The sequence below is a fragment of the Colossoma macropomum genome, unplaced genomic scaffold, assembly GCF_904425465.1.
Source record: "Colossoma macropomum unplaced genomic scaffold, Colossoma_macropomum, whole genome shotgun sequence".
Lineage (NCBI taxonomy): Eukaryota > Metazoa > Chordata > Actinopteri > Characiformes > Serrasalmidae > Colossoma > Colossoma macropomum.
This window is the reverse complement of record NW_023494807.1, coordinates 32,119,052-32,260,793: the sequence shown is the minus strand read 5'-3', so window position 1 is coordinate 32,260,793 and position 141,742 is coordinate 32,119,052. Positions and strand designations below refer to the sequence as shown.

At 40.3% G+C, this 141,742-nt stretch overlaps 2 protein-coding genes across 3 annotated transcripts; both read left to right on the top strand.

The window, feature by feature from the left end:
- The first annotated feature begins 27,812 nt into the window (after window positions 1–27,812).
- LOC118797032 (protein wntless homolog) lies at window positions 27,813–90,232 on the top strand. 2 transcript variants are annotated; one of them, XM_036556241.1, is made up of 27 exons: window positions 27,813–28,056; window positions 37,077–37,349; window positions 46,164–46,288; window positions 47,254–47,415; window positions 48,263–48,399; window positions 52,319–52,487; window positions 54,576–54,673; window positions 54,835–54,898; window positions 58,368–58,511; window positions 58,637–58,720; window positions 60,191–60,344; window positions 63,199–63,384; window positions 67,818–67,972; window positions 73,079–73,240; window positions 74,482–74,631; window positions 76,599–76,688; window positions 78,050–78,182; window positions 78,943–79,031; window positions 80,416–80,631; window positions 81,174–81,307; window positions 83,254–83,344; window positions 84,668–84,838; window positions 86,013–86,187; window positions 87,514–87,629; window positions 88,307–88,384; window positions 88,503–88,563; window positions 89,478–90,232. In XM_036556241.1, the coding sequence occupies exons 1-27, from the start codon at window positions 27,951–27,953 to the stop codon at window positions 89,636–89,638; spliced, it is 3,684 nt and encodes a 1,227-aa protein (XP_036412134.1). In that variant the 5' UTR covers window positions 27,813–27,950; the 3' UTR covers window positions 89,639–90,232. The 2 variants fall into 2 exon arrangements, with proteins under 2 accessions (XP_036412134.1, XP_036412135.1); XM_036556242.1 differs by lacking the exons at window positions 81,174–81,307; window positions 86,013–86,187; window positions 87,514–87,629; ... (1 more) ...; window positions 88,503–88,563; window positions 89,478–90,232 and having other exon boundaries at window positions 84,668–84,767.
- Window positions 90,233–97,226: 6,994 nt separating this feature from the next.
- wls (Wnt ligand secretion mediator) lies at window positions 97,227–134,343 on the top strand. The gene is made up of 12 exons (XM_036556239.1): window positions 97,227–97,469; window positions 102,529–102,801; window positions 115,269–115,393; window positions 116,305–116,466; window positions 117,230–117,366; window positions 122,649–122,817; window positions 123,808–123,905; window positions 124,062–124,125; window positions 126,562–126,705; window positions 126,831–126,914; window positions 128,719–128,872; window positions 132,800–134,343. Exons 1-12 carry the CDS (start codon window positions 97,364–97,366, stop codon window positions 132,907–132,909), a joined length of 1,626 nt encoding a protein of 541 aa, XP_036412132.1. The 5' UTR covers window positions 97,227–97,363; the 3' UTR covers window positions 132,910–134,343.
- Window positions 134,344–141,742: the final 7,399 nt, after the last annotated feature.

The window sequence follows — 141,742 nt, the reverse complement described above, 5'->3', positions numbered from 1 at the left end:
CTTAGGAACACATCGAAGCTCAATCTATGTCATTATCATGCATTCGATTGCGGTTGGAAACAGTTCGATCTGAATTACAGCCAAATTAAAGAGGTAGGTTGCGGCCTGAACCAAGAAATGGACCGAGATACAAAGTGCTCTACGGCTTCGGATCACATGGAAGCTCATTCTTTGTCATTGTGATGCGATCGATAGTGGTGGGGACCAGTTCAACCTGAAATAAAGACAAATTAACCACGTTGCGGTCAGAACCAAGAAATGGATAGAGATACAAAGCACTCGTGCAACTTCGGATCACATCGAAGCTCATTCTTTGTCATTTATGAAGTGATCGATTGTGGTGGGAAACAGTTCGACCTGAAATAAAGCCAAATTAAAGACGTTGCGGTCAGAACCAAGAAATGGGCAGAGATACAAAGCGCTCGTGCAGCTGCGGATCACATCGAAGCTCATTCTTTGTCAGTAGCATACGATCGATTGTGGTGGGAAACAGTCCGGTCTGAAATAAAGCCAAATTAAGATGATGCGGCGAGAACCAAGAAATGGGCAAACATAAAAAGCGCACGTGCAGCTGCGGATCACATCGAAGCTCATTCTTTCTCATTATGAAGCGTTCGATTGTGGTGGGAAACAGTTCGACCTGAAATAAAGCCAAATTAACCACGTTGCGGTCAGAACAAGAAATGGGGAAGGGATAAAAAGCGCTCTTGTGGCTGCGGATCACATCAAAACTCATTCGATGTCATTATGATGCATTTGATTGTGGTGCGAAACAGTTCGACATTAAATAAAGCCAAATTAAAGACGTTGTGGCGAGAACCAAGAAATGGGCAAAGTTAAAAAGCGCAAGTGCAGCTGCAGAACATATCGAAGCTCATTCTGTGTCATTATAAAGCGTTCGATTGTGGTGGGAAACAGTTGGATTTGAAATAAAGCCAAATTATAGACTTTGCGGTGAGAATCAAGAAATGGGCAGAGATATAAAGCGCTCGTGCAGCTACGGATCACATCAAAACGCATTGTTTGTCATTATGATGCATTCGATTGTCGTGGAAAATAGTTCGACCTGAAATAAAGCCAAATTAACACGTTGCGGTCAGAACCAAGAAATGGACAGAGATACAAAGCGCTCGTGCAGCTGCGGATCACATCGAAGCTCATTCTTTGTCAGTATGATGTAATCGATTGTGGTGGAAAAAGTTCGACCTGAAATAAAGCAAAATTAAAGACGTTGTGGCGAGAACCAAGAAATGGGCAGAGATACAAAGTGCACGTGCATCTTAGGAACACATCGAAGCTCAATCTATGTCATATCATGCATTCGATTGCGGTTGGAAACCAGTCGATCTGAATTACAGCCAAATTAAAGAGGTAGGTGCGGCCTGAACAAGAAATGGACCGAGATACAAAGTGCTCTACAGCCTCGGATCACATCGAAGCTCATTCTTGTCATTGTGATGCGATCGATAGTGGTGGGGACCAGTTCAACCTGAAATAAAGACAAATTAACCACGTTGCGGTCAGAACCAAGAAATGGACAGAGATACAAAGCGCTCGTGCAGCTGCGGATCACATCGAAGCTCATTCTTTGTCATTTATGAAGTGATCGATTGTGGTGGGAAACAGTTCGACCTGAAATAAAGCAAAATTAAAGACGTTGTGGCGAGAACCAAGAAATGGGCAGAGATACAAAGTGCACGTGCAGTCTTAGGAACACATCGAAGCTCAATCTATGTCATTATCATGCATTCGATTGCGGTTGGAAACAGTTCGATCTGAATTACAGCCAAATTAAAGAGGTAGGTTGCGGCCTGAACCAAGAAATGGACCGAGATACAAAGTGCTCTACGGCTTCGGATCACATGGAAGCTCATTCTTTGTCATTGTGATGCGATCGATAGTGGTGGGGACCAGTTCAACCTGAAATAAAGACAAATTAACCACGTTGCGGTCAGAACCAAGAAATGGATAGAGATACAAAGCACTCGTGCAACTTCGGATCACATCGAAGCTCATTCTTTGTCATTTATGAAGTGATCGATTGTGGTGGGAAACAGTTCGACCTGAAATAAAGCAAAATTAAAGACGTTGCCGTGAGAATCAAGATAACACACCCAGTCGCGGCACCAAGGGGTGCTGAAGCCATCCCTCAGTCTCCCACCCCTAATAAGTAAGTGTAAGCCAGATAACGTAGTCATAATTGAACTGTGAGATGTTATACCACCTCTAGGCTGAAGGATTAGATAATTCCTAATGTTGTAACCAAACATTCTTGTTCACACTGTCATGGTTACCAGTTGCCTGGGTATTGTATTTCTGTTGTTTCATTGTGCAAAAGAAAAAAAATCTTTTACAAAAGGGGAAAATGTTGTGTTCAGTGCAATATTGTGCAATACCTCAGAACCGCCAGCAGGGTGAGTCAAGAGGTAGCTAGAAAATAGACAGGAAGTGATGTAGAGTTGTTGTTGTTACCCTGCTTTCCCTGGTGGTTGCTTATCATTAAAAGGAGTTGAAGTCATCCATCGTACATCTGCTTAATTACTTGGCATCGGCCATAACAAAGAGGTTGCGGCGAGAAACAAGAAATGCAAAGAGATAAAAAGCGGTCGTGTAGCTTCGGGAACACATCGAAGCTCATTCTATGTGATTATCATGCATTCGATTGTGATGGGAAACAGTTTGATCTGAAATAAAGCCAGATTAAAGAGGTTGCGGCCAGAACCAAGACATGGACAGAGATAGAAAGCGCACGTATGGCTGCGGATCACATCGAAGCTCATTCTTTGTCAGTAGCATGCGATCGATTGAGGTGGGAAACAGTTCTATCTGAAATAAAGCCAAATTAAAGTTCCTGCGAGAACCAAGAAATGGGCAGAGATAAAAAGCGCTCGTGCAGCTACGGAGCACATGGAAGCTCATTCTTTGTGATTATGATGCCTTAGATTTTGGTGGGAAACAGTCCGACCTGAAGTAAAGCCAAATAAAAGAGGTTGCAGCTTGAACCAAGCAATGGGCAGAGATAAAAAGCGCTGGTATGGCTGCGGATCACATGGAAGCTCATTCTTTGTGCCTCTGATGCGATCGATTGTGGTGGGAAACAGTCCGATCTAAAATAATGCCAAATTAAAGAGGTTGCGGCGAGACCCAAAAAATGGGCAGAGATAAAAAGCACTCGTATGGCTGCGGATCACATGGAAGCTCATTCTTTGTCAGTAGGATACGATCAATTGTGGTGGGAACCAGGCCGCCCTGAAATAAAGCCAAATTAAAGAGGTTGCGGCTTGAACCAAGAAATGGGCAGAGATAAAAAAAAAAAGCGGTCGTGTAGCTGCGGATCACATGGAGGCTCATTCGTTGTCATTATGATAAGATGGATATTGGTGGGAAACAGCTCGACCTGAAATAAAGCCAAATTAAAGAGGTTGCGGCTTGAACCAAGAATTGGACAGATATAAAAAGTGCACATGCAGCTTCAGAACACATGGAAGCTCATTCTTTGTCATTACGATGCGGTCGGTTTTGGTGGGAAACAGGTTGACCTTAAATAAAGCCAAATGAAAGACGTTGCGGCAAGAACCAAGAAATGGGCAGAGATACTAAGCTCTCCTGCAACTGCGGATCACATCAAAGCTCATTCTTTGTCATTATGAAGCGTTCGATTGTGGTGGGAAACAGTTCGACCTGAAATAAAGCCAAATTAACCACGTTGCGGTCAGAACCAAGAAATGGGCAGAGATACAAAGCGCTCGTGCAGCTGCGGATCACATCGAAGCTCATTCTTTGTCAGTAGCATACGATCGATTGTGGTGGGAAACAGCTCGGTCTGAAATAAAGCCAAATTAAAGATGATGCGGCGAGAACCAAGAAATGGGCAAACATAAAAAGCGCACGTGCAGCTGCGGATCACATCGAAGCTCATTCTTTGTCATATGATGCGATCGATTGTGGTGGGAAACAGTTCGACCTGAAATAAAGCCAAATTAACCACGTTGCGGTCAGAACCAAGAAATGGGCAGAGATAAAAAGCGCTCTTCTGGCTGCGGATCACATCAAAACTCATTCGATGTCATTATGATGCATTTGATTGTGGTGCGAAGCAGTTCGACCTGAAATAAAGCCAAATTAAAGACATTGTGGCGAGAACCAAGAAATGGGCAAAGTTAAAAAGCGCAAGTGCAGCTGCAGAACATATCGAAGCTCATTCTGTGTCATTATAAAGCGTTCGATTGTGCTGGGAAACAGTTGGATTTGAAATAAAGCCAAATTATAGACTTTGCGGTGAGAATCAAGAAATGGGCAGAGATATAAAGCGCTCGTGCAGCTACGGATCACATCAAAACGCATTGTTTGTCATTATGATGCATTCGATTGTCGTGGAAAATAGTTCGACCTGAAATAAAGCCAAATTAACCACGTTGCGGTCAGAACCAAGAAATGGACAGAGATACAAAGCGCTCGTGCAGCTACGGATCACATCGAAGCTCATTCTTTGTCAGTATGATGTAATCGATTGTGGTGGGAAAAAGTTCGACCTGAAATAAAGCAAAATTAAAGACGTTGTGGCGAGAACCAAGAAATGGGCAGAGATACAAAGTGCACGTGCATCTTAGGAACACATCGAAGCTCAATCTATGTCATTATCATGCATTCGATTGCGGTTGGAAACAGTTCGATCTGAATTACAGCCAAATTAAAGAGGTAGGTTGCGGCCTGAACCAAGAAATGGACCGAGATACAAAGTGCTCTACAGCCTCGGATCACATCGAAGCTCATTCTTGTCATTGTGATGCGATCGATAGTGGTGGGGACCAGTTCAACCTGAAATAAAGACAAATTAACCACGTTGCGGTCAGAACCAAGAAATGGACAGAGATACAAAGCGCTCGTGCAGCTGCGGATCACATCGAAGCTCATTCTTTGTCAGTATGATGTAATCGATTGTGGTGGGAAAAAGTTCGACCTGAAATAAAGCAAAATTAAAGACGTTGTGGCGAGAACCAAGAAATGGGCAGAGATACAAAGTGCACGTGCATCTTAGGAACACATCGAAGCTCAATCTATGTCATTATCATGCATTCGATTGCGGTTGGAAACAGTTCGATCTGAATTACAGCCAAATTAAAGAGGTAGGTTGCGGCCTGAACCAAGAAATGGACCGAGATACAAAGTGCTCTACGGCTTCGGATCACATGGAAGCTCATTCTTTGTCATTGTGATGCGATCGATAGTGGTGGGGACCAGTTCAACCTGAAATAAAGACAAATTAACCACGTTGCGGTCAGAACCAAGAAATGGACAGAGATACAAAGCGCTCGTGCAGCTGCGGATCACATCGAAGCTCATTCTTTGTCAGTAGCATACGATCGATTGTGGTGGGAAACAGCTCGGTCTGAAATAAAGCCAAATTAAAGATGATGCGGCGAGAACCAAGAAATGGGCAAACATAAAAAGCGCACGTGCAGCTGCGGATCACATCGAAGCTCATTCTTTGTCATTATGATGCGATCGATTGTGGTGGGAAACAGTTCGACCTGAAATAAAGCAAAATTAAAGACGTTGCCGTGAGAATCAAGATAACACACCCAGTCGCGGCACCAAGGGGTGCTGAAGCCATCCCTCAGTCTCCCACCCCTAATAAGTAAGTGTAAGCCAGATAACGTAGTCATAATTGAACTGTGAGATGTTATACCACCTCTAGGCTGAAGGATTAGATAATTCCTTATGTTGTAACCAAACATTCTTGTTCACACTGTCATGGTTACCAGTTGCCTGGGTATTGTATTTCTGTTGTTTCATTGTGCAAAAGAAAAAAAATCTTTTACAAAAGGGGAAAATGTTGTGTTCAGTGCAATATTGTGCAATACCTCAGAACCGCCAGCAGGGTGAGTCAAGAGGTAGCTAGAAAATAGACAGGAAGTGATGTAGAGTTGTTGTTGTTACCCTGCTTTCCCTGGTGGTTGCTTATCATTAAAAGGAGTTGAAGTCATCCATCGTACATCTGCTTAATTACTTGGCATCGGCCATAACAAAGAGGTTGCGGCGAGAAACAAGAAATGCAAAGAGATAAAAAGCGGTCGTGTAGCTTCGGGAACACATCGAAGCTCATTCTATGTGATTATCATGCATTCGATTGTGATGGGAAACAGTTTGATCTGAAATAAAGCCAGATTAAAGAGGTTGCGGCTTGAACCAAGACATGGACAGAGATAAAAAGCGGTCATGTAGCTGCGGATCACATCGAAGCTCATTCTTTGTCATTATGATGCGATCGATTGTGGTGGGAAACAGTTCGACCTGAAATAAAGCCAAATTAAAGTTCCTGCGAGAATCAAGAAATGGGCAGAGATAAAAAGCGCTCGTGCAGCTACGGAGCACATGGAAGCTCATTCTTTGTGATTATGATGCCTTAGATTTTGGTGGGAAACAGTGCGACCTGAAGTAAAGCCAAATAAAAGAGGTTGCAGCTTGAACCAAGCAATGGGCAGAGATAAAAAGCGCTGGTATGGCTGCGGATCACATGGAAGCTCATTCTTTGTGCCTCTGATGCGATCGATAGTGGTGGGAAACAGTCCGATCTAAAATAATGCCAAATTAAAGAGGTTGCGGCGAGACCCAAAAAATGGGCAGAGATAAAAAGCACTCGTATGGCTGCGGATCACATGGAAGCTCATTCTTTGTCAGTAGGATGCGATCAATTGTGGTGGGAACCAGGCCGCCCTGAAATAAAGCCAAATTAAAGAGGTTGCGGCTTGAACCAAGAAATGGGCAGAGATAAAAAAAAAAAGCGGTCGTGTAGCTGCGGATCACATGGAGGCTCATTCGTTGTCATTATGATAAGATGGATATTGGTGGGAAACAGCTCGACCTGAAATAAAGCCAAATTAAAGAGGTTGCGGCTTGAACCAAGAATTGGACAGATATAAAAAGTGCACATGCAGCTTCAGAACACATGGAAGCTCATTCTTTGTCATTACGATGCGGTCGGTTTTGGTGGGAAACAGGTTGACCTTAAATAAAGCCAAATTAAAGACGTTGCGGCAAGAACCAAGAAATGGGCAGAGATACTAAGCTCTCCTGCAACTGCGGATCACATCAAAGCTCATTCTTTGTCAGTAGCATACGATCGATTGTGGTGGGAAACAGCTCGGTCTGAAATAAAGCCAAATTAAAGATGATGCGGCGAGAACCAAGAAATGGGCAAACATAAAAAGCGCACGTGCAGCTGCGGATCACATCGAAGCTCATTCTTTGTCATTATGATGCGATCGATTGTGGTGGGAAACAGTTCGACCTGAAATAAAGCCAAATTAACCACGTTGCGGTCAGAACCAAGAAATGGGAAGGGATAAAAAGCGCTCTTGTGGCTGCGGATCACATCAAAACTCATTCGATGTCATTATGATGCATTTGATTGTGGTGCGAAACAGTTCGACATTAAATAAAGCCAAATTAAAGACATTGTGGCGAGAACCAAGAAATGGGCAAAGTTAAAAAGCGCAAGTGCAGCTGCAGAACATATCGAAGCTCATTCTGTGTCATTATAAAGCGTTCGATTGTGCTGGGAAACAGTTGGATTGAAATAAAGCCAAATTATAGACTTTGCGGTGAGAATCAAGAAATGGGCAGAGATAAAAAGCGCTCGTGCAGCTACGGATCACATCAAAACGCATTGTTTGTCATTATGATGCATTCGATTGTCGTGGAAAATAGTTCGACCTGAAATAAAGCCAAATTAACCACGTTGCGGTCAGAACCAAGAAATGGACAGAGATACAAAGCGCTCGTGCAGCTGCGGATCACATCGAAGCTCATTCTTCGTCAGTATGATGTAATCGATTGTGGTGGGAAAAAGTTCGACCTGAAATAAAGCAAAATTAAAGACGTTGTGGCGAGAACCAAGAAATGGGCAGAGATACAAAGTGCACGTGCAGTCTTAGGAACACATCGAAGCTCAATCTATGTCATTATCATGCATTCGATTGCGGTTGGAAACAGTTCGATCTGAATTACAGCCAAATTAAAGAGGTAGGTTGCGGCCTGAACCAAGAAATGGACCGAGATACAAAGTGCTCTACGGCTTCGGATCACATCGAAGCTCATTCTTTGTCATTGTGATGCGATCGACAGTGGTGGGGACCAGTTCAACCTGAAATAAAGACAAATTAACCACGTTGCGGTCAGAACCAAGAAATGGATAGAGATACAAAGCACTCGTGCAACTTCGGATCACATCGAAGCTCATTCTTTGTCATTTATGAAGTGATCGATTGTGGTGGGAAACAGTTCGACCTGAAATAAAGCAAAATTAAAGACGTTGCCGTGAGAATCAAGATAACACACCCAGTCGCGGCACCAAGGGGTGCTGAAGCCATCCCTCAGTCTCCCACCCCTAATAAGTAAGTGTAAGCCAGATAACGTAGTCATAATTGAACTGTGAGATGTTATACCACCTCTAGGCTGAAGGATTAGATAATTCCTTATGTTGTAACCAAACATTCTTGTTGACACTGTCATGGTTACCAGTTGCCTGGGTATTGTATTTCTGTTGTTTCATTGTGCAAAAGAAAAAAAATCTTTTACAAAAGGGGAAAATGTTGTGTTCAGTGCAATATTGTGCAATACCTCAGAACCGCCAGCAGGGTGAGTCAAGAGGTAGCTAGAAAATAGACAGGAAGTGATGTAGAGTTGTTGTTGTTACCCTGCTTTCCCTGGTGGTTGCTTATCATTAAAAGGAGTTGAAGTCATCCATCGTACATCTGCTTAATTACTTGGCATCGGCCATAACAAAGAGGTTGCGGCGAGAAACAAGAAATGCAAAGAGATAAAAAGCGGTCGTGTAGCTTCGGGAACACATCGAAGCTCATTCTATGTGATTATCATGCATTCGATTGTGATGGGAAACAGTTTGATCTGAAATAAAGCCAGATTAAAGAGGTTGCGGCTTGAACCAAGACATGGACAGAGATAAAAAGCGGTCATGTAGCTGCGGATCACATCGAAGCTCATTCTTTGTCAGTATGATGTAATCGATTGTGGTGGGAAAAAGTTCGACCTGAAATAAAGCAAAATTAAAGACGTTGTGGCGAGAACCAAGAAATGGGCAGAGATACAAAGTGCACGTGCATCTTAGGAACACATCGAAGCTCAATCTATGTCATTATCATGCATTCGATTGCGGTTGGAAACAGTTCGATCTGAATTACAGCCAAATTAAAGAGGTAGGTTGCGGCCTGAACCAAGAAATAGACCGAGATACAAAGTGCTCTACGGCTTCGGATCACATGGAAGCTCATTCTTTGTCATTGTGATGCGATCGATAGTGGTGGGGACCAGTTCAACCTGAAATAAAGACAAATTAACCACGTTGCGGTCAGAACCAAGAAATGGATAGAGATACAAAGCACTCGTGCAACTTCGGATCACATCGAAGCTCATTCTTTGTCATTTATGAAGTGATCGATTGTGGTGGGAAACAGTTCGACCTGAAATAAAGCAAAATTAAAGACGTTGCCGTGAGAATCAAGATAACACACCCAGTCGCGGCACCAAGGGGTGCTGAAGCCATCCCTCAGTCTCCCACCCCTAATAAGTAAGTGTAAGCCAGATAACGTAGTCATAATTGAACTGTGAGATGTTATACCACCTCTAGGCTGAAGGATTAGATAATTCCTTATGTTGTAACCAAACATTCTTGTTCACACTGTCATGGTTACCAGTTGCCTGGGTATTGTATTTCTGTTGTTTCATTGTGCAAAAGAAAAAAAATCTTTTACAAAAGGGGAAAATGTTGTGTTCAGTGCAATATTGTGCAATACCTCAGAACCGCCAGCAGGGTGAGTCAAGAGGTAGCTAGAAAATAGACAGGAAGTGATGTAGAGTTGTTGTTGTTACCCTGCTTTCCCTGGTGGTTGCTTATCATTAAAAGGAGTTGAAGTCATCCATCGTACATCTGCTTAATTACTTGGCATCGGCCATAACAAAGAGGTTGCGGCGAGAAACAAGAAATGCAAAGAGATAAAAAGCGGTCGTGTAGCTTCGGGAACACATCGAAGCTCATTCTATGTGATTATCATGCATTCGATTGTGATGGGAAACAGTTTGATCTGAAATAAAGCCAGATTAAAGAGGTTGCGGCTTGAACCAAGACATGGACAGAGATAAAAAGCGGTCATGTAGCTGCGGATCACATCGAAGCTCATTCTTTGTCATTATGATGCGATCGATTGTGGTGGGAAACAGTTCGACCTGAAATAAAGCCAAATTAAAGTTCCTGCGAGAATCAAGAAATGGGCAGAGATAAAAAGCGCTCGTGCAGCTACGGAGCACATGGAAGCTCATTCTTTGTGATTATGATGCCTTAGATTTTGGTGGGAAACAGTGCGACCTGAAGTAAAGCCAAATAAAAGAGGTTGCAGCTTGAACCAAGCAATGGGCAAAGATAAAAAGCGCTGGTATGGCTGCGGATCACATGGAAGCTCATTCTTTGTGCCTCTGATGCGATCGATTGTGGTGGGAAACAGTCCGATCTAAAATAATGCCAAATTAAAGAGGTTGCGGCGAGACCCAAAAAATGGGCAGAGATAAAAAGCACTCGTATGGCTGCGGATCACATGGAAGCTCATTCTTTGTCAGTAGGATGCGATCAATTGTGGTGGGAACCAGGCCGCCCTGAAATAAAGCCAAATTAAAGAGGTTGCGGCTTGAACCAAGAAATGGGCAGAGATAAAAAAAAAAAGCGGTCGTGTAGCTGCGGATCACATGGAGGCTCATTCGTTGTCATTATGATAAGATGGATATTGGTGGGAAACAGCTCGACCTGAAATAAAGCCAAATTAAAGAGGTTGCGGCTTGAACCAAGAATTGGACAGATATAAAAAGTGCACATGCAGCTTCAGAACACATGGAAGCTCATTCTTTGTCATTGCGATGCGGTCGGTTTTGGTGGGAAACAGGTTGACCTTAAATAAAGCCAAATGAAAGACGTTGCGGCAAGAACCAAGAAATGGGCAGAGATACTAAGCTCTCCTGCAACTGCGGATCACATCAAAGCTCATTCTTTGTCGTTATGAAGCGTTCGATTGTGGTGGGAAACAGTTCGACCTGAAATAAAGCCAAATTAACCACGTTGCGGTCAGAACCAAGAAATGGGCAGAGATACAAAGCGCTCGTGCAGCTGCGGATCACATCGAAGCTCATTCTTTGTCAGTAGCATACGATCGATTGTGGTGGGAAACAGCTCGGTCTGAAATAAAGCCAAATTAAAGATGATGCGGCGAGAACCAAGAAATGGGCAAACATAAAAAGCGCACGTGCAGCTGCGGATCACATCGAAGCTCATTCTTTGTCATTATGATGCGATCGATTGTGGTGGGAAACAGTTCGACCTGAAATAAAGCCAAATTAACCACGTTGCGGTCAGAACCAAGAAATGGGAAGGGATAAAAAGCGCTCTTGTGGCTGCGGATCACATCAAAACTCATTCGATGTCATTATGATGCATTTGATTGTGGTGCGAAGCAGTTCGACATTAAATAAAGCCAAATTAAAGACATTGTGGCGAGAACCAAGAAATGGGCAAAGTTAAAAAGCGCAAGTGCAGCTGCAGAACATATCGAAGCTCATTCTGTGTCATTATAAAGCGTTCGATTGTGCTGGGAAACAGTTGGATTTGAAATAAAGCCAAATTATAGACTTTGCGGTGAGAATCAAGAAATGGGCAGAGATATAAAGCGCTCGTGCAGCTACGGATCACATCAAAACGCATTGTTTGTCATTATGATGCATTCGATTGTCGTGGAAAATAGTTCGACCTGAAATAAAGCCAAATTAACCACGTTGCGGTCAGAACCAAGAAATGGACAGAGATACAAAGCGCTCGTGCAGCTGCGGATCACATCGAAGCTCATTCTTTGTCAGTATGATGTAATCGATTGTGGTGGGAAAAAGTTCGACCTGAAATAAAGCAAAATTAAAGACGTTGTGGCGAGAACCAAGAAATGGGCAGAGATACAAAGTGCACGTGCAGTCTTAGGAACACATCGAAGCTCAATCTATGTCATTATCATGCATTCGATTGCGGTTGGAAACAGTTCGATCTGAATACAGCCAAATTAAAGAGGTAGGTTGCGGCCTGAACCAAGAAATGGACCGAGATACAAAGTGCTCTACAGCCTCGGATCACATCGAAGCTCATTCTTTGTCATTGTGATGCGATCGATAGTGGTGGGGACCAGTTCAACCTGAAATAAAGACAAATTAACCACGTTGCGGTCAGAACCAAGAAATGGACAGAGATACAAAGCGCTCGTGCAGCTGCGGATCACATCGAAGCTCATTCTTTGTCAGTATGATGTAATCGATTGTGGTGGGAAAAAGTTCGACCTGAAATAAAGCAAAATTAAAGACGTTGTGGCGAGAACCAAGAAATGGGCAGAGATACAAAGTGCACGTGCATCTTAGGAACACATCGAAGCTCAATCTATGTCATTATCATGCATTCGATTGCGGTTGGAAACAGTTCGATCTGAATTACAGCCAAATTAAAGAGGTAGGTTGCGGCCTGAACCAAGAAATGGACCGAGATACAAAGTGCTCTACGACTTCGGATCACATCGAAGCTCATTCTTTGTCATTGTGATGCGATCGATAGTGGTGGGGACCAGTTGAACCTGAAATAAAGACAAATTAACCACGTTGCGGTCAGAACCAAGAAATGGATAGAGATACACAGCACTCGTGCAACTTCGGATCACATCGAAGCTCATTCTTTGTCATTTATGAAGTGATCGATTGTGGTGGGAAACAGTTCGACCTGAAATAAAGCAAAATTAAAGACGTTGCCGTGAGAATCAAGATAACACACCCAGTCGCGGCACCAAGGGGTGCTGAAGCCATCCCTCAGTCTCCCACCCCTAATAAGTAAGTGTAAGCCAGATAACGTAGTCATAATTGAACTGTGAGATGTTATACCACCTCTAGGCTGAAGGATTAGATAATTCCTTATGTTGTAACCAAACATTCTTGTTGACACTGTCATGGTTACCAGTTGCCTGGGTATTGTATTTCTGTTGTTTCATTGTGCAAAAGAAAAAAAATCTTTTACAAAAGGGGAAAATGTTGTGTTCAGTGCAATATTGTGCAATACCTCAGAACCGCCAGCAGGGTGAGTCAAGAGGTAGCTAGAAAATAGACAGGAAGTGATGTAGAGTTGTTGTTGTTACCCTGCTTTCCCTGGTGGTTGCTTATCATTAAAAGGAGTTGAAGTCATCCATCGTACATCTGCTTAATTACTTGGCATCGGCCATAACAAAGAGGTTGCGGCGAGAAACAAGAAATGCAAAGAGATAAAAAGCGGTCGTGTAGCTTCGGGAACACATCGAAGCTCATTCTATGTGATTATCATGCATTCGATTGTGATGGGAAACAGTTTGATCTGAAATAAAGCCAGATTAAAGAGGTTGCGGCTTGAACCAAGACATGGACAGAGATAAAAAGCGGTCATGTAGCTGCGGATCACATCGAAGCTCATTCTTTGTCATTATGATGCGATCGATTGTGGTGGGAAACAGTTCGACCTGAAATAAAGCCAAATTAAAGTTCCTGCGAGAACCAAGAAATGGGCAGAGATAAAAAGCGCTCGTGCAGCTACGGAGCACATGGAAGCTCATTCTTTGTGATTATGATGCCTTAGATTTTGGTGGGAAACAGTGCGACCTGAAGTAAAGCCAAATAAAAGAGGTTGCAGCTTGAACCAAGCAATGGGCAAAGATAAAAAGCGCTGGTATGGCTGCGGATCACATGGAAGCTCATTCTTTGTGCCTCTGATGCGATCGATTGTGGTGGGAAACAGTCCGATCTAAAATAATGCCAAATTAAAGAGGTTGCGGCGAGACCCAAAAAATGGGCAGAGATAAAAAGCACTCGTATGGCTGCGGATCACATGGAAGCTCATTCTTTGTCAGTAGGATGCGATCAATTGTGGTGGGAACCAGGCCGCCCTGAAATAAAGCCAAATTAAAGAGGTTGCGGCTTGAACCAAGAAATGGGCAGAGATAAAAAAAAAAAGCGGTCGTGTAGCTGCGGATCACATGGAGGCTCATTCGTTGTCATTATGATAAGATGGATATTGGTGGGAAACAGCTCGACCTGAAATAAAGCCAAATTAAAGAGGTTGCGGCTTGAACCAAGAATTGGACAGATATAAAAAGTGCACATGCAGCTTCAGAACACATGGAAGCTCATTCTTTGTCATTGCGATGCGGTCGGTTTTGGTGGGAAACAGGTTGACCTTAAATAAAGCCAAATGAAAGACGTTGCGGCAAGAACCAAGAAATGGGCAGAGATACTAAGCTCTCCTGCAACTGCGGATCACATCAAAGCTCATTCTTTGTCATTATGAAGCGTTCGATTGTGGTGGGAAACAGTTCGACCTGAAATAAAGCCAAATTAACCACGTTGCGGTCAGAACCAAGAAATGGGCAGAGATACAAAGCGCTCGTGCAGCTGCGGATCACATCGAAGCTCATTCTTTGTCAGTAGCATACGATCGATTGTGGTAGGAAACAGCTCGGTCTGAAATAAAGCCAAATTAAAGATGATGCGGCGAGAACCAAGAAATGGGCAAACATAAAAAGCGCACGTGCAGCTGCGGATCACATCGAAGCTCATTCTTTGTCATTATGATGCGATCGATTGTGGTGGGAAACAGTTCGACCTGAAATAAAGCCAAATTAACCACGTTGCGGTCAGAACCAAGAAATGGGAAGGGATAAAAAGCGCTCTTGTGGCTGCGGATCACATCAAAACTCATTCGATGTCATTATGATGCATCGATTGTGGTGCGAAGCAGTTCGACATTAAATAAAGCCAAATTAAAGACATTGTGGCGAGAACCAAGAAATGGGCAAAGTTAAAAAGCGCAAGTGCAGCTGCAGAACATATCGAAGCTCATTCTGTGTCATTATAAAGCGTTCGATTGTGCTGGGAAACAGTTGGATTTGAAATAAAGCCAAATTATAGACTTTGCGGTGAGAATCAAGAAATGGGCAGAGATATAAAGCGCTCGTGCAGCTACGGATCACATCAAAACGCATTGTTTGTCATTATGATGCATTCGATTGTCGTGGAAAATAGTTCGACCTGAAATAAAGCCAAATTAACCACGTTGCGGTCAGAACCAAGAAATGGACAGAGATACAAAGCGCTCGTGCAGCTGCGGATCACATCGAAGCTCATTCTTTGTCAGTATGATGTAATCGATTGTGGTGGGAAAAAGTTCGACCTGAAATAAAGCAAAATTAAAGACGTTGTGGCGAGAACCAAGAAATGGGCAGAGATACAAAGTGCACGTGCAGTCTTAGGAACACATCGAAGCTCAATCTATGTCATTATCATGCATTCGATTGCGGTTGGAAACAGTTCGATCTGAATTACAGCCAAATTAAAGAGGTAGGTTGCGGCCTGAACCAAGAAATGGACCGAGATACAAAGTGCTCTACAGCCTCGGATCACATCGAAGCTCATTCTTTGTCATTGTGATGCGATCGATAGTGGTGGGGACCAGTTCAACCTGAAATAAAGACAAATTAACCACGTTGCGGTCAGAACCAAGAAATGGACAGAGATACAAAGCGCTCGTGCAGCTGCGGATCACATCGAAGCTCATTCTTTGTCAGTATGATGTAATCGATTGTGGTGGGAAAAAGTTCGACCTGAAATAAAGCAAAATTAAAGACGTTGCCGTGAGAATCAAGATAACACACCCAGTCGCGGCACCAAGGGGTGCTGAAGCCATCCCTCAGTCTCCCACCCCTAATAAGTAAGTGTAAGCCAGATAACGTAGTCATAATTGAACTGTGAGATGTTATACCACCTCTAGGCTGAAGGATTAGATAATTCCTTATGTTGTAACCAAACATTCTTGTTGACACTGTCATGGTTACCAGTTGCCTGGGTATTGTATTTCTGTTGTTTCATTGTGCAAAAGAAAAAAATCTTTTACAAAAGGGGAAAATGTTGTGTTCAGTGCAATATTGTGCAATACCTCAGAACCGCCAGCAGGGTGAGTCAAGAGGTAGCTAGAAAATAGACAGGAAGTGATGTAGAGTTGTTGTTGTTACCCTGCTTTCCCTGGTGGTTGCTTATCATTAAAAGGAGTTGAAGTCATCCATCGTACATCTGCTTAATTACTTGGCATCGGCCATAACAAAGAGGTTGCGGCGAGAAACAAGAAATGCAAAGAGATAAAAAGCGGTCGTGTAGCTTCGGGAACACATCGAAGCTCATTCTATGTGATTATCATGCATTCGATTGTGATGGGAAACAGTTTGATCTGAAATAAAGCCAGATTAAAGAGGTTGCGGCTTGAACCAAGACATGGACAGAGATAAAAAGCGGTCATGTAGCTGCGGATCACATCGAAGCTCATTCTTTGTCATTATGATGCGATCGATTGTGGTGGGAAACAGTTCGACCTGAAATAAAGCCAAATTAAAGTTCCTGCGAGAATCAAGAAATGGGCAGAGATAAAAAGCGCTCGTGCAGCTACGGAGCACATGGAAGCTCATTCTTTGTGATTATGATGCCTTAGATTTTGGTGGGAAACAGTGCGACCTGAAGTAAAGCCAAATAAAAGAGGTTGCAGCTTGAACCAAGCAATGGGCAGAGATAAAAAGCGCTGGTATGGCTGCGGATCACATGGAAGCTCATTCTTTGTGCCTCTGATGCGATCGATAGTGGTGGGAAACAGTCCGATCTAAAATAATGCCAAATTAAAGAGGTTGCGGCGAGACCCAAAAAATGGGCAGAGATAAAAAGCACTCGTATGGCTGCGGATCACATGGAAGCTCATTCTTTGTCAGTAGGATGCGATCAATTGTGGTGGGAACCAGGCCGCCCTGAAATAAAGCCAAATAAAAGAGGTTGCGGCTTGAACCAAGAAATGGGCAGAGATAAAAAAAAAGCGGTCGTGTAGCTGCGGATCACATGGAGGCTCATTCGTTGTCATTATGATAAGATGGATATTGGTGGGAAACAGCTCGACCTGAAATAAAGCCAAATTAAAGAGGTTGCGGCTTGAACCAAGAATTGGACAGATATAAAAAGTGCACATGCAGCTTCAGAACACATGGAAGCTCATTCTTTGTCATTGCGATGCGGTCGGTTTTGGTGGGAAACAGGTTGACCTGAAATAAAGCCAAATTAAAGATGATGCGGCAAGAACCAAGAAATGGGCAGAGATACTAAGCTCTCCTGCAACTGCGGATCACATCAAAGCTCATTCTTTGTCATTATGAAGCGTTCGATTGTGGTGGGAAACAGTTCGACCTGAAATAAAGCCAAATTAACCACGTTGCGGTCAGAACCAAGAAATGGGCAGAGATACAAAGCGCTCGTGCAGCTGCGGATCACATCGAAGCTCATTCTTTGTCAGTAGCATACGATCGATTGTGGTGGGAAACAGCTCGGTCTGAAATAAAGCCAAATTAAAGATGATGCGGCGAGAACCAAGAAATGGGCAAACATAAAAAGCGCACGTGCAGCTGCGGATCACATCGAAGCTCATTCTTTGTCATTATGATGCGATCGATTGTGGTGGGAAACAGTTCGACCTGAAATAAAGCCAAATTAACCACGTTGCGGTCAGAACCAAGAAATGGGAAGGGATAAAAAGCGCTCTTGTGGCTGCGGATCACATCAAAACTCATTCGATGTCATTATGATGCATTTGATTGTGGTGCGAAACAGTTCGACATTAAATAAAGCCAAATTAAAGACATTGTGGCGAGAACCAAGAAATGGGCAAAGTTAAAAAGCGCAAGTGCAGCTGCAGAACATATCGAAGCTCATTCTGTGTCATTATAAAGCGTTCGATTGTGCTGGGAAACAGTTGGATTTGAAATAAAGCCAAATTATAGACTTTGCGGTGAGAATCAAGAAATGGGCAGAGATATAAAGCGCTCGTGCAGCTACGGATCACATCAAAACGCATTGTTTGTCATTATGATGCATTCGATTGTCGTGGAAAATAGTTCGACCTGAAATAAAGCCAAATTAACCACGTTGCGGTCAGAACCAAGAAATGGACAGAGATACAAAGCGCTCGTGCAGCTGCGGATCACATCGAAGCTCATTCTTTGTCAGTATGATGTAATCGATTGTGGTGGGAAAAAGTTCGACCTGAAATAAAGCAAAATTAAAGACGTTGTGGCGAGAACCAAGAAATGGGCAGAGATACAAAGTGCACGTGCAGTCTTAGGAACACATCGAAGCTCAATCTATGTCATTATCATGCATTCGATTGCGGTTGGAAACAGTTCGATCTGAATTACAGCCAAATTAAAGAGGTAGGTTGCGGCCTGAACCAAGAAATGGACCGAGATACAAAGTGCTCTACGGCTTCGGATCACATCGAAGCTCATTCTTTGTCATTGTGATGCGATCGACAGTGGTGGGGACCAGTTCAACCTGAAATAAAGACAAATTAACCACGTTGCGGTCAGAACCAAGAAATGGATAGAGATACAAAGCACTCGTGCAACTTCGGATCACATCGAAGCTCATTCTTTGTCATTTATGAAGTGATCGATTGTGGTGGGAAACAGTTCGACCTGAAATAAAGCAAAATTAAAGACGTTGCCGTGAGAATCAAGATAACACACCCAGTCGCGGCACCAAGGGGTGCTGAAGCCATCCCTCAGTCTCCCACCCCTAATAAGTAAGTGTAAGCCAGATAACGTAGTCATAATTGAACTGTGAGATGTTATACCACCTCTAGGCTGAAGGATTAGATAATTCCTTATGTTGTAACCAAACATTCTTGTTGACACTGTCATGGTTACCAGTTGCCTGGGTATTGTATTTCTGTTGTTTCATTGTGCAAAAGAAAAAAAATCTTTTACAAAAGGGGAAAATGTTGTGTTCAGTGCAATATTGTGCAATACCTCAGAACCGCCAGCAGGGTGAGTCAAGAGGTAGCTAGAAAATAGACAGGAAGTGATGTAGAGTTGTTGTTGTTACCCTGCTTTCCCTGGTGGTTGCTTATCATTAAAAGGAGTTGAAGTCATCCATCGTACATCTGCTTAATTACTTGGCATCGGCCATAACAAAGAGGTTGCGGCGAGAAACAAGAAATGCAAAGAGATAAAAAGCGGTCCTGTAGCTTCGGGAACACATCGAAGCTCATTCTGTGTGATTATCATGCATTCGATTGTGATGGGAAACAGTTTGATCTGACATAAAGCCAGATTAAAGAGGTTGCGGCTTGAACCAAGACATGGACAGAGATAAAAAGCGGTCATGTAGCTGCGGATCACATCGAAGCTCATTCTTTGTCATTATGATGCGATCGATTGTGGTGGGAAACAGTTCGACCTGAAATAAAGCAAAATTAAAGACGTTGTGGCGAGAACCAAGAAATGGGCAGAGATAAAAAGCGCTCGTGCAGCTACGGAGCACATGGAAGCTCATTCTTTGTGATTATGATGCCTTAGATTTTGGTGGGAAACAGTGCGACCTGAAGTAAAGCCAAATAAAAGAGGTTGCAGCTTGAACCAAGCAATGGGCAAAGATAAAAAGCGCTGGTATGGCTGCGGATCACATGGAAGCTCATTCTTTGTGCCTCTGATGCGATCGATTGTGGTGGGAAACAGTCCGATCTAAAATAATGCCAAATTAAAGAGGTTGCGGCGAGACCCAAAAAATGGGCAGAGATAAAAAGCACTCGTATGGCTGCGGATCACATGGAAGCTCATTCTTTGTCAGTAGGATGCGATCAATTGTGGTGGGAACCAGGCCGCCCTGAAATAAAGCCAAATTAAAGAGGTTGCGGCTTGAACCAAGAAATGGGCAGAGATAAAAAAAAAAAGCGGTCGTGTAGCTGCGGATCACATGGAGGCTCATTCGTTGTCATTATGATAAGAGGGATATTGGTGGGAAACAGCTCGACCTGAAATAAAGCCAAATTAAAGAGGTTGCGGCTTGAACCAAGAATTGGACAGATATAAAAAGTGCACATGCAGCTTCAGAACACATGGAAGCTCATTCTTTGTCATTATGAAGCGTTCGATTGTGGTGGGAAACAGTTCGACCTGAAATAAAGCCAAATTAACCACGTTGCGGTCAGAACCAAGAAATGGGCAGAGATACAAAGCGCTCGTGCAGCTGCGGATCACATCGAAGCTCATTCTTTGTCAGTAGCATACGATCGATTGTGGTGGGAAACAGCTCGGTCTGAAATAAAGCCAAATTAAAGATGATGCGGCGAGAACCAAGAAATGGGCAAACATAAAAAGCGCACGTGCAGCTGCGGATCACATCGAAGCTCATTCTTTGTCATTATGATGCGATCGATTGTGGTGGGAAACAGTTCGACCTGAAATAAAGCCAAATTAACCACGTTGCGGTCAGAACCAAGAAATGGGAAGGGATAAAAAGCGCTCTTGTGGCTGCGGATCACATCAAAACTCATTCGATGTCATTATGATGCATTTGATTGTGGTGCGAAACAGTTCGACATTAAATAAAGCCAAATTAAAGACATTGTGGCGAGAACCAAGAAATGGGCAAAGTTAAAAAGCGCAAGTGCAACTGCAGAACATATCGAAGCTCATTCTGTGTCATTATAAAGCGTTCGATTGTGCTGGGAAACAGTTGGATTTGAAATAAAGCCAAATTATAGACTTTGCGGTGAGAATCAAGAAATGGGCAGAGATATAAAGCGCTCGTGCAGCTACGGATCACATCAAAACGCATTGTTTGTCATTATGATGCATTCGATTGTCGTGGAAAATAGTTCGACCTGAAATAAAGCAAAATTAAAGACGTTGTGGCGAGAACCAAGAAATGGGCCGAGATACAAAGTGCACGTGCAGCTTAGGAACACATCGAAGCTCAATCTATGTCATTATCATGCATTCGATTGCGGTTGGAAACAGTTCGATCTGAAATACAGCCAAATTAAAGAGGTTGCGGCCTGAACCAAGAAATGGGCCGAGATACAAAGTGCTCTACGGCTTCGGATCACATGGAAGCTCATTCTTTGTCATTGTGATGCGATCGATAGTGGTGGGGACCAGTTCAACCTGAAATAAAACCAAATTAACCACGTTGCGGTCAGAACCAAGAAATGGATAGAGATACAAAGCACTCGTGCAACTTCGGATCACATCGAAGCTCATTCTTTGTCATTATGATGAGATGGTTTTTGGGCGGATCCAGTTCAACCTGAAATAAAGCCATATTAAAGAGGTTGCGGCCTGAACCAAGAAATGGACCGAGATACAAAGCGCTTGTACGGCTGCGGATCACATCTAAGCTCATTCCTTGTCAGTAGCATGCGATCGATTGTGGTGGAAAACAGTTCGGTCTGAAATAAAACAAAATTAAAGACGTTGCCGTGAGAATCAAGATAACACACCCAGTCGCGGCACCAAGGGGTGCTGAAGCCATCCCTCAGCCCCCCCCACCCAGAAAATAGTTCAGCACTCACCCAGCACAGAGACTCCCGGCGCAGCCCTAACGGGCCTCCAAAGCTCCTTTTCCCCAAAACCGGAGGCAGCGCCGCCACCACATGATTATGAGAACACTATGGACCAATATGATCGTAGGACAGCGCATATGGCGGGAGTCGTGTGTTGACCTTTTTTGAACACTCATGCTCGATTTTTCCGGTCCTCATAATTTCTTGACCGCAAGAACCTGATTTCTGAGCTCCTGCGACAATGGGTGCACTGTGCAGTTTATTGTTGGTTAATTTAAATCAGTTAAAATCAACCCTTGATTGCTGTTTGTTTGTTATTTGATTTTATGATTAGTCTGTGAAACTGTAAAATGAAGCTATTTCTTGTTTTTCGACTGACAATAACATAATCAAAAACGAGAATTGACCCATTTGCCGTTTTTCAGTACTGGATTTTAAAATGAAAATCAAATGAACAGAAGGTACAAGGACCAAGCTTCGATGCGGCGCGTAGCGGCAGGTGCACTTTTGATCTCTTTTCATACATTGATTCTTGCGGCAACGTCTTTAATTTGGCCTTATTTCAGGTTCAATTATTTCCCACCACAATCGATCGAGAAACAACATCAAATAACGTATGGCCATGCGGTGCGTAGCGGCAGGTGCACTTTATTATTCCAGAGGTACATTTGTGAGGTCAGGCACTGATGTTCGACAAGAAAGCCTGGCTCGCAGTCTCCGCTCTAATTCATCCCAAAAGTGTTCTATCGTGTTGAGGTCAGGACCCTGTGCAGGTCAATCAAGTTCTTTCACATCAAACTCGCTCATCCATGTCTTTATGGGCCTTGCTTTGTGCACTGGTGCACAGTCATGTTGGAACAGTAAGGGGCCGTCTCCAAACTGTTCCCACAAAGTTGGGAGCATGAAGTTGTCCAAAATCTCTTGTTCTGCTGAAGCATTAAGAACTCCTTTCACTGGAACTAAGGGGCGGAGCCCAACTCCTGAAAAACAGCCCCATACCATCCCCCCTCCACCAAACTTTACACTTGGCACAATGCAGTCAGACAAGTACCGTCTCCTGGCAACCGCCAAACCCAGGCTCGTCCATCGGACTGCCAGACGGAGAAGCATCATTGGTCACTCCAGAGAACACGTCTCCACTGCTCTAGAGTCCAGTGGCGGCGCTTTACACCACTGCATTCGACGCTTTGCATTGCGCTTGGTGATGTAAGGCTTGGATGCAGCTACTCGACCATGGAAACCCATTCCATGAAGCTCTCTACGCTGTTCTTGAGCTAATCTGAAGGCCACATGAAGTTTGGAGGTCTGTAGCGATTGACCCTGCAGAAAGTTGGCGACCACTGCACACTATGCGTCCCAGCATCCGCTGACCCCGCTTGGTCATTTTACGTGGCAGACCACTTCTGGCAATATAGTGTATTTTACCAAAAAGATTTATTGTAATACTGCACTCTTAAAAAAGATCGTTCTTCAAGGGTTCTTTAGTAAAAGGAATGGTTCTATTTAGAAACTAGTTCTATATTACCATTTCATGCTTAACTGGTTCTTCAGTTTGATGGAGAATGTGTTGTACATGGTTCTAAATAGCATCAAAAAGGGTTCTTCATTTGTTACAAGCTTGATGCCATAACAGTGGCAGAACCCTTCTTGGTGATACAGAATCATTTTCAAAAAGGTTCTATATAGAACCATATACAACACATTCTCCATCAATCTGAAGAACGATTTCACCATGCAGAGAACCATTTAAGCAGAACTCATAGCTATAAATGCCTCAATAGAACCATTCTCTTTACTAAAGAACCATCTTTTTAAAGACTGTATAAGAAACCATAAGATTTCTATTGTTTTCTATACCTCCATAATAATTCATAATATTTTCACCTCATATAACATTAGCCTAGTTACAGCGTAGTTATAGATCTACAGAATCCTTTAGAAATATGTGTAGTATTACTACAGATCTTTTCATAAGTCAAGCAACAAAAATAGAAAAGAAAGAAAAAGAAAAGTAAAAAGCAAAAATGATAGGGACTGAGATAGTGAAACAGCTTAGAAAAGACTCAGAAATATGAACAAAACCTGCGCTACATCAGCTTCATAGATGTTTAAAAATTAGAAAATGTAAATGTGAAACGTTGCACAAAGGTCGATAGGAAAAACAAAAATCATTTTCTTCTTCTTTTAAATATACTGTAAAAAAACATTTAGTATCAATTTCACATGACTAAATCTAGTATGGCCACCACAGAGGTACTCCGCTGATGGGAAATGAAGTTTCTTTGCTGGAGTGGTTTACTGCTAATCCAAAACAAGTCATTTCCATGATCAAGTCCTCCACAGTGACCTTAAAGGGCCCAAACCTAAATTTATTTTGTACTTTTTCCCCCCTGAGGTCCACTTTTGACATTTGCGTTATTTTACGCACCAAAACCAGTTGTAATAAATTTTTACATCAACAAAGCTGATGTATGTAAATAACCCCTCTTCTCATTGGCTACCCTGCATTGTGCCCCATTCTTAAAGTAGTCTAAGCTGGAACACTGCTTATAACTTCAGAGTGAATGGGTGGGGCTAAACCACTGTAGACTGAATAGACAGATATATGTAAATAGGTTACTTTTTTGTGACATCACAAAAACAGTGAATGTAAAATAGTTTTTTTGGGGCAAGTTAATTTGCATATGGACTGGAGAGTGAATGGTATTTTCTAAAACTATGGTACATTTAACTAATTTAACTAATTTATTTCAAAAAAGAGAAAATTTTGATTTTACCCGATATGGGCCCTGTAAAAATGTCCAGTTATTACTTTATTGTCCAGCAGGTGGCGATAAATACCTAGTATTGACCAATACTTACTATAAGATATAAAAACTTATATTTTGGAACATACTAAAAACCTGTAACAATATATAAGTCATTTCCATAGGCGTGCCTGCTTCAGCCATTGTTGTCCCTCAATAGCACGTCTACTGCTTTTTTTAATGCTTTTTGTCATTGTCAACCTCCTAATTCTTCAGACATGACTAATCAGTCCAGCCAGACAGAACATATACAAAGAAACTACTGGCTGGAAATTCAACCTGGAGAAATCTCAGGAATGTCAGGAATGTTTTGAAAGAAACGGGATGCTGATCATCTGCTCCATGTAAACATAATTATTGATTTGTTTTTATCATAAACTATCAGTCTTCGTTCAGATACGTTTTCAAAGGATTCTGTCACTGCACAGAGTGAAAAGACCTGCAGGTGCCTGCAGTGTTACTTCAGTGACGAGCACTGCTGCTCACATATAAACCGACACGGCGTCCCACTAGAAAGTGAAGAGGCGATAATGACACCAATAGTGTCATCACAGGCTTTAAATAGAGCAGCATTCGAACTGAAAAGGGGTGAAATCTGTCAGAATGAGTGTTTGGATTATAGGCTTTCAGCCAGCGAATGAGTAAGAACACATATACAGCACTGTGCAGAGGTCAGAGACCAGCCTTCATTGATTTAATTTACACTCAGAACAGCCATTTAGTACAAGTTCTTCATTTCTCACCATCAGAAAAAAAAATTAACAGAAAATTTATACAGAAGAAGAAAAATAATGGTTTTTAAGGATTCTTTAGTCAGGAAAATGGTTTTACATAGAACCCTTAGCATGATTAAAGGATTAAAAAAAGGTTCTTCAAGGGTTCTTTAGTGAAGAGGATGGTTCTATGAGTTCTGTATAGAACCATTTGCATGCGTAAATGGTTCTTTACATCATGAAATTGTTTTCAGATTGATGGAGAATGTGCTGTAGATGGTTCTTTATAGAACCTTTTTAAAAACTGTTCTATATAGCACGAAAGGGATTCTTCTATTGTAACAAGCCTGACATTGCAACAATAGAAGAACTCTTTTTGGTGCTATATAGAACCTTATTGAACATCTACAGCACATTCCCCATCAATCTGAAGAACCATTTCATCATGCAAAGAGCCCTTTAATTATGGAAAGGGTTCTTTGAATGTTCATGGTTCTATACAGAACATTTTTCTTTGCTAAAGAAAAGAAGTATAGTGCTGAATTGTCGTCTCACAGTGGAAGGATGGATTGTGGATGTTTTCACTTGTGCTTAATGACTATTTGACTGTAAATTAATTAAATGAATGAAGGGTAAACTCTGACTTTTGCATGATACTCTAAATGACTGACTGTACATATTGTACATATAGAATTACTAGCAGAATTATATAAATCATAAATTATGGATAAATATGAAAATGATTCAGATGTATGGGACTGAAGTTAAAAGTACTGTTGAAGTGCAAAGAGAAATGAATACAAACCAAATAGAATCACTATCTGATGGGTATAAAAGTGAAATATAGAAGATATAGGCCCAAACGTTTACCATATTACTGTAGGCAGCAATATATATCATAATATTGTAATGGGCTATCAGCCTTTAGGCATTTATTTGGCTCAGGTTTTCCTAAAAACTCCATTCATCTGTTTCTTACACCATTATAAACTTTGTGTGGTTAGAATCTAAATAAATCTTCAGAAATGTGTTACATATTGATATATATACAATGAACATTGATATATATACAATGAACATTGATATATATTGAACGAACTGTGATATATATATATATATATATATATATATATATATATATACAATGAACATTGATATATATACAATGAGCTTTGATATATATGGAATGAACAATGATATATATTGAATGAACATTGATATATATGGATCGAACATTGAGATAAAAAAAAACTAATAACATAATTCATAATGTTTTCTACTTTTGGGGTATGTGTGCTGTAGCCTTGGCCCTCCCCCACCTGCTAAACAGACTGTTTACGTTGTTATTTACTGTTGTTATGTTGCTGTTCTTCAGTTACAGCTTCACTTCATATATCAGCCACTCTCAGGTCACTCTGTCCAAAGAATCACTGTGTATACATACTGGTCACTTTATCAGAATTCCCTTCCTTTAAGCTCCACCTGGAGTTTGTTAATGCCCATTTATCGATGCACAGTTTTTGTTGGCCATCCTCAACCCTTCAACAGTGACTTTCATTCAATATATATCAATATTCATTCAATATATATCAAAGTTCATTCCATATATATCAATCTTCATTCCATATATATCAAAGTTCATTCAATATATATCAAAGTTCATTCCATATATATCAATGTTCATTCCATATATATCAATATTCATTCAATATATATCAAAGTTCATTCCATATATATCAATGTTCATTCAATATATATCAAAGTTCATTCCATATATATCAATGTTCATTCCATATATATCAAAGGTTATTCCATATATATCAAAGTTCATTCAATATATATTCAATATATATCAATATTCATTCAATATATATCAAAGTTCATTCCATATATATCAGTGTTCATTCCATATATATCAATATTCATTCAATATATATCAATATTCATTCCATATATACCAATGTTCATTCCATATATACCAATGTTCATTCCATATATATCAATATTCATTCCATGTATATCAAAGTTCATTCCATATATATCAAAGTTCATTCCATATATACCAATGTTCATTCCATATATATCAATATTCATTCCATGTATATCAAAGTTCATTCAATATATATTCAATATATATCAATATTCATTCAATATATATCAAAGTTCATTGTATATATATCAATGTTCATGAAATATTTCCTGTTTGGCTTGCCATAATATATATATATATATATATATATATATATATATATATATATATATATATATATATATATGGTTTTTAATACATTCATGGTGGTGAGGTACATGAAGGGTGTGTGGGGGGTAACAGGTGGCTGATTCTAAATTCATTTGGTTTCCTTATGGGATCTAAAGGTGCACTACAGAAAACTAGTGGCCTCATTTGGAAACAATTAAGCAAATTAGAAAGCAAAGCCAGTAGCTTTTAATCCTAAAAATGCTTCGGACGTCTGGTTCCTACCACCACCACTGTGAGCAATTCTTAACCGCTTCATTTCTCCAAAACGGTGCATTTCACACCAAACACTCTGCACGACTTTGTTTGCCTCTTAAACACTTAATTACGCTGAATTTTTGAAAAGGCGTCGGAGTTCCCCTTTAAAAGCACCTCTCATCTGCCGTCTTAGTCTCTTGTGTCGCTCATAACGAACAGAAGGCCGACGATCTGCGTAAATGCAATGGTATATACTGTCTATGTATGCAATGGTGCACTAATTTGGCTCTTAAAGGTCCCCAACAGTGCCATGGTGCAGATGCCCGGTGGTCATGCGGTCCCTCCCCCTATAGCTCGGGTTTAAAGAAAGGCAGGCTCTGCCTGCTTCACTCCTTCCTCTCTTCTACCTGGATGCAGCTACTTCTCTTTCTCTTCCCTGTCGTTTAACTTTGCTCCTCTTTTCCGCCGCTGTGCACGACGGATTTACGCGTGTAAACATGGCCGGGGCGATTATCGAGAACATGAGCACCAAGAAGTTGGTGATCGTTGGAGTTATCTTGCTTTTATTCCAGGCGTTTTCGTTCATGGTCGGAGGGCTGATTGGTGAGTAGTTTGTTGGCTATTTTTGGGCTCTTTTGTTCGCTTTGCGCGCTTTTCACCTCTGCGAATAATGTTCCATGAGCTCCAGATGAAGTGTAGATGGCTTTAAACACAACACAGAGTTGGCCTACCGAGAGATCTTTCTGGAATTGAGGGAGAAAAAAAAGTTACAATGGGCTCAAGTTGGCTTCTTGTTGGAATTTTTCCGTTCCACCTTAAATGGTGCAGCAGTTACATTGTGGCGCCTGAATGTAACTACTGCACCATTTAAGGTGGAACGGAGGAATTCCAAACAGAGGCCAAACACAGCCTCGTAAAAGTTACTGCTTTTGCTAACTGGGTGATTTTTACTCACTGTACCCTTAACTCTTCACTGACACCCCCTTTGGTGCTCGTTTTAAAGTTTCTCGTCTTCTTTGCTCTGATTCATTTCTGCACTGCTTTCTTCCTGAACTCCAACCTACACATGCAAACATGGAAGTATGGAAGTTCCCTCAGCTCCACCACTAGAGCTGCTGTTTGCCAGGCTAGGACGTTAAACATGGACTAAAATACGTTGTATACATTCAGAAAGTCCTTTATTGACCTCATATTTCCCACAACTAGCCAGACTGGAGAAGCAACAACAGCAGCTTCTAGCTTGTACTGCTGAGCCTTCACCCACTAAATGGTTAACCAAATCTCAGAAACTTCAGATCTGCTCTCCTCTCAGATCTCCAGCTTGAGTTCCTACAGTACCTCGTTAGAGGACTGGGAGCTGTCAGAAACCTCTCGTGTCCTGTGGCTGTTCGGAATCTTTTGGGTGAATCCTTCACTTTTCATTTATTTCATTTTAACTTAATAAACCAGCAAATTGTGAAATAATAGTATAGTAGAAGTATTAAGAAGGGGTGAACAATATGAATATATTTTACTGTTATTGTGATAAATTGTCATGATGCACATTATGGGTACTGTTAGTGCTTAACCCTCTATTGCACAATGTTGCCTCAAGGCAACAAACCCATTTTCCTCACTTTATGATAACATTATGCAATAGGGTTAACAATAAGGGGAAGAGTTTATGTCAATAAAAAGCATGTAATTAGTCATACTGTCTATGCTTTTATACCTCTTTTCAACATTCAGTATCACTTTTTTTGTTATGAGAATTAGCAGAAATATGTTTGTTGCCTAGAAGCAACATTGTGCGACAATGGAATGGATTTGGCCAGCCACAAGCCTGGTCTCACCAGTGAAAAGTGAATTGAATATTTTTTAAATGTACTTTTAATTGCTTTCATATTGTGCGCAGAAGAGGGTTAAAGAACACCAAAGAGAGCATAATTAGGCCTGTTTAATTGGAGTGCAGTTTGCGAAACATTGAATAAAAATCGTTGTAGTAGGTTTATTATTATTATTATTATTATTATTATTATTATTACTATGACTGTTTTAAATGTGCCGTTACAGTTTCTATTTTGTCTGTTCCAACTTATAAATCTCAGAAAAACAAATCCTAATGTGTATCGTGAATATGTCTTGAAGTATCGTGATATAACATTTTTCCCATATCACCCATCCCTAATATTAAGTATTACCAGAATGCACTAATGTGTCTGTGAATTCAGTTAAAGACGAATTCTATAATTTTTGTCAGAATTGCTGCATAATTAAGATAAAGATGTTAATAAGGTAATTCAGGCTGTTTTGATGTGAAATGCTCCACTGTAGAGACACTCACCAGAGGCGTTCATAACAGACGTCTGAGTGTGAAGTGCACCCCAAAGTGACCTTGTGTAATGCGCAAAATTTAGAGGTAAAGTTTTGGCCTTAAACATATTTTTGAAATATGTATGCATGATGGAGATATGTTGTAAGACATAATAGTACCCTTTTTTTTTCTTTCAGATGTACGACTATTTCATTATTACACATAAAACTCATAATTGTAGCGTCACTGGGTGTTTTGAATGATGAATAAAATGGCTATATTTGCGATGTAGATATAGCAACCCCTGGTTCCTATCACCACCACTGTAAATAAATTTCTCTACAATGCATCATTTCACATTAAATTAGTTCTCCAGGATTGAGTTGTTCTGAAAATTCGGTGGAACCCCCCTTTAACTTTGAGGCCTGTCTACTGTCTCTTTTTGTGAAGGAAGGAAGTCGCCTTCAGTCTCCACAGAAAGTTGGATGGCGGCTGATAAATTAGCTTGTTTGCCTGAGATTGATTTAATGAAGCGGGATTTCTTTGTGTTTGGTCGGTGGCCGGTGGCAGCCAGGGTAATTGAGTAGAAAGGCTCGCCGCTTCCCCTGTTATTGGACAACTTAAACACGGCATGAGGTCACTGGGCCGAAAGCCTTCTATTATTTCGGACACTTCGGGGTGGAGATTTGGAGAGTGTTTGCTCCCAGGATTGTGGGTCAATGAATGCACGAACTCTGAGGGGTTCAGTATTGCTAATTTAGTTTGTCTTAGCAGTTTGGGACATTCACAGAGAACGTACCTGGATCAATCGAAAACTGAAAGTGCTGTCTTTGAGCAGTTTTTGGCCAGAAATCTTAACTAAAAATAAACAAAAAACTATTTTGTACTATTTTGTAACTATTTTGTTTAAAAAAAATATTAAATGGGAATTCATCTGTGCCTTTATAAATCATGTTAATTGTAAAAAAAAAAAAACAAGCAACAGTATTAGAAACACTGTTTTTGTTTGCTCTCCTGTGCTGGTCAGTACAGATACATTCAAAGACTTTGAGCAGCAGATAAACAGAAAAAATGTTGGCTATGTGGAACTATTTAATGGTTTCTATGGAGAATATCAGACAATGTCTAATCACACCACATATCAAGAGGTTTGACAAAGCCAACTTGCTGTTCTTTGTTTTATTAATCTACTTTTATACCATTTTTTTTTTTTCATGGGCTTCAGTTTTTGAGCTAAAAGCACAAAACTTTGCACGATTGTAGTGCCTATATAGGAATAATGTGCTTGTGCTTTTGGGACCAATCGCAGATACACATACTGCACTATAACGTTTTTCATACAGCATTTGTTCACACGTAGTTAGGAAATTAATGTTAAGAAAAATCACAACAGTGTGATGAGGCAAACGTGTTGCCCATCACCAGAGACTATATGTGTGTGTGTGTAATACTTACCTGAACACCTACCAGTAATACTCACCTGTTGTCTGTTTCCTAACACCAGCAGCAAAGGGAGGCAGAGCAGACGGAGCTCACTTATGAGTGTGCCGGAGGGCCCACGGCTAGCTCATGAGAGGGGTGATGTCTCTACCTAGGTTACAGAAGACAGAGTGAGATAGACTAGTAAATCTGCACACCATGTGAAACATCTTGCCGGTAATGTCATACATTAAGGCCTGGTGATGTGAGATTATGATTTTATCTACCCTTGTTTTTAATCCACTCTTATAGGACAGCAACACCCCTGCAGAGTGGAATGGTTTAGCTCAGGTGATGCAGGGGTGGGGCTAACCCTATAAGAGGTAGGGGAAAGGTGTAGTAGGGGGCTCGATGATACTCACCTCAGACTGTGAAGAGACTGAGGGGAAGGGAGTAAGAGCCAAGCTGGAGAGAATATAGTCCCATGGCCTTGCGGCCTAAGACTCCTTACCTGGACTGATCGAGTCAGGTCAACATTTTACCCACCACTTACTTTGTTTGTACAGTTTTTCTTTTGTGTGTTTCCACCATGTAAATAAATCTCACTGATTGCCAAGAATCATCCGGAGTTGTCACATCTTCAGTCTGCAACTGCATTCCAACACCCATTCAGTCACAATCTACCCGGTGACTTCGTGTCTCCTCATGGGGTTCGGCGGAGCATCGTCACAAACAGCCTTAATGACTTGGCAACCACCTGGAATACCATACCTATGGCCTAGCAACACCTTAGCAACCAACTGGAATACCATAGCAATGACCTAGCAGTGTCTTAGCAATCACTTTTGACAACACATCAACACCTTAGCAACCACCTGGAATACCATAGCAATAGCATAGCATCACATTAACAACCACCTGGGATACTATGGCAAAGACCTAGCACTGTCTTAGCAATCATTTGGGACAACACAGTAACACCTTAGCAACCACCTGAAATACCATAGCTATGGCCAAGCAACACCTAAGCAACCATCTGGGATGCCATGGCAACTGCTTTGTCAAGTCGATTTAGTTTGTTCATAAACTTCCCCTTCTATTTATTTGTTGTCAGCATTTTTAGGTTTTAGATTTCAGTCCAGTGTGATTTTGGCCAAGAATTTCCATTTTGGTCCATCACTCATTAAAACAGTGACCTCACTTTCAGTTGATTATGCTTGTTTAGGAAATGATTCAGTGCATCATGATGTCTTAGCAACCACCTGGGATAACAATAGTAAAATCAACTCGTGGTCAAGCTTTTTAGTGCATTAGAATTAGAACTAAATATACATTGAATACAGAAATATAAATGGAGAAACCATTTACACAGTGGTCAGTTATGGACAATAAGAATATGATTATAGATAATAAGAATATAGTGTTTAGTTTATAGGTGTGTTCTGACATCGATGCAGCTGAATTGACGCCTTCAGATCAATGCACACCACTATAAAATACACTGGTGTGCAGTTTTTTGGCTCTTTACCCTTGGAACAAATGTTTTTTAATAGGGATGCACCAATACAACAGTTCTGAAATTCGAAATTCGATGTCTTTCATGAACATATCTGCCAGTACCGAAACACAAACCAAAGAAATTGTGACTAAATTAATCTGGATAGGAATTAAGAAGAAATATAACAAATCTAACAAAACTCATTTAGAGTGGTTTGGTGTGCGATGGTTGATTGTAGAGACTCACCATGACTACAACACAAATATAGACATTTTATTTACTATGATGATGATTAAATAAATATTTAATAAAATGTGGTTCAAAATCCTCTCAGAACTATCATAAAACAGTGTCTCAGTCATCAGGCAGTGAATTCATAACCACTTCATGTAGGAACTTTCTGTGAGGGAGCTTTTAGAGGTGGACGTCTGGTTCCTATCACCACCACTGTGAACAATTCTGACTCGGCATATTTCTCTAGAATTGAGCATTTTGTTTACATTAGTTTACCATTTAACTGTGCAGAATGCGTCGTTCGTTGGGTGCTTTATGTTTGTTAAAGAGGATGTTGAATGTTCTGGAAAGTTCCCTCCAGGCTGCTTTGACTGTCATGTTTGAGCCTCTGGCACATGAGCTGTTTCCCATTATCTCCTGCTTCCTGGAGGTTTATAGACTTCAGGTGTGATTGGTGATCCGGGAAGAGTTGTATTAACAGGCACTTCACACTGCAGTGACCGGCCTCCTCAATGCCAGAGGAGAAGCAGCCCTGCTTTATTGTGCTAATGACTCCCTGCTTTCAGACGGGTCGTGCTGTCTCATTGGGTTCAGCGCTCTCTTTTAACAGGTGGTATAGATTTAGTGCTGGGTGGTGCTGAGAGAATTCTATTACAGTATCTTCCAAATATTTCACAAGATCACAGTATTAGATGTTATTTGTTAGCATTAATAAATCTAAAAGTAGATGAATATTTAAACAAATAAACCCGCACTTCCTGAGGGCATCTATTCTACTCTAAAACAACGTCTCGAACATGCAGATATGATGTTTGATTGGATTATTGTTACAAGAAAGTTACACTAAAGAGAACCTGACACATTATTGTAAATGCTAACCGGATTTCCAGAACAGAAATGTACTGTTTTTTAGGATCTGGCTGAAAATTTTGTGGCCAGTGACATTTTTCAGGGGGCTGAAAATTCCCATAACCAGTAATATTGGATGCTAACTTTCCATTTATACAGTTTAAATTTTAATTTTATACTAGAAAAGCTTTAGTTTGTCAGTATTAGCTGATACATAACAGTTGGACCCAGTATATATATTTTAAACTGTTGTGCCTTTCAACAGAATCTGACACACCCAACAAATTATACATATATAACAGTTAAGTTTTTTGTTATCTATCAATACCACTAAAGCTAAAATCAGTTTATGTGATATTTCATGATCACTGAATTTTCCATTCTTCATCATCATCATCATCGTTAACCGCTTAGTCCAGATAGGGTCGCGGTAGCAGTTGGGAGAGCAGAGAATCCCAGGTGACCCTGTCCCCCGCAACTTCCTCCAGCTCATTCCCGGGGACCCCAAGCCGCTCCCAGGCCAACTTGGAGATATAATCCCTCCAGCGGGTCCTAGGACGACCCCGGGGTCTTATTCCGGTAGGCCGTGCCTGGTACACCCCCACCGGGAGGCGTCCCGGGGGCATCCGGATCAGATGCCCGAACCACCTCAGCTGGCTCCTCTCAATGCGGAGGAGTAGCGGCTCTACTCCGAGCTCCTCCCGGATGGCTGAGCTCCTCACCCTATCAAATAGAGTGTAGCCCGCCACCCTGCGAAGAAAGCTCATTTCTGCCGCTTGTATTCGCGATCTCATTCTTTCGGTCATTACCCACAGCTCATGACCATAGGTGAGGGTCGGGATGTAGACTGATCGGTAAACAGACACCCTCTTCACCACTACAGTCCGGTACAGCGACCGCATTACTGCTGCCGCTTGTCCCAGCCTGCGGTCGATCTCACGATCCTTCTTCCCATCACTCGTGAACAAGACCCCGAGATACTTAAACTCCTCCACCTGGGGCAAGTCCTTTCGAAGTCTCCTTTCCAGCACCTTGGCATAGACTTTCCCAGGGAGGCTGAGCAGTGTGATACCCCGATAGTTGGCACACACCCTCCGGTCCCCTTTCTTGAAAATAGGGACCACCACCCCGGTCTGCCAGTCCAAGGGTACTGTTCCCGAGGTCCATGCACTATTGCAGAGGCGTGTCAGCCACGACAGCCCCACAATATCCAGAGCCTTAAGCATCTCCGGACGAATCTCATCCACCCCCGGTGCCTTGCCACTGAAGAGCTTGCCAACTACCTCAGTGACCTCCACCAGGGAAATGGAGCTTGACACGCCAGAGGCCTCTGGCCCTGACTCCCGTGAGGGAGGCATGTCACCCGGATTAAGGAGTTCCTCAAAGTGCTCTTTCCACCGACCGACAATATCCTCATTTGAAGTCAGAGTTTCTCCACCCCTGCTGAATACAGCCTGGGCGCAGTCACCCCGACCACTCCTGAGTCGCCGGACAGTTGTCCAGAACCTCCTTGAGGCCGACCGAAAGTCTTTTTCCATGGCCTCACCAAACTCCTCCCACGCCCTGGATTTTGCTTCTGCCACCGTTGCAGCTGCCACCTTTTTTGCATGTCGGTACCTATCTGCTGAATCGGGAGTCCTTCGGCCATCCAGTCCCTAAAGGCCTCTCTCTTTAGCTTGACGGCCTCCCTCACCACCGGTGTCCACCAGGGGGTTCTTGGGTTACCGCCATGACAGGCACCAACAAGCTTTTGGCCACAGCTGCGCCTGGCAGCTTCCACAATGGAGGTTTTGAACAGGGTCCATTCAGACTCTATGTCCCCTACCTCCTCCGGGACATGAGAAAAGCTCTCCCGGAGGTGGGAGTTAAAATCATTCCGAACAGGGGCCTCCGACAGTCGTTCCCAGCACACCCTCACTATTCGCTTGGGCCTACCGGGTCTAACCCTCAGTCTTCCCTGCCATCTGATCCAACTCACCACCAGATGGTGATCAGTTGACAGCTCAGCACCTCTCTTCACCCGAGTGTCCAGAACATATGGTCCCAAGTCAGATGAAACGACGACAAAGTCGATCATTGACCTTTGACCCAAGGAGCTCTGGTACCATGTACACTTATGAACATCCTTGTGTTCAAACTTGGTGTTCGTTATGGACAATCCATGCCTGGCGCAGAAGTCCAATAACAATTCACCATTCGGGTTTAGATCGGGCAGGCCGTTCTTCCCAATCACGCCTCTCCAGGTCTCCCAGTCATTGCCAACATGAGCATTGAAGTTTCCCAGTAAGACTATGGAGTCTGTAGTCGGGACCCTTTCCAGAACCCCGCCCACTTGCTCCAAGAAGGCCGAATACTCCGACCTGTTGTTTGGTGTATAAGCACACACAACAGTCAGAGTTTTCCTCTCTGCGATTTTAATACGCATTGAGGCGACCCTCTCGTCCACCGGGACAAACTCCAACTGTACTGCCGCCAGCCGGGGACTCGTGAGTATCCCCACACCCGCCCGGCGCCTCTCACCTTGTGCAACCCCGGAGTAGGAGAGGGACCAACCCCTATCCAGGAGTTTGGTTCCAGAGCCGATACTGTGGGTGGAGGTGAGCCCAACTATTTCTAGTTGGTACCTCTCAACCTCCCGCACAAGCTCCGGCTCCTTCCCCCCCAGTGAGGTTACATTCCACGTACCAAGAGCCAGTTTCTGCTGCAGGGGCCTAGGCCACCAAGGGCCCCCCTGCAATCTCCCACTGCCTGTACGGCACTGCACCACTCCCCCATGCTGGACCTTGCGGGTGGTGGGCCCACATGGTCCCCCCACATTGCCTCTTCGGGCTGAGCCCGGCCGGGTTACGTAGGGGTAGGTCCCGGTGACCCTCTCCCAGGCAGGGTACACGATGTTCTGTGTTCGTTTTTCATGGAGGTTTTTGGATCGAGTTAGTCTGGGTCTTCACTCCAGACCTGTTCGCCCTGGGAATTTTCCATTCATTGATCATGAAATTGATCCATTTAATTTAATTATTTGCATGATATGTAGAGATATTAGGTTCCCAATAAATGTGAAGTATATAGAATTTCTGTGAAATGGAAAGCGCAAATTATTAGCATTAGAAAAAAATAAATTGTACACTAACTTTTGTATTGCAGCTATGTCCAAAGTTCATGTGTTTGCCCACCATCAGGCTCAGGCTCATTTACCGTGAGCAGAACGAAGACTACACTTAATGTTTTTATAGTTTTGAATTTCACCTGTGGATTCCTGACTTATTGTAAATCACTTCTGTTCAGCTATATTGATACATTAAGGATTAAGTTTCATTTCTTTTCCTTCTGCAGCTCCCAGTCCCACCACTGCCATCCACTACATGGCCACAAAGTGTGTGGACAACGCGAAAAGCCATTCTCAGAGCAAGTGGTTCATGCCCTGGGGTCCAAACCAGTGTCATAAAATCAGAGACTTTGATGAGGCCACGGCCAAGAGGATCGAGGCCAACAACATCGTCTTCGCTGTGCACATTCCTATGCCTAACAAAGAGATGAGTCCCTGGTTCCAGTTCATACTGGTCATCCTTCAGTTCGACATTGCCTTCAAAATGTACAACCAGATTGGTGAGTTTTCCACTTTGAATAAATCCATATGAATTCTTGCTGAGTATGAGCGTGTAAAGCCCAATTAGTGGAAGACCCGAGCAATAATGCAACCCTTAATGCGGTTGGACTGCGTAGTGGATAACCCTGTTACAAAATCGGCCTGGCCTGCTGTGATCATTAAGCAGTTTTTTGCATTTGTGTGTGATAGTTGAGGACGATATTTTGTTGCTGCTAGACTGATAAATTACAAGATGTGTATGTCTAGACCAGGGGTCGCAACCCAAATATTAAGAAGAGCCATTTTGTTCTTTCAACAAAAATCAATCCACCTTGGGAGCCACAATATTTTATGTCCATTTTACCATCTTGGCTATAACTATGTCTCAATATGTGCTGATGTACTAGTATAGACTAAAAAAAAATAAACACAAAAAACACAGACTTACTTTGCTCTGCTTTAAGCTTTAGCTCAGCTACAGCTGCTTTTCTCACATCTCCGGCAGGAAACTTTTCTGCAAAGTGGAACGTTAGTTTCTAGTAAAATGTCTGTCAATGCTTGACTTTTTACGAGGCTGAAGTCGCTTCTCATTTGCCAGCTTCTTGTTAAGATTTTACCGATCCATCTTAAATGGTGCCAATGGCGCCAGAATGTAACTGCTGTACTGTTTAAGGTGAAACTGAAAAATTTCAAACAAGAAGCTAAATTCAGCTTTGCGAATTTTTAGTGTTTGTCAGTTTCTCGTTGCAGGTTAAACGTATCAGGAAACCAGCCAGAGTGATTATAAAACCATTCCATAATCCATAAATCCATTCTCATTAAATTGTTCTCTTTTAATAGCTACTAGCTAGGTGAGATTGTTGTCTGCGTTGCTATGTGACCAGCAGTCTGCGCACCAGTGTCCAGGGTTAAAGGGTGAATTAGCAGTTATAAGCTACATTAACTCCAGTGTTTAAGCCCATTTCTTGTTAAACTGTGTTGAACGATCAGCAGAGCTTTATTTCACTGTATTATTTATCTACATTATTTTATTTTTACCTATGAATCTAATTCTGCTGTGGAGCCGCAAAAGAGCCTCATGCGACTCTGGAACTGCGTGTTGCCGATCCCTGGTCTAGACAGAAAAGGGGAGTTGAGTCTTATGTTGAGTGACTCACCACTCAACTCTTACTCAAGACAAAAAACTTGTGAAATTTCAGAGGACAGGATCATCAACGTTTAATGTGGTAAATAGGTAAAACATTTCATTTCCAACGTTACATGTATAACTTTGCCTGCAGTTTGGCTGCAGTGATGTGTCGTCATTACTGCAATACTGTTCTTAGATTATTACATAATCGCGTAACAGCAATAAATTTGCTTGATTGCATTTATGTTCCGCAGTCATTATTGTTCACAACTGTATGTTTATGTTGCGTCAAATGGAATGTGAGTTTTCATGGGTTGACGCAAATGCATTTGAGTAAAACAAAACACTTTTCTGAGACACGTCGGGGGTCTTACGAAACGCTGGTGCTATGTGGTGATGAGTAATGTTTGTTTATTTGAGCTCAAACTGTGTCCATATATTGAGAGCTACTAAGATTTACTGCGAGAAAGCAACTCGAGACTCAACTCAAACTCTCATGAAGTGACTCGAACTTGAATCTATGCTCCGACGACACTGAACAGCTAATTTTTTTTGGTATATTTTGTTGTCAGGATAAAAGAGGTTTATTTAATAGTTTAGAATGGTCATTAATTGTGATAATAGGAAATAGGACTCGGGAGAATAGGGAATAGGTCTTCTGTCTGTAAGGATTTTAAGAGGCAGCGCATGAGTACCCACAGGAATGTCCCTTTTTGGCCCAAAGCAGACTGAATTTCTCACACGCTGAGAGAGGACTAACAATGATGGATGTGCTGTTTTCACTGGGATGTACCAGCACCCAGCAGGGGCTCAGACACAATCCTCCAGTTTTCAGTTTTATGGGGGTAAAAATGCTCCAACACTCAGAATTGGATCTTAATGACAAAGACTGTGATTCGTCCATCTGGATGAATTGCTGTTTCATTTCTTTATTTACTGTTTAATGTATAATGAATGGTGCAAATGATTAAACAGGACATTTTCAAATGGTGTTGCAGTGCCTGAGTGCTGAGATCTCAGGAAACTTCACAGTGGACTAAATTGTGTTCTTATTGAGCTTTAGGAATTTAGGGTTAAGAGCAGTTGCAAAGAAAGCCATTACCCTGACCGTGTCTTAATTAGCTGTATAGCGCTGTTCCTTCTCATAGATTTTCTGGATTGTTTGCATCAGAGAATTATCGGCACATGGTATTGGAAAAGCCTGGATTATAGACAGTAATTACTTTTCAGTTCAGAATTCAGAACCATTGGCCAACTGTGCTTTGCACACAGAGGAATTAGACCTCCGCATTTTACCCGTCCGTGCAGTGACACACTAGTGAACACACATACACTAGGGGGCAGTGAGCACACTTGCTGGATCGGTGGGCAGCCCTATCCACGGCACCCAGGGAGCAGTTGGAGGTTAGGTGCCTTGCTCAAGGGCACTTCAGTCATGAACTGTTGGCTCAGGGGATTGAACCGGCAACCTTCCGGTCACAAGGCTGTTTCCCTAACGTCCAGCCCATGACTGCCCCATTTATATATATATGACTGGGAAAGATGTTTTTAGGAAATCCTTTAGATAAACTTCAGCAATGCTATAGTGGTGTAGGCTACAACATTAACTTGGCTAACTAGCAATGCCAAAACAGCTGCTTAGCCCATCCAACAGATGTGTGTTCCTATTGAATTTCGACTGCATAAACAGCCAATAGCTTCGACTGCATAAATAACCAATAGCTCCCCCTTGTGGAGAATATTCAGCCTGCCAAACACGGCTTTTTAATGAGCCTGCAGGTAGCCTGTTTATGATCAAATTACACACTAATCACTAAGCGGATTCCTTGAGAATGTAGATTGTAATCAAATCTGTTTTTTTGTAAATCAAGTAATTGCGACTGTAACAAGTAACACGCTGTTTTAAACTCTGTCAATAAAATCAAGCTACTTGGTAACAGAGAGAAACAAATGAGGCTGGAAATCTGCAAATCCCAGCCAAAAAAATAAGCTGCACAATGTCTATATAAAGTTGGCAGATGATTCATGAATGCTTGCTGTCATACACAAAATGTTTTAAAGTGTACTGCACTGACGGTGGGAGAAAATAAATGTTAGCTTGGCTTAATAGCCGCCGTGCTAAAATCTGCTTAGAGCAAATCATACATACATGGTGTTACTTCAGAGTTGGGCATTAACGAGCATTTTGTTCATCTTTACAGTTGTCCCTCTTTTTCTTCATTCAAAAGTATTAATCCTAAAGATCTTCTTCTCTTTTTATGTGAACCGAGTAATTTTCAGTTGTTTTGTAGTTGTAGTTGTTCGCTGTTGGATGCCGCCTCATTCCTTTCCTAGAAGTTCCTCCCCTCCAGATGTTCATGTTTACTGAGCGTGTCTGAGTGACGAGGGCTGAAGACCTCTGATCTTCTGCCAGGTCTGTCTCTCAGAGCATTCGCCTCCGTGAGCAAAACCTCAATCCATGTCAACAGTTGTGCTCGTAAGGTTGGGTTAATTGGGCTCCCAGGTTGATGGGAAGTTACAGATTCAGTTGGTGTTTACATCGTTTGCCAAACACGAGTCAACTCACCGAGTGTCTTCGTTTGTTTGAGATGGCTGGAATTTACCACTTCCTGTGTAGAATACAGGCCAGTTTTTAGAATTAACCAGTCTGCAGTGACAGCAGAGGAGGGTAAAGTTCAGCTCCTCACTGCTGGGCTTCAGTTACATTTAGGGCATCATATGCCTTCAAAGAGGGGGGCAATTATTTATCACCTAATTCTTCAGTGATATGAAGCTGAAGTCAGATATTCACCAGCTTCTTGTTCAAATTCTCCCATTCAACCTGGTGCAGCAGTTACATTCTGGCGCTTCAAGTGTCAGTAATGCTGGACTATTTAAGGTGTAACGGGAAAGTTAGCTAGCTAGCTACCGAGACATTAGCATGCTATTAGGGTTGTTTTTTTTTTTGTTTTGTTTTGTTTTTTTTTGTTCTTGTTGTGTGTGTGTGTGTGGTTTTGTGCTTGTTATGACTATGGCTACGTTCACATTACCAGGTTGAAGGGGCACAAATCCGATTTTTTGCCCTAATGTGATTTAGATCTGATGTTTTCAGGGCTGTGTGACACGCAAATCTGATCTTTTCAAATCCAACCTGAGCCCCTTTCATATCTAGTCCTAGATCGGATACATATCTGATTTGTAGCCATGTGGCCTTAACGTGGCGCTCAGATCGGAATTCATGTCCTTGTTCTCCACTGCGCGTGCGCCATCATCCAGCGTTACCATGGCAGCAGCGCCGAACTGAAGTTAAAGCCAGTAAATGGTGGAAAAACAACACATCTCACCTTTTTCTCCCTCGTCTCGCTCTAATAATGAAGCTGAGAGCTGATCAGAGTTAATGATCTTCTCAGCGAAGCTCGTTCTGCTCGTTAGTTTGTGCTGATGATGAACGTGATTCATTCACGTGACGTTACTGAGTAGGATGAGCTCATGAGGGTCATTTCAGGATGCCGGTTCGTCACATTAATGACAGATTTGAGTCACTTACCTAAACGAGTGTGAACCATCATGTCAGAGAGATCGGATTTGAGCAATGAGGCTTGTAATGTGAATGTAGCTATAGTTAGACCGGTTTCTTAACTTTTGAAATCATGCCTCTTTGCCACATACTGTGGATAATATCTGTTTATAGAGCATAAAAAACAAATTTGATATTTAAATATCTATATAGGTTAATGAACAGTGAAAACATTAAGGGGGGAAAAGGGAAAAACAGATATTAACACACTGCCATAGCAGTGAAATCCGCAGATATTTGCTTACAGAAAATGATCATGACTGGACAGAGGTTTACACTTGATCAATATTAGAAACTGATATTTGATGATGTAATAAGGTAAACCTCAGTGTTTAAAAATGATGCTGGTATTTCAGAATTATGTCAAATTTCTATATTTCTATACAAATAAACACATTTAGATTTTAGAGGGGTCACTGATTGGAGGTGTGGGAGCTCACCGATAGAAAGAGGGGAAAAATCAGAGCCGAGGAAAAGCTAAGTGTGATAGCGGCTCAGCGACGGCTAGAAGCTCCACTCGCCACGGAACACGCTCAGCTTTCACTCCAACACCGGTCACTCGGCTCTGCGCTCTCAGAAATCCTGTAAACGAAGATCATTTATCATCAGTTAGCTGGGACTGGGCCTGTGCTGTGCTGTGTGGCATGTTTGGCATGCTAACTCAGCTATCATTAGCTTAGCCAAAATGCTACAGATACAAACACCACAGAACAGGCTTAATTTCTCCTTTCTGTTGATTCAGCTCCAGTTGCTCAACTTCACTCCCTCAGGTTTAAATCGTTATCCTCTAACCTTGTGCCGCTGCTTTAGTGAGCCAGAACCGAACATGTTCTGTGGTGAGCAGAGCTGCTGCTACACTAGCTAAGCTAATGCTAACCGACGCCTCTCTCCTGGTTAGCTGCACTGTTCATCGGTTAGCATTTGTCAGATATGGTTTGACATTTATTGAATGATGGCTTGAAAATTGTGCTCTGTGTTCAGTTATTTGGTGACCATGAAAGTGTTTTTTTTTTTTGTTTTTTTTTAATTCTGAAATAACACAGGCTGAGGTGGGACAAAGGTGTCCTAAATGCTTTTTGCATCACTTACGACACTGCTAACCAACCCCCCCACAGCAATGTCACATACCATGAGAGGTCCAGTATGTGGAGGCTGTTTGAAGGTAAAAGTTAGACTTCCTAACCCTGATTTAAAAGACTGATTGTGGTGGATTTAGTCCCAGTTTCTGTATTTAAAAAAAAAAAAAATGCAGATATGCACATGAAACATATTGGATATCGGCGGCCCCCCAACCCACTGGGGTAACAAAGTAGAATCTTGCTGTGAATGCCCCCAAAAATCCCCCCCCCGTCACAGTCTGGAGGGCCAAGTCTGGCGCAGCTCCAGCAATAACACAGCTGTTGAAAGGGCTTAGTCTCCTGGGTGATGGCCGCTGTGTTCGGGGGGAATGTTTGTGTGTGCTAAGCTGACATTCAGAGAAGGGGGGCACTGCCAACAGAGCTCAGGAGAGAGAGAGAGCGAGCGAGCGAACACTGGTAATAATGCCCCCCACCACCTTTCTCTTTCTCTCTGGAGCTCTCGTTCACCCACTTTGCCTCTCTTCCCCCCCACCATCCAGGTTGAGCTGGAGAATTAGTGTCTGAGCTCTGAGCTCTTCAGCTTGTTTCATAACAGCACAAGGGCCTCTTCAGAAGGCAGAAGGAGCCCAGAGAGCCTGCAATGTGATCTAAACCGAAGCTTCAGGACTTCAGAGCTTCAGGGCTCGTACAGCCGTGCGGGGTCTGTTCTCTCACAGCATTGAGTGGTGAAATCTCCGCAAACTGACCAGCAAATTGTAGTCCTGCCAGACAAAATGCTCAGCAACAATATCAACTCAAAGCCCAAGCAAAATGAAAATGAGCTCAAATCAATATATTAAATAAACCACAAATTATATTTTGGACAAAAGATACGTTTTGTTTAACAGGTTTGTTTGTTTTTTGTTTTTTTTAAACATAGGTTTTAAAAATACTAGCACCCCCATTATTTATATTTGGTGAAGCCTCCGCTGGTGAGAACAAGCAGAGCTACTTTCTGTAATTCTTTACACGGTTGGAGAACACTTGGAGAGGGATCATGTACCACTCCAGTTCCTCTGTATTTCTGGATGTTCATCTGTGAGCTACTCTCGAATTTGGAGACTGCAACACCCCAGCCCCCAACTTTACATTGTGTTCCCTCAACTATTTCTTTGTGGATTTTGATGCGTGTTTGGGGTCATTATCCTGCTGAAAGTATCAGCCTTTTGTCGGAGGCATTTGGTGGAATTAATCATGCCGTTCATTTTCATCAAGAGCCCCTGGACCACCAGCAGTGAAACCGCTCAAAAACATCACTGATGCAACATCAAATATTTGACAGGAGGCATTTCATAGTCTTAATTTGAATGAAGTTGAGTTTGGAGTCTTGGAGTCTGAAAGGAAACTTTGTGTTTGCATTAGAGAGCCTGGAATATCTTAAAGCAAGAGCTTAGTGAAAAGCTTTTCGTCAACCAGCGAAGACGACTTTGGTTCAGACAAAATAGACAAAAGAACAGATAGAATTAAGCTTTGAGAGCTAAAAACAATAGAAACAGCTATATGACATACGTTTGTCTGTGTGCATAAATAACAGTATGACAGTGTCAAAGTGCATAATTAATCTTAGTCACCTCAGTTTGAGGCAATTCTGCAATATTATAATTATGAAGCGTGCAATATAATTGATGACATGTGGTTTGTATGATGCTAATTAGTAAGGTTCTAACATGTCTTGGCTGATCAACTACGTTTTATTATTATTATTAGAAATAGTAGTAGTAGTAGTAGTAGTAGAAATAATGCATAATATTAATAATTGATATTCAGTATATTACATTAAATGAATAATATTATTAGCATAAAATTATATTTATCCACTTATGATTAACTAAAAAATCAGATAAGCGAGATCCTTCAGGCTGTGACTACAGGGGTGATTACAGTGGCGATTACAGTGGCTACTTTATATTCACATATGACACGTGTGAAGCAAACATTCATTCTTCTAGAATATACAACCCCCTATAAACTCACTGTATGAATGTGAGACTTTTATTATTTGTGTGAGATGTGTGAAGATTTTCTTGCACACATCCCCCTAAAACTAATCCAATCTGAATACAGCCTAATATAATGTCTGCAGACCAAGGTGTTGGTAGATGGACTGACATCCGGATCACCCCATTGGTCATGCCAGTGGAATGGTGTTGAAGAGTGACGGCCGTCTGACTTTTCCTGACTCTGACTTTCCTGGCCGTCTGACTCTGAATGTGTCCTTTCACTGGTCCTTCTCTGGCCTTTTCTACAAAGGCCTCAGCTGGACGTCAGTCGTCAGAGTTTAATTTTGTTACTGAGATGTTAAAGGGCCCATATCATGAAAAAATAGTACAGAGCAGGTACTATTTGGGTGGTGGATCATTCTCAGCACTGCAGTTACACTGATGTGGTGGTGGTGTGTTAACATGTGTTGTGCCAGTATGAGTGGATCAGACACAGCAGTTCTGCTGGAGTTTTTAAACACTGTGTCCACTCACTGTCCACTCTATTAGACACTCCTACCTTGTCAGTCCACCTTGTAGATGTCTGCGTTTTTCAGACGAAGTCATGCATCTTTATATGATGACAATAGTAGATAATTCACTCACAATCTTGTTCTTGTTCTTCACCAAGTTTTGAGTTCTCTTCAAATAATTTATCGAAGTGTTCGCAATCAGATTCATCCACTCCGGGAAGGGGTCCATGTTACAAAATGTTTAGTAAATTCAGATTCAGTGCTGATACTAGCATTATTTTTGTGCTGTGAGTTGTCATTTGCCACACCTACATCCGTAGGGTCAGTGTCATCCACTCCTATCTGGGATTTCCTTATTTCAAGGGCCAGTAAACCAATAAAACCAAACAAACATTACATCGCTCTGGGGCGTAGATGCAGACCTGACCTTGTTGGTTACGTATAGTTGACGGTTTATTATTCATTTACTGATTTATCTGTTTATTTCTCTCATTTGAAGTGCCTTTGTAATATAGCAGTTCATGTCTTTCATTAGAGAGTGGCAGCTGATAAAGAAAATCTGTGCATGTTTGTGTCCAGAGGATGGAGCAGTGGTCACTGTAGATGTCGGGCTGGCCTATAGAGACGACGGTCTGAGTGAATGGACGGAGATGGCTCACTCTGTTGAACTGCGTAAGCTCAACTGCAATTTCACCACCCCCAAGGTAAACAAATTCACAGCCTTCACACATTCTCACACTCCTTCACACTCACCCCCTGCTCCTACAGGCATCAGCGCATCAGTGAGTGGACTGTTGTATTATTATGATTATGAGATTATCAGTCAGAGACCACCCCTCATTTATTTAAGTTCCACTCAAAACGACTATTAAGCACAAGTTATTCATTTTTTGTGAAAAAGATTTTAAGGCATGTTTAACAGAAAACTACTCAGAAACCTCAACATTACTTTTCCCTTCATTCCAGCTTCCATTCTTTTCAGGAGACTCACTTTCAATACCTCAAAGAATCTGCAGACACACCTCCAAAGTTCAGTCTTAGAAGCTGGTTGATCATTTTCTGAAGTAATCAAACACATTCAGTGGTGTTGAGGTCTGGACTCTGGGGTGGTCAGTCCATCGTTCAGCTTCTTTGTTTGATGTGTCCGTCTCCTTTTCTCAGTGAGGTTCTTCTGGACAGCTACACATCCTTTCAGACCCACAGCGCTGAGTCGTCTTCTCACAGTGGAAGGGATGGACAGAAACACCTGTGGATGTTTTCAGATCTGAAGCAGCTTGATTTTCTCCTCTCTCTCAGAGATGAAAGCTTTAAGTGCTGTTTATCTGATGGGGGCAGTTTTGGTGTCTACCAGCTCTTCCAGGTGGTTGTTAGGAGCCCCGTTTTTCACTGTAGCTTTTAATCAGTTTTTGAACTCCAGTTTTTGTTTTTTGTCCCCCCCCCACTTATTTTCCTTTGAATTTCTCCTGTCTTATGCAAGTGGTTTATTTTATATCTTATCTCCTGAAAAATGAATAACTTGAACTTATTGAAGATTTTGACTGGAAATTAAATAAAGGCATTTCATTTTTGCACTTCAGACTGATGCATTTGTACACTTGTAGTTATTACTGTTCTCCAATACAGCAGTAAAAAAACAATTCTGAACTTTCTCCTTTTTTTTTTTTCTAAGACTATTGATAACGAAGGTCGCTATTATGAATGTGACCTAATGCCCTTGATGGAGATTGGCTGTGTGTTCCACAAGTACTACCTTCTCAACATCCGCTTACCTGTCATTGAGCGTAAGAAGGTGAACGTGGGAATCGGAGAAATCAAGGACATCCGCCTGGTGGTGAGTGTACACTGTTAGAAATAAAGGTTCTGTTCAGGTACATTTTCCGTTCATCAAGGTACAAACAGTGGTTTTAAGATCTGATTGTGAACCTTAAATAAGTTTTTCCAGGTGAAAAGTTCGTATTTGTACCTTTTCATAACCGAATGTTTTAAACAGAACAGTAAAATAAAAGCCTGGAGACGAGACGGGGTGTGTGGAGTCAGTACAGCTTAGAACATATCATTTCAGTGGATTATGGTTCAGTTATGTTCTCTGAGTAAAGGGAACTGCCCCAGTGACAGTTTAGTACCTTTATTTCTGAGATTGTAGAGTCCGTTCAAAGATGATTTAGACAAAGATGATTAGTGTTCTCAAAAGTAGCCAAAGAGATGCAGCATAATCATAATGCATATACTACCATTTAAAGGTTGGGAATCTATGTTTTCAATAATAAGGCCATTCTAATTTATATATACAAAATGGTTGTAATGTGCTCATCCTGTACAACTTCAAACAGCTGTTAGGAAGCTGTAAAAATGGAAGAAGTAGTGAACAGAGCTGTAGACGTCTCTAAAATGACTGTAAAATCTGATATCCACAGCTGAAGTTGTAATGTCACCAGTATTCAGAATTCATTACTGGCTGTCAAATCTTGAGGCAGATAAAACGTTAAAAGTAAATATATCACGCAACGTTTATAATTTAATAACACCCCCACTCACCGTTTGACCTGTTACTCTTAACTATCAGCAAATAATTATGCTTCATCTCCTGAATGAGTAAAAGTTGGTCTCTAGCTTGGCCTCCACTGCAGTTCTCCTGATGTAGATGTTTGACTGCAGGCTATTTTTCTCCAACATTTCAGGGCATCCATCAGAATGGTGGCTTCACAAAGGTTTGGTTTGCCATGAAGACCTTCCTCACCCCCAGCATCCTCATCATCATGATCTGGTACTGGAGAAGGATTACCATGATGTCAAGACCTCCAGTGCTGCTGGAAAAGTATGACCTTTCTTGGATTCCTTACTAGCAAAGGCTTACATAGCACTTTGGCATGTGCACCTCATTTTGTGTGGAGGTGAAGTTGAGATTGTTGGGGCGAGAAGGAGTTCTGTGTGTGTGTGTGTGTGTGTGTGTGTGTGTGTGTGTTTGTTTGTTTGTTTGTTTGTTTGTTTGTTTGTTTGTTTTTATCCTCCCCTCAAAATTAATTTTGAACCATGACTTTGCATTTTTTTTTATAGGAAACAAACATTTTATTGAAGTCACTGTAATTGCAGGAGTATTTTAACAGAGAATAATGAATGAATTCATTCAGGACTCTCACTTACATAAAGCAGGCTAGAGATTCTCCACAAGGCGGGGGGGGGGCTGTTAGCTCTCAAATGGCTTTTGTGTGACTCACTGAAAGAAGCAACTGGTGAATGAACCCACACCAGCAGGAGCACACTACTGCCCATAGTTTTAGCTTGTTTCACTTTTATTTTGGGAGTGTTTAAAGTAAATAAAAAGGTCAGTATGTCGATACAAAAACAGTATTTTCAGTAGTGCTGCCCATAAAGTATTGATATCAAGTGTTGGCCCTATCAGCAGGAGATCGCAAATTCGATCCCTGGTGGTGCTGCAGCCGTCTGTGGCCGAGAGTAAGTACAGTTGGCCTCTCTCTCTGGGTGGACAGGACTGGCAGTTGGCGTTCTCCTCCGAGCGTGTTCAGCTGTCCAATGACGTTGCGTGAGCGGCAGTTCGAAAGGATGTGGTGGCGCTTCACAGGTCTCAGAGGAAGCTTGTGCTAGTCTACGCCCTCCTAGTGCTGGTGGTATCGTGTGGTTGGGGGAGTCCAAACTAGAGCATGGAACTGGATTCAACTAAATTGGAAAGAAAAATCGAGAGGAAAATCAAAAAAAAATTTTTTTTAAATCAATCAGAGGAACGATACTTTAGCTGGACTGAAGAGCAGCATGATGTTTGTGTTCTTGTTTTAAAACTCATCAGTTAATTCCCACATTCAATTAGTTTTGCCATTATGTAGCTGCTAGTTTTTCAAAAACATTGGCTTATAAATAATTTTAAAATGTTATAAAGGTGTGCACGCTGCGTTGTCAAGTCGCCTGTCATTGTGTTATTAACTGTGGCTCATTCTTGCTTACAGGTGTTTATCACACCCCAGAGCCGTGTATTGTTTGTTTGGTTTTGTTGGTTTACTGGCCCTTAAAATAAGAAAATCCAAAAATAATGTTAGTATCAGCGCTGAAACTGGTCTTATTAACCGCTTAAATGGCCAGGGCCTGCCAGCACACCCAAAGTTTTATTACACACTTCTATAACCTAAATACAGCTCAGTCAGTTTGCATTAAAGTCCCTGTAGTTACTATATAACAAGGCTTAGTATGTAATAAGCCTTGATCAGGTACTGGTCAGACCTGACAGATCCACTATCAATACTGCACTCAAAAAATGTAGAACTGGCTCTTGTAGTTGTTAAGAAAACAAAGCAAGTTGATATTAATTGAATGAACCCGTTTTTAAAATGTACTTGAAGTATAAGCTTTGAAAAGCATAATCATCTCACTGAGCAAACTCAGTCAACACAAATAGAACAGAATGAGTTTTTCTGGATCTCCTGGGATTTTCAGCTGCTATCACAAGACACAGAGCTAAATAAATGAAGGCTGTTGTGCTTAAAATAAGACCTATCCTACATTACTAACATAATGAGTTAAAGGAGCGTTTTTGATTGCTTCTCATATTCAAAGATTTTATTCGCTCCTGGCCAGTAGCATAGCCTTTTATTATAATTACTACTTTTTGTCTTTCTTTCTTAGGCTAAATGTGATACCAGATTAGGTTTGGCCAATTTAAGCAAACCATGTTTAATAAAATCATGTTTAAAAATGGCCTTATTTTGAAAGAAAACCGTTTAATTGTGTGGAAATACTTCCCATAATTCAGTTAAGTTTATGAAAATAAGGATTTTTGAGTGTGTTTGGTATTGAGACATTGAACGCGGTGTCGTTCGGACATTTGAAAACGGCAACAGACCAAAAAATATCTAGAATTAATGTCATGTTTCTTTCCCGTACTCCAAAACTGCTTCTCTCCCTTCGTCTTCCTCACTGAGCTTCAACACCTCCACATCTTCACTGTCCGGCCTGAGCTTGCCACCGGCGTTCCCAAAAGACGGGAAGCTCTCAGGCAGTCATAGCGTATGCAGTTCGCAGGGGAAGCGATTATTTTTTCATGTTTTAAAAGCTTTGGCGAGCTGACTTGCCTGCTGTTCCGCTGGGGATTCAGGATGGAAATCGCAACCCTTTTCACATCTCCAGGAGAAGCCCAAGCAGGCGTAACAGCAGCTCCCCACCGGCTTTCTTATTGTGGGAACGGTGCCAAAATGATGCCTCGCTTCAGTGGAGCTGACGTCGACCACGGCTCGGAGAACCGTTACACAAGCCTCCAGCCAACAGTGTCTTTTGGTTTAGGTCATGGACAAACGCAGTAGAAGTAAAGCAATAGCTTCATAACAATATTTAGGTGTACTCAGTTCTCCTCCTTACCCCAAATGTAGTCAACCTGCCGAGACATGTTTGGGGTCCGAAGTTAGGTTTGGTTAAGTCAGAGCCGGTTTATGAGAAGTCTGGCCACTTCCTATTTCCCCTGTTATATCAAAAAAAGGACTGCAAAGCAGAGAGTGCCTGCGAGCGAGTCCTCAATGAATGGGAGGAAATGGAGCTAAATGGCTAAAAACAAAAAATAAAACAGTTTCTAATCAATCGCCCAGAACTTTCCTTTAATTTTAGAAAGCAGAAGGATGTATTTCACAGAAAAGCAAAGAAATTTTGCCTGTATTTTTCCATTTTTCTACAGCAGATGGGTTTTGGGTAGCAGGAGGCTAACATTACTGCTACTGCGTGCTGATTGGCGAATGGAGCAGCTCATTGGCTGTTTGCGCTCACAGACGTCATGAAGAGTTTAAAAGCTCTTAAAAATATAACAGTAGTGTTAGAAGTGTTAGAGTCAGGTTCACCCCACATCCCCTCCCCTCACCCCCGCCCCCCCCAGTCCCCCCACTGGTTTACTCTTTGATCTTGTCTCAGCATGTGTACCTGCCAGAAGGAGATTTACCACCAAGTCTGATTTATGTGTGTGAACAAATCAGTTTATATCAACTTGTTTGCCTTTTTTTTAGGTAGATTAAATAATTGGAGCACTTCATTTAAAATAAGCAGTTATTTTGACAATCAGACACTCAAAAAAGTAAGACCTTATTGACATAATCGGTGAAAATCTTGATGCAATGATCCCTTCAACTTGATCAGTCATATTTGTGGAAAAATGTTATTACATAATAATGGGAAAATAAGCCATGATTTTCGACAGTCAGTGATAATCTTAAACAATTATATTCAAAATCTCAAGAAAAAGGCCATCAATTACTTTGATGTAATTAATCAAAAGCTTAAGAAAATAATATAATAATAAAATAATTGTTTTAACATAATCAGTCCCGATCATGAAAACCAATTTTTTCGTCATGTTCAGCTAAAATCATCTTTTCTGCGTTATAGTGTGCCGCCTTCTTGCTTACTATCCGGTGTCGACCAGAGGAGGATGGGTTCTCCTTCTGAGTCCTGGTTCCTCTCAAGGTTTCTTCCTGTTTCTCTTAGGGAGTTTTTCCTTGCCACTGTCGCCACTGGCGACGCTCATGGGGGCTTGGACCCAGATTTCTTTCTGTAATGCTGATTTCCTTGTAAAGCTGCTTTGTGACAGCACCTGTTGTAAAAAGCGCTATATAAATAAACTTTACTTACTTACTTGCACCTGAACATAAACTATAGCATGAACAGTGTCCTATAAGTCCTTGTGCCGCTTCAGAGCAGGACACTATACGCAATCATGCAGTCTGTTGAGGAGTTTTGTCGTTTTACAGGGTTATCTTTGCTCTGGGAATCTCCATGACCTTCATCAACATCCCAGTGGAATGGTTCTCCGTTGGGTTTGAGTGGACGTGGATGCTGCTCTTCGGAGATATTCGTCAGGGAATCTTTTATGCCATGCTGCTCTCATTCTGGATCATCTTCTGTGGAGAACATCTAATGGTAAAAACGTCAGGGAGCGCTTACAGACGCTGCAGTTTCTTTCCTTTTTTAACTTTTAACCTTCTATTTCATTGTAGCTTTAATAAATTCATTTATTTACATGTATAATTTATGGTGAAATGCCTGTGGAATACTATGTATTGTGTTACGGTGAAAAAGTGAAAACATCTGAAATCTAGTCAATATATCTAATATTTCTCATTGTGAAATTGCTGTAGGAATATTCTAGGATTATTCAACCTACTTCTGGATGTCTTGCTTATTTTAAGTAACTTTATCTAGAAATCTAGAAATTTTGTTGTGGCATTGGTAGATAATTTTACACTAGAATAAGAATTTCACTAGATAAAATGATGAAGTAAAAATGTCTACAATTAATTTATCGTCTTTTAATATTTTTACAACAATCTCAATGAGAAATATTACACTAGATTTAAAGGGCCTATATTTTTCCTTTTTTTCAATTCTAGTCATTTGTGTGGTTTTACAGTCGTCATTATGTTTTACATTGTAAATGAATTAATTAATTTTACGTGATCATTTGTGACCTCACAGAAGCATTGAATTCATCAACGAAACAATGAATACATACGGCGTCAAACTCTTATTTCAAAAAAGGGAAATTTGGCTGTGATATGGGGAGTTTAAAATATATTCACTGGTCTAAACGTCATATTTGGCAGTGTATGTATTGTCCACTGTCATATGCTTTGTGAAATATAGGCCTATATTAATAATACTAACATGCCGGTGTGTTCTACCGAATTGTAATCATCAATGTAGTAAATATGCTTTAAAGGGCTTGTATTTTAGAACAGGGGATCTCAACTTTTTGTATCCCAAGACCCACCTGTTTATAAATACAAAGAACAGCAGCCCACACGAAAACTAAAATCAACTTTTTAAATATAATTTTCTTTTTCTTAAGTGCTGAAACTGAAAATCTGAGAATCAGGGCCGGAACAAGATCAGATCGTCCATTTGGTTCAATCACAGGTCCCAAAATTTGCAGTTATGTTAAAATATATATTTGCAAAGATGTTAAAGGGGGAAAAAGCAAAAAGAATAGAAATGTACGAGGTGGATGTAGACTGTGATTGATATTGCGTTTTCCCTGAGAATACTCCACTGGCTTTGGTCTCCAGATTTCTTTGTTATTTTGTGGTTAATTTGAAATAGCCAGACCTCACTCCACTCACCGGGCTTCTGGATTAGCGTTGTCACGATCAACAATAATAATAAACCTGCTTCTTTGTCATCGGGTTATCTATTTGAGTTTAACCACTCAAGTCGCTGATGCTCGGCTAAAAATACGTTCTGATCTATGAACCAAAATCAAACTCATTTCTTCGCTGTTATTTTATTTTACGGCACCGTGCTGCAGAAACGAGACCAAAGGAGGGTCTGTAAAGAGATGTTAAAACAGGCAGATTATGCTGACGGTACAGCGCTGATGTGCTGCTAGAAGAGGAAAGCGAGCTCTGTTGATGAATCCCCTCGTTTCATCACAGACTGCTTCCCACCAGCTGACAGGGTTTGTTTGGATGCAGCTCAGCTGTCTGTTATAGACCTGAATACGGGTGTCCACACCAAATAAGGTGGGTGTGAAAGCGCTCTGAGAAACGTCTCAACCTCTGGCTCGCTGACTGATGGCTGCGTTGTCTCAAACTGATGTTGTGCAATGGTTTTTATTTGTACATATATTGGTTATAATTTGAAAACGTTTGATTCTTAATTATTGAGTTAATCTTTTTTTTTCCCCACTTATGTTTTTATGACGTTAAACGTTACCTGCCCACTAAGAGCTACTGCCTTCCTAGAGGTCAGGCCCGCGGACCACTACAACGTGTTTCTCGGCCCACAGGTTGAGAAACCCTGTCTTAAAAAACTGAATGTTTATTGAAGTACATTGCTTCTTTATAATGTTGTGTTGGTGAAGCACTGACCAATAGCCAGCGTTATTGAAATGTCAATCAAGATAGATAAACATAAGAGAGAATTTCCAAGGAATATAAAATTCCTTCCTGCTCAAAGCCGCTGTTTTTAATCAGCTTATCTCTCGTGGTCTGTTGCTCTTTTTCCTGCCAGGATCAGACGGAGAGGAACCGTTTCTCCGTGTACTGGAAGCAGGTTGGGCCAATCGTCTTTGGCTCCTTCTGCCTCTTCATCTTCGATATGTGTGAGAGGTGAGCCAAACGCACGCTGCTTTCATCCCTGGCACAGAGACGGTGTCGTCCAGCCCTTAATCTCGCCGGTCTGAATCTGGCCTGTCATATTGAGTTAGCACTGAGGTGGTCTGACTGTCCTGAATGATAAACGTGATGCTTTTTTTTTTCTTTTCTAACAGAGGAGTGCTGTTAACCAATCCCTTCCACAGCATCTGGGCCTCAGACGTAAGGACAGAACTGGCTGTATCCTTTCACACTAGTGTGGTGTTGAATAGCAGTACTAGGGCTGTAGTTGGCTTTATACTAAAGCTAGTTTCTTCACATGAAGAAACTTTGAGATGCCTCAAAAGGACCTTTTTAAAACTGTCCATGTTTTTGATGTGGAACTGCTTTAGTTTACAGCCTACGCTATGTTACAGTAGGGGTCAGAGTGAAAAATCTCAGAAATGTAAATGTTTAAAGGGCCCACATTAAGGAAAGACTGAGAAAGATCTTCCTCACCTTTTTGAAACAAAAGTTTGATGTAGTGTGTAAACACTGTCAAAGTTGAAGACATACAGGTCACCCTCCAGCCCATACCGTCCATAAATGGAAGCTGCAAATACAGCCTATTTTTATGTCGTTGGAAACCTGCACGTTTTCCTACATCCTCATGTTCATGCTGAAGTTATAAGGAGCGCTTCAGCCTGGACTGCTTTTTGAATGAGGGACAGTACTGCACAGCCAATCAGAATATAGTTCATTTGCATTTATCAGACTTAAAAAAAAATTGCCTGTTTAATTGTAAGAGATGAAAAGAAGTTGGAAAATGAATTACGACATTAAAAAAAGGAATATGTACATAAAACTACACATGTTCTGCCATGTCTAAAAAGCCAGTAGGGCTGGGCAATTTAACAGTATTTATTGTTATCGTGATAAGTCACAATATGCTTTTCTGAGTATATCCTGGATATCATATTTTTTTAATTGAGCTACTGCTGCCTCTTTTTTGCCTGTTCCAATGTTTCAGATGTCCAAAAATATTGTGACACGTTGAGTATCATGGGAAAAAAAAACGTAAAAAGTGTTGTGATTATGTTTTCGCCATATTTCCCATCCCTACACGCAAACCAACAGTGTTGGGGGTAACGCATTACAGTCATGTGATTACTTTTTCTGTAGCGAAGAAATGTAATGCATTACAGTTAAATATTAATTACAAAAAATTCTAATTACATTATAGTTACTAAAATTATAAAAAAAAACTGTTACTTGCGTTACTCATGTTTTTCTATAAAAAATATTCTTTTAGTACACAAAATATAAAGCATTTACCAAGCTTTTCTTTTTTTTTATTATTATTATTATTATTATTATGTTTTTTTTACTATATTTTTTTTGGATTTTTACCCAATTTTCTCCCCAAATTTAGTCGTCTCCAATTCCACCTGCTCGTTAGGACTCCCCCAATCACACGATGCTATCAACGCTAGGAGGGTGAAGTCTAACACAGGCTCCCTCCGAGACCTGTGAAGCCAACCACCGCTTCTTTTCGAACTGCCGCTCACGCAACGTCACTGGACAGCCGAACGCGCTCGGAGGAAAGCGCCAACCGCCAGATCTGTTACGTCAGCTAACAGACGCCTGCGCTGACTAGCATCGCGCTGAGTGATGGGGGGAGAAGGGCAGCCATCCCACCCACCCAGAGAGAGCGAGGCCAATTGTGCTCTCTCGGACTCCCGGCTACGGACGGCTGTAGCATCACCAGGGATCGAACTCGCGATCTCCTGAGGGCCAAGCCTTTCTGTTAATTCGTGGACGGCACAGCTCGTCATGTGACCGCTAATGTGAGCACAAACACAGTTTGTCAACAATGGGAGAGGACAAGAGTGGAAGGTTCCACACATGGAGATATTCTCATGATTTTGAATTTGTTTCACACAAAGACAAAAACAGTACGGTGTAATTTTAGTGAAGTAAGTGTAGTTTTGTCCAAGCCAAAAACACCTTTCAACTGCTGCAAACTCAACAAGCAGCGTGTCGAAGCACTGAATCAGGGTACATGCTAAACAAGCAGAAACAAAACTCGTGGCTAAAGACCCTGTACTGAAGGAGAGAGTGCCCCACAACCAAACAAGATAAACTGGGTTTTCATTCAGCGCCAGGAATGAAGGTAACTCGGGGAAAAATTAAGAGACTTGTAGCAAAATACATAGTCAAGGAAATGCTACCACTGTCTAATGCAGAGTCGCCATCATTTACACCAGGAGTTGGCAACCCACCTTAAATGGTGCCTGGGGCGGCAGAATGTAACTGCTGCACCATTTAAGGTGGAACGGGAAAATTCGAACGAGAAACTGATGACGGTTTCTCGTAGCAGATTAAACGTGTCAGGAAACCAGCTGGAGTGATTCTAAATGCTAATAACTCCATTGATCTCCAAATTATTGATGTTAATCTTAAATCTTTCCTATTGCCGTTTCGTTAGCCACTAGCTAGGCGAGGTTGTCTGTGTTGCTATGGTGACCAGCAGTCTGCGCTGATCTTCAGGGTTAAAGGGTGAATTAGCAGTTCTACATTAACTCCAGAGTTTAAGACCATTTAGTTTTAAACTGTGTTAGAACTTTATTTTACTGTAAAGGAGGATTATTTTATTTTTACCTTATAATCTTATTCTGCTCTGGAGCCGCAACAGGGCAGTAAAAGAGCCGCACTTTGCCGACCCCTGATTGAGACAAATACTGAACGAGATACCAGTCACAGGCAAAAGTGTACCGCCATCAGACTAAAAAGCATTTGTGAGCTATTTGGTTAATTCAGTTGTTATACTCTCCTGTCCACATGCTTGAAATATAGGTTTTGTTTTGTTTTGTTGGACCACTGAAGGAGCTTTTATTGGACTGTATTTTTCTGCTGCTTAAGTACGTATGGACTTTTTCAGAGAAAATATCGAAGCACCAAGTATAGTGACGTTCATTTTATACATGTTAATGTCGCTGTTACTGGTGCATTGTGTTCCTAAATAAACTGTGGAAAGGACTATTTTCTATCATTTTCGTACTTTCCAGATATGTTTGTAGATTTGATTCCAGGATATTTTGTATGGATTTTAGAATGTAACTTAAAAGTAAAGTAATGAGGTTTGGGATTACATTTTCCAGAAAGTAATGAGTAAAGTAATCCCATTCCAATTTTAGTTAAGTAATGAGTAATCTTTAATGGATAACTTTTTTTTGAGTAACTACCCCAACACTGTAAACCAATCACAGTTATTGGCTGTTCATGACACTGGTGGGGTGGGGGGGGTGGGGGGCTTCAGTGTGGAAGTTTTTGATAGCAACATTTTGCCTGTTCCAACGTTTCAGATGCCCAAAAATATTGTGACATATTGAGTATCATGGAAAAAAACGTGAAAAGTATCGTGATTTATTATATTTTTGCCATATTGCCCACCTCCTATGTGCAAACCAATCACAATTCACAGCTGCCCATGACACTGAGGGGGTGCAGTGGCACTAACTATCTACGATGAGGGTCTTAGACTGGAGATGTTTGATGTCAGCTGAATTAGGCCGCTGGTGGCTCAGTGGAAAGATTAAGTTGTGAAGTTATCATGAATTAAGTAGTGTGATACTGAATCACGGCGCCTCTAGTGATTCCCACCCTGACTGTACAGTACCGGACACAGTGGTTATTGTTTCACTGAGTTTCTTTGACTGAGGTTGTTCAGATGGCCTTCATCATCGTGGCTGGAATCTGCGCCTGCCTCTACTTCCTGTTCCTGTGCTTCATGGTGTTCCAGGTGTTCCGGAACATCAGTGGGAAGAGGACGTCTCTGCCTGCCATGACCAAAGCTCGCCCCCTGCATTACGAGGCAAGCAGCTCACATACTAACGATCTTAAATAAACCGAAGTTTGGGTCATTTCGTTATTTGTACTCAGTGGTTTGGGCTCTTTGTCAGTGTTCTTATCTGATTTGTATTTTCATTTTCCATTCAGGGCCTGATTTTCCGTTTCAAGTTCCTGATGCTGGTGACTCTGGCGTGTGCAGCCATGACCGTTATCTTCTTCATCATCAGCCAGGTGTGCAAACTGACCTCATGCTGAAAAGTTTAGAATAAGGCTCAGTCATGAAGTGGTGGAAAAATGCAGCCGTGTGTGTAGATCTGCAGATTCCACCTCCTTGTTTCTGCGCTCATTGTCCATTTTATCAGCTCCACTTACTATATAGGTGCACTTTGTAGTTCTACAGTTACAGACTGTAGTCCATCTGTTTCTCTGATACTTTGTTAGCCCCCTTTTACCCTGTTCTTCAGTGGTCAGGACCCTCATGGGCCCTCACAGAGCAGGTACTATTTGGGTGGTGGGTCATTCTCAGCACTGCAGTGACACTGACGTGGTGGTGGTGTGTTAGTGTGTGTTGTGCTGGTGCGAGTGGATCAGACACAGCAGTGCTGCTGGAGTATTTAAACACTGTGTCCACTCACTGTCCACTCTATTAGACACTCCTACCTTGTTGGTCCACCTTGTAGATGTAAAGTCAGGGACGATAGCTGATCTGCTGCTGCACAGTTTGTGTTGGTCATCCTCTAGTCCTTCATCAGTGGTCACAGGACGCTGCCCACAGGACGCTGTTGGCTGGATATTTTTGGTTTGTGGACTATTCTCAGTCCAGCAGTGACACTGAGGTGTTTAAAAACTCCAGCAGCACTGCTGTGTCTGATCCACTCAGACCAGCACAACACACACTAACACACCACCAACACGTGTTACTGCAGTGCTGAGAATGATCCACCACCCAAATAGTACCTGCTCTGTGAGGGTCCATGGGGGTCCTGACCATTGAAGAACAGGGTAAAAGGGGGCTAACAAAGTATCAGAGAAACAGATGGACTGCAGTCTGTAACTGTAGAACTACAAAGTGCACCTATATAGTAAGTGGAGCTGATAAAATGGACAATGAGCGTAGAAACAAGGAGGTGGTCAGAATGTTATGCCTGATCGGTGTATATGTAAATATTCATTATGTAACTGTAATAAATAATATCAATATACATAATTGCTAGGGCTGTCAAATAATCAATATTGGTTTCATTATTTTGTGTAGTTAGTTGCAGTTATTAGTAATTGTCTCATTTACTAAAATTGGACCTTAAAGAAAGAAACAGCACAGAACGTAAAATGCAGTCTTTACAAAAGTTATGGCACCAATTTTTGAGATTTTATACTCAGCTAATTACCAGGAATTTTGCACATATGCAGTAAAAAAAAAAGTATATTTTAGAGTCTAGAACTACAGATGGTTCAAAGGGTCAAACTTGGAAAATGCTTTAATGGCGGAATAAAGATTAGTGGCGATAATCAATGATCATGTTAACTTTGACACAAGAAATAATTGTTTGAATAGTATAAAAAAAGGAAAAGAGCTTCAATAACTCCAGACCTCTAAGGATTAATTACTGAGGGTATTGACAGCTCATAAAGGTTTAACATGTTAACAATATCATTTAATCATATCAGCCACCCCTACGACTACTGTGTATGTGTTCACAGGTGAATGAGGGTCACTGGCACTGGGGAGATTATACAGTCCAGGTGAACAGCGCCTTCTTTACCGGCATTTACGGCATGTGGAACCTGTATGTGTTCGCCCTGATGTTCCTGTACGCACCGTCACACGAATGCTATGGAGACGAGCAGTCCAGCGGTAAGAGTCTGAGTGAATTCAGTTTCTTAATTAATTCACTTAATTCAGCCGTTGTAGGATGTTTTTACTCGGTCATTTACTCTATGAAGAAAAGGTCAGTGGCTTCTGCAGAGAACAGCATACAGAGACTGTTTGAACATGCCCCTGCTCTCTAAAATGGTTTTGCCTAGTGTTCAGCTACACAGTGGTGATTTTATCGCTCATGGAAAATCATAATGTGTCCTAAACCTCAAGTCAGTGTGAACTTAATGAAGAGCTGGATGTGGTTCGAGCAGGTTGAGAGATGTTTTGGGGATCTATTTCACCGGCCGGGGAATCGAACCCTTGCTGTGAGGCGACAGCGCTACCCACTGCGCCACTGTGCCGCTCCCAAAACAGCATCATGATGATATGGAGCTGCTTCACTGCAAATGGTACTGAAGCATTACATGCCACTGAGGGAAACATGAATGGAGGGATGTGCCTGGAGATATTCGAGGAGAATTTAATCTCAGTTTGCAAGAAACTGAATCTGAGGAGAAGATGGAGGTTTCAACAAGACAACCCCAAACATACAGCCAAACTAATTCAGGACTGGTTTCTAAAGAAGGTGAAGGTGTGTGCAGGGCCTAGCCGAGCTCCTGACTTGAGTTCTATTGAAAATTTATAGAGGACTTTGAAACTGCGAGTCCATCAGAGGGAGAATTGAGGATTGTTTGTGGAGGAGAATGGCTTTGGAACAAAGTACTAATGCTATTGTGGTGTTTGAATACTTTCCCTATTAACTTGGATTTTTTTTTTTAACCTAACTTTGTTTACACTTATGAATACTTTCTTTTTTGTTTATATTCGTAAGTACAAAGCCAAAAGACATTATGTGTGTACATTTGAAGTGTATATATGCATTTGAAGTATATTAAATAGCAAAACTCAGCCTAATATTTGTGTTACATGTGGCCTAGTATTGCATGCTAGCCTACTTTTCTATATATGTCCACATTTTGGATGTAATGTGTTGAATCAACAGAGTTTTTGTTTTTCAGTGTATGGATCCAATAAGGGTTCTTTGGAGAAACCCTTTTTTCCTTGCTGTTTAAAGGGGTGCCTCAGGCACCCCAGTGGAACTGCTGCACCATTTAAGGTGGAACGGAAAATTTGAATGAGAAGCTTCAACTTCAGTTTCGTAACAGTGAAAAAAAAAAAGTGTACATTTAAGGAGAATTCGAAAACGTATACATAAACATAAACTCGCAGATTATTGATTTTATAAGAGCTGTAGACTGTAATCCAGCTCCTTTTATCCTGCATAGCTAATGCTGATGTTTGGTGCATGTAGGGAGACACTGAAGAGGACATGAAACCTTTTCATATGATGGCGAAACCAAGAACTGGTTACTAGCAGGAAGCTCAAAGTCAAGCAGGACACGTCAAGCTGAATATGTAACATATTTTAACTTACAAATAGAACAAATATGTAGATCCATACAGAGATAACTGAGAAAGCAAGCTGCAGCATCAGCAGCCAAGATTATAGCTTCTGATAAGTGTCTCAGGCTGAGTCTGATCTCATTTAAAAGACTGTTGGTTGATTTAAAGGGCTCATATGCTACACTTTCCCTGTGTTTTATGCACTTAAGATGTTTGTGTGGGTTTATGCAAGTCATAATTCATATTTATATGAACACTTTCCATCGTTACCTCTTTTTAGGCTGTTTTTGGTACTGTGCCTTTAAGACTGATCTTTGTAAACGAGCACTGTTCTGATTGGCTGCCCTGTATCTTTTGAAAGGTTCCTTATTCAAAAAGCAGCAGCAGCAGCAGGAAACATTGCTTATAACTTCAACATGAATGGGCGGGGCTAAGCTGCATTCCAAATGGGATGTTTTTGGAGCTTAGTTTTCTATATATGATCTGAAAATTCATCAATGTTTGCATACAGTGTCAAAGTCTTATTTAAAAAAAAAAAAAAAAAAACAAGGAAAATCCAGTTTTCTGATATATGGGCCCTTTAATGAACTTCCTTCACCACTTCAAAGCCTCCAAAATTCTCTGAGAAACATTTCCCAACGTCCAGAGCATTACATCATCAGATGCATTAAGGCTGCCTGATGGGCATAGCTGAATTGTAAATGCCCCCAAGGCCTTATTCGCCTTATGCATGAGTCCATGTTATGGCTGCAAGTTCATTTTCACTAATAGCATGAATACAACCCTGATCAACATGTTGATATTGCTGTAGTCCTCTATGGACGATGTCTCTTTATTGTACATTGTTTATTACATATTTCATGCAAAATGCTGTAGGAGTCTGTTTAGTTTATGATGGCTACGCAGAGGATCATATTCAATATTACAGTACAAGCAGAGAAAATCCTCCAGAATGCTCTTAAATCTTTGCCAGATGGTTCATTAAATGTATTGTCACTTTTCTGCAACCCCTTAAAATCTCAGGTTTATTACATACTAAAGCTTATTATTCAGTAACTACAGGGACTTCAATGCAAACTGAGCTATTCTTAGGTTATAGAAGTGTGTAATGAAACTCTGGTCCTGCCGGTGGGCCCTGGCCTTTTAAGGGGTTAAAATAAAGAATAGTAAAATGAAAAAGATGGATCTTACATGCTTCCAATGTTCACATTTATGCTAGAATTGCTATAATTAGTATCAAAAACCAGCCTAAGTTAGTTGAAGTGCAGCAGTGTTAGCTTGGTGCTAACATAACGTAGAAAACCTAATTGAAGTGCTAACAAAACATAGCTTCAAAAATGTAGAAATGCAATATAGCTTCACATGGAAATCATAACGAATCGTGAGGTGCTTTTAAGATTCACATCCATGCACTGAAACATTTATCCCCTTCCTGTCTGTGTTCCAGTCATCATGGTGATCCATAAGGAGTTTGAGGCAGCAGGGAAGGAGCCTGGTCTGATGATCTGGCGCATCGAGAACATGGACCTCAAGCCTGTTCCCAAGAACTTCTACGGCAACTTCTACACCGGAGACGCCTACCTGCTGCTGTACACCACCCGAGCGCCCTCCTACTGCATCCACATGTGGCTGGGTGAGTCACGCACCGTCTCCAGCTTTGCTTCTAGCTCATTGGTTTGGCTTGACCAGAGTTAAAGAGTAAATAAACTGCAGCCTTATTATTCAGTTGTTTATTACTGTTTATATTAATTACATTTATTATTCGGTATCTACTATGAATTATTTTATATATACTGTGTATTAGGGGTGCGGGAAAAACTCGATTCTTAGATGCATCGCGATGCGGACGTGAACGATTCTGAAACGATTCACAAATGTCAAAAATCTATTTTCTAAATGCTTAATTTATAACGTAACGTTGACGGAACGCAAAAGGCGGAACTGGAAGTGGGTAAGTGCAGCGCCCGGACAGTCTGTGGCGGCACATAACAAAAACACAACTGGATGAGTGAGAAATCCGACCGGCTCCCTCTGCATTAAAGCCAGGTTAGGTCAGGAGTCACAACACAAATGATAAGAAGAGCCATTTTGACATTTCAACGAAGTTAAACCACCTTAGGAGCCGCACCATTTAAAGTCCAGTATGTGTCAGTACGTGTTAATGTCCTATATCGAAAAATCTGAAAAAATAAATTTTAATTCAAATTTAAAACTGTATTGCTGAAAAGTCCCTCACCGTCTTCCAACATCTCACTTTTGCCACATTTTGAGGACAAATATATCTGTTGTCGGAACAAAACCTTTTTTGTCATTTTTCAGTTTTTGACGTAATTTGAAAATACCTGTCCTTTACATCATGTATAAATTTCATGATGAATCGACTGAAAGAAACGGCTCAAAATTACTTGAAAAAAATGTCTCGTTCCATTGACTTACATTAAAAGTAAAGTATGTTTTTTTGCTTCTCCTGTAAAGTTACCATTTTGGAGATATGACCTCCCGTTTTGAAATACATTAGGTGTTTATAATGCTTTCAGTAAATTCATAGCTGCTCTTACAGCAGTTGAGATGCTTGTGTAGTTCCTCATTAACATTTTAACAGATGATGGCCTGTCCTGCCTTTTTTTGCATTACCTTAGATGAGGAAAGATGTGGTTTTCTTTGTACAGAAAGTTCAGATATTGCTCCTCAGTGCTGTCATTCTTCAGCTAAAGACAGCTGATGTGTTCTGAAATGCCTCAGTGTTAATACTGTGTTTATACTGACAGCTGGAGCTGAGGGATGTATCTCAGTAGAGCTGTCATTATCGACTGTATCATTAATCAATTGATTTATTGCTTATTTGAAAGGTTAATTGAACAATCAGACTCTGTTAAACAAAATAGAATATATACACACACTATATGGACAAAAGTATTAGGACACCTACAGGCGCTTTTGTGAATCACATTCTAAATCCATAGGCATTAATATGGAGCTGGTTCCCCTTTGCAGCTCTAACAGCTTCCACTCTTCTGGGAAGCTTCTACAAGATGTTGGAGAGAGTCTGTGGGAATTTGTGTCCATTCATCCAGAAGAGCATTTGTGAGGTCAGACACTGATGTTGGACGAGAGGGCCTGGCTCACAATCTCCGTTCTAGTTCATCCCAAAGGTGTCTGATGGGGTTGAGGTCAGGGCTCTGTGAGGGCCAGTCAAGCTCTTCCACACCAAACTCACCCAGTCAGGCCTTTATGGAGCTGCTTTGAGCACTGGGGCTCAGTCATGCTGGAACAGGAAAGGTTCTTCCCCAAACTGTTCCACAGAGTTGGAAGAGTACGATTGTCCAAAATGTCTTGGTGCTGAAGCATTAAGGTTCCCCTTCACTGGTGCTGAGTGTTCTAGATCAACCCCTGAAAAACAGCCCCGTAGCATCATCCCTCCTCCACCAAACTTTACAGCTGGCACAGTGCAGTCAGGTAACGTTCTCCTGGCATTCGCCAAACCCAACATTGCATTGCATGTTTGCATTTCCTTGTAATAAACATGCAAAATCATTGCGAGGGTTTGCAAAATTATTGTGAGGGAGCGTAATTGTATTACCCTTTTTTAACCATGGCCCCTTAGGGAATCTGTGATAGGTAGTGATGCCATAGGAGAACCATTTTTGGTTCCCTAAACAACCTTTCTGTGTATGTTTCTATGCATATTTGTGACGTGCGAGTATGAAGAACATTTTTACAGTTTAATGAACCTGTAAGTAATATAAATGTTCTGTACCAATTAAAGGTTGTTTTTAGAGCCATACATCCAGGCCAGGAACAATTTAGGGTGTTTTATTTTTGAGAAGGTATTCATGACAGGCCTGTATCTTGCGCTGTTTTCTCATGCTTGTTAACATTTTACAGCACATAGTTTTGGTCAGCTTATGCTAAAGCAGCGTTTCTCCACTCTGGTCCCAGAGGCCCACTGTCCTGCACTTCCTACTGTTTTACCTGCTCCCAACACACCTGATTAACGAATCAGCCCATTAACAGCCCATTATTGAGTTAAAGCTGTGTTGAAGCAGGAAAAGCACAAAAAAGTATGCCAACCTGCAGGTTTGTGCAGCTGCTGCTCAGTGACACACCCTCAGAGCAGGACCTTAATCAACTGAAGAGTAATTTTCCTTTTGTCTAGTACCGTACTCCTTCCTATGAGATGAACTTACAGTCTTTTGATGCGCTTAACATACCAATCATAACAGCCACCACTAGACCTCATCCAGATGGTCTCGTTCAGCAGCTCAGTCACTACAGCGCCGAAAGAGCAGAAAGCAGAACTTCGTCTAGAGTTGTGTTCATGCGGTTAGTGTTTGATGATGTTCCAAGAGATTCTAAGAGATGAACTTTGGTTTATGATTAATGCCCCACCCCTCAGATTAAAGAGGAATTTAATCAGTGTTTTCAAAAAAAATCATTAAAATTAAATGGCTGTGAGGTGAACATTTAGAATGGTCATTCAGAGTGGTTTGGTGTGAAACGCTCTGTTCTAGAGAAACTTGCTGAGTCAGAATTGTTCACAGTGGTGGTGAAAGGAACCAGACGTCCACCTCTAAAACTCCCTCGCAAAAAAGGTTATTACATCAAGATATGCATTTATATAATGTGAGTATGTATTATATGAATATATGATGGGTATGATAAGCACTTCTAGAACACTGAACACCTGCATGGATCATAAAAAGACTGATTTTAGACCAATTACAGGCAGCATACAACAACAACAACAACAACCAGTGAACAGTAACTGCATACACTGCATAGTAGCTGATTGGGCAGCAGCCCATTAACCACTGTATTATATCTTTTCTTTAAAATCTGCTTGATACCTCCTTTTAAATTACAAGTTGAAAATGGATGTGGCTTAAGCCAGAACTGAGTGTAAGGTGATGAAAGATGGTGTATTTACTGACCACAGTGGATTGCAGCTCTTTAGGAAGTACTGACGTCAATAACATGCATGCAGAGTGTAATTTAGACACACAATCAGCACACTTGTTGGCTCACTGAGTGGCTTCTTAGGGATTGAAGTTTTATGAGTTACATATAATAAGTACTCAGTGGTATTGAAGCAGTAATTACTATGAATTTCTCAGTAACCGCTATAAATTATTCAGTAACTACTGTGAATTATTTAGTAACTACTATGAATTATTCAGCATCTACTATACATTTTTCAGCAACTACTGTAAATTATTCAGTAACCACTATAACTTAATCATACACTTATCTAGTATTTATCTAGTAACTATTATGATTCAGAAACTACTTCAAATTATTCAGTAACTTCTATGAATTATTCAGTATTAAGTATAAAATAAGTAACTACAGCTATGAATTATTCAGTAACTGCTATGAATTACTCAGTAAACACTAAATTATTCATTAACTTCTATAAATGATTCAGTAACTACTATACAGTATTCAGTACTTCTTATGAATTCAGTATTTATTATCTGCTATGAAACTAAAGTTCAGTAGTTTTGGGGCAAGGCAGGTTTATTTATGTAGTACCTTACATACACTGCTGTCATTCAAAGTGCTTTACAAATGAAAATACAGAGTTGTTTGCAAAAAAATTAAACGAGAATGGAAATTAAACACATGATTAAAACATGATTAAAACAATAGATTTAAAAGAGAAAATCACTAAATTAAAAATCAGATCAAAAAATTAAAAGTTAGATTAGGATAAAAAAGTGCCGTTACAGAGGAAAAGGGACTAGAAACGTTAACAGTGTTTAAACTGAGCTGAAAGCTGCACATATAGGAACGTTTTAAGCCTGGATTTAAGTGTCCAGTGTTGGGGCTCTTCCAATGCTCTCTGTCAGCTTGTTGGAGGTGAGGATTTGAACAGTGTACCAACAAAGAGAGCTCAAAAACAGATGTTAAGTCAAGAATGTTGTTTTCCTTTTTTCTGTAAAGTTACCGTTTCAGAGGTGTAAGATTTTCTTACAGCAGGCGACAAAGCGTACACTTACAAATACTAAATGAATTAACATGCCTCTGTTTTTTTTCTCTGTGTTTTCTGCCCATTTTCAATGTTAGGAGAGGAATGTTCTCAGGATGAAAGTGGAGCAGCTGCCATCTTTTCCGCCCAGCTGGACAACTACTTCGGCGGGAAACCAGTGCAGTACCGTGAGGTCCAGAATTACGAGTCCCTCACTTTCCAGGGCTACTTTAAATCAGGGATCAAGTATAAGGTGGGAATCAAATGGCTCTTTCACAGAGTATCATTCTGTATAATTGCAGGACTTATACATGCATGTGTGTGTGCGTGTGTGCGTGTGTGTGTGTGTGTGAGTATCACTTTATGCATTGTTAACCAGTTTTGTTCACTTTTATCTGTTTAGCAAATTCTCACAAAAGACATTGGTGCAAAGCAGACTTCTACAGATCCAAATCCAGTTAGATGGTGGTACTTTATGTAATACTGAGCCCAAAGCAATTATGTTCACAGTTTAATGGAACTGGAGCCACTTCCAAACCTCAAAATCCAGCATAGCCAGATGCATTTCTCTTTACTTTTACGTTCTTTTACTTTTTTTTTTTTATCTGTGGCAAAAACCTCAAGCCTAACACTATTTACAGTAACATCTCCTCTCAAAAGTGATATAGTGAAGTAACATTTATGGTCTTAGGTAAAAGTTTTCATTTTTAAATGATAATAAGCTAACACATTCTCTGCAAGGAACACAGTTCTGACAGTTTGAATGCATGATTTTTGTTTACTGGAAAAATATTGGAAAAAATAATACAACATAAAATGTGGCCTGAGCACAAGTTTGAATTAGGGTTTTTATGTTTTATTTTTTCCACTATGTTAAATTCAGCAAATAAGTAGTAATTGTGCACTAAAATTTGCATATTTATGTGTGTTCTCTGTAGAGGATGTGTTAACTTATTGTCACTTAGAAAATCAACAACGCACCTGTACTTTGACCAGAGTGCCAAAACTTTTGCGGACATCTGTAGGTCTGTAGTAATATAATTGAATTATACACAGTTATAAAATGGATAGTTCCGGTCCTAAAATCTGATTGGCTGAGCCGCGTTCAAAGCCGCACACCTATGACTGCCTCACAACAGCTGCGCCACGGCGTAAAAAAAACCCTTGAGCTGTTAATAAAATCATCTTTAACTCTAATGCTGCTCACATGGAGCACAAATGTACTGATTAATTAAGAACCTTTTTTTTTTGTTTGTTTAAACTGAGGGGCTGAAAACTTATGGTGTTAACTAGAACTAGGCTGGTTCGCTAGTTAACAGGCTAAAAGACAGCTAACAGCCTGAACAGCTCCATCATTAATATCACATGCTTAAATTTAAGTAGTTATGGTATGATTAACTGCAAAATGGCAACATGAAAGTCTAAAAAATGAATGAATGAACGACTTACACACTTCAAATGTTCGTGTTTCGGTCAGAGGTCACATCAAACTCAGGCTGAATCCCAAACGGCTCTGTTCTCCCTAAATAGTGTTCTAGCTATGAAAGTCTAGAAATTCTAGCTTCTACAGCCAAACAGTGCATCATTTATTGAGTGTGGATGAGTCTGAGTCTGATTTCTTAGTTGTATTTTGCTCTGTTGGGCTGCAGGATCCAGTATTTAAACTCCTACGTAGTGAACTATGTAGGGAGCAGCGAGTTTCAGCCCCAGCGTGAGAAGAGGGCGCCACTGGATTGGTGCCAAATAAGACTCGCGGTGGTAATTTAGTGACCAAAAAGTGCTTATAAAGCAAATGTTTTGCATTATCATATCATATGTACATGGTTATACGACAAAAAAGTTATGAAAATTTGTAAAATGACCGCAATGTACAGTGATGGGCGACTGAACGTCCTTCTCATTTAGCTGTCCATGGTTGCTTGGCAGCGATACCATACTCTAGGAATTACATTTCTTGGCAAAATACTCATTTATGTAGATCATTATTAATAATAACTTAAATTATTTTCTAAAAAAATCATGTATTTGATCATATCTTATGGTTTATGTTGACTCTGCTTCGCGTTGTGCCTAAAAACACCCTTTCCTTGATAAAATCGCAGTAACGCACAGCCTCTCATGGCTTATTGCTTTATTATATAGCTGCATTATGCGGTAATGACTTTTACTCGCATGTTTAAGTGGCAGCGTTCTTGCTAGCTTCACATTGTGTTCAGAGCAGTGTAGATTAAAACCAGGCAAAGGAACAGTTATACACTCTTAAAGATGGTTCAAGAGTTTTTAGTACAGAGATCATTTTTGTTTAGAAGCATGGGTTCTATATAGGACCATTTGCATGCTTAAATGGTTCTTTGCATGGTTAAATGGCTCTTCAGATTCGTGAAGAATGTGTAGTATATAGAAGCTTTTTTTTTATTGTTATAAGATTGACCATAACAATATAGAACTAATTTTAAAAAGGTTCTGTATGGAAACATATACAACACATTCTTCATCAATCTGAAGAACTACTTCACCATGCAAAGAACCCTTTAAGCATGCAAATCGTTGACCAAACCATGGGTTCTGTATAGAGCCATTCTTTTTACTATAAAACCCTGGAAGAGCAATCCTTTTTAAGAGTGTAGGGCATTCATTACTTCAGTTATGTATCATTCTTTCCACCACAAACATGCCAGTCTCGTTAGCGCAGCAAGCTTCAAGACAACAGAACTGTAGAAAGTGGGCCTGTTTTTAGTTCACCGCTCTGTACTGGCGGTTTCTTCAGAGATGTGTTTTTAAAAAGGCACATTTTCAGTGCAACATATCATCGCTGTCATAAACTAGTACCTCCAAAATAGTAACTTTACAGAAGAAGGCAAAAACACTCTCACCTTTCAGTGTAAGTCAATGTAAAGAGATTTTATTCCAATTGATTTTAGAGCATTTCTATTGGTCCATTTATCATGAAATGTTCACACACCGTAAAGGACAGCTGGTGTGTTGAAATGATGTAGAAAAATAAAAAATCTACCAAAATGGAGATACATGGTTTTCTTTGGATACGACGATATAGTTCAGAGTAAAATGTACAAACAGAAATATGTTTGAAAATGTGAGTCCATATATTTTTGGTTTTCATTAATTGCCTTTACAGTGGCGCAGTGTAGTTTTACCAACGGGGAGGGCAAATAAAACACAAACATTTATTGTTTTCTACATGTTATACATTTAAAACGATAGGCAGAGCAGCAGACTGAATGGAGCATATGGCAAAAACACATGACTAAACAGCTGGACATTATTATCAACATCAAGCACATCAACTCAGAGATAAACGGCTCAAAACCAGAATCAGCCTGTTCAAAACAGCATTCGGCAAATACCACTGAATATTTAACATCTCCAAAAATAAGATAATGGAGGTCTAGCAAAGTGACACAGCAGTATATACAGACCATAGATATGCATATCTAGATGCTGCGTTGTCTGTTGTTCTGTATCTGAGGCGATACGTCTGCACGTCCGCCATGTTTTTGCAGTCAAGATCCGATGAGTTCTCAGGATTAAATTGACCACAACTTCCTTATTACTCACCAAATCTGTTTTGTTATAATTCTCAGACACAGATTAATCCAGGCTGCACGGATCTGCTCTCGGCAGCTTTTATTACTTTAATAACTGATCGTGATAATTAGCCGTCCGGACCAGCAGGAAAGTATTCAGTCTGTATCTGACGTTAAAAACCGAGTTTAGCGCGAGAAACACAATCAGACACATCAGCAAATCCATCAACACATAAAAATAAAATAAACCCCTAAACACAGTAAGAAGGACGAAGCTGAGGTTGCCTTTCTATTTGCCAGCTTCTTGTTCGAGTTTTCCCGTCCCAGCTTAAATGGTGCAGCTTCAGGCACCAGAAAGTTGCCTGCTTCACCATTTAAGGTGAAACACGAAAACTCGAACAAGAAGCTGGCAAATAAGAAGCTAATTTCAGCTTCGTGTAAGAAGGTGCTAAGGTTATTATGAATATCTACACGGATTAAGGAATGCTAAAACTTACAGAGCTACAAAGCTTTAACCATCATTGTAAATAAATAACTACTACATAAAGTTAAGACCCCCTGAATAGACTATTAAATGAAATAAGCTTAATATAAAACCAGAGGAAAAACAATCACATCAACAGGTTCTCTGAGCCTCATTAACCACACGGCCATATCTACACAAACATCACACAGACAATACGCGTCACACAGACACGAGTGTGGATCACTGCGTTCCCTCCGTTATATAATCCTGTCCCACTTTCTGAGAGTGATATTTTTGAAATAGTAGAATTTTGGACAGTATCTTTCTTAAACTGCCGCTCTGTAATGATACTGAATCAGAAATTAAACCCAATACCATTCGCTAAACGTGTAGTCTGATCTTCAGAGTCTGACCAAATCGGACTGAGCCATAAAACTGCCACAATATCAAGTTCAGCTCAGTTTTGTCAGTTTTTGCCAGATCAGTTTTAATGTTGTTTTGTTCCAGCCAGTCTGTAAAGCATCTTACAGCCCGTTTAGTTTGGCGAATGGTGTTGGGTTCATTTCTGGCTGATTCCAGGTTGTTTAGCTGTTCTTCTGTCACAGCTGCCCGACTGAAAAGCTGCTCAGTGGTGATGACAGTTTGGGGAATTTAGTGTGAGGAGCTGGAGAACGAACTGCCGGCTGTGCAGCGAGTGGGCGGAGTTCGTTACTCTGACGTAGCAACAAGCTGCTTGTTAAGGAACTATAATAGTCTCGTCTTCACTGACTAAATCGGCTGTCGGTCAGATGTGATCTTAAAAGTATCCATTTATGGCAAAGTAAGAAGTAAAAACATTCAAATGGCTTGAGCATCTCCTACAGCTGTCAAAGTCGTTGCTTAGCAACGGTGTCTCAGCAGAGTGATAGTGTTTGTGAAAAAAACATGCTGTTATAGCAACATAACAGCACAGTTAGAACGCTTCTCAACCAATCAGCTTGCGTGGCCGGAACTAACTGTTGTATAAACTCTTGGTATAATCTAGGAATTTTCATCACTGTAATGTGAAGCTACTTAAAACTTGGGTAAACTCTGTTTTCAGCAGGTGCTGCTGTCTGTTTTGGTAGTTAGAATTTGGCCAAAAAAAATAGATGTAAAATGAATGTTGCCAGTTTTTTCCCTTTGTATTGAAAATGCATTGCTATTTGGTGCGAGAACCACAACAGATGTCATATCATGAAATTTCTATATTGTTACACCCCTAGTGTTGCTGTGTTTTTAAGCCTCATACACCTTTTTCAAAGAAGTCAAACGTATATTATATAATCACACGCCTTTAATTCACTTTTTCTCATGTGTCTCATTCCAGAAAGGTGGTGTTGCATCGGGGTTCCATCATGTAGTCACCAATGAGGCGAATGCGAAGTGTTTGTTGCACGTTAAGGGCAGAAGGGTCATCAGAGCCACTGAAGTGGACTTTTCCTGGGCCAGCTTCAACAAGGGAGACTGCTTCATCGTAGATCTGGGCAAGGTACAGTTTCCTGAGACTAACAGTTGAACCTCAATAGCAGAAAATGACCTGCACTTAGCAGGTGGTGTTAGCCTGGTTTCTGTGTACATTGTGATAAGAAACCATTTGAGCTGATGCTTTAAATCATCATTAGATCTATTGGATTAAAATGTAATTCTAGTTGTAATCAAAGGAAGTGAAATATAAAATTTAGCACAAAAATCTGTCATTAAGGCTTCAAGATGGCTGCTGCTACTACAGTTTGTAGCTATGCTAACACATTTTTGCCCATGTTTAAATGTAACAATGAGTCATAGTGTCAGAAGTTGTAGAGATACTGTACAACTCCACATGGTTTGGCAAGTGACTGATGATTTAGGCCTGCAGTTAGCACAATGCTGATCAGCCTGCATTACTCGTGGCTTGGCTGATCAAATATATCCAGATTAATATGTAGTTCCATTGATGACTGTCTAGCGAAAATGTAAGTTGGCATGACAGAGCCAACTAACTATTCGTCGTCGTCATCTTTTTATTATTCTGTGTTGTTTGTATTTGGGATAACATAGCAACAACCTAGCAGCAACCTTAGAAACCACCTGGGATACCAGAGCAACGGCCTAGCAATAATCTTAGCAACCACCTGGGATAACACAGCATTGGCCTAGCAATGACCTTAGCAACCACCTAGCAGCAACCTTAGCAACCACCTGAGATACCAGAACAATGGCCTAGCAACAGCTTAGAAACCACCTAGGGTAACATAGAAATGGCCTAGCAACACCTTAGCGACAACCTAGGGTAACATAGAAATGGCCTAGCAACACCTTAGCAACCACCTGGGATAACATAGAAACGGCCTAGCAACACCTTAGCAACCACCTGGCATAACATAGAAACGGCCTAGTAACTCCTTAGCAACAACCTGGGATAACATAGAAATGGCCTAGCAACACCTTAGCAACCACCTGGGATAACAGAGAAACGGCCTAGTAACTCCTTAGCAACAACCTGGGATAACATAGAAATGGCCTAGCAACACCTTAGCAAACACCTGGGATAACATAGAAACGGCCTAGCAACACCTTAGCAACCACCTGGGATAACATAAAACTGGCCTAGCAACACATTTGCAGTGACCTGGGATTCCATAGCGACGGCTTTGTGAAGCCAACTTAAAATATGTTCTCCAACTTTCCCCGTCTAGTTATTATAGTAATCATTGCTAACAATGTGTCGTATGTGGCTTATATGTTTTGTAGGACATCTATCAGTGGAGAGGCAGTGAGTGTAACCGCTTTGAGACGGTGAAGGCCTCTCAGGTGGCCATCGATATCTGTGACAACGAAAGGAACGGAAGAGCCAAGCTGCACATGGTGGAGGAGGGGGCGGAGCCACAGGAGATTATTGATGTGAGAAAGAATTCTCTTATTTCTGTTAGGCTCACACTGTAGTGAGTGAATAGAGCTGCACTACATAAGATGGTTTTGGAAGACAGTGTTTTGAGCTCTACTCACTTTTGCTAGACGATAAACACCATTAACTCTCATTTAACTCCTCCATCACCATGTATAAAAAAGAGCCATGACTGATCTGTTAGTCAGGCTAACATTGGTGCTACACTAACTATACTCTTGAAAAAGACGGTTCTTCAAGGGTTCTTTGGTAAAGAAAATGGTTCTGTGCAGAACCGTGAACAATCAAAGAACGCTGTGCATGATTAACGGGGCTCTTTGCCTCATAAAGGGGTCATCAGATTGTTGGACAATGTGCTGTAGATGGTTCTTTTTTGAAAAAGGTTCTGCATAGAACCAAAAAGGGTTCTTCTGTTGTTATCAAGCTTGTTACAATAGAAAAACCCATCTTGATGCTAAATAGAACCATTTTCAAAAAGGCTCTGTATAAAACCATCTGCAGCACATTGTCCAACAATCTGAGGACCACTTTCACGATGCAAAGAACCCTTTAATCATGCAGAGGGTTCTTTGAGTGTTCATAGTTCTGTATGACCATTTTCTTCACTAAAGAACCCTTGAAGAACCATCTTTTTGGCTGTCTAACGTCATGTAAAAATTGTGTACATTGTGTAAGTACTTACACAATTACACATTTCCACCAGAGAGGGCGCCAAATCCTCAAACCTACATAATACTGCTTTAATACCTTGTTTTATGCTTTGTACAATGGACCTTTTTCACAGTCACTGCGTCGTCACATCCGGCTGTAAATAGTAGCGTTTTATCCAACTTCCGCCTGCACCGTTTAACAGAGCGGCAGTAGAGGGTCGCCGGTTTTCAGCATCCCTCAAAAAACGTCCTTCGGCCTCCGCTCAGCTAATAGAAGAGCAGTTTGCATGTCTGGTAGTTCCTCTAACATGAGCAGAAAGGCTAGTCTGACGTGGCTGAAGCTCGTCATGCAAAACTTAAAAACATTTGGACTCTGTATGAATCTGCGCATCTGCCACTGTGGGCTGTTTACCAGAGCTCAGGGGCAGCCCGGTAAATAGAGTATGCTGCGGCACACAACGGAGCCACACATCCCACGTCTGAAAGCGCATCTCCGTGTCAAAGCAGGTGCATTTAGACGGCGGAACGTGTTCCACAAAAATCCGCGTTGGAACCGTGAGGAATTTGCCTGAGTCAGGTTTTGCACAGCAGAGAAGGAGCGGTGTGGATTATTGTGTTCAACACCACATCACGCACCTCTGAACAGATCTGCACTCACTGCGCTTTATTTTGGAGATAAAGTCCACCAGGTTTAGTTTTTCCTACTCAGCCCATGCAAACATTAGCGAGTGCCCTGAACACCATAACCAGCACAGAGACACAGCATTGATTTCTACATTACAGTTACTGATCACCGAGCTGCAGTGGAGAGAAGTCAGTTTCTCAGGGTTTTAATCAAACCTTTTAATCACAGATGTGAGTAAATCTGTCCTGTACAGCCCGTATTCACTCTACAGCTCAGTTTTACTCTCCTTTTGATCGGCTACCTCGTTAAGTGACACATGACGAGCAGAGCTTTTCAGCTGAAGTTGAACATTTTTAAACTTGATCGAGTGGAAATTCAGGTGAGGCTGTTCAGTTGAATTATTGGTGCATTAGGAACGCAGCAATGATTTCGGACAGTATCAGCCATTGTTTGCAGCGCGACCGGAAGCATTGAGCTCTTGAGGTGTTTGCTAATGAGGATGTGTCCTCTGTGGTCCACATGAGAGTCGGAGAGAGAAAGAGTGGAGAACAGAGGTGGGGGTAGTGAGGGGCTTGACTTGCATGGCAATCAGACCTTGTTAGATGTGTTGGTGTGATGCTGTTGGCCATCTGACCCGTGTCAGAGTCCCTGTATGTGAATGAACTCTAATGTAATGACTCTTCCTCAGGCTCTGGGCCCCAAAACCACCATCGCCCCAGCCACACCGGACGATGAGAAGGTGGACACGTGCAACAGGAAGAAGGGGGCGCTGTACATGGTAACACATTTTGCTCCCTAGCAAAGGCATAAGTGAAGTTTTGTGTCCATCCGTGAAACTACATTTTCATTTAAACTATATAACAAACATAAAATATATGAAACGGACAGAAGTGCAGACTCAGTTCATGTTTCAAGATGGCTGCTACCGTTTTTTAGTTCTGATAATGTACCTTTGTCCTTGTTTATAGATAACAGTGTGTCATACAGGGTCAGAAACAGTTGAGGTGAATGTGTGATGGTTTAGGCAGGCAGTTAGCACCAATGCTACTTGGCTTCCATTACTGGCTAGCTACATTAGCCTTGTAGCTCCAATGTTAAAACTAAAGGAATAAATGTGGCTTTGCTGACCGACTACATTTTGAGATAGAAGTGGGCGATACGGCAAAAACACAATATCACGATACCTAAAGATGTTTTCACAATATTACGGGTGCAGCAATTCACAAGAATCACAATTCCATACGATACAGCAGTGTTTGAATTTTTCAGTACAGCAGAAATAAGGAGTGGCTGAAACTGTGACTTGTGTTAGTATGTTAATGTTTTCATTTTCAGTTTATTAGAACATTCACTAATATAAAGATGTAATATTTGAAACCAAAGTTGTGCGCTGTAGTGTCTCGATCTAACACTCTAGCGAAATGCTAATGTTAGTCATGATACAATGATACAGTAATTTTATATAATACGATATGTTGTATTGTTACATCCCTATCACAAGATATATACAGTATGTGTTTTTCTCAGGCTCAAGCTGTGCCATGAATTCGTCTGCATATTTCAATGCACAGTCACTGTTTATTGGCTGAATTTCACATATTGGGGTAAAAATAGAACTTGAAATGTGGCCTGTGCAAAAGTTATGGGCCATTATATATTTTATGTATATTAAACTCAGCATATAAATAGAAATTTTGCACTGAAAGTTGCAGAAAAATGCCATATTTAAGTTCCCTGTACAGGGTGTATTATTTTCACTTAGAAAACCAACAAAACCTGTCATTTGACCAGGAGCATTTAAACTTTTACATTCAGCTGTTTGCTCATAAGACTTACTGTGATGTAATTTATCATGATACTGCAAAATATTGTCATATTGCCCATGCATAATCTGAGATTATCTAAAAATGAATGCAGATTTAGCCGTGTATTTGTCCATAAGATCCTCTTTTACTTTAGCCACGTAGCTCCAGCGCAAAATTAAAGAAGCAAACATGCCTTGATTGATCAACTACAGTTTCGGCCAAACTACTCATGTAGTAAACCGAGAATAACAGCGTACAGAGCATTCAGTGTAGGATTAATTAATAGAGTTGGTTAATAATAATGGATTGATATTATATTTTGGCCCTTTTATAGATATCTGATGCTACTGGTTTCATGAAGACGTCTGTGGTGGCACAATCGAGTCCATTCAAACAGGCCATGCTGTCGCTTGAGGAGTGCTACATCCTGGACAACGGCGTGGATAATAACGTGTTTGTTTGGAAAGGTGTGGTAAGAGTCGTTATGACGTTTAGGGTGGGGTACACTTTCTTCAGGCGCTCAGATTTAGATTCTTAGAAATGTTCTGGTTGTGGCTGCATGAGAGCGTGTCCTCAACATCCTTCATCTGAGTTCAGAACGAAAGAGTAACAACTTATGACTACAATATTATAGAGAGTATTGTTAAAGACTTAGTATAACTATAATATGATTATAAGGGCTTGTTATAAAGGCTTAAGTAGTTTTTTATATAAAGGCTTATTATAATAATCTATTATTGTAGTTTTAACCATATTATGATTATAACAGCTCGTTATCATCAAGTATAACTATTATAACATAAGGCTTTATAACTACAACATACAGACTGTTATAAATACTTATTATAATAACTTTTTTTAGCTATATCATTATTATTATTATTATGATTAATGTTGTTTTAAGTAATGTTTTAAAATGAGTATTGTTATAAAGACTATGATGTATAAGACTATTTTTATTTTAATGGTATATTATTGTAATATATTACCATAATATTATAGTTATGATTTTAAACTATTACAGTTGTTGTATTATAAAGCCTGTTGTTATATAGAGTTATTATATTGTTGTTGGAGTTATTACAACTGCAACATAGTGTAACTATATTATAGTTATGTATTGTAACTATAAAAATCACAAAATTAGTTCATATTATGTTTATAATGTACACATAATGAAAAAATATAACAAGGTCCATTCAGCCTTTCCTCTGTTTCTGCTCCAAGGTCAAAATGCTAACGTCGCAGAGCGCAAAGCAGCCATGAAGGTCGCACAGCATTTCATCAAAGAGAAGAATTACTCCAGTAAAACGCAGGTGCACAGCCTCATATTCATCACCTACAGCTGCACACCGTGTGTTCAATAGTGTTTCATTACAATTTGCTTTATAAACCATGTGTTTTAGTGTGTAACTGGATATCTGATGCTTAGACAACATATGGTGAAATACTTAAATAGTGAATAAATCTACTCTAAAATTCTTTTGTGGTGTTTTCTCTAGATAAATGCACAAAGTACTGAGTTCTCAAGAACACATAACTGAGGAAAAATTGCTCATAACATGCAGTTGGCTATTGGTCAGTGTGTGTGTGTGTGTGTGTGTGTGTGTGTATATATATATATATATATATATATATATATATATATATATATATATATATATATATAAAATATCCTGCATTCTGCCCAGTTATCACTTGGTGATCTATCAAGTTTCTATGAGCCATTTCACATCAAACCACTCTGAATGACTTTGGTTACATCTTAGTTATTAAATTATGCAGAAAGTTTGAAAGATTAGTGACTTCCATACTCCTAAATAGAGCTTTAATGTCCTTTGTTAGCAATAAAAGCCTTGTAAGAGCCAGATAAGGTGCTTTTGTGTAAGTAAAGCTTGGCCTCATATGAATGTAAAGTCTGATATTTGCAATGAATTGTTGTGTATAAGCACATTCCCCTACAAAATAACTACTGTAACTAGTATTACAATGAGAAACTGGAGGATTTCTAATCAAGCACTTCCATATTTCTGTAGAACTGCCTTATTGTACTTTATAATAATAGTAAAACTATAGTTTCCTCTAAAGGGCCCATATCACAGAAAACCATCCACTGTTTTAATTGATGAGTTTGATCTAATATGTAAACATTGATACAGTTATATATATATATATGAGTTATTTTTATATATATATATATATATATATATATATATATATATATATATACACGTGCTAAATGATATATATATCATTTAGCACGTATAATGAGGGCATTAGATTTAACAAAAAAAATAAAGACTGAAAATCGTCAGCCATTAGCCACTGTAGCTTAATCATAACTGGCCATGAAAATCCATGATTGGTGCACCCCTACTGTACACATATTTTCACACATTTTGTACTTTATATATCCATAATTAATTCATGCTATGTATTCCATCTAAACCTGTACAATATTGCACATTTTTATATTTTATATTTATTTGTGTATATTAATTACTTTCTTTGTGGTAAATTCCAGCAATAGCCACAAAAAATTCTTTATATATAAAAAGATGCTTACTTAATCAAACTCTAATTCTAGTTCTGGCTGCTCGCACATCTTACTGTGCTATTTCCAGTTTGAGTCTGTAGGCTAAACTCATAAAGGAAGCTAATGTTCTGTATTTACAGTGTAACCTGTCTCTGTCCCTACAGATCCAGGTGCTGCCAGCAGGGGGCGAAACCACTCTATTTAAGCAGTTCTTCTCTGACTGGAAGGATAAGGACCTGACCACGGGCCCAACCAAGGCTTACACCATCGGCCGAATCGCAAAGGTGGAGCAGGTCCCCCTCGACGCCTCCACCCTGCACTCCAACAAGGCCATGGCCGCCCAGCACAGCATGGTGGACGATGGATCTGGGAAAGTTCAGGTGAATAGCTAGAAATTCATACTGATGAGAGAGGATCTTATTAAAAACACTTCAGATAACAGCAGCTAACCCATCGTTTCATGTATTAAAATCACATTCATATGCAAAAGATGACACGTGCCCTACAGACCATACATGCTGTGCCTGTGGAAAGGTGCAACGGGGATACTTTTATACAGATCCAAATATCAATATTAATGTTTATAATATTTAATCTAATATTACATAAACTCCAGGGGTCTGTATGGGGGTCCACACTTCAGTTCTCCACTCTCAGAACTCCAGAACTTACACATTAGTTTAATTATAATTACTGAATATTGAGTCTGCAGTTCAAGACTTTGCCTAAGCCCAGATTTAATATGACTTATTAATCTGAAACACCATTTGTCTTGCAATTTGCTCCAAGACTAAGGTTTAGAGGTCATTAATGTGTTATACTATGTAATCTACAGCCTAATGGACAAATTCATTAGATTATTTAGATCATCTCCATTCCTGTATATGTTTAAAACCAGCTGTTGAAATGTCATCTCAATCAGATCTGGCGCGTGGAGGGAGGAGAGCGGGTCCCGGTTGACCCCACCTCATATGGTCAGTTTTACGGAGGAGACTGTTACATCATTCTGTACAGCTACAAACAGGGCAGCCGAGAGCAGCACATCATCTACACATGGTGTGTCCACTCACAGTCCATATCTCTCCCTAATCAGTTCTATTCAGTTCCCACTGTAGTGGATCTCTTTGTCTATGGTAGCTTGTATGGTCTGTGGAGGCAGAAGCTCAAGATGCATATCGTCAATGTCCAAAAGAGAAAAACTGTGTCTCCAAAATGACAACTTTACAGAAGAGGGCAAAAAATAGCCTTTACTGTAAGTTGTAAAGAATGTAAAGAGCGCTAACCATTTTGTCGCTGTAACAACAAAACCTCATAATCTAGAAAAAGGAAGAAGCTTGTATTATTTTTCTTGTATTATAGGATTTTTTTCCTTGAGGTTCAGCTCATTTGTGAGGTTTTGTGTAGCAAAAATTCTATCCAATCTCTTTTTTTTTTCCTTCAAATTAAACAGACTGAGCTCTGTTCTCTTTAGCTGTGCTCTATTGCATCTTATTTAAAAAGCAGTCTGAGTTGAAATGCTCCTAGGTGTAAATACACCGATCAGGCATGACATTCTGACCACCTCCTTGTTTCTGCGCTCATTGTCCATTTGATCAGCTCCACTTACTATATAGGAGCACTTTGTAGTTCTACAGTTACAGACTGTAGTCCATCTGTTTCTCTGCATACTTTGTTAGCCCCCTTTTACCCTGTTCTTCAGTGGTCAGGACCCCCATGGACCCTCACAGAGCAGGTACTATTTGGGTGGTGGGTCATTCTCAGCACTGCAGTAACACTGACGTGGTGGTGGTGTGTTAGTGTGTGTTGCGCTGGTCTGAGTTGATCAGACACAGCAGTGCTGCTGGAGTTTGTAAACGCTGTGTCCACTCACTGTCCACTCTATTAGACACTCCTACCTTGTCGGTCCACCTTGTAGATGTAAAGTCAGAGACGATAGCTCATCTGCTGCTGCACAGTTTTGTGTTGGTCATCCTCTAGTCCTTATCAGTGGCCACAGGACGCTGCCCACAGGACGCTGTTGGCTGGATATTTTGGGTTGGTGGACTATTCTCAGTCCAGCAGTGACACTGAGGTGTTTAAAAACTGGTCATAATGGTCATAGGTGGTCATAATGTTATGCCTGATCGGTGTGTGTATGTGTCTCTCTCTCTCTCTCTCTCTCTCTCTCTCTCTATATATATATATATATATATATATATATATATATTCTCTCTCTCTCTCTCTCTCTATATATATATATATATATATATATATAGAGAGAGAGAGAGAGAGAGAATATGTATGTGTATATATATATATATATATATATATATATATGAAAAAAATAAAGAAGCGTTTTTTTTCATGACATCACAAAAACAGTGACTTAAATTGAGTCATTTGCACAGCTTAGTTAACATACATGGACCATACCAACTGTTTAGTAAACAAATGTTTTCAAACTTATGTTAGAAATGTTTACATCAAACAGTTTTATTAAAAACAAAAAGTTTTTTTCCATGCCTTTTGTATCTGGTCATATTAAGCTTGATTATCATGTAAAAGTCAAAATTCTTGTTTTCCCATCATTTTCCACCAGAACCTAATGACTTTTGCATCACCCCTAAAACGTTTCCTGAATGTATTGATGTAGGAGGGCACCAGTGGGCGGGGCAAAGTAATATTACCCAATAATATCATGTTTTGCCCCCCCCCCCACCGTCATGTCATGGAGAGAAAACCCTCAGCTAACTCAGAGACCCTCCCTGATATCGTGATTCACTCTTTAACATATTGCAGTACAGAAGATGAATGAGTTATGATTTTATTTCATGCTGACTTTAACGTATGTTAATGTAATGAGATTTTATTGTTAGTTTTGAATTGGTCAGTTGATCATCGTATGGAGTAAAAATGGTTTCGATATGATAAAGGCGATGTACTTTACTGTGTGACGTCTTCTGTACGCTATAACAGTGATAGTGCTGTCAGTGTGGTAACTGCAGGTGTTTGTGTGTTTACAGGCAGGGCTTGAAGAGCACACAGGACGAGCTCGCTGCCTCTGCCTTCCTCACCGTCCAGCTGGATGACTCCATGGGTGGAGCTCCTGTCCAGGTGAGATTTTAATTTCAGTGCCTGAAGGTGGGTCTCCTGAGTGGCGTAACCATTGAAGCGGTGGTCCTTTCATTTAAAGGGTTGCGATTACGATCCACGGTGATGCCACACCCACCCGTGTCTGGAAGCCTCTCTCTCTCAGGGTGGATAGGATGGTCCTCCCTTTTCCCCCCATCACTCAACATGATGCTGGGCGTCTGTTAGGTGGCGTAACCAGAGAACTTGTAGAGAGGAGAATTTCCACTCTGCAATGTCTTCCGGGTTTCTCAGACGCTAGAGGGCGCTCCCGAGCGAGTCCAAAATGAATGGGTTAATATGGAGCATTTGAGCAAAGTCATAGTTTATAAATGATTAAACATTTTTAATGTAAAAGAATACATTCATTTCCTGAACACAGAGCAGCATAAAACATTTTAACTTTTCATTTAGCTTTTAAACTCGAGTTATAGGAGTTTAAAACGGCACCTCGTGTACGTCCATGACGTTAGTGAGCGCAAACAGCCAATGAGCTGCTCCGCTTGCCAACCAATCAGCACTCATTTGCTGTAGAAAAAAAGAAACGTACAGGTGAGATTTCTTTGCTTATTTAGTGAAATCCATCCTTCTACTTTCTAAAATTAAAGAAACGCTCTGGTTCAGTGATTAGAAACTATTTTAACTTTTTGTTTTTAGCCGTTTAGCTCCATTTACTCCCATTCATTGAGGACTTGTTCATGGGCGCCCTCTGCTGTTTATCAGTCCTGTTTTTGATATAATGGGGGAAATAGGAAGTGGCCAGGCTGCTCATAAACCGGCTCTGACGTAACAGAATTAGCAGTTAGTGTTCTCCTCCAAGTGTGTTGAGCTGTACGGTGATGTTAGTAGCAGTTTGTAAAGACATGGTGGAGCCTCCTTCACAGAGGAAGCACATGCTAGACTTCACCCTTCCAGCTTGGTCACATCATGTGAGAGAGGGAGACCTAGGGAGTGGAGAAATTGACAACTGATTTTGGGAAAAAAAAAGTGGTTAAAAATTAAAAAACTGAAGTCATTACAGAGCAGACAAAACCTTTAAAAGGCCTCACAGTTTTTATTGCCCCCCTTATGATGTTTGTGATCAACACAGGCTGGTTTTGCCTGGGAGTGAATGGTAGATTTTGAACCTTCAACAAAATGTACACACACCAAATTCTTTTATTCGAACATGCAAAGAAACAGTGGTTTTCCGATGATACGGGTTCTTTAAAAGGGGATTGGATCGTGTTTTTTATTATACTGTAGATTTACGTTCTGCCCATTCTGCGTTTTCCTGCTCTCAGACACTGACTGTGTATCAATGTTCAGGTACGTGTGACCCAGAGCCAAGAGCCTCCCCACCTGATGAGCATATTTAAGGGGAAGCCCATGATCATCCACAGCGGAGGCACGTCTCGCAAAGGTGGCCAGACCCAGGCAGGCAGCACACGACTCTTCCACATCCGCACCAGCACCGCCAAGGCCACCAGGGCTGTAGAGGTAAGGAGAGCGTCCAGCAGCTGTTTGATCTGTAGGTGCTAGTGAATAACAGCTGACCAGTAACTGGACAAAAGAAATGGGACACTGATTTTCTGTTCAATGTGATACCAGGGAATACCAGGGCTAAAGAAAACTAATGACTCAGATGTCTTTACAGTGGTGGTGATAGGAACCAGGGGTCGCCATGACTACAACACAAATATAGACATTTTATTTACTATCCAGAACCACCAGTGAACCTACACGAGTCTTCTGAGTTTATATGGAATGATGATGAATGTTTAAAAAATATATAAATATTTGGAGACTACTTTGCCTGACAGCACCCTGTATGTTTCCCTTCGCTGTAAATGGATTCATAAAAAGCCAAAAGCTTTTTGTAAAACTATCATAAAACAATGTCTGAAATATCAGGCAGCGTTCAGAACCATTTCAACTTTGTGAAGGAGCTTTTAGAGGCATTAAACTCTTCAGACGTCTGGTTCCCATCACCACCACTGTGAACGATGCCGATTCTGTAAGTTTCTCTAGAATGGGGCATTTTACATCAGACCACTGTAAACGACTTCTTTTGCGTTGCAACACTGTAGTTATGTAGAAATTTTGAAAAATTCTTTAAAAAATCTGTCAAAATAATAAAAATTCTTTCTACAAAGAAATTTGTTAATGCAGTTTTTTTACTACTTCTCATTCCAGGTTGTGTTCATTAATACTCTTCCCATTTTGGAAAATTCTTATTATAATATAATACTAAACAAATAAACTTGGTATGGATAATTATATGCAAGAATCAAATCATCAAAATCGGACATATAAATACTTTTGTATCAAGCAACCAATCATTACAAGACAGCAGTGGAACCATTTCAGAGTCATAATTTCTTTTCTATCACTTTATTTCTCTCTCTCTCTCTCTTGCCCACTCTCCACCTCCTGCCCCCCCCTCGCTCGCTGTCTCTTCTTCTCTCTCTCTCCTCTCTCTCTTTCTCTCTATCTCTCTCTCCCTCCCCTTTCTTGCCCTCGATGTTGGTCTCTGTCCCCCTCTTTCCCTCTCTCTCTCTCTCTCTCTCTCTCTCTCTCTCTCTCGCTCCCCACTTTCTTGCCCTCAATGTCTCCCTCTTTCTCTCTCCCTCTCTCTCTCTCTCTCTCTCTCTCTCTCTCTCTCTCTCTGTAGGTGCAATCTTGTGCATCCAATCTGAACTCCAATGATGTGTTTGTGCTGAAGACCCCCAACTCACTGTTCGTGTGGAAGGGTGTGGGGGCCAGTGCAGAGGAAGTGGGCACTGCTAAGCATGTGGTCACCTTCCTGGGAGGAAAGCCCACCGATGTGGCGGAAGGCAAAGGGCCAGGTGAGAAGTTTTCCATTAGCAACTAGCACTGTGCTAATTCCACAGAATTTGGACCACATAGTCCATGTTTGGATTTGGTTGTAGAAAAGCAGCATTTTCTCCTCATTTCATGGGTCTAAAGTAACTGTTGTGTCAATCCAAGTGTCAATATTAATGTTCATAAAATTTAAATTAATATTACATATTTAATCCCTTAAAGTGAAAATGCACCAATTTTTCACAACAACAGAACTTTCACATTAGTATCATAGTAGATACTGAATAGTAAGTCTACAGTTTAAAGGGCTCAATATAATAATAGAATGTATGTGGCTGGTGTTCTAGATCCAGGTTAAGCCTACGCCAGGGGTCGGCATGTGTCTGGAGTCACATGAGGCTCTTTTACTGCCCTGTTGTGGCTCCACAGCTGAATTAGATTAGTAGGTAAAATAAAATAATCCTCCTTTACAGTAAAATAAAGCTCTGCTGATCGTTCAACACAGTTTAACAATAAATGGTCTTAAACTCTGGAGTTAATGTAGAACTGCTGATTCACCCTTTAACCCTGAAGATCAGTGCAGACTGGTCACCATAGCAACACAGATGGCAATCTCACCTATCTAGTGGCGGAAAGGCAAAGAGAAAGATTTAAGACAAACATCAATAATTTGGACTCAAATGGACTTATTTGCGTTTATAATCACTCCAGCTGGTTTCCTGATATGTTTAATCTGCAATGAAACACTATCAAACACTAAAAAGTGACTAAAAGTCAGCTTCTCATTCACCAGATTCTTGTTCAAAATTTTCCGTTCCACTTTAAATGGTGCAGAAGTTACATTCCGGCACCTCAGGCACCATTTAAGGTGGAACGGACAAATGGAACAAGAAGCTGGCTAATAAGAAGCGACTCGAGAGATGTTTTACAAGAAACTGTTCTGCTTTTGTGGAAAAGTTTCCTGCTGGAGATGCGAGAAAAATGGCTATAGCTGAGCTAAAGCTTAAAGCAGAGCGAAGTAAGTCTGCGTTTTTGTTTTTATTATTTTTTTTAGCCTATTCTAGTACATCAGCACATACTGAGACATATTTACAGCCAAGATGGTAAAATGTTGTGGCTCCCAAGATGGTTTGATTTTTGTTGAAAGGACAAAATGGGTCTTCTTAACATTTTGGTTGTTGACCCCTAGCCTGAGCTTGGACTTAACAAGACTTTTCAGGGTTGAAACATCATTTGCCTTGCAGTTTAGTCCAAGACTAGGTTTAATTTGTTTCCTAGAAACCAGCCTTTCATGTTTATATATTATGTAATATTTTTACTCTCTCTCGGGGGCCGATGTTTCTCTGTAGCGGGATTCTGGGCGGCTTTGGGAGGAAAGAAGGAGTATCAGAGCTCCAAAGCTCTGCAGAAAACCATCAAACCACCACGACTGTTCGGCTGCTCCAACAAGACCAGCCGGCTAGTGGTAAAGGAGATCTTGCTCAGTTGATTAGTTTATTGATAGATTGATGAGACAGATGAGTCAGACAGATAGACAGTAGGTTTGAACTGTACAGTTTATACAGTGTTTATACACGTTGTCGTTGTTGTCGTCGTCGTTGTCGTCGTCGTCGTCGTCGTCTACAGGCTCTCCATAACTGGTCAGAATCTTCCTTTTATGATCCATATGTTTGCATACTCGGAAAAACCTATTGTGGTGTAATTTATCACAGCATCACTAACATATATCACCCACCCCCCTGGCGTCACTAGCTGTGTTTACATGCAAGGATTTTTGCCAAAGATTTGAGATTGTTTATAAACTTTCACTATGACGCGACGCACATGCGCAGAACATACTTTCCGATAGGGAATGTAATCAGATTCAGACGTTTACACGGCTATTATTCTTCTATTTAACGGATTATTTACAGGGTTACCCACCTCGTTCAGTTGGATAGAAATTGTATTCCGAATGGCTTCAATCAGACTAGTCTATTCTGACTGAGGTGTTTACATGGACGCATTCTATTCCTGTTGAGCTATTAGTCGGATTATTAACGGATTATTAGCCTTCATGTAAACGTGGCTACTGTGCTATGTACTGATGTGCTTTTGCAGAATATTAGCACCGTCCTGATTTGTACTCTGTTCGTCTCTCAGGTTGAGGAGGTGCCTGGAGACTTTACCCAGTCTGACCTGGCCACTGATGATGTCATGCTGCTGGACACTTGGGATCAGGTAGATGAAGCAGCTCTATAGCAACAAGAGATTTCAGTAACAAAAAAACTCAATCCATGAATAACTCAGCCACATTAGGTCATAATTTACAAGCTAATCACGATACTCTCATTTGTAGATCTTCCTCTGGGTCGGCAAAGACGCCAAAGAGGTAGAAAAGACCGGTGCACCAAAAACAGGTAAGATACCAGGTTTGGTTCCCAAGTTGCAACGTCTAATATTGTAGTTAGGGGCATTACACAGTCATACGCATTTGAAAGAAATAAATAACTGAAATGTGCAGCACAAAACTTGATTGCGTTTGAGATTTGCAACAACTGATTTCAAGATCTTAATAAAAATGTCGAGTAAAAAGTCTGTTTTTTCCTTTTGGAAAATGTAGGTTTTCAATTTCACTAATGTTTGAGTCATTTAGAAGTCTTTCAAAATAATACATAAAGGGCCCATATTATGGAAACTAAGCTGCAAAACAACCCACTTTGAACAAATTGGGTTTGTGATGTCACAAAAAAACAACACACATACAAATATTCTTCTGTTCAGCCTACTGAGCCCCACTCAGTCACCCTGAAGTTATAAGGAGTGTTTCAGCACGGACTGCTTTTTGATTGAAGCACAATAGCTGGACAGGACAGCCAATTGGAACAGAGCTCATTTACATATAACAGTCTGAAGGACACGGTAACATAAACGGGTTCAATTCTAAGGGATAAAGGGAGGATGGAAGATGGGTGTTAAAAATATTAATTTGCCTGTTCTTGTTGCATAAAATCAGAGATAAGTGGACCTCAGTGAGGAAAACAAAATACAGGAAAAATGTAAGATATGAGCCCTTTAAGTATTCTAATGAAATACAGTCAATTACGTATCCACCCTGCTTGTATCTCTGTGAACAATTAATTTTTTTAACCCTATTTGTAATTATTCTATGATGACTCAACTAATAGAAATGGTCACTTATTTGGAGTAAAATCTTGTTGTATTAACAGATAACGAATATTTTGTTGCTTCTGTAGAGTGTAAATGCTTTTTATGATGATAACCATATGTTGTAAACAGACTAAACAAGGCTGACTGCGTTTGCTTTTTACAGCTAAAGAGTATGTGGACTCTGACCCCTCCGGGCGACATGGCATCCCCATCACTACCGTTAAGCAGGGGGCCGAGCCCCCCACCTTTACTGGCTGGTTCCAGGCCTGGGACGCCCAGATGTGGGACACTGACCCTCTGGAGAGGATCCGCGCCCGATTCTAACTCTCAAATCTCTTCTTATGCTCTTTATTTTTGTTCATTTGTACTTAGCGAGCCTGCTGCGCGAACAGCTACTTTCACAGATTTCCACATCACAGACGGTTCCTTCTGCCGAGGTCATCGGAACTGATCTGCTGTCAACTCATGCAAATTTGAACTGTTACTCAGTAATAATACCCACATTGTTCATGGCCTGGTTTCCCAAAAGCACTGAAGAACAAAGATCACAGTCAGTTCTGTCAGTAATAAACTACAGCTGATTATTTTGACTGTTATTTGAGTAAGCAGTTTTTATAAATAGGCCTAACAAAAACACTTACCTGTTGCCAACAATTGCATAAAAGGGGTGTGTCCATCAGGCTCTGTTAAGAGAGAGCAGTAAGAGAATTTAAAGTATGCATTATCATGCTAATTGCCAACCAATTGCTCCAGATTCATCAAAACATTTGAATGAATAATTATTTTGTATCAGTGGGTTATTAATCGATTAATCATGACAGCCAGTAAAGATCATCTTAACAGTACAGTACTTTTAGGAAACTGGCCGTACATAAACTGGTCCCACTTCGTATTGTGTCTCTAATAACTGTGTAGTTACATGTGAACAACATATGCAACAATAATGTAATCACTAATGATTTAGTCACTGTTGCGGATGGGTTACAGAAGTACACCTGTTGTAATTGTCGTTATATAGGTACAATGCAATTACAGAGTGGTAATTATAGAATGGTAATTAATGTGATGTGATTAGGTTACCTTGTTTCAACAGTTATTCCGCAGTAATTATGTAAAACGTAAATATAATATGTTAAAAGACTTCTGATCTGTAGTGTATCAAAAGGAATATAATAATTACATGAGGCAAAACTGAAGTTAATACCTGTGTAACTACACAGGCTGTACTTCTGTAATCCATCTCTAACATTGCTTAAATCATTGGTAGTTACAGTGTTGTTACATATGTTATTGATGTGTAACTACAGTTATTAGAGACACCTACTTAATATAACGTGGGACCCATAAACTAGCTCGTCTACTGCTCAGCTGACATCTGGCATCATAGCTCATGGACCAAAGCCATAAACAAAGATAAGTAAGCACATAACCGGTCCAATCAATGATTAGATTGGACAGTTACATGTCCAAAAATGTTGAAAGATGCTTAAAGTAGCATAAATCAGGCTCAGTCTTGCCAAATGACCTTTGTGTTTAGCCAAAAGTCCTCTGTTTACTTGGTGTTAGTCTTACTTAGAGGTGCGTATGGGCCTGCATTCATTCTGCCAGTGTACGGGATGGGAGCCCTGTAAAGCATGGATGATGTACTTTTTAGGCAAATATGCACTGCAGACTTCACCTTTGTGTGTTTTTGTTTTGCTTTTGATAAATGCCCACATGTTTAAACAAAAGGAGTGCTTCTTTTAATGACTTTGACAATACATTACTGGGTATCAATGTATTTTTTTTTTTATTTTATTTTACTGAATTAAAAAAAGCCAGCTGCCCTTTAAAGCATATTAAAATTTCATGATAAATGGAGCAATATCAATGCCCCAGAATTCCTTAAAATACAGTATTGTCCAGTTAACTTATTTCAATTAATGAACTTCAATTAAAGTTAAGAACATTTTTCCTTTCTTCTGTAAAGTTTTCTTCTTTAATGATTGAACACTGTATAATAGTTATATATAGTAATATACATATGTACAGTGTGCCTTTAGTGCCTTTGAACACTATGATAGAGTATATACATATTTACAGTGCGCTTCCTTTTGTGTCTGTGAACACTATAATAGTTATATACAGTGATATATACATATTTGCAGTGTACCTTTAATGACTGAATACTGTATAATAGTTATATTCAGTGATATACATATTTACAGTGTGCTTCCTTTAGTGTCTGTGAACACTGTTATATACAGTGATGTATACATATTTACAGTGCGCTTCTTTTAATGACTTTGAACACTATAATAAAGTTATATACAGTCATATGTACATATTTACAGTGCGCTTCCTTTAGTGTCTGTGAACACTATAATAGTTATATACAGTGATATATACATATTTGCAGTGTACCTTTAATGACTGAATACTGTATAATAGTTATATACAGTGATATACATATTTACAGTGTGCTTCTTTTAATGACTGAACACTATAATAAAGTTATATAGTCATATATACATTTACAGTTTGTTCTTTTAGTCTCTGTAAACACTACAATAGTTATATACAGTGATATATACATATTTACAGCACGCTTCTTCAGTGTCTGTGAACACTGTATAATAGTTGTATATAGTAATATACATATTTACAGTGCATGTCTTAATGACTAAACACTGTAATAAAGTTATATACAGTAATATATACATATAGAATATTTAATCCCTGAATCTTGTATTAAATAGTTACACCTAGTAATATATACAGATATTCTAGAATGCATCACAGAATGCAACACACACTAACACACTACGACCGCGTCAGTGTCACTGCAGAGCTGAGAATGATCCACCACCCTAAATAGTACCTGCTCTGTGGGGGTCCTGTGGGGGTCCTGACCACTGAAGAGTGCTACTTTATGGTCAGCGGAGCTGATAAAATGGACAATGAGTGTAGATACAAGCAGGTGGGCTTTATGAAGTGGCTGGTTTGTGTATATATTTGCAGAGAGCTTTTAAAATCTGTATACAATAAACCCAGTTATTTACAGTATTATACAGTAATATGTTATATACATATATACATACATGAACATAGCTCTGTGTGGTTGTATGACCACATGGTGGTGCTGTTATACAGTCTATGTAAATGATCCATATTTCTTTCTCACTCTGTTCTGTCAGCTCTCGCAGCAGACACATGCAGAAGTAACTCATTGTGCCAAACAGCACCACAAACAGAAGCTTCAGATGTTAAAGAGGTGATGTTTCTGCAGCCGCTGACCTTTCGAGCGGTTTCACTGTGCCTCTCCGGGTGTAAATCTGCTGCATGATTGATGGCTCTCCTCATCTGAACTTGGCTTCACTCGTCCTCCAGAGACACCCATCTCTCTCTCTCCTCTTCTCTCAGGCAGGGAAAGTGAAAATGCAGTCGTGTTGCAGCGTGTTTAGTACCAGGGGAGGCTTTTTTTATGTACGTTTTATTTTTGAAGTGGTGCACAGCAATATAAGGCTTATCACTCACGTGCAAAGCAATTTCACATCATCTTTAAAAATATATGTCGAGTTTGTAATGTATTTCCATATATGTTTCATGTATATGTAAATATTAACAATTGACAATATATTTTATCTACAAATCTGCACATATATGAATATATTGACATATATATGGACATCACATACATTCCATGCTCTCTCTCTCTCTCTCTCTCTCTCTCTCTCTATATATATATATATATATATATATATATATGTGTGTGTGTGTGTGTGTGTGTGTGTGTGTGTGTGTGTGTATTCTCATATTAAAAAGAGTGCGAAAGAATTATGGATATATATTGCCAAAAAGATTTATTGTAATACTGCACTCTTCAAGGGTTCTTCAGTAAAAGGAATGGTTCTATTTAGAACCATGAGTTCTATATTACCATTTCATGCTTAACTGGTTCTTCAGTTTGATGTAGAATGTGTTGTATATGGTTCTAAATAGCATCAAAAAGGGTTCTTCTATTGTTATAAGCTTGATCTTGTAACAGTGGCAGAACCCTTCTTGGTGCTACAGAATCATTTTCAAAAAAAAAGGTTCTATATAGAACCATATACAACACATTCTCCACCAATCTGAAGAACCATGTCACCATGCAAAGAACCATTTAAGCATGCCAAGGGTTCTATACAGAACTCATGCTTATGAATGGCTAAATAGAACAATTCTGTTCATTAAAGAACCCTTGAAGAACCACCTTTTTAAGAGTGTATAAAAAGTACATAAAATAAAAAGTTTTCTATAGTGTTCTGTGATACTTCCATAATAATTGATCATATTTTCACCTCATATAACATTAGCATAGTTTTGGGCAAGTTTATTTTCCATATGGACTAGAGAGTGAATGGTATATTCCAAAACTGTAGTACATTTAATTAATTTATTTCATAAAATGAGGAAATTTTGATTTTAACTGATACGGGCCCTTTAAAGAAGTCTAGTTGATACTTTATCGTCCAGCAGATGGCGATAAATACCTGGTATTGGCCATACGAGCAAATGGCTTGTAAATGCCCATACAAAAATTGATATAATTAAAGATTATATATACATACATATGTATGTGTGTGTGTGTGTGTGTGTGTGTGTGCAGTGTTCGTTGGAACAAAACCTTGTATCTCCAAATTGGTAACTTTACAGGAGAAAGAAAAAACATGCTTTACTTTTAATGGAAGTCAATGGAAGCAGAATTTTTCAAGTCATTTTGGGACGTTTCTTTTGGTCCATTCATCACGAAATTTATACACAATGTAAAGGACAACAGGCATTTTCAAATTATGTCAAAAACTGAAAAATGAAAAAAAAACAAGGTTTGTTGCGACTGCAGTGGCACATAGACAACTTATAATAACATGTATGATTTTCATAGGTGTGCCTGTCTCAACCGTTGTTGTCGCTTTGAAATAGCATGTCTACTGATGCTTTTTGTCATTGTCAACTTAAACCACCTCCTAATTCTCAGACATGACTAATCAGTCCAGCCAGCCAGAACATATACAAAGAAACTACTGGCTGGAAATTCAACCTGGAGAAATCTCAGGAATTTCAGGAATGTTCTGAAAGACACGGGATGCTGATCATCTGCTCCATGTAAACATAATTATTGATTTGTTTTTATCATAAACTATCAGTCTTCATTCAGATACGTTTTCAAAGGATTCTGTCACTGCACAGAGTGAAAAGACCTGCAGGTGCCTGCAGTGTTACTTCAGTGACGAGCACTGCTGCTCACATATAAACCAACACGGCGTCCCACTAGAAAGTGAAGAGGCGATAATGACACCAATAGTGTCATCACAGGCTTTAAATAGAGCAGCATTCGAACTGAAAAGGGGTGAAATCTGTCAGAATGAGTGTTTGGATTATAGGCTTTCAGCCAGCGAATGAGTAAGAACACATATACAGCACTGTGCAGAGGTCAGAGACCAGCCTTCATTGATTTAATTTACACTCAGAACAGCCATTTAGTACAAGTTGTTCATTTCTCACCATCAGAAAAAAAATAACAGAAAATTTACACAGAAGAAGAAGAAAAATAATGTTTTTTAAGGATTCTTTGGTTTTACATAGAACCATGAACGCTCAAAGAACCCATAGCATGATTAAAGGATTAAAAAGATGGTTCTTCAAGGGTTCTTTAGTGAAGAGAATGGTTCTATGAGTTCTGTATAGAACCATTTACATGCTTAAATGGTTCTTTACATCATGAAAGGGTGTTTCAGATTGATGGAGAATGTGCTGTAGATGGTTAAATGAATGAAGGGTAAACTCTGACTTTTGCATGATACTCTAAATGACTGACTGTACATATTGTACGTATAGAATTATTAGCAGAATTATGGATAAATATGAAAATGTTTCAGATGTATGAGACTGAAGTTAACAGTACTGTTGAAGTGCAAAGAGAAATGAATACAAACCAAACAGAATCACTATCTGATGGGTATAAAAGTGAAATATCGCAGGTATAGACCTAAAGGTTTACCATATTACTGTAGGCAGCAATATATATCATAATATTGTAATGGGCTTTCAGCCTTTAGGCTCTTATTTGACTCAGATTTTCCTAAAAACTCCATTCATCTGTTTCTTGCACCATTAAAGACTTTCTGTGTGGTTAGAATCTAAATAAATCTTCAGAAATGTGTTTATCTGAGAGCTGCAGTTAAGATCATTTGGGTTCACACTCTGTGGTGAGGCTGTGGTGTTTCTGCACAGAGCTCAAGTGAAGGACGTCCCCAGCCTGGGCAGACGCCAGCTGACTAACCACTTAGGCCGAGCGTTCTCCTCTGCAAGCTTAAAGCACTGTGTGAAAAATTAATAGTACAGCATAATTTTAGCCACATGCACCCAGGACACTCAGCCTCCTTCTCTGCTGCTTATTTAGGATGGAGAAACATCCAGGCTTTATCACACCCTATGAAAGAAAACTGCAGGAATTTCTACAGGAAGGCTAAAGGAATTTCTACTGGATTCCTATACAAGTCTTAAAGGGCCAGTAGCCCATTTTTCTTGTATTTTATTTTAACCTCCACATGTGACATTTGTGTGGTTTTGTGTATCAAAAACAGCCATAATTCATGTTTATATGACCTCTTTATCCCTCACAATTAAATAGTCTTTTTACTCTGCCTTTAGACTAGGATATGCAAATGAGCTCTGCTCTGATTGGCTGCCTCATTCAAAAAGCAGTCCAGGTTGAAACACACTTTCTAACTTCCATAGGAGAGGGCGGAGCTGAACTGCTGTAGGCTAGGGTGGGCAGATCTATTTATCCAGGTTCATTTGTGTGACATCACAAAAACAATTAATTCAAAATGGGCTGTTTTTCCAGCTTAGTTTCCTTTTATGGACTGAACGGACCAGAAAGAGGTGAATGTTACTTTTTGAAACTTTGTCAATGTTTACATATTAGATCAAACTCATTAATTAAAACAGTGGTTGGTTTTCTGTGATACTGGCCCTGTGGTGTGTGTGTGTGGTGTGTGTGTGTGTGTGTGTGTGTGTGTGTTTATAGTACCTGTTGATGAATGGACCAAAAGAAATGACCCAAAATGACTTGGTAAAATTCTGGTTCCATTGACTTACATTAAAAGTAAAGTATGTTATAGATATATAGAAAGATAGACATACATACATTTGTCGCTGCTGTTGGAACAAATCCTCGTATCTCCAAAATAGTAACATATATATATATATCTCAAAACTATCGTAAAACAATGTTTCACACATCCGACAGCATATTCATAACCGATTTTTTGTATTATAGCTTTCAGTTAGCTAGCTTTTAGAGAAATACTGAAAAACAGTTGGTTCCTAAAGGCTTTGTAATGTGTTTTGGCTTTTTTACTGGGTTGATATCACTATGTAAAGGATCCTAATGCTTTAACAGGTGGCTAATTCTACATTCATTTGGTTTCCTCATGGGATCTAAAGGTGCACTACAGAAAACTAGTGGCCTCGTTTGGAAACAATTAAGCAAATTAGAAAGCAAAGCCAGTAGCTTTTAATCCTAAAAATGCTTCGGACGTCTGGTTCCTACCACCACCACTGTGAGCAATTCTTAACTGCTTCATTTCTCCAGAACGGTGCATTTCACACCAAACACTCTGCACGACTTTGTTTGCCTCTTAAACACTTAATTACGCTGAATTTTTGAAAAGGCGTCGGAGTTCCCCTTTAAAAGCACCTCTCATCTGCCCTCTTAGTCTCTTGTGTCGCTCATAACGAACAGAAGGCCGACGATCTGCGTAAATGCAATGTTATATACTGTCTATGTATGCAATGGTGCACTAATTTGGCTCTTAAAGGTCCCCAACAGTGCCATGGTGCAGATGCCCGGTGGTCATGTGGTCCCTCCCCCTATAGCTCGGGTTTAAAGAAAGGCAGGCTTTGCCTGCTTCACTCCTTCGTCTCTTCTACCTGGATGCAGCTACTTCTCTTTCTCTTCCCTGTCGTTTAACTTTGCTCCTCTTTTCCGCCGCTGTGCACGACGGATTTACGCGTGTAAACATGGCCGGGGCGATTATCGAGAACATGAGCACCAAGAAGTTGGTGATCGTTGGAGTTATCTTGCTTTTATTCCAGGCGTTTTCGTTCATGGTCGGAGGGCTGATTGGTGAGTAGTTTGTTGGCTATTTTTGGGCTCTTTTGTTCGCTTTGCGCGCTTTTCACCTCTGCGAATAATGTTCCATGAGCTCCAGATGAAGTGTAGATGGCTTTAAACACAACACAGAGTTGGCCTACCGAGAGATCTTTCTGGAATTGAGGGAGAAAAAAAAGTTACAATGGGCTCAAGTTGGCTTCTTGTTGGAATTTTTCCGTTCCACCTTAAATGGTGCAGCAGTTACATTGTGGCGCCTCAGGCGCCACATTGTAACTACTGCACCATTTAAGGTGGAACGGAGGAATTCCAAACAGAGGCCAAACACAGCCTCGTAAAAGTTACTGCTTTTGCTAACTGGGTGATTTTTACTCACTGTACCCTTAACTCTTCACTGACACCCCCTTTGGTGCTCGTTTTAAAGTTTCTCGTCTTCTTTGCTCTGATTCATTTCTGCACTGCTTTCTTCCTGAACTCCAACCTACACATGCAAACATGGAAGTATGGAAGTTCCCTCAGCTCCACCACTAGAGCTGCTGTTTGCCAGGCTAGGACGTTAAACATGGACTAAAATACGTTGTATACATTCAGAAAGTCCTTTATTGACCTCATATTTCCCACAACTAGCCAGACTGGAGAGGCAACAACAGCAGCTTCTAGCTTATACTGCTGAGCCTTCACCCACTAAATGGTTAACCAAATCTCAGAAACTTCAGTCTGATCTCACCTCTGCCAGACAAAAGCTCCCCCCCTCCTTTTTCCTTCTCCTCCTTTCTTTCTCTTATGCCCCTCAAGGCACTTTTCAGATCTGTTCTCCTCTCAGATCTCCAGCTTGAGTTCCTACAGTACCTCGTTAGAGGACTGGGAGCTGTCAGAAACCTCTCGTGTCCTGTGGCTGTTCGGAATCTTTTGGGTTTCGTTGCATCACCGGAGGATCTGGGAATCCTTCACTTTTCATTTATTTCACTTTAACTTAATAAACCAGCAAATTGTGAAATAATAGTATAGTAGAAGTATTAAGAAGGGGTGAACAATATGAATATATTTTACTGTTATTGTGATAAATTATGTCATGATACACTTTTCTGAACACATTATGGGTACTGTTAGTGCTTAACCCTCTATTGCACAATGTTGCCTCAAGGCAACAAACCCATTTTCCTCACTTTATGATAACATTATGCAATAGGGTTAACAATAAGGGGAAGAGTTTATGTCAATAAAAAGCATGTAATTAGTCATGCTGTCTATGCTTTTATACCTCTTTTCAACATTCAGTATCACTTTTTTTGTTATGAGAACTAGCAGAAATATGTTTGTTGCCTAGAAGCAACATTGTGTGACAATGGAATGGATTTGGCCAGCCACAAGCCAGGTCTCACCAGTGAAAAGTGAATTGAATATTTTTTAAATGTACTTTTAATTGCTTTCATATTGTGCGCAGTAGAGGGTTAAAGAACACCAAAGAGAGCATAATTAGGCCTGTTTAATTGGAGTGCCGTTTGCGAAACATTGAATAAAAATCGTTGTAGTAGGTTTATTATTATTATTATTATTGTTATTGTTATTATTATTACTATTATTATTATTATTACTATGACTGTTTTAAATGTGCCGTTACAGTTTCTATTTTGTCTGTTCCAACTTATTCATGATACACATTAGGATTTGTTTTTCTGAGATATGTCTTGAAGTATCATGATATAACATATTTGCCATATTGCCCACCCCTAGTACTAAGTATTGCTGGAATGCACTAATGTGTCTCTCTGTGTTCAGTTAAAGAAGAATTCTATAATTTTTGTCAGAATTGCTGCATAATTAAGATAGAGATGTTAATAAGGTAATTCAGGCTGTTTTGATGTGAAATGCTCTGCTGTAGAGACACTCACCAGAGGCGTTCATAACAGTGGTGATAGGAACCAGACGTCTGAGCGTGAAGTGCACCCCAATGTGACCTTGTGTAATGCGCAAAATTTAGAGGTAAAGTTTTGCCCGTAAACACATTTTTAAAATATGTATGCATGATGGAGATATGTACCCAATTTTTTTTTCTTTCACATTTACGACTATTTCACTATTACACAAAAAACTCAGATAATTGTAGATTCACTGGTTTCGGATAATGAATAAAATGGCTATATTTGCGATGTAGATATAGCAACCCCTGGTTCCGATCACCACCACTGTAAATAAATTTCTCTACAATGCATCATTTCACATTTAACATTAAATTAGTTCTCCAGGATTGAGTTGTTCTGAAAATTCGGTGGAACCCCCCTTTAACTTTGAGGCCTGTCTACTGTCTCTTTTTGTGAAGGAAGGAAGTCGCCTTCAGTCTCCACAGAAAGTTGGATGGCGGCTGATAAATTAGCTTGTTTGCCTGAGATTGATTTAATGAAGCGGGATTCCTTTGTGTTTGGTCGGTGGCCGGTGGCAGCCAGGGTAATTGAGTAGAAAGGCTCGCCGCTTCCCCTGTTATTGGACAACTTAAACACGGCATGAGGTCACTGGGCCGAAAGCCTTCTATTATTTCGGACACTTCGGGGTGGAGATTTGGAGAGTGTTTGCTCCCAGGATTGTGGGTCAATGAATGCACGAACTCTGAGGGGTTCAGTATTGCTAATTTAGTTTGTCTTAGCAGTTTGGGACATTCACAGAGAACGTACCTGGATCAATCGAAAACTGAAAGTGCTGTCTTTGAGCAGTTTTTGGCCAGAAATCTTAACTAAAAATAAAAAAAAACTATTTTGTAACTATTTTGTTTTAAAAAAATATTAAATCGGAATTCATCTGTGCCTTTATAAATCATGTTGATTGTAAAAACAATAAAAAAACAATAAAAAAACAAGCAACAGTATTAGAAACACTGTTTTTGTTTACTCTCCTGTGCTGGTCAGTACAGATGTATATAAAGACTTTGAGCAGCAGGTAAACAGAAAAAATGTTGGCTATGTGGAACTATTTTATGGTTTCTATGGAGAATATCAGACAATGTCTAATCACACCACATATCAAGAGGTTTGACAAAGCCAACTTGCTGTTCTTTGTTTTATTAATCTACTTTTTATACCATTTTTTTCATGGGCTTCAGTTTTTGAGCTAAAAGCACAAAACTTTGCACGATTGTAGTGCCTATATAGGAATAATGTGCTTGTGCTTTTGGGACCAATCGCAGATACACATACTGCACTATAACGTTTTCATTCAGAATTTGTTCACATGTAGTTAGGAAATGAATGTTAAGAAAAATCACAACAGCCTTAATGACTTGGCAACCACCTGGAATACCATACCTATGGCCTAGCAACACCTTAGCAACCAACTGGAATACCATAGCAATGACCTAGCACTGTCTTAGCAATCATTTGGGACAACACAGTAACACCTTAGCAACCACCTGAAATACCATAGCTATGGCCAAGCAACACCTAAGCAACCATCTGGGATGCCATGGCAACTGCTTTGTCAAGTCGACTTAGTTTGTTCATAAACTTCCCCTTCTGTTTATTTGTTGTCAGCATTTTTAGGTTTTAGATTTCAGTCCAGTGTGATTTTGGCCAAGAATTTCCATTTTGGTACATCACTCATTAAAACAGTGACCTCACTTTCAGTTGATTATGCTTGTTTAGGAAATGATTCAGCGCATCATGATGTCTTAGCAACCACCTGGGATAACAATAGTAAAATCAACTTGTGGTCAAGCTTTTTAGTGCATTAGAATTACTACTAAATATACATTGGATACAGAAATATAAATGGAGAAACCATTTACACAGTGGTCAGTTATGGACAATAAGAATATGATTATAGATAATAAGAATATAGTTTTTAGTTTATAGGTGTGTTCTGACATCGATGCAGCTGAATTGACGCCTTCAGATCAATGCACACCACTATAAAATACACTGGTGTGCAGTTTTTTGGCTCTTTACCCTTGGAACAAATGTTTTTTCAAAGGGGATGCACCAATACAACAGTTCTGAAATTCGAAATTCGATGTCTTTCATGAACATATCTGCCAGTACCGAAACACAAACCAAAGAAATTGTGACTAAATTAATCTGGATAGGAATTAAGAAGAATATAACAAATCTAACAAAACTCATTTAGAGTGGTTTGGTGTGCGATGGTTGATTGTAGAGACTCACCATGACTACAACACAAATATAGACATTTTATTTACTATGATGATGATTAAATAAATATTTAATAAAATGTGGTTCAAAATCCTCTCAGAACTATCATAAAACAGTGTCTCAGTCATCAGGCAGTGAATTCATAACCATTTCATGTAGGAACTTTCTGTGAGGGAGCTTTTAGAGGTGGACGTCTGGTTCCTATCACCACCACTGTGAACAGATTCTGACTCGGCATGTTTCTCTAGAATTGAGCATTTTGTTTACATTTGTTTACCATTTAACTGTGCAGAATGCGTCGTTCGTTGGGTGCTTTATGTTTGTTAAAGAGGATGTTGAATGTTCTGGAAAGTTCCCTCCAGGCTGCTTTGACTGTCATGTTTGAGCCTCTGGCACATGAGCTGTTTCCCATTATCTCCTGCTTCCTGGAGGTTTATAGACTTCAGGTGTGATTGGTGATCCAGGAAGAGTTGTATTAACAGGCACTTCACAGTGCAGTGACCGGCCTCCTCAATGCCAGAGGAGAAGCAGCCCTGCTTTATTGTGCTAATGACTCCCTGCTTTCAGACGGGTCGTGCTGTCTCATTGGGTTCAGCGCTCTCTTTTAACAGGTGGTATAGATTTAGTGCTGGGTGGTGCTGAGAGAATTCTATTACAGTATCTTCCAAATATTTCACAAGATCACAGTATTAGATGTTATTAGCATTAGAAAAAAATAAATTGTACACCAACTTTTGTATTGCAGCTATGTCCAAAGTTCATGTGTTTGCCCACCATCAGGCTCAGGCTCATTTACCGTGAGCAGAACGAAGACTACACTTAATGTTTTTATAGTTTTGAATTTCACCTGTGGATTCCCTGACTTATTGTAAATCACTTCTGTTCAGCTATATTGATACATTAAGGATTAAGTTTAATTTCTTTTCCTTCTGCAGCTCCCAGTCCCACCACTGCCATCCACTACATGGCCACAAAGTGTGTGGACAACGCGAAAAGCCATTCTCAGAGCAAGTGGTTCATGCCCTGGGGTCCAAACCAGTGTCATAAAATCAGAGACTTTGATGAGGCCACGGCCAAGAGGATCGAGGCCAACAACATCGTCTTCGCTGTGCACATTCCTATGCCTAACAAAGAGATGAGTCCCTGGTTCCAGTTCATACTGGTCATCCTTCAGTTCGACATTGCCTTCAAAATGTACAACCAGATTGGTGAGTTTTCCACTTTGAATAAATCCATATGAATTATTGCTGAGTATGAGCGTGTAAAGCCCAATTAGTGGAAGACCCGAGCAATAATGCAACCCTTAATGCGGTTGGACTGCGTAGTGGATAACCCTGTTACAAAATCGGCCTGGCCTGCTGTGATCATTAAGCAGTTTTTTGCATTTCTGTGTGATAGTTGAGGACGATATTTTGTTGCTGCTAGACTAATAAATTACAAGATGTGTATGTCTAGACCAGGGGTCGCAACCCAAATATTAAGAAGAGCCATTTTGTTCTTTCAACAAAAATCAATCCACCTTGGGAGCCACAACATTTTATGTCCATTTTACCATCTTGGCTATAACTATGTCTCAGTATGTGCTGATGTACTAGTATAGACTAAAAAAAAATAAACACAAAAAACACAGACTTACTTTGCTCTGCTTTAAGCTTTAGCTCAGCTATAGCTGCTTTTCTCACATCTCCGGCAGGAAACTTTTCTGCAAAAGTGGAACGTTAGTTTCTAGTAAAATGTCTGTCAACGCTTGACTTTTTACGAGGCTGAAGTCGCTTCTCATTCGCCAGCTTCTTGTTCAGATTTTCTCATTCCATCTTAAATGGTGCCAGTGGCTGAATGTAACTGCTGCACTGTTCAAGGTGAAACTGAAAAATTTCAAACGAGAAGCTAAATTCAGCTTTGCAAATTTTTAGTGTTTGTGAGTTTCTTGTTGCATATTAAACGTATCAGAAACCAGCTAGAGTGATTATAAATCCATTCCATAATCCATAAGTCCATTCCCATTAAATTTTTCTCTTTTGATAGCTACTGTAGCTAGGCGAGATTGTTGTCTGTGTTGCTATGTGACCAGCAGTCTGCGCACCAGTGTCCAGGGTTAATGAGTGAATTAACAGTTATAAGCTACATTAACTCCAGTGTTGAAGATCATTTACTGTTAAAACTGTGTTGAACAATTAGCAGAGCTTTATTTCACTGCAAAGGAGGATTATTTTATTTTTACCTATGAATCTAATTCTGCTGTGGAGCCGCAACAGGGCAGTAAAAGAGCCGCATGCAACTCTGGAGCTTCATATTGCCGATCCCTGGTCTAGACAGAAAAGGGGAGTTGAGTCTTATGTTGAGTGACTCACCACTCAACTCTTACTCAACACACAAAACTTGTGAAATTTCAGAGGACAGGATCATCAACGTTTAATGTGGTAAATAGGTAAAACATTTCATTTCCAACGTTTCATGTATAACTTTGCCTGCAGTTTGGCTGCAGTGATGTGTCGTCATTACTGCAATACTGTTCTTAGATTATTACATAATCGCGTAACAGCAATAAATTTGCTTGATTGCATTTATGTTCCGCAGTCATTATTGTTCACAACTGTATGTTTATATTGCGTCAAAAGGAATGTGAGTTTTCATGGGTTGACGCAAATGCATTTGAGTAAAACAAAACACTTTTTCTGAGACACATCGGGGGTCTTACGAAACGCTGGTGCTATGTGGTGGTGAGTAATGTTTGTTTATTTGAGCTCAAACTGTGTCCATATATTGAGAGCTACTAAGATTTACTGCGAGAAAGCAACTCGAGACTAATTTTTTCTTTGGTTCCTTCTTAAGTAGTTTATTTTCCCATTTGTTAATGTAAAAATAAATACCGCAGCCTTTTAATTGCAGCATCAGGTTTGCAAACATCGTGTATTTTTGAAGATACTTTCAAGTATGATGTTATTTTTGATATATTGCCCATCCTTAGACTATAGTCACTGATTAGCATCTGCTAGGTAATGCACATCTACTGTGTTCTGGTGAAGAGTATATTTTGTTGTCAGGATAAAAGAGGTTTATTTAATAGTTTAGAATGTCATTAATTGTGATAATAGGAAATAGGACTCGGGAGAATAGGGGAATAGGTCTTCTGTCTGTAAGGATTTGAAGAGGCAGCGCATGAGTACCCACAGGAATGTCCCTTTTTGGCCCAAAGCAGACTGAATTTCTCACACGCTGAGAGAGGACTAACAATGATGGATGTGCTGTTTTCACTGGGATGTACCACGGCTTGAGGGCACCCAGCAGGGGCTCAGACACAATCCTCCAGTTTTCAGTTTTATGGGGGTAAAAATGCTCCAACACTCAGAATTGGATCTTAATGACAAAGACTGTGATTCGTCCATCTGGATGAATTGCTGTTTCATTTCTTTATTTACTGTTTAATGTATAATGAATGATGCAAATGATTAAACAGGACATTTTCAAATGGTGTTGCAGTGCCTGAGTGCTGAGATCTCAGGAAACTTCACAGTGGACTAAACTGTGTTCTTATTGAGCTTTAGGAATTTAGGGTTAAGAGCAGTTGCAAAGAAAGCCATTACCCTGACCGTGTCTTAATTAGCTGTATAGCGCTGTTCCTTCTCATAGATTTTCTGGATTGTTTGCATCAGAGAATTATCGGCACATGGTATTGGAAAAGCCTGGATTATGCACAATAATTCCTTTTTCAGATATCAGAATTCAGAACCATTGGCCAACTGTGCTTTGCACACAGAGGAATTAGACCTCCGCATTTTACCCATCCGTGCAGTGACACACTAGTGAACACACATACACTAGGGGGCAGTGAGCATACTTGCCCGGAGCAGTGGGCAGCCCTATCCACGGCACCCGGGGAGCATTTGGGGGTTAGGTGCCTTGCTCAAGGGCACTTCAGTCATGAACTGTTGGCTCAGGGGATCAAACTGGCAACCTTCCGGTCACAAGGCTGTTTCCCTAACGTCCAGCCCATGACTGCCCCATTTATATATTCAGTAACCTAGGCTGTAGGGAACTGTTTGTTGATTAAGCCCTGTTTAGTTTAGATTAGTTTACAACCAGACTTATGAAAACATTTTTCAATTTTTAAAAACAATATTTTTAGTTTTTCAACTTGCGCAATCAGATGGCAAAAACATGCCACTGGAAGCTGTGAGTTTATAGTGGGTTGTATTTTCTACAAACCCGTTCTACCACACAAGGCCAAATAAATGGTTGAGATAAAGCGCCCACCGTTCTCCATTTGGATAGAGTTTAATATGGATTTGTGCTAGTATGGCGAGCAGCAGCGTTTAAAAACTTTCTTTCCTCAACAAAATGTGACATCTACCTAAAATATTAAGAAGCTGTGTATCTGGACGGGAATAAATTTCAGTGCATCAGTGAGTTTGGGTGAAAACTAGTCTTTCGGCCTGTAAATTTAATGGGGGAGCAGCAAGAAAACACTAACATTGCCAGTCCAAACAGTGGACTGTGTCCACATGGGGGATTTTTAACACTTTTTTTTTCTGTGTTGTGTCTGACTTGCTCGTCAGTATCCAGAATGTTGCTTTATTGATGCTTATGAATAATACGTTCTGGAAAATACAGTGATGTAAACAGTTCCTCGAGCTGCGTGGTCCAAACATGCATTTACAGAAATATCAGGAGCTTTACTGGTACCCTGATGAGATAACGAGACAACATAAACACCAGAACAGATTATTAAATGCATCAGATATTAGAGAAATCTTATTCTCTTATAACTAATATAAAACTGTAATAGTGCATAAAACTTCTAGAACAATACAGTTTAAAAATTGCCGTGTTGGTTTATTTGCAAAAACATCAAATCATTTGAGCTTGGGTGCCTAAATAGCATAAGCCCCACCCTCTTAATCCTGATAGGCTGAACAAATGCCTAGTTTTGACCATTGACGGTGGTTCTAAATCCTGGGCAAAAAAAAGCTTCAGACGTTAATTTTAATGTTAATTTTTCAGTGCTGTGTTGAAATCATTCTGCCACATTATTATGCAGAATGTAAAGCATTTGTAACAGTAAACAGCAATGCCAGTTATACTCTTCATATCACTGTAGTATGACTCCACTAAAAAGTGCTGTTTTACAAACGTCACATAAAGACAAACAACACATAATGACCCCAGAAAGGACCGGAGGGGTCGGCCTCCGTCTTAATTGGTCAGATGTTTGACCCTTATTAGTCCGAGAGCTGTTTATATGGTATCTGAAATGCCGAACCTGGACTTTAGGTGTGCAGCACAGCTGAACGAGCCCAATAAAGTGATCCACAGTCATGAAACAAAAAGATCAAGCTAAGCTAGAAGTTAGCTGGCTTGGCAACAAATCCTGCTGCATGAGAGAGCCCAGGTCATGCTGTGTGGGGGCGGAGTCTCGGCTCCAGCCCAAAACTGCCACTTGAAAGGAAGGATTAAAGGGATAGCATGAGCGACTAATGAAGAGTCATTGTTGGGCTGGAGCAGTCTGGGAAAGTGATCGGCAGCGGGAGCTCCTGTGCTGAGTATTCAGGAGGTGATGTACTGAGCCTCTCTACCAGCTCATCCATCCCTGCTTCACCCACAGTTGTGTTCTTTCTAGCTGCTGTTGCAAAGTTGGACAGTCTTTACAGAACGTTGGCGAAAATCCATTCAACCTAAAGAAAACCTGCTGCACACCACTGTTTGTTTTGACAAATTATGTACATTTAGATTGTGTTTTTAAAATTATTTTAGTTTATGCAGTCGAAATTCAATAGGAATACACATCTGTTGGATGGGCTAAGCAGCTGTTTTGGCATTGCTAGTTAGCCATGTTAATGTTGTAGCCTACACCACTATAGCATTGCTGAAGTTTATCTAAAGGATTTCCTAAAAACATCTTTCCCAGTCATTCTCACCTTGTATATTAACATTACAACCAAAAATAAAGTTAGAACTGTTGGGGCTCTCATTATAAGAGAAATTGTGTAATCTAGTGTGTGTGTATATATATATATATATATATATATATATATATATATATATATATATATATATATATATATATATATATATATATAATTTTTTTTATTTATTTATTTATTTTTTAATATTTGGTGTGGGTTTTTCTGTTTTTTATTTTCTGGCCTAACACTAGAAATGAACCAGATGTCCAGGCAAATTCTTATACTTTTCATTTAGTGAAGCCTAATGCGGAATATTATTGGAGTAGCCTGTTAAAAACTTTTACTTGATATACATGAAATTTGTAACTGCAAACAGAAGTGCATTAGTGAGATCCTGCTGGTGTGGGTTTCCTCCCTTTCAGTGATTCTCACGAAAGTGATTTGAGTGCTAATAGCCAATAGCTCCCCCTTGTGGAGAATATTCAGCCTGCCAAACACGGCTTTATAATGAGCCTGCAGGTAGCCTGTTTATGATCAAATTACACACTAATCACTAAGCGGATTCCTTGAGAATGTAGATTGTAATCAAATCTGTTTTTTTGTAAATCAAGTAATTGCGACTGTAACAAGTAACACGCTGTCTCAGACTCTGTCAATAAAATCAAGCTACTTGGTAACAGAGAGAAACAAATGAGGCTGGAAATCTGCAAATCCCAGCCAAAAAAATAAGCTGCACAATGTCTATATAAAGTTGGCAGATGATTCATGAATGCTTGCTGTCATACACAAAATGTTTTAAAGTGTACTGCCCTGACGGTGGGAGAAAATAAATGTTAGCTTGGCTTAATAGCCGCTGTGCTAAAATCTGCTTAGAGCAAATCATACATACATGGTGTTACTTCAGAGTTGGGCATTAACGAGCATTTTGTTCATCTTTACAGTTGTCCCTCTTTTTCTTCATTCAAAAGTATTAATCCTAAAGATCTTCTTCTCTTTTTATGTGAACCGAGTAATTTTCAGTTGTTTTGTAGTTGTAGTTGTTCGCTGTTGGATGCCGCCTCATTCCTTTCCTAGAAGTTCCTCCCCTCCAGATGTTCATGTTTACTGAGCGTGTCTGAGTGACGAGGGCTGAAGACCTCTGATCTTCTGCCAGGTCTGTCTCTCAGAGCATTCGCCTCCGTGAGCAAAACCTCAATCCATGTCAACAGTCGTGCTCGTGAGGTTGGGTTAATTGGGCTCCCAGGTTGATGGGAAATTACAGATTCAGTTGGTGTTTACATCGTTTGCCAAACACGAGTCGACTCACCAAGTGTCTTCGTTTGTTTGAGATGGCTGGAATTTACCGCTTCCTGTGTAGAATACAGGCCAGTTTTTAGAATTAACCAGATGAACGGTGAAACGTTTTCTAGTTTGGTAATACAGTTTTAGTTTTTCAGCGGATGAATTTAATCAACATCATATTCTTTCAATAAACTCGCTGTTACAAATGCATTTAAATACACATTTCTGAAAGGTGCTTTGTTTAATCAACCCCTTATGAGCTTATGCTGTAAAACTTTCTGGTTTCTGTATCTAATCTGTGGTTTGCTGGTGAGCAGCACGTTGGGCATGTCTGACTTTGTGTGATTATAGACCTGGGCCAGTCTTTTGGTTATCTGGGTTAAATTACAGAGTGAGACATGAGCACACCAAGCAGGGAGGCTTGGGGAATTTTGGACCGATGTCAATATCTGATATTTTGATGTGCTTATCTGCTGATGCTGATACATAAACATCTGAAAAATTAAAAATTGAGACCAGGGCCCAATTCCATTTTTTTCTTTTTACCCCTTGTTTTCGAGTGTCACCCTAACTCCTTGGAACTGAGTTACAAGGGGTAGTGCTTGAAATCTTCCCTCTGAAATGGGACCCTCAAATAAAAAGAGCATCACTTCATTAACAGCTACCAGCGCTGCTCTGTAGGCGACCCTGCCTGTCTGCAGTGACAGCAGAGGAGGGTAAAGTTCAGCTCCTCACTGCTGGGCTTTAGTTACATTTAGGGCATCATATGCCTTCAACGAGGGGGGCAATTATTTATTATCACCCACCCCTAATTCTTCAGTGAAGCTGAAGTCAGATATTCACCAGATTCTTGTTCAAATTCTCCCGTTCCACCTTAAATGGTGCAGCAGTTACATTCTGGACCTTTGAGAAAATTCTCACATTTCTTTGGTCTCTTGTTCTCCATCTTGCCGGTTTTTCTTTTTTTCTCATAACTCTCTGTTTGGAGTCTCTGAAAAACCTCAGTTTGGAGGGCCGTGTAGCCCTCACTCTTCGCCCCACCCCTCTATCTCAACAAATATTGGGACACCCTACTTCTAGACATGAATGCGCAAAACAGAGGACTAAGGGCTCAGTGATAAGAGCAAGGGGTGAAATGGGATTGGGCCTAATTCAGTCTGGATTAACATCACAGAGAAATAGTATTTTTGTTTAGGGTTACAAAGGCAGAGAAAAGAATGAAATATGGATATTTTTGTGCTGTAACCCGGCATCATCTACACATGCTGCTGTTCTGGAGTTTAATTAATGTGGCATCAAATATTGGTTTAATGTATCGACCAGAAAATGTATTGCCAGCTGCCTTTACGCAGTCTCAAAATATAGTGATGAATGGACCAACAGAAATTGTGTAATAGGCGCACATTCACATTTCCCATGAGGTCAGCGTAAACACTATAAGCAGCCAGTATAGTCACAGTTGCAATGCTGACCTTGCCGGTAGTACACGTTTTCATTTTCCACGTCAAAATAGGCTACGTTCACATTACCAGGTTGAAGGGGCACAAATCCGATTTTTTGCCCTAATGTGACTCAGATCTGATGTTTTCAGGGCTGTGTGACACGCAAATCTGATCTTTTCAAATCCAACCTGAGCCACTTTCATATCTAGTCCTAGATCAGATACGTATCTGATTCGTGGCCATGCGACCTTAATGTGGCGCTCAGATCGGAATTCATGTGCTCTTTTTCCACTGTATGTGCACCATCATCCAGCGTTACCATGGCAGCAGCGCCGAACTGAAGTTAAAGCCTGTAAACTGTGGAAACGCAGCTCATCTCACCTTTTTCTCCCTCGTCTCGCTCTAATAATGAAGCTGAGAGTTGATCAGAGTTAATTATCTTCTCAGCGAAGCTCGTTCTGCTCGTTAGTTTGTGCTGATGATGCACGTGATTCATTCACGTGACGTTACTGAGTAGGATGAGCTCATGAGGGTCATTTCAGGACGCCGGTTCGTCACATTAATGACAGATTTGAGTCACTTACCTAAACGAGTGTGAACTGTCGTGTCAGAGAGATCGGATTTGAGCAATGAGGCTTGTAATGTGAACATAGCTATAGTTAGACCGGTTTCTTAACTTTTGAAATCATGCCTCTTTGCCACATACTGTGGATAATGTCTGTTTATAGAGCATAAAAAACAAATTTGATATTTAAATATCTATATAAGTTAATGAACAGTGAAAACATTGAGGGGGGAAAAAGGGAAAAACAGATATTAACACACTGCCATAGCAATCAAATCCGCAGATATTTGCTTACAGAAAATGATCACGACTGCACAGGTTTACATTTGATCAGTATTAGAAACTGATATTTGATGATGTAATAAGGTAAACCTCAGTGTTTAAAAATGATGCTGGTATTTCAGAATTATGTCAAATTTCTATATTTCTATACAAATAAACACGTTTAGATTTTAGAGGGGTCACTGATTGGAGGTGTGGAAGCTCACCGATAGAAAGAGGGGAAAAATCAGAGCCGAGGAAAAGCTAAGTGTGATAGCGACTCAGCGCCGGCTAGAAGCTCCACTCGCCACGGAACACGCTCAGCTTTCACTCCAACACCGGTCACTCGGCTCTGCGCTCTCAGAAATCCTGTAAACGAAGATCATTTATCATCAGTTAGCTGGGACTGGGCCTGTGCTGTGCTGTGTGGCATGTTTGGCATGCTAACTCAGCTATCTTTAGCTTAGCCAAAATGCTGCAGATACAAACACCACAGAACAGGCTTAATTTCTCCTTTCTGTTGATTCAGCTCCTGTTGCTCAACTTCACTCCCTCAGGTTTGAATCGTCATCCTCTAACCTTGTGCCGCTGCTTTAGTGAGACAGAACCGAACATGTTCTGTGGTGAGCAGAGCTGCTGCTACACTAGCTAAGCTAATGCTAACCGACGCCTCTCTCCTGGTTAGCTGCACTGTTCATCGGTTAGCATTTGTCAGATATGGTTTGACATTTATTGAATGATGGCTTGAAAATTGTGCTCTGTGTTCAGTTATTTGGTGACCATGAAAGTGTTGTGTGTGTGTTTTAAATTCTGAAATAAAACAAAGGTGTCCTAAATGCTTTTTGCGTCACTTACGACACCGCTAACCAACCCCCCCACAGCAGTGTCACATACCATGAGAGGTCCAGTATGTGGAGACTGTTTGAAGGTAAAAGTTAGACTTCCTAACCCTGATTTATAAGACTGATTGTGGTGGATTTAGTCCCAGTTTCTGTATTAAAAAAAATGCAGATATGCACATGAAACATATTGGATATCGGCGGCCCCCCAACCCACTGGGGTAACAAAGTAGAATCTTGCTGTGAATGCCCCCAAAAATCCCCCCCCGTCACAGTCTGGAGGGCCAAGTCTGGCGCAGCTCCAGCAATAACACAGCTGTTGAAAGGGCTTAGTCTCCTGGGTGATGGCCGCTGTGTTCGGGGGGAATGTTTGTGTGTGCTAAGCTGACATTCAGAGAAGGGGGGCACTGCCAACAGAGCTCAGGAGAGAGAGAGGGCGAGCGAGCGAGCGAACACTGGTAATAATGCCCCCCACCACCTTTCTCTTTCTCTCTGGAGCTCTCCTTCACCCACTTTGCCTCTCTTCCCCCCCCCACCATCCAGGTTGAGCTGGAGAATTAGTGTCTGAGCTCTGAGCTCTTCAGCTTGTTTCATAACAGCACAAGGGCCTCTTCAGAAGGCAGAAGGAGCCCAGAGAGCCTGCAATGTGATCTAAACCGAAGCTTCAGGACTTCAGAGCTTCAGGGCTCGTACAGCCGTGCGGGGTCTGTTCTCTCACAGCATTGAGTGGTGAAATCTCCGCAAACTGACCAGGAAATTGTAGTCCTGCCAGACAAAATGCTCAGCAACAATATCAACTCAAAGCCCAAGCAAAATGAAAATGAGCTCAAATCAATATATTAAATAAACCACAAATTATATTTTGGACAAAAGATACGTTTTGTTTAACAGGTTTGTTTGTTTGTTTTTTGTTTTTTTAAACATAGGTTTAAAAAATACTAGCACCCCCATTATTTATATTTGGTGAAACCTCCCCTGGTGAAAACAACGCAGAGCTACTTTCTGTAATTCTTTACACAGTTGGAGAACACTTGGAGAGGGATCATGTACCACTCCAGTTCCTCTGTATTTCTGGATGTTCATCTGTGAGCTACTCTCGAATTTGGAGACTGCAACACAACTTTACATTGTGTTCCCTCAACTATTTCTTTGTGGATTTTGATGCATGTTTGGGGTCATTATCCTGCTGAAAGTATCAGCCTTTTGTCGGAGGCATTTGGTGGAATTAATCATGCCGTTCATTTTCATCAAGAGCCCCTGGACCACCAGCAGTGAAACCGCTCAAAAACATCACTGATGCAGCATCAAATATTTGACAGGAGGCATTTCATAGTCTTAATTTGAATGAAGTTGAATTTGGAGTCTTGGAGTCTGAAAGGAAGCTTTGTGTTTGCATTAGAGAGCCTGGAATATCTTAAAGCAAGAGCTTAGTGAAAAGCTTTTCGTCAACCAGCGAAGACGACTTTGGTTCAGACAAAATAGACAAAAGAACAGATAGAATTAAGCTTTGAGAGCTAAAAACAATAGAAACAGCTATATGACATACGTTTGTCTGTGTGCATAAATAACAGTATGACAGTGTCAAAGTGCATAATTAATCTTAGTCACCTCAGTTTGAGGCAGTTGTGCAATATTATAATTATGAAGCGTGCAATATAATTGATGACATGTGGTTTGTATGATGCTAATTAGTAAGGTTCTGACATGTCTTGGCTGATCAACTACGTTTGATTATTATTATTATTAGTAGTAGTAGTAGTAGTAGAAATAATGCATAATATTAATAATTGATATTCAGTATATTACATTAAATGAATAATATTATTAGCATAAAATTATATTTATCCACTTATGATTAACTAAAAAATCAGATAAGCGAGATCCTTCAGGCTGTGACTACAGGGGTGATTACAGTGGCGACTTTATATTCACATATGACACGTGTGAAGCAAACATTCATTCTTCTAGAATATACAACCCCCTATAAACTCACTGTATGAATGTGAGACTTTTATTATTTGTGTGAGATGTGTGAAGATTTTCTTGCACACATCCCCCTAAAACTAATCCAATCTGAATACAGCCTAATATAATGTCTGCAGACCAAGGTGTTGGTAGATGGACTGACATCCGGATCACCCCGTTGGTCATGCCAGTGGAATGGTGTTGAAGAGTGACGGCCGTCTGACTTTTCCTGACTCACTCTGAATGTGTCCTTTCACTGGTCCTTCTCTGGCCTTTTCTACAAAGGCCTCAGCTGGACATCAGTCGTCAGAGTTTAATTTTGTTACTGAGATGTTAAAGGGCCCATATCTTGGAAAAAATTTAAATGTCTTGCTTTTTTTTTTTATAACAGTTTGATGTGCTATCTAAACACTGTTAAAGTTTTATATGTTCCCTCTCCAGGCCATGTATGGAAAATAAGCTGTAGATACAGCTTATTGTAAATCCATTGTTTTTGTGATGTCATGAAACACAGCTCTTTACACACACCGATCAGGCATAACATTATGACCACCTCCTTGTTTCTACACTCACTGTCCATTTTATCAGCTCCACTTACTATATAGGTGCACTTTGTAGTTCTACAGTTACAGACTGTAGTCCATCTGTTTCTCTGCATACTTTGTTAGCCCCCTTTTACCCTGTTCTTCAGTGGTCAGGACCCCCAAGGACCCTCACAGAGCAGGTGTTATTTGGGTGGTGGATCATTCTCAGCACTGCAGTAACACTGATGTAGTGGTGGTGTGTTAACATGTGTTGTGCCAGTATGAGTGGATCAGACACAGCAGTTCTGCTGGAGTTTTTAAACACTGTGTCCACTCACTGTCCACTCTATTAGACACTCCTACCTTGTCAGTCCACCTTGTAGATGTCTGCGTTTTTCAGACGAAGTCATGCATCTTTATATGATGACAATAGTAGATAATTCACTCACAATCATGTTCTTGTTCTTCACCAAGTTTTGAGTTCTCTTCAAATAATTTATCGAAGTGTTCGCAATCAGATTCATCCACTCCGGGAAGGGGTCCATGTTACAAAATGTTTAGTAAGATCAGATTCAGTGCTGATACTTGCATTATTTTTGTGCTGTGAGTTGTCATTTGCCACACCTACATCCGTAGGGTCAGTGTCATCCACTCCTACCTGGGATTTCCTTATCTCAAGGGCCAGTAAACCAATAAAACCAAACAAACATTACATCGCTCTGGGGCGTAGATGCAGACCTGATCTTGTTGGTTATGTATAGTTGATGGTTTATTATTCATTTACTGATTTATCTATTTATTTCTCTCATTTGAAGTGCCTTTGTAATATAGCAGTTCATGTCTTTCATTAGAGAGTGGCAGCTGATAAAGAAAATCTGTGCATGTTTGTGTCCAGAGGATGGAGCAGTGGTCACTGTAGATGTCGGGCTGGCCTATAGAGACGATGGTCTGAGTGAATGGACGGAGATGGCTCATTCTGTTGAACTGCGCAAGCTCAACTGCAATTTCACCACCCCCAAGGTAAACAAATTCACAGCCTTCACACATTCTCACACTCCTTCACACTCACCCACTGCTCCTACAGGCATCAGCGCATCAGTGAGTGGACTGTTGTATTATTATGATTATGAGATTATCAGTCAGAGACCACCCCTCATTTATTTAAGTTCCACTCAAAACGACTATTAAGCACAAGTTATTCATTTTTTTGTGAAAAAGATTTTAAGGCATGTTTAACAGAAAACTACTCAGAAACCTCAACATTACCTTTCCCTTCATTCCAGCTTCCATTCTTTTCAGGAGACTCACTTTCAGTTCCTCAAAGAATCTGCAGACACACCTCCAAAGTTCAGTCTTAGAAGCTGGTTGATCATTTTCTGAAGTAATCAAACACATTCAGTGGTGTTGAGGTCTGGACCATGGGGTGGTCAGTCCATCGTTCAGCTTCTTTGTTTGATGTGTCCGTCTCCTTTTCTCAGTGAGGTTCTTCTTGACAGCTACACATCCTTTCAGACCCACAGCGCTGAGTCGTCTTCTCACAGTGGAAGGATGGACAGAAACACCTGTGGATGTTTTCAGATCTGAAGCAGCTTGATTTTCTCCTCTCTCTCAGAGATGAAAGCTTTAAGTGCTGTTTATCTGATGGGGGCAGTTTTGGGGTCTACCAGGTCTTTCAGGTGGTTGTTAGGAGCCACATTTTCTCTGTAGCTTTTAATCAGTTTTCTCCTGTCTTATGCAAGTGGTTGATTTTATATCTTATCTCCTGAAAAATGAATAACTTGAACTTATTGAAGATTTTGACTGGAAATTAAATAAAGGCATTTCATTTTTGCACTTCAGACTGATGCATTTGTACACTTGTAGTTATTACTGTTCTCCAATACAGCAGTAAAAAAACAATTCTGAACTTTCTCCTTTTTTTTTTTTCTAAGACTATTGATAACGAAGGTCGCTATTATGAATGTGACCTAATGCCCTTGATGGAGATTGGCTGTGTGTTCCACAAGTACTACCTTCTCAACATCCGCTTACCTGTCATTGAGCGTAAGAAGGTGAACGTGGGAATCGGAGAAATCAAGGACATCCGCCTGGTGGTGAGTGTACACTGTTAGAAATAAAGGTTCTGTTCAGGTACATTTTTCGTTCATCAAGGTACAAACAGTGGTTTTAAGGTCTGATTGTGAACCTTAAATAAGTTTTCCAGGTGAAAAGTTCGTATTTGTACCTTTTCATAACCGAATGTTTTAAACAGAACAGTAAAATAAAAGCCTGGAGACGAGACGGGGTGTGTGGAGTCAGTACAGCTTAGAACATATCATTTCAGTGGATTATGGTTCAGTTATGTTCTCTGAGTAAAGGGAACTGCCCCAGTGACAGTTTAGTACCTTTATTTCTGAGATTGTAGAGTCCGTTCAAAGATGATTTAGACAAAGATGATTAGTGTTCTCAAAAGTAGCCAAAGAGAGGCAGCATAATCATAATGCATATACTACCATTTAAAGGTTGGGAATCTATGTTTTCAATAATAAGGCCATTCTGATTTATATATACAAAAGACGTCTCTAAAATGACTGTAAAATCTGATATCCAGAATTGAAGGTGTAATGTAGTCAATATTCAGAATTCATAACTGGCTGTCAAATCTTGAGGCAGATAAAACGTTAAAAGTAAATATATCACGCAACGTTTATAATTTAATAACACCCCCACTCACCGTTTGACCTGTTACTCTTAACTATCAGCAAATAATTATGCTTCATCTCCTGAATGAGTAAAAGTTGGTCTCTAGCTGGGCCTCCACTGCAGTTCTCCTGATGTAGATGTTTGACTGCAGGCTGTTTTTCTCCAACATTTCAGGGCATCCATCAGAATGGTGGCTTCACAAAGGTTTGGTTTGCCATGAAGACCTTCCTCACCCCCAGCATCCTCATCATCATGATCTGGTACTGGAGAAGGATTACCATGATGTCAAGACCTCCAGTGCTGCTGGAAAAGTATGACCTTTCTTGGATTCCTTACTAGCAAAGGCTTACACAGCACTTTGGCATGTGCACCTCATTTTGTGTGGAGGTGAAGTTGAGATTGTTGGGGCGAGAAGGAGTTCTCTGTGTGTTTGTTTGTTTGTTTGTTTGTTTGTTTGTTTGTTTTTATCCTCCCCTCAAAATTAATTTTGAACCATGACTTTGCATTCTTTTTTTTTTTATAGGAAACAAACATTTTATCGAAGTCACTGTAATTGCAGGAGTATTTTAACAGAGAATAATGAATTCATTCAGGACTCTCACTTACATAAAGCAGGCTAGAGATTCTCCACAAGGCGGGGGGGCAGTTAGCTCTCAAATGGCTTTTGTGTGACTCACTGAAAGAAGCAACTGGTGAATGAACCCACACCAGCAGGAGCACACTACTGCCCATGGTTTTAGCTTGTTTCACTTTTATTTTGGGAGTGTATAAAGTAAATAAAAAGGTCAGTATGTCGATACAAAAACACAGAGTATTTTCAGTAGTGCTGCCCATAAAGTATTGATATCAAGTGTTGGCCCTATCAGCAGGAGATCGCAAGTTCGATCCCTGGTGGTGCTGCAGCCGTCTGTGGCCGAGAGTTCAAGAAAGCACAGTTGGCCTCTCTCTCTGGGTGGACAGGACTGGCAGTTGGCGTTCTCCTCCGAGCGCGTTCAGCTGTCCAATGACGTTGCGTGAGCGGCAGTTCGAAAGGATGTGGTGGCGCTTCACAGGTCTCAGAGGAAGCTTGTGCTAGTCTACGCCCTCCTAGTGCTGGTGGTATCGTGTGGTTGGGGGAGTCCAAACTAGAGCATGGAACTGGATTCAACTAAATTGGGAGGAAATATCGGGGGGGAAAATAAAAAAAATAAATAAAAAAAATCAATCAGAGGAACGATACTTTAGCTGGACTGAAGAGCAGCATGATGTTTGTGTTGTTTTAAAACTATCAGTTAATTCCGACATTCAATTAGTTTAGCCATTATGTAGCTGCTAGTTTTTCAAAAAGTAGGCTTAATTTTAAATAATTTTAGAGTGTTATGAAGGTGTGCACGCTGCGTTGTTAAGTCGCCTGTCATTGTGTTATTAACTGTGGCTCATTCTTGCTTACAGGTGTTCATCTACACCCCAGAGCCGTGTATTGTTTGTTTGGTTTTATTGGTTTACTGGCCCTTAAAATAAGAAAATCCAAAAATAATGTTAGTATCAGCGCTGAAACTGGTCTTATTAACCGCTTAAGTGGCCAGGGCCTGCCAGCACACCCAAAGTTTTATTACACACTTCTATAACCTAAATACAGCTCAGTCAGTTTGCATTAAAGTCCCTGTAGTTACTATATAACAAGGCTTAGTATGTAATAAGCCTTGATCAGGTACTGGTCAGACCTGACAGATCCACTATCAATACTGCACTCAAAAAATGTAGAACTGGCTCTTGTAGTTGTTAAGAAAACAAAGCAAGTTGATATTAATTGAATGAACGCGTTTTTAAAATGTACTTGAAGTATAAGCTTTGAAAAGCATAATCATCTCACTGAGCAAACTCAGTCAACACAAATAGAACAGAATGAGTTGTGTTTTTCTGGATCTCCTGGGATTTTCAGCTGCTATCACAAGACACACAGCTAAATAAATGAAGGCTGTTGTGCTTAAAATAAGACCAATCCCACATTACTAACATAATGAGTTAAAGGAGCGTTTTTGATTGCTTCTCATATTCAAAGATTTTATTCGCTCCTGGCCAGTAGCATAGCCTTTTATTATAATTACTACTTTTTGTCTTTCTTTCTTAGGCTAAATGTGATACCAGATTAGGTTTGGCCAATTTAAGCAAACCATGTTTAATAAAATCATGTTTAAAAATGGCCTTATTTTGAAAGAAAACCGTTTAATTGTGTGGAAATACTTCCCATAATTCAGTTAAGTTTATGAAAATAAGGATTTTTGAGTGTGTTTGGTATTGAGACATTGAACGCGGTGTCGTTCGGACATTTGAAAACGGCAACAGACCAAACAATATCTAGAATTAATGTCATGTTTCTTTCCCGTACTCCAAAACTGCTTCTCTCCCTTCGTCTTCCTCACTGAGCTTCAACACCTCCACATCTTCACTGTCCGGCCTGAGCTTGCCACCGGCGTTCCCAAAAGACGGGAAGCTCTCAGGCAGTCATAGCGTATGCAGTTCGCAGGGGAAGCGATTATTTTTTCATGTTTTAAAAGCTTTGGCGAGCTGACTTGCCTGCTGTTCCGCTGGGGATTCAGGATGGAAATCGCAACCCTTTTCACATCTCCAGGAGAAGCCCAAGCAGGCGTAACATCGGCTCCCCACCGGCTTTCTTATTGTGGGAACGGTGCCAAAATGATGCCTCGCTTCAGTGGAGCTGACGTCGACCACGGCTCGGAGAACCGTTACACAAGCCTCCAGCCAACAGTGTCTTTTGGTTTAGGTCATGGACAAACGCAGTAGAAGTAAAGCAATAGCTTCATAACAATATTTAGGTGTACTCAGTTCTCCTCCTTACCCCAAATGTAGTCAACCTGCCGAGACGTGTTTGGGGTCCGAAGTTAGGTTTGGTTAAGTCAGAGCCGGTTTATGAGAAGTCTGGCCACTTCCTATTTCCCCTGTTATATCAAAAAAAGGACTGCAAAGCAGAGAGTGCCTGCGAGTGAGTCCTCAATGAATGGGAGGAAATGGAGCTAAATGGCTAAAAACGAAAAAATAAAATAGTTTCTAATCAATCGCCCAGAACTTTCCTTTAATTTTAGAAAGCAGAAGGATGTATTTCACAGAAAAGCAAAGAAATTTTGCCTGTATTTTTCCATTTTTCTACAGCAGATGGGTTTTGGGTAGCGGGAGGCTAACATTACTGCTACTGCGTGCTGATTGGCGAACGGAGCAGCTCATTGGCTGTTTGCGCTCACAGATGTCATGAAGAGTTTAAAAGCTCTTAAAAATATAACAGCAGTGTTAGAATGTTTTATGCTGTCCAGTGTTCAGGAAATGATTGCATTATTTTATATTAATGTTTAAGCATTTATAAGCTATGATTTTGCTCTGATGCTCCATCTCAACCCATTCAGTTTGGACTCTCTCGGGAGCGCCCTCTAGTGTCTGAGAAACCCAGAAGACATTACGGAGAGGTAATTCTCCTCTCTACAAGTTCTCTGTTTTGGTTTTGCACTGGAGCTACGAGGCTAATGTAGCTAATAAGTGATGGAAGCTTATATAGCTGTATGTCTAAGTCATTACACACTTGTCTCAAACAGTGTGGAGGTGTTCAGTGTCTCTAATAGACTTGATTATGTGGGTTTCTGACACTGTATGACTCACTGTTGGAGAAAAACAATTAGCATAGCTGAAAACAGTAACGGCCATCTTGGCTGAATTTTGTCCACGTTTAGGTCACAGTGAGTCATACAGTGTCAGAAACCACGTAATGAAGTCTATTAGAGGTACTGAACGTCTCCACACAGTTTGAGGAGAGTGTGATTTAGGCCTGCAGTTAGCACCATGCTAACTAACAGGAGTTTAAAGCTACGTTAGCCTCGTAGCTCCAGTGAAAAACTGGAGGAACCCTGAGGAAAAAAAAGGTTCATAATGGTTTTGGCTTTTCAGATGGGTTGATATCACGGAGTAAAGGATCCTAATGTTTTAACAGGTGACCAGTGGCTTTCACAAAGGTTCTGTATGGAGCCATATACAGCACGTTCTCCATCAACCTGAAGAACCATTTCACCATGCAAAGAATGATTTAAGCACAAAATGGTTCTATATAGAGCTCATAGTTCTATAGAGCCACTGCATTTACTAAAGAACCCTTTGAGGATCGTTTAAGTGTGTGGGGTTATCATTGTCTGAACGCCAAATATTCCGTGGATTGAACATAAATATTTAAAATTGTAATTTTTATTATTTATTATCAGTTTTAAACTGATGCAGACAAAACTACACTGTTAACCTGGTTCTAGCTTATTTGACAAAAATAATTCAAATTTATTGAAAGAATTGTTTGCCAAATTGCAGTATTGAGTATGTTAAACTGTTGATACCTTGTGCAGCTCTTCTTCATAGCTGACTGACCATTTGGAAATGGCCAGTTTAATTTTTTCCTGAAGTACTGCTGAATAAATGTGTTCTTTGTGAAGCGTTTTTGACCGTTTGCAGGACTTTGAGTGGAGCTGTGATTTGTGCTTTTGTTTGGCCACACGGCCGAGCACATTAGCTGGCATAGAACATTCTCAGCATACCAGCACGGTGTGGTCCCTCTCTGTTGCCGTAGTCCGACATGCCAGAACTGTTCAGGCCGTCGAGCTGGCTGGAATGCAGTTCATGTGTTTAGAGTCAGGTTCGCCCCACATCCCCTCCCCTCACCCCCGCCCCCCCAGTCCCCCACTGCTTTACTCTTTGATCTTGTCTCAGCATGTGTACCTGCCAAAAGGAGATTTACCACCAAGTCTGATTTATGTGTGTGAACAAATCAGTTTATATCAACTTGTTTGCCTTTTTTTAGGTAGATTAAATAATTGAAGCACTTCATTTAAAATAAGCAGTTATTTTGACAATCAGACACTCGAAAAAGTAAGACCTTATTGACATAATCGGTGAAAATCTTGATGCAATGATCCCTTCAACTTGATCAGTCATATTTGTGGAAAAATAAGATGTTAGTACATAATAATGGGAAAATAAGCCATGATTTTCGACAGTCAGTGATAATCTTAAACAATTATGTTCAAAATCTCAAGAAAAAGGCCATCAATTACTTTGATGTAATTAATCAAAATCTTAAGAAAATAATATAATAATAAAATAATTGTTTTAACATAATCAGTCCCGATCATGAAAACCAATTTTTTCGTCATGTTCAGCTAAAATCATCTTTTCTGCGTTATAGTGTGCCGCCTTCTTGCTTACTATCCGGTGTCGACCAGAGGAGGATGGGTTCTCCTTCTGAGTCCTGGTTCCTCTCAAGGTTTCTTCCTGTTTCTCTTAGGGAGTTTTTCCTTGCCACTGTCGCCACTGGCGACGCTCATGGGGGCTTGGACCCGGATTTCTTTCTGTAATGCTGATTTCCTTGTAAAGTTGCTTTGTGACAGCACTTGTTGTTGTAAAAAGCGCTATATAAATAAACTTTACTTACTTACTTACTTACTTACTTACTTGCGCCTGAACGTAAACTATAGCATGAACAGTGTCCTATAAGTCCTTGTGCCGCTTCAGAGCAGGACACTATACGCAATCATGCAGTCTGTTGAGGAGTTTTGTCGTTTTACAGGGTTATCTTTGCTCTGGGAATCTCCATGACCTTCATCAACATCCCAGTGGAATGGTTCTCCGTTGGGTTTGAGTGGACGTGGATGCTGCTCTTCGGAGATATTCGTCAGGGAATCTTTTACGCCATGCTGCTCTCATTCTGGATCATCTTCTGTGGAGAACATCTAATGGTAAAAACGTCAGGGAGCGCTTACAGACGCTGCAGTTTCTTTCCTTTTTTAACTTTTAACCTTCTATTTCATTGTAGCTTTAATAAATTCATTTATTTACATGTATAATTTATGGTGAAATGCCTGTGGAATACTGTGTATTGTGTTACGGTGAAAAAGTGAAAACAAATGAAATCTAGTCAATATATCTAATATTTCTCATTGTGAAATTGCTGTAGGAATATTCTAGGATTATTCAACCTACTTCTGGATGTCTTTCTCATTTTAAGTAACTTTATCTAGAAATCTAGAAATTTTGTTGTGGCATTGGTAGATAATTTTACACTAGAATAAGAATTTCACTAGATAAAATGAAGTAAATTTGTCTACAAATAATTTATCGTCTTTTAATATTTTTACAACAATCTCAATGAGAAATATTACACTAGATTTAAAGGGCCTATATTTTTCTTTTTTCAATTCTAGTCGTTTGTGTGGTTTTACAGTCATAATTACTTTTTACATTGTAAATTAATTTTACGTGATTATTTTACAGCCTCTGTTTTTTAATATTGATATATGTAAATGAGCTCTCTTCTTATTGGCTGAAACACTCCTTATAACTTCAGTCTAAGTGGGCGGAGCCAAACTACTGTAGGCCACATAGGTGGAAATGTATTCACTGGTCAAGACGTCATATTTGGCAGTGTATGTATTGTCCACTGTCCTATGCTTTGTGAAATATAGGCCTCTATTGATAATACAATGATGGTAGTATGTTCTACTGAATTGTTATTATCATTGTAGAAAACTGAATGTTTATTGAAGTACATTGCTTCTTTATAATGTTGTGTTGGTGAAGCACTGACCGATAGCCAGCGTTATTGAAATGTCAATCAAGATAGATAAACATAAGAGAGAATTTCCAAGGAATATAAAATTCCTTCCTGCTCAAAGCCGCTGTTTTTAATCAGCTTATCTCTCGTGGTCTGTTGCTCTTTTTCCTGCCAGGATCAGACGGAGAGGAACCGTTTCTCCGTGTACTGGAAGCAGGTTGGGCCAATCGTCTTTGGCTCCTTCTGCCTCTTCATCTTCGATATGTGTGAGAGGTGAGCCAAACGCACGCTGCTTTCATCCCTGGCACAGAGACGGTGTCGTCCAGCCCTTAATCTCGCCGGTCTGAATCTGGCCTGTCATATTGAGTTAGCACTGAGGTGGTCTGACTGTCCTGAATGATAAACATGATAAACTTTCTTTTCTTACAGAGGAGTGCAGTTAACCAATCCCTTCTACAGCATCTGGGCCTCAGACGTGGGGACAGAACTGGCTGTATCCTTTCACACTAGTGTGGTGTTGAATAACAGTACTAGTGCTGTAGTTGGCTTTATACTAAAGCTAATAACGTCACATGAAGCTTAAAGGGAACTTTTTAAAACTGTCCATGTCCTTGGAGTGGTATCTGCTTATGTTACCCACAGCCTACACCAGGGGTCGGAAACCCAGATGTTAAGAAGAGCTGTTTTGTCCAATCAACAAAAATCAAACCACCTTGAGAGCCACAATATTTTTTATGTCTGTCATCTTGGCTGTAAATATGTCTCCGTATGTGCTAATGTACCCGTGTAGGCTAAAAAATATAATATAAACGAAAACACAGACTTACTTTGCTCTGCTTTAAGCTTTAATCTTAGCTATAGCTGCTTTTCTCGCATCTCCAGCAGGAAACATTTCCTCAAGTAGAACAGTTTTGTGTAAAATGTCTCTTAAAGTTTGTTTATTATGAGGCTGAAGTCGCTTCTCATTCGTCTTGTTCATGATGCCTGACATGCCAGAATGTAACTGCTGCACCATTTAAGGTCAAACGGGAAAATTCTATCAGGAAGCTGGTGAATGAGAAGCTTCAGCCTTGCGACTTTTTAGTGTTTGTCAGTTTCTCGTTGCAGATTAAACGCATCAGGAAACCAGCTGGAGTGATTATAAATACAAATAAGTCCATTCGTCTCCAAATTATCAATGTTCATCTTAAATCTCTCTCTTTGCCGTTCGTTAGCTACTAGCCAGGCGAGATTGTTGTCTGTGTTGCTATGGTGACCAGCAGTCTGCGCTGATCTTCAGGGTTAAAGGGTGAATCAGCAGTTCTACATTAACTCCAGAGTTTAAGACCATTTATTGTTAAACTGTGTTGAACGATCAGCAGAGCTTTATTTTACTGTAAAGGAGGATTATTTTATTTTTACCTACTAACCTAATTCTGCTGTGGAGCCGCAACAGGGCAGTAAAAGAGCCGCATGTCGCCGACCCCTGACCTACACTGTTACTGTAGGGGTCAGAGAAAAAAAAAGTCAGAAATTTAAATGTTTAAAGGGCTCATGTTATGGAACAACTGAGAAAAATCTTCCTCACTTTTTTGAAACAAAAGAGTTTGATGTGTTGTGTAAACACTGTCAAAATTTAAGACCTACTGTTCACTCTCTCATACATTCGCATGTTCACACTGAGGTTATAAGGAGCATTTCAGTCTGGATTGCTTTTTGAATGAGGTGCAGTACAGCACAGCCAATCAGAACAGAGCTCATTTACATATTTCAGACTTAAAGGCACAGTAAACAAAACAGCCTGTTTAATTCTAGGAGATAAAAAGAAGTTGGAAAATGAATTAAAGCATTAAAAAAAGAAAAATGTACACTCTTTAAAAAGATGGTTCTTTGAGAGTTCTTTAGTAAAGACAATGGTTCTGCGTAGAACTATGAACACTCAAAAAAACACTTGCATGATTAAAGGTTCTTAGAATCATGAAATGGTTCTTCAGATTGGTGGAGAAGGTGCTGTATATGGTTCTATATATAACCTTTTTGAAAATGGCTCCATATAGTACCAAAAAGGGTCCTTCTATTGGTACAAGCTTGACACTCTTGACATTCTACAAGCTTGACGTTCTACATAGAACCATCCCCAGCACGTTCTCCATCAATCCGAAGAACAGTTTAACCACGCAAAGAGCCTTTTAATCATGCAAGTGGTTCTTTTGAGTGTTCATGGTTCTATATAGAGCTATTGTCTTCACTAAAGAACCCTTGAGGAACCATCTTTTAAGTGTACATAAAACTACACATGTTCAGCCGATAGGGCTGGGCAATATGACCGTGTTTATTGTTATTATGATAAATTTAGTCACAATGTTTTTCTGAGCATATCTTTGATATTCTCAGTATGTCTAAAACATTGAGGAAAAACTAGGAAAGTGTTTAAATGGCAGGACAAAAAAATTTGTGGTGATAATCATCATTACATTATTACACATTATTAAAGCGTTAACCTTGACGCCACAGTTACTTTTGAACATTATGATAAAAGGGCAGTTTTTGATAGTATTTATTTTTTTTAATGTGCCTCCAATGTCTGATATCCAAAAATTTGATGACACATCGAGTACCGTGAAAAGAAACGTCAAAAGTATCGTGATTATTATATTTTTGCCATATTGCCCACCTCTACATGCAAACCAATCACACTTCACGGCTGCCCATGACACTGAGGGGGTGCAGCGGCACTAACTATCTACGATGAGGGTCTTAGACTGGAGATGTTTGATGTCAGCTGAATTAGGCCGCTGGTGGCTCAGTGGAAAGATTAAGTTGTGAAGTTATCATGAATTAAGTAGTGTGATACTGAATCATGGCGCCTCTAGTGATTCCCACCCTGACTGTACAGTACCGGACACAGTGGTTATTGTTTCACTGAGTTTCTTTGACTGAGGTTGTTCAGATGGCCTTCATCATCGTGGCTGGAATCTGCGCCTGCCTCTACTTCCTGTTCCTGTGCTTCATGGTGTTCCAGGTGTTCCGGAACATCAGTGGGAAGAGGACGTCTCTGCCTGCCATGACCAAAGCTCGCCGCCTGCATTACGAGGCAAGCAGCTCACATACTAACGATCTTAAATAAACCGAAGTTTGGGTCATTTCGTTATTTGTACTCAGTGGTTTGGGCTCTTTGTCAGTGTTCTTATCTGATTTGTATCTTCATTTTCCATTCAGGGCCTGATATTCCGTTTCAAGTTCCTGATGCTGGTGACTCTGGCGTGTGCAGCCATGACCGTTATCTTCTTCATCATCAGCCAGGTGTGCAAACTGACCTCATGCTGAAAAGTTTAGAATAAGGCTCAGTCATGAAGTGGTGGAAAAATGCAGCCGTGTGTGTAGATCTGCAGAACCTGTCGATACTAAATGTGAACTAAAAGTAAAGCTGGGCCTGCATTACGTTTTTTTTGCCTGGTTTTAAGCCAGATTTGCCCTTTGCGACAAATTTTCACAGTCGTAAGTGACTAACGGTGCAGATGATCTAGTAGTGTGAGGACAAAAGAGTTCGTCTTTAGCCCTCGGACTCTGAAGTGATTGGAGACCCTCTGCTATTATCAAACGTGTTTGATATTTATGACTTAAAACATTCACGAGTCCTGCAGTGTGAGAAGATCAGAGATTCTCTCAATGAGTGATTCAATGGCCAATCAGAGAGCTAGAAGAGGGGAGAAAAAGGCGAAGAGACGCGCATGAACAGTGGAGTGCGGAGACGGAGGAGCTGCGTGTAAAACACAGGCGGATAAGAGCCGATATCATGGTTATAATGTCTGGGTCCAGATGTCAAAGTGCTTTCTTTACTGTTTCAGTTCAGCTGCCAGTCTGTAGTAAAACACTTCTCTGTGATATCAGCGTTTCTCAACCCCATATTAATCCCCAGTTTGTGCTTTCGCTCCACATAAAAGCACAAACAAGTCCAGTAAGTTTAGCTTTATTTGTGTCGTGTGATCTGAGGAGATCTGGAAGTTTGAGGTTTTTAGTCGTAGCCCAAATTTATGCGTGTTATTCTCTCTCTTTGCCCTGTCGTCTAGTGTGAGCGCCTCATGACGAAGACAAGAAATTCTGTGACAAACTGATGTTAAGTTTGTGATGCTGAGAACCTGTTAAGAGTTTAAAAGTTGTGTAGTGTATGCCCAGCATCAATATTTATTATGGAATTATATTAATATATGTAGTTACTAGGGCTGCCAAATGATTAAAATGATCAAAACTGGTTTAATTATTTTGACCTTAAAGAAAAAAAACAGTACATTTTTCATACCAACTTATACAAAAATTTAGGCACCCCTGGCCAAATTCCTTGTTTCATTGATTTTCTAAGTGAAAATAAGTAATGCATCCGCTACAGAGACCAACCTTCTGCGCATTTTTATGCACAATGACTGTTCATCTGCTTAATTTAACATATTGGGGGGGGAAAATAGAACATAACTTTTGCAAAGGCTGCAATTTTATGCCACATTTAAAATTTTTTATTTTTGTCATTTTGAACTCAGCGAAGTAATAGAAACTATGCACAAACATGCAGTAAAATCATAGCATATTTAAGTTTGTTCCTTGTAGAGGATGTAATATTTTGTAATTTGACAAGGGTATTCAAACTTTTGCATACTTATAGATGATTGGCTCATCCGAAGAGGCAGCCTCAATTACTCATCCGATTTTCTTTGTTTGTTTTTGAAAAATAAAATATGTTCCTGTGAGTGCTGCTATATTTTGGCTCAACATCAGCAACAAAGTTATTCGGTACACTCATTTCTGTACAGCGTGCACTCAGCGGGGCTTCAGTCTAGAGCTACAGATGGTTCAAAGCGTCAAACTTGGAAAATGCTTTAATGGCGGAATAAAGATTAGTGGCGATAATCAATGATCATGTTTTTTAAAGTGTCAACTTTGACACAAGAAATAATTGTTTGAATAGTATAAAAAAAGGAAAAGAGCTTTAATAACTCCAGACCTCTAAGGATTAACTACTGACGGTATTGACAGCTCATAAAGGTTTAACACGTTAACAATATCGTTTAATCATATCAGCCACCCCTACGACTACTGTGGTGTGTGTTCACAGGTGAATGAGGGTCACTGGCACTGGGGAGATTATACAGTCCAGGTGAACAGCGCCTTCTTTACCGGCATTTACGGCATGTGGAACCTGTATGTGTTCGCCCTGATGTTCCTGTACGCACCATCACACAAGCGCTACGGAGACGAGCAGTCCAGCGGTAAGAGTCTGAATGAATTCAGTTTCTTAATTAATTCACTTAATTCAGCCGTTGTAGGATGTTTTTACCCGGTCATTTACTCTATGAAGAAAAGGTCAGTGGCTACTGCAGAGAACAGCATACAGAGACTGTTTGACTTGTGTTTTCGTATTAAAAGATCAATACAGCAACAAAATCATGATCATCTGCTAGCCTAGCATGTCATTACAGTGTTGTTAGATTCAGTTTAGGTGAGTGGGCTTGGTTATTCAGTGATAGTATGAGGGCTGGATGAGTGGGCGTGGTTATTCAGTATGAAGGCTGGGTGAGTGGGCGTGGTTATTCGGTAATAGTATGAAGGCTGGGTGAGTGGGCGTGGTTATTCGGTAATAGTATGAAGGCTGGGTGAGTGGGCGTGGTTATTCAGTATGAAGGCTGGGTGAGTGGGCGTGGTTATTCAGTATGAAGGCTGGGTGAGTGGGCGTGGTTATTCAGTATGAAGGCTGGGTGAGTGGGCGTGGTTATTCAGTATGAAGGCTGGGTGAGTGGGCGTGGTTATTCAGTATGAAGGCTGGGTGAGTGGGTGTGGTTATCCAGTATGAAGGCTGGGTGAGTGGGCGTGGTTATTCGGTGACTGGAGGTTGGGTGAGTGGGCGTGGTTATTCAGTATGGAGACTGGGTGAGTGGGCGTGGTTATTCAGTATGAAGGCTGGGTGAGTGGGCATGGTTATCCAGTATGAAGGCTGGGTGAGTGGGCGTGGTTATCCAGTATGAAGGCTGGGTGAGTGGGCGTGGTTATCCAGTATGAAGGCTGGGTGAGTGGGCGTGGTTATCCAGTATGAAGGCTGGGTGAGTGGGCGTGGTTATTCGGTGATAATATGAAGGCTGGGCGAGTGGGTGTGGTTATTCAGTATGAAGGCTGGGTGAGTGGGCGTGGTTATTCAGTATGAAGGCTGGGTGAGTGGGTGTGGTTATCCAGTATGAAGGCTGGGTGAGTGGGCGTGGTTATTCGGTGACTGGAGGTTGGGTGAGTGGGCGTGGTTATTCAGTATGAAGGCTGGGTGAGTGGGCGTGGTTATTCAGTATGAAGGCTGGGTGAGTGGGCGTGGTTATTCAGTGAGAGTATGAAGGCTGGGTGAGTGGGCGTGGTTATTCAGTGACGGTATGAAGGCTGGGTGAGTGGGCGTGGTTATTCAGTGAGAGTATGAAGGCTGGGTGAGTGGGCGTGGTTATTCAGTGAGAGTATGAAGGCTGGGTGAGTGGGCGTGGTTATTCAGTGAGAGTATGAAGGCTGGGTGAGTGGGCGTGGTTATTCAGTGACAGTATGAAGGCTGGGTGAGTGGGAGTGGTTATTCAGTGAGAGTATGAAGGCTGGGTGAGTGGGCGTGGCTACTCAGTGACAGTATGAAGGCTGGGTGAGTGGGCGTGGTTATTATATTACATGCTAAAACAGCAGAGACTTCACATTTCACAATGTTTATAGACAGTAGATACACTGACAAGTATCATATTTGACAACTGGCAAGAAATATAGCGTTTTGTTTATGCCATGTTTAATCACAAATACAGCCCTACTAAATGTTTAGTTTGTTATAGTCAAGTTTATTCTTTATTACACAATTTTAAAACCGTGCTATCTGCACAACAGATGCACTTACAGCCACTGTGCTGTTTAAAAACCCCAGAGTTCCCTATTTAAAGGGTAAAGTCCGATGTAGGGCACTCTCTCGGATGTGCCAGGAAAGGGTGGGGCTTGTGTTTTTTCCCGTGGGGAAGCAGGGCCTCCTTGGCTGGAGTGGGAGTCTTTAATGGAGACCAGGCTTTCGTCCAGGACTGGCGTAATGAAAGCCATCCATCTACTGACGTCAGACTTAACTTTTTTCTTTTTTTGCGCTTAGGTTTGCAGTTGGCTCCTTAGCACGGCCAACTAGTTTCTCCACAGCTGGCTCCTCCAAATTTGCTCTGCTGCTTTTTTTACTCCCTGTCTGTCCACATAGAGATCATTGTGGCCTTATATATACAATATAAATCAAAGCTCTGGTGACTAAAGGAGCCCAGAGCCGTTGTGGAAACTAAGTGACCTTCAGCATGTGTAGCTCTTTGAAGTGGACAAATTAGAAGAGTCACAAAATCGTTGCCTAGATTCCTAACAGATAGAGTGGGAAAAATCCACTACTGGTTCCCTTTGGTCTATCAGGATGCAGGGCAGAGTGGCCAGATCACTTGAAATCAATAGTTTTCTAATTCTCTCTGTTCAAAGTCTGAAAATATTTTTGATGCCTGAAGAAAAGATGTATTCTGGTCTAATATACAGAAGTACTAGCCATGAGGGTCTGACCATTCACTTGTAACCGTATAAACCAGTGGAACAGTTTACATGGCTAACTGTTTCCATATACAGCCATATGTACCTTTTGTCAAATTCCATATTTTTTGATTTTCTAAGTGAAAATAAGTAACGTATCCTCTACAGAGACCACACTTTAATGCACAATTTTAATGCACAGTAGTTTATTTGCTGATTTTAACATATTGGGAAAAATAAAGAATAAAATGTGGCCTGTTTTAAAAGGTACAGCACATTTTATGTCGTTTTATTTTCTCCTAATATGTTAAATGTAGCAAATAAACAGAAATTGTGCACTAAAATTTGCAGACAAGTGCCATGTGTTGTAAATGTCAACAAAACATGCAATTTGACCAGGTGAGTTCAGACTTTGCTTGCACTTATGTTTTTTATTGTATTTGTATTTTCATATACAGTTTAATTTTCATATAGCTGTTATCATATGTACTTTTCCTATAAAAATATGTATATATGAAAAATGATTTGTTAGCGAACATAACTGTCCCGCTGGTTTTTACTGTTGTGAGTGAAAGGCTAGACTCCTCCTCCTTCCTAGTTCTAGTGAGTAGGAGGTGCACATCCCCACTTAGGCCCAATCCCATTTCACCCCTCGCCCCTACCACTCAGACCTTAGCCCTCTGTTCTGTGCGTTGATGTCTAGGGGTTGGGTGTCCCGATTCTTGTTGAGATAGAGGGGGAGGGTGAAGTGTTGGGGCTATATGACCCTCCAAACGGAGGTTTTTCAGAGACTCCAAACAGAGAGTTATGTGGAAAAAAGAAAAACCGGTAAGATGGAGAACAAGAGACCAAAGAAACCCACAAATGTGAGAATTTTCTCCATTAAAAAATGTCAATAGCCACTGTATTATCTTAGTTTAATGTGGTTTCAGTGTATTTTGGTCGTTTTCTTCATAACAAGCATAAAAAATCACTAATAGCATGCTAATGTCTCTGTAGCTATCTAGCTAACTTTCCCGTTCCACCTTAAATAGTCCAGCAGTTCTGACGCCTAAACGCCAGAATGTAACTGCTGCTCCATTTAAGGTGGAACGGGAAAATTTGAACAAGAATCTGACGAATATCTGACTTCAGCTTCATATCACTGAAGAATTAGTGGTGGGTCATAATAAATAATCGCCCCCCTCTTTGAAGGCATATGATGCCCTAAATGTAACTAAAGCCCAGCAGTGAGGAGCTGAACTTTACCCTCCTCTGCTGTCACTGCAGACTGGCAGGGTCGCCTACAGAGCAGCGCTGGTAGCTGTTAATGAAGTGATGCTCTTTTTATTTGAGGGTCCCATTTCAGAGGGAAGATTTCAAGCACTACCCTGTAACTCAGTTCCAAGGGGTTAGGGTGACACTCAAAAACAAGGGGTAGGGGTGAAAAGAAGAAATGGGACTGGGCCTTAGTGTACTGAAGTAGCAATCATTTGAAATTCAAGGTTCTGCTGCTAATATCAGGTTAAGAATGAAATGATATTAATCATGCAGATTATTGGACGAAAACTCTTTGATCTTGATAGTTATCGCCCAGGCTGTGAACTAAGTTACTGAACAAGTTGGTCGTCTCATGCGTGTATTTTCTTCACTTCCTGCTGCAGGAGACCAGGTTGGGAACAGCGGTGAGGACATCCAGCTGACCACCACCATCACCCACGTGGACGGACCCACAGAAGTCTACAAAATGATGGGCAAGGAGGCTCAAGAGTAGCTGCCTTCCTCTCTTGACCCTTGACGGTGTCTGTAAATCCTCTCCAAAACCCTCCAGAGTCCTGTATCTTCAAAACGTGCCCCTGTGTAACGAGTCACGAGTTTATTCAGTACACCTTCTCTGTATCTACACTGATTGTCCATTTCATCAGAAACACCTACCACGGGGAGCCCAGTGCTGGTCCTGGAGATACACCACCCTGCAGAGTTTAGCTCCAACTCTAATCCAACACACCTGGTCCAGGTATTGAAGGCCTTCAGAAGCTTCTGTCGGTTGGAAACTCTCCAGAGTGGTAGATCTCCAGGACGAGGATCGAGCACGTATGGGTTTCTCATTCTGAAGACAACGATGTTGTACAGTCCTCTTCTAGTGTGGTTACATGTCTGCACATCTAGTCAAAAGCGTGGACACATTTAGGACGAGTTATTTTTTTTATTTTTAGTAGTTTCTTTTATTATAATGATGAAGGCATCAAAACCGATTGGCTGAAATGCATTAATAAGGATGAACTAATGAACTTCTAAAGTGAAACACAGAGTAATAAGTAACTACATTGCTATAAATAAATACATTTTCCGAAAATCTAAATTCAAAATCTTAAAAAAAACTTTGAGGAAAAAATATAAATAATTAGAACAATAATAATATTTTTTTGTCCTTGTTTTTTGGCATAAATTCATATGCCATTAATAAAAACAAACAATCAGGTGTGTCCAAACTTTTGACTGGCGAGGTTCAGTCTGAGAGAAGCTGCTTTTGCAGAATTTTGGTTGGAATAGAGCGCCACCTTATGGGCAGTGGTAGAAGCTGTAAACCTGCTTTCTGAATTTGGCCGTTTTATGATCTTCATCAGTTTCTCAGAGGATCATGACCACATCCTTATAAAGAGGCAGGAGGAAAAGTGCATAAATGTAGATTTTTGTTTATTTATCACTAAACATGCATTTCTTATCTGTAGTATCGCTGGTCAGATCGGTTAAGCTGGCTGTTTAGCTGAAATATTTCATATTTTCTTTCTCACAGCTTCAAAGGGACTTAAAGGAGATTAGAAAAGGCATTTCATTGATGGTTTTTTTTCTCAGCGTAGTCTGTTTGACCTCATACGCGTTGACCCCTCTGCTTCTTACTTCCCTAAACACTCCCTTCCGAGCCTAAACACAACACTGTACTCAGCTTTCTTTCACTGCGAGGTGTGGGATTACCTGTCTGTGCTAAAAGCATCGTCTGTACTGGATCAGTTTAAAGACACTCATATGTTACGATGTAGATATATTTTTATAAAGTGCTTATTTTCAGCCGTATGGAAGCGTTAGATGCGTCACTGTCTTGTATAAAAGTACTTTTTTGACATTTTCAGAATGATTGTACTGTTGTATCACCATGTATGGATACGTTTTGTTTTTTCATGCTTTTTAAGCTAATTTAAATAAAAAAAACTTTTACATGATAATGGAGTTGTCGGTCACTGAGATTTTATTTGAGTGGTTTAAATATTGACAGTTTTTTTTTATTGACTTTAATGCCTGCTCAACTGAACATTACAACTAGCTGTATTTTTTTTTAACTATTTTTTGCAGAAACTTGTTTGTGCATGCTTTTGTGTAGATTAGCCATGCTTTTAATACCTGATGTTTACTGTAACCCACCACCTGTTTACCTGTTTTTATACTGTATTTTAGTTTAACACCGAGCCGTTATTTAAATGGATAGAAGAGTCCATTAATGCTGTTTGTCTCTGTTTAAATCAGACTTCTGAAACTAAGATCCTTCACACTTATTGACATTATATAATCCAGTACTGTACAGAAGCCAGAAACCTACGTTTATTTAATTTCCAGTCAGAAAAGCCATGAAGTACAACTTCATTTTTCATTGTCAGGAAAAGAAGCAGAAAATAAATTCAACAGAAAATCACACAGAAGCCCCAACAACTAAATATCAGATATTTCAGTGAGTCACTCTTCACCTTTATTACAGCTTCCATTCTTTTCAGGAGACTCACTTTCAGTTCCTCAAAGAATCTGCAGACACACCTCCAAAGTTCAGTCTTAGAAGCTGGTTGATCATTTTCTGAAGTAATCAAACACATTCAGTGGTGTTGAGGTCTGGACTCTGGGGTGGTCAGTCCATCGTTCAGCTTCTTTGTTTGATGTGTCCGTCTCCTTTTCTCAGTGAGGTTCTTCTTGACAGCTACACATCCTTTCAGACCCACAGCGCTGAGTCGTCTTCTCACAGTGGAAGGGTGGACAGAAACACCTGTGGATGTTTTCAGATCTGAAGCAGCTTGATTTTCTCCTCTCTCTCAAAGCTTTAAAGGGGAAGGCCACAGATGTTTCAAAATTTCTGCATAATTAAACAATTAAGTAAACAATTTCATTCAGAGTGGTTTGATTAAAATAGTGATGAATCCAAAGAAAAAAGTAAAAAACATCTTTTATTTGCTACTTTGCTCCACAACGCCCTGCATGTGCACTCTTACAAAAGATGGTTCTTCAAGGGTTCTTTAGTAAATAGTTCTATATAGAACTAAATGATTCTTCGCATGGTGAAATCATTCTTCAGATGGGTGGAGAATGTGTTTATATATGGTTCTATAGAGAACCTTTTTAAAAATGGTTCTGTGTAGCACCAAAAAGGGTTCTGCTATCATAATGGCATCATGTCCATTAGCCTAAGAACCTTTTCCATCATGCAAAGAACCATTTAATCATGCAATTTGTTCTTAGTGTTCATGGTTCTATATAGAACCCCTGTCTTTACTAAAGAAACCTTGAAGACCCTTTTTTTCTTTCAGATTTACCACTATTTTATTCAAACCACTCTAAATGAAATTGTTTACATCTCAAAACAGTGGAATTCCCCAAGTGCTGTTTATCTGATGGGGATAGTTTTGGTGTCTACCAGGTCTTCCAGCTGGTTGTTAGGAGCCACATTTTCTCTGTAGCTTTTAATCATTGCTTTCCTTTGACTTTCTCCTCCTTATGCAAGAGGATTATCTCATCTAATCTCCTCAGAAACATCTGACAAATTAATAACTTGTACTTAACGACAGTTTGGACTGGAAATAAAATTAATTAAGGGTGGTCTGTATGTCGTTTGGATTTTGCACTATGATATAACACATTTTCATTACAGTTAAAAAAGTAAAAAACATTCATTTAGTTTGGGTTTTTTGGTCCAGCCAAAACAGTGAGTGTGTTTACATACACTTAATAATCCAGTAACTGCAGAAAATCAGATTTCGTCAGTAATCTGATCAACGTGTTTACATGCACTTGAGTAATCAGATAATGGGGAAACTGCAGGTCTACAAGAGTCAGACAGTAATGAGATTTCTGCTTTACAACCAGCCAGTAAACTCACAGAAGAAGACGCGACGTAAACATAACATAAAACTCAAACTTCATGCTGCAGCTTTTTTAAAAAACATTGCGCCACTTTAGCTGAAAATATGAACATATATCATCTAGAAGATGAAGAACATTTAAATCCTTCATTTCATCAAGCATGTATTTGGTTTCAGCGTCGCTCCAAAAGCGTTTTGCTGCATCTCACAGCGACACTGCTCGCTTATTTCAGGTACGCCGTCTGTTTTCGCACATGCTCAGACTGAGAAATCCGAAAGAAATCAGAGTAAGAGTTCACATGCACTGAAAAATCTGATTACTGAGCTAAAATCCAGCCTCTTTATCAGATTTCTTAATTGGATTTCTAGACCTTACTCTGATCTAAGAAATCAGAGTGTGCTGTTTACATGACAATTTGATAATCAGATAACTGCAGAAATCAGATTATGATCAGATTATTGAGTGCATATAAATGCGCTCATACAATAATTGCATGCTTCATTTTTAGTTCAAATTTTGATCCTTGAAAAAGGAAACAAAAGGCTTATTCTGGTGTGACATCCAATAGTCAAAACAAGACTGTAGCACCTAAAAGTGGCAACATTTTCTTAAAACAAATAAAACATAAATTTCAGTATAAACATGAGTGTAAGTGGCTTTAGGCACTTTTTTTTCCCCTTTCTTCATCTTACAGTTATATTTATTAGGAATTTCATTTATTAAAATAGAACAGTTCCAGTTTAGGTCAGTATGTCTAATACTGATTTCCTTTTTATCATAAAATCTAATTTTATTATATTCATAGCGCTTGTTGTCTCACAACCCTCATATCAGAAAGAAATCAGTATTAAAATACATATTAAAGTGCAGATTTGCTCAGTTGTCTGTATGTGACACTGACCTGATTAGGACCAGTATCTCCTGCTCTAATCCTCCTGCTAAAGTTCAGCCTCTGGGGCTGTTCTGAGATCAGTTTTAGAGGTTAATGATTACCGAGCCCCTGTTAGTATGCTGCTGTTCTCTTCCTCAGGCTCATCTCCACCGACACAATCAGCCTTTCATTTTCCGTTAAAGGGCTAATCCCTGCACAAACAGACTCCTGCTGTGTCCTTCGACCAGGTGCACGGTGACGGCACACTGCAGCGATTTTGTGTGCATGTACAGCTTTTCACGGCTGCAGACGTGAACAGATTTGATCTGAGAGAAGACGCAACTTGAATGACTTTAAAAATGAAAACTGACATATTGTACCAATTATGACTTTAAACGAAAATGAAATGAAAGTGATGGCAAAGAAGATGCACCATCTATTCATCAGTTAGGGGTCTGTAAGATCCACTCAAGCTCCCTCTGAGACTGTTCTGTTGAATGTTGAGCAAGTGTGGGCAGCTCAGGTGTCATATCTGAGGTCACAGACAGGGGGCGCCTGAGACACAGAGTGGAAAGAAGACAGAAAACTGGCCTTCCCAAGTCAGTCCCATTCAGAAGTGTTCACACTTGTGCCCTATGCCCTACTCCCTACGTTTCCAACAGTGAAAACCAGGAAGGGTTGCAGGATTGTGTGCATATAGAACAACAGCATAATGTAAACAGAATGTAAACAGAGAGATTCAGAGTGGTTTGGTGTGAAATGGTTCAGATCTCTTTACAGTGGTGGTGATAGAAACCAGGGGTCGCCATGACTACAACACAAATATAGACATAGACATGTTATTTACTATCCAGAACCACCAGTGAACCTACACGAGTCTTCTGAGTTTATATGGAATGATGATGATGGTAAATCTGAAAATATATATTTTATTTTTTTCATACAATTAGGGATGCACCAAAATTTCAGCCACCGAAATGGTCAAAACGGCACTTTTGGTTTTCAGCTAGAAGTGAAAAACAGCCAATAATGTTAGCGACATTTTAATTGAACTGACCTGCGAGAAAGTATCAAAATCTAAGGCTTCCCTGCTGAAAAATTAGGAACCATTAGGATTAAAACCTAGTGGTTTTGCTTTCTAATAGGAATTGACTTAATGATTTCCACTAGTTTCCTGTAGAACACCTTTAGATCCCACTAGGAAGACATCAAATACATTTAGAATCAGCCACTGGTCACCTGCTCTACCATTAGGATCCTTTATACTGTGATCAGCCCATTAAAAAAGCCAAAACACATTACAAATTCATCAGGAACCAACAGAAACACTTAATGGTTTCTATTGCACTTCTGCACACCTTTATGCTGTTACTTGCGCCTCCTTGTACAGTCATTATCGCGCTGCCTTTTTTTATCTCAGGATAGATCTTATTGCATATTTTTGTATATTTGTAGTTGTATATATGCCTATAGACTTTTTTTTTGTATATATTCTTCTTTTTATATTGCATCATCTTTATTATTATAACTGTCCTGTGTTGTGTGACTGTTACTGGCTGCTCTATCTATCTATCTATCTATCTATCTATCTATCTATCGATTTTTTCATCAGGGTTTACAAGCACAAATCTTTTAATGGTGATGAAAACAAGAATAGTGATTAAAAAGTCTGTTCTCTTTGCTCTCCTGCGCTCGTCAGCATAGATGCGTTCAAACAGTTTGAGCTGCCACAGATCAACAGTGAAAAGATCAGCCACGTGTAGCTATTTCAGTTTCTGTGACCAACGTGAGACACGAGATGTATAATCTCTGTTCATGCGGAGCATCAAGAGGAGCTGCGACACCCAAGAACTTCTCCACTACAGGTCTGATATCACGTGGAAACATGACTCAATATGCAGAACACAGCAAAGCAACAGAAGCGCACTCTCAAAAAAGATGGTTCTTCAAGGGCTCTTTATTAAGACAGTGGCTCTATATACGACCAGGAACACTCGCAGAACCATCTGCGTGCTTAAATGGTCCATTGCATGGTGAACTAGTTCTTCAGATTAATGGAGAACATGTTGTACGTGGTTCTATATAGAACATTTTTGAGTATGGTTCTATATAACACCAAAAAGGGTGCTGCTATTGTTACATTGTTAAGCTTGTAACAATAGAACTCTTTATTGTGCTATAAAGAGCCATTTACAACACATTCTCTGTCAATCTGAAGAAATATTATACTATTATAAAACTATTATACACTCTCAGAAATAAAGGTGCTAAACTGTTTCTGGGTCAGTCCCCCTCTTGTCACTGGGGTGGGACCCTCAAGGGTCCATCTCAGTACCTTCAGTCAGGGAACATAACTGAACCATAATCCACTGAAATGATATGTTCTAAGCTGTACTGACTCCACACACCCCGTCTCGTCTCCAGGCTTTTATTTTACTGTTCTGTTTTAAAACATTCGGTTATGAAAAGGTACAAATACAAACTTTTCACCTGGAAAAACTTATTTAAGGTTCACAATCAGACCTTAAAACCACTGTTGGAGCTTTGAGGGAACATTTTTTTGTTCTAGTGTGTCCTTAACTTCCATTTCGGCCAAGGACTTTTATTTCAGTGCATTGCTACCCGGACAGTGAGCATATATCTGTCCACTGGACTGATAATGTCGGCACCCCACTGACTGTTTGCTACTTCTGGTCCACCTTCGGACCACCTAGATTATTGTCCTGCATACAAGCTCCGCCTAGTTTTTATCTCCTCAAATAGATTTTAAATGCATTTTATTTCAGAAAGTAAACTAATACAAATATTACAAACAACTGAGAGCCAGCCTTGTGACCGGAAGGTTGCTGGTTTGATCCCCTGAGCCGACAGTACGTGACTGAAGTGTCCTTGAGCAAGGCACCTAACCCCCAACTGCTCCGCAGGTGCCGTGGATAGGGCTGCCCACCGCACCGGGCAAGTGTGCTCACTGCCCCCTAGTGTGTGTCTTCACTAGTGTGTATGTGGGGTTTCACTGCACAGATGGGTTAAATACGGAGGTTAAATTTCCCCATTTTGGGATTAATAAGGGTCACTTAATCTAAAATGATTTCATAGAAAATGTTGTTGATGCTGTACTAGATTAAAATGATTTACTAAACTAATTTACAAAGTATAACTAAGAAAGGAAGGAAGGAAAAATAAGTAGACTGTGAGTGGAAAATGAGTGATGAAAAGTGGAATTTTGTCTAATATTCTGCTCAAACACTGGTGGTCCACCCAGAAAATGCTGAGCAAAAAGCCAGTGGACTGCCAGCTTTGCCATCAGTGGGCCAACAGTGGCTCATTAACCTCTTTAAATACTTTAAAATTTAGGCAAAACCTTCTCAAAAGTATCATAAAACAGTTCCTCCAACACCACCAGGCAGTGAATTCATAACCATTTGTAATCATGTAGTAACTTTCTGTGAGGGAGCTTTTAGAGGTGGACGTCTGGTTCCTATCACCACCACTGTGAACAATTCTATGAGCATTTCACATAAAACTACTGTGAATGAGTTAGTTTTGAAAATCTCTCTCTCTATATATATATATAAGAAGAAAAAAGAAATATATGGGTCATGCTACAGAAACGTCCACTTTTCTATCTCTCCATAGGAGTCACTGGTGTTACTGATCCTCATTGGTGTTCCACATAATAAAGGAACACCAGAGACATTTTTAATGAACAATGCATTTTACAAAACGGCTGCTACAGAGCATCAAACCACATGTAATCAATCATGGAATATCCACTAAAATATGGAATTTAATACATTTGTGTTCTGTTTTATCACAGTTACCTCAGAATAAAGTCGGTCACACCAGTGACTTCAGCTAAAAGCTTCATATGAAATCATGAGCTAAATGAGAAAATCTCTGATAACTGAAAGACACAGTGGACTCACCATGTGCTTTTCTTCATCGATCCTCAGAAAACAGGTAAAAGGAAGTCGAGTGATGTCATCAGTGTGACTTTTATTTCAAAATAAGAGATTTTTTGTTACGCAGTAACACCAGTGACACGGCTCCTGGTGACCACAACTCTCATTATATATTTTATAATATTTATTTGTTTTCTTTATGTCATTTAAATCATATATTTCATAGTCATGTACAGACTACAGATTGTTGTAGTTAAAATAGCAGAAAAACATGTTATTTACCTCAAAATATGGCCTCAGCCTTTACACATGACTCTGAGGACGAGCTCTTCTGTGGTGCTTGGAATTCTATATGATTGATTTAAAAACCAATATTGCTAAATTGAGGCTCAAGAAGGTGAAATTGATAAAATAACATATTGTTTTATTTTAAAATATAAATAAATTGTAATCTAAACCTTTTTTTATGTTTAATATATCTGTAAAGGCTAGGGACACAAAAATGGACGTTTCTGTAGAATGACCCGTATACGCCGACTCTGTATGTTCTGTTGCAGACAACACATTTGAGTGACTTTTAACACAAAACGAGTTGAAATATTTCTGTATGCAGTTATGAATAATGCATTTTGGGTTTCTTTTAATACAGAATGTGTTAAAGCAGAAAACAATGACACGAAAAGCGTTAAAATGGGTAACAAGTTAGTGTGTTG

Coding starts and splice junctions, on each gene's coding strand:
- LOC118797032 (XM_036556241.1), top strand. CDS start 27,951: ATGGCCGGGGCGATTATCGAGAACATGAGCACCAAGAAGTTGGTGATC. Junction 58,721..60,190: donor TCTTCTTCATCATCAGCCAG/GTGTGCAAACTG, acceptor ATGTGTTCACAG/GTGAATGAGGGTCACTGGCA. Junction 76,689..78,049: donor AGAAGGGGGCGCTGTACATG/GTAACACATTTT, acceptor GCCCTTTTATAG/ATATCTGATGCTACTGGTTT.
- wls (XM_036556239.1), top strand. CDS start 97,364: ATGGCCGGGGCGATTATCGAGAACATGAGCACCAAGAAGTTGGTGATC. Junction 116,467..117,229: donor TCAAGGACATCCGCCTGGTG/GTGAGTGTACAC, acceptor CCAACATTTCAG/GGCATCCATCAGAATGGTGG. Junction 128,873..132,799: donor CGGAGACGAGCAGTCCAGCG/GTAAGAGTCTGA, acceptor TTCCTGCTGCAG/GAGACCAGGTTGGGAACAGC.